Consider the following 121,365-nt stretch of genomic DNA (forward strand, 5'->3'; position numbering starts at 1 on the left):
CTGAACATTAGATACTGGCCGGAGTGAAACAACATTCACAACCAGGCTCACACTTTAGAAAACAAGTTTGTTTGTAAGACCTTAGTATATAGGATCTACATCTCTTGCATCCTGTGTTTATGCTCCTGTATTTTCCAGGTTGGCCCATAAAGCCAGAAGGAAGAGTCTAGCCTGTCATCTTGGATACCATCCAGATGGAAAAGGATGTCACAGTCAAAATCTAACATTCTGGCAGCAACGTTCGATTAAAATAAAAGGTAAACTTAAAGACCCAAGGGAAATAACTCACTTTCTGGTTTAAAACTATGCAAACATCAAAATATCAGCAGAGACCATTTATACAGTCACTAAATACACCTTAAACGTAAAATGAATCATGCTTCTGGCATTTTTTAAGCCCCCAGAGAAATAATATTTGCATGTTAGGTAAGTGGCAAGAAAATACACACATATACTTAACCTGCATCTAAGAAGAGGGAGAAAAGGGCTGCTATTACTGTGAACATCAAAAGGGCTTCCAGGTCCAGTAACTTCAGTTCACTCAATGCTCCTTACACAGGCTCTCTGCCCACAACACTCGCACCCCATCACATCTCTCCAGGTTTTGAACCTGATCTCAATCCAAAGGAGCAACTAGGCAGATTTTCTTTGGCATTTACATTATTGATAACAATGGAAAAATATTATAAAGATCTTGCTAACAAAAATAGTTTTTGCCACATAGTTCTCATTAACAGTTGCAACGCTATTTAACACGCTGGCCAAGCCTATGAGGGCGACAGCAAATTGCATGTTGAACAAGTTCAATGTTTCCTCTTCACCCCGCCCACCAATTCCTATCCTTTGAAACTAGTAATGTTACACTAATGGCCAAATTCTTTCCTAAGAAACTAGTTTTTCGGAAGCCAGTTTTCATTCATTCCTTACAGACATCTCGCTGCAGTAAACGTGCCCGCACCAGAGGTATCTCTACGCATGGTCCCAACCCTCCACCAAGCCGGCGAGGGTGCAACGTGGGCCAGCGACCCCGCGCTCGGACCTGTAGGCTGCCGGGAGCAAGGCGGCGGACGTCCACCCCCAAGGAAGCGCCGCTTTCCGCGGAGGAGGGAGGCTGATCGTGCCCCTGGCTGGGCTTCTCGCTCCCCCTGCGGCTCGCCCTGGCGTTGCTCGGCGGAGCGGAGGCCGGTCGCTCCTCCCGCGATGCCAGCCCCCTGCTTGCTGTGGGACAGCAGCAGCGGGCACCGAGGTCTCTGCAGCAAGAACAGCTCCCCACGACCTAAGTCGGAGCCCCCGGCTTCCGGCGCACGCTCACCCCTCGCGAACACACCCCGCAGCAGCCCAGGCAGCCCCAGAGACCCGCGGCGCCCGCAACAGGTCCGGGGCAGTGGGGAAACTTACAGAAGTGGCGACTGGCCTCGGCGCACAACCGGCTGGGTTCCTGCCTCGGTCACGGGCGGGGAGGCGGCGGAGCGGACGTATTAGTCCCGGAAAGCGGCGGCGACCGCCCGGGCAAAAGGAGCGCGTGTAGGGTGCCAGCCGGTGAGAGAACCGCGCCCGAGAGGCTGGCTCGCGGGGCCGGCTACCGCTGGCGGTTCGCCTGGGCCTCACGGTCCCCACGCCGCGGACTCTGCCCGCGACCCGCGGAGCGTCACCCGGAGCGCGTCTCGGGAGGGGAGAGCGAGCCTGCGGCTGCGGGCGCCGCGGAAGGAAGCGGGCTGTGCACTCGGGAGAAAGCGGGCTGTGCACTCGGGAGAGGTAGCTAGAGAGCGCCGTGCGCGCCGGCGGCCGCCTGGCGTCTGGAGCAGGTCTCTGCAGCGCCACCGCCGCGCCGCTTCCTCTCCGGCTGCCCAAGCAGTCTGCGTCCGGCCGCCGTGCGCCGGGCTATAAGCGGCGCGGCGGGGAGGGGACGGGAGGGGGCGCGTATGCAAAGAGACCGACACCGGGGGAGGGGGGAAGCGCAGGAGCGCGGCCCGCGGAGGAGCAGGAGGAGGAGGAGAGGAACTGGCGAAGAGCGTGTCAGGGGAGTTAATCAGGAGAGGAAGCGGGGGAGGGGGCTGCGGGGAGGGCGGAGAGACAAAGCGGCCGCGCTGTCTGTGCCGCTAGCAGCTGCCATCGTCGGGGACCGCAAATGAAATAAGTTTTCCCGGATCGGAGTGTCTGCGCCTCCCTGGGCCAGCCTGGTTAACGGATAGCCGCAGAACTGAGGCACTCACAGCAGGAGAGCGCAGCCCACTGCTGTGCGCTCTGAGATGCCAATTTCCCCAGCATTTTCCTGAGCATTTCCCGCAAGATGCCCAGGAAAGGGTGGCAGCTGGGTGTCCGCGGCACGCGCACTGAGCGCGCACAGCCAACGTGCTGGGTGGGACAGCTGGAGGGGGATCAGTGGCACGGAAAGGGGCACACTCTGGGAACACGGCAGGTCGAGCAATACGGGGTGTTGGGTTTCTCGCGGGCAGGGGCCAAGCAGACTCGAGCCCCAGGCGTTTCCCCTGTGTCCTCCCTCCCCACGCCCGGCGGGTGCGGCACCCGGGGCAGGACTCAGCTCTGCAGCGGGTGGCGGCGGCAGCAGCAGCGGCCGCAGCCTGGGCGCTGTTCGGGTGGGCGCGCACCACGTGCTTCGCAGCCAATCGCCGCGGCCGCTTGATTCAAAGCTAAGTCCTCAAAGGAGCGGTCACGCAGCCTCCTCTCCTCAGTTACCTTCTTAGGCTCGGCCCTTCCTGTTTTTTATCGCTCGGTGGCGTTAGTGCGGAATTCAGTAAAGCACACACGTTGAAAGCCCCGCGTGCCGGGAGAAAGGAAGGCTATCCGAAAAATAATCTCGCGTGGCGATCACTATTTACGAATCCCAATTTTGATCTTTGCACTAAGGCTTGTCTTTCCACTGGGAGCTAAAATGCCTGTTTATTTTTTATTCAGTATTTGGAATAAAGTCTTTGAATGAGCTGTACAGATTACCGATCCAGCCCCTGGTTTTACAAGTAAGGAAACTGAGGCCCATGGCGATGTGAATTGCCTGGTTCGAGGTGACTCAGCTGTGGCCCAGCTGTGCAGCTCGAGAGTGAGGGCTCCGCGACGGAGTTTACTCCGTCCCCCCCGACCCCTGTGCTTCGCCCCTGGCTTTATTCACAATAGTAGGCGCAGAAATGTATCAAACTGGAGGGCCACCTGGCGCTTCCGGAGTCCAGAGACTCCTGAGACCAAGATCGTCGGTTCTTTAATCCCACTTTCCTTTACCCGCGTTCCCTCCTGGTATTCGCGCTGAGAAATTTCGCTCCTTGCAAACAAAGAAAGACAGTGCCCTCTGAAGTCCTTTGTTAGCATTAACTCGTCAGCTTCACCAGGAGCCTTTAAAATCTGTTTCATATTTTAATTTTTTATGCAGTCTCGGCTGGAGACTGTTTCACAAAGCCAGAGATCCCCGATCAATTCACGGTAAGAACCACGTTGAGGAGAGGCTGGGGACGGCAAGGTTAGGAGAGATGCGGCGAGCAGAGCCCAGGTCCTGAAGGAGACGTGGATAAAATCAGCCAAGTCCAAGCGGATGGAAACACTGTAGACCCCGGAGAGAGGTGCTGAAAAGGTGGGAGGTGGAAATGTGTGGCTGTTGCACGTATGTGTGTCTTTTAAAAACAAGTTTCTGTAGCCTGTAGCAAGGTGTGCGGAAGCCGATCAGGCAGCCTCTAGCACACCTTCTCGACAAATCCTAGACGTGCTTTGTCTGCCTCGGTTGTGGGTCAAAAGCAAGCACATTGGTTTCGAAGACCAAATGTTAATGTCTTCCATTGCAGGAAATGTTCTGTTTAAGTTTGGAGATTAACGCTTTTTCTCATTATGGAGAAGTATTTCCTTCTTCAGTCACTTACCAAACCTACCTAATACACTGTCTAGATGGCCCTGCCTAGAAATGGAATAAGTACATAGCTCAGTTGGTTGGTTGGGGATTTTGCCACCAGAAGCCACCGAGCTGGTGACAAATCTGTTTCTGTTTCATCTTTACCACCTGGAAACTGCAGTGTCCTTAACCAAGGAGACAGAAAGGTCACTTCTCTTTGCAAAGAACTTTGCTGAGCAGGCAGGGCTGAGATAGGAATGAAATCCTCTGGCCATTGTGTCATCATCCACTGATGCCATTTTCCTGCGTTTTTTATACCTAATGTTGCCACTTTCTATATCTCAAAAAATGAAAAAAAAATTTGTAGACTAAAAAATCTTGAAATGTATTCAGTGACCATATATATTTGCTTCATCTGCCTCAGGGAGATAAGCAACACAAGGGAAAAGAAATTAGTATATGTAGACTATAAAAACTGGAAAACAGTTTCCTGCTGAAAGACACAGGAATTAAACTTGCATTTTGGGAAAACATGTGTGCAACCGATGACCTACAAACTGTACACTGGTTTACTTGAGCCAATGCGTGAAAAGTTTTTTAGCCATTGGCAGTTGCTAATGTTAATCTCACAGCAGAAGATGATTTGCAAAGTTAGCATATTTATGATCATAGCAACTCAAACTGTGTAATTCCTACAGCATCTCTCAGCCAGTCCTGAAGGTAATTCTTATCACCCCATGCACAATGAAGAAAAGGTGAGTAAGTCTCATATCTACCTGTACAGGGAGAAAATTCTAAACAGGGCTGTGATCAAACTGGATGATAGCAGATATCTGAGTCACAAACAACTCCACAAGGAAATGCCACCCATATCAATATTGTGCAACAGCCAGCACCTCACTCAAGGTATTAGGCCAGTACCATAGGCTTCTGGGAGCCGGTTGTTGCCTCTGCCTTGTGACACCAAACCAAGGTCTCATTTTTTAATGCTGTTAAGAAGCTGTGCCCAAGGCTTTGGCCTTGTTATCTCCCATAACAACGTTACTTTGTTAGGCTGCGAAATAAGCAGCATGGGGTTAAATGTATTAGCTGCCTTCAAACCTAATTTATCTTCATTCCTTCTTAATTTACACTTGGGCTGAATTAATGAGAATGATTTAATTAGCATCATGGTACCAGGGACAGGACAGCTCAGGGGATTAAACCAAACAGTGGGCTAAGCAGCTGCCATCCTGCCTCCTGTGGTCACCCGAAGCCCCACTCAAATTTCAGATTTGTTCCCTGCTGGTATTCCAACAGCACCCCCTTTGTACTTTGATCCACTTGGTGAGTCTGTGTGAGGAAGGTGGCACAGCTTTCCGTCCTTGTGTTGTTTGCTAGGTGGGCGTCAAGGTCATGCCCTGTGGAATCACTGTGGCAGAAGGGCCAGCGGCCCACCAAGGACTTGTACTGCTCCTTCCTTAGTGTCAAGTTCGTGTTGGGAAATAGACACCTGGACGACTTCCAGCTGTGCATATATTGGGATCAACACGTATGGAAGGGAAGGGAAGGCAGCAGGATGCACAGAGGAAAAGTTGAGCAGGGATGCAGTCCCAGCCAAGGCCTCAGCCAACCCCATGGGGACTATGGAACTGAAGTGACCCTGAAGAGTTGTCCTCAGTTAAGATGAGAAGGCCAAGCTTTTGCACAGCTACATCAACCAGTTACTGAATGCAGGCTGCCCAGGGAAGTGACCACAGCTTTGGGCAAAGCGGCACTCTTTTGCAGAGGGAGTTCCGAAGAGGACTGACAGCTGAGCGCCATCTGCCACCAGTACATCCAGCAACTGGGGGAATTAGTCCTTCATTCCTGAACGAGGATCTGAGGGGCTCAGCGCAGTGCCCACCTCAACCCTTCATCCTAATACACATGCACACACCTAGGGAAGTGAGACCTCAGCTTCTGTTGGCAATGCTCTTATTTTCAAAAAGGGGGAGAAAAGAAAAATCTGGCCATTTATGAAAGAGTCAATGATAAGGAAAAAGACAGGTAATCAATACAAGAAGTCATCAGCATTTTATAAGTCATTTTATCATTTTTCTCTCTGGGGAAAAACAAGGGCTTAAATCGATAGTTTTCTAAATTTTGTTTTGCTGTCTTCTGCATTTATGCTTTATTTTAATTGTTGTGTTTGTGTTAGGTATCTGTTACGATAAACCTTGAGAGTATTCTTCAGATTGCATCCAAATTGGTTTGCTCATATTTTAAAATTTCAGTTGCTTCCTACATTCATTTTATGTGCTGCCTGTGTGTATTTTGTGAATTAAATTGAGTTATAGTGTGATTTTTAATCTCAAATTCCACTTGTCCATTGCTGCTATATATGAATACAATTGACTTTTGTATTATGATTTTTAATGGAATGTTTTGTGTGAAAGTCTATCTTTGTCCTTAAAGTGCTAAACTCTGCTGTTCATATCGAACTCCTCTATTAAGAGTTGTTCTAACTGGGAAATTCATTCTTCCTTTGAGACTCCCTCATCTTATGCAGCTTCAAGTGACATTTCAAGGGATAGACAGTTTATTGGCTGCTTACAGGATTGCAGAGGGACACATTTGAGTCACCTTTTCCCTGGTTATAACTCTATAAAGTTTGGTCATTAGGAAATCAAGTGGTCTAGGCTGCTTATGTTATTTCTGCTCCAGGACCCTTCAAGCCTTCACAGCCTGTTGTAGGTTATAGGTTTTAGGGTCAGGATTTTAAAGCAGCATTTATTATTTTCTCTGATTACAAAACAATGCATAGTACAAATTTAGAAAATAGAGAAAAGCAAAAGAAATACTGTAAACCTACCATTTGGAGATAATGATACTAAGCATTTAAGCTCCAGTCTATGTCCACATAGTATTTTATTTTTAGTGGGTAAGTGGTTAAGGGCAGAGACTCTAGAACCAAGCTTGAATTCCTGCTTCTGCATTTACTAGCTGGGTGTCTGGGAGACAAGTATTATAATATCTTGGTGCCTTAGATTCCTAATCTGCAATATGGGAAAATAACAGTACCTGGCTAGAGGGTTGTTTGGAGGATTAAATAAACTAGTGAAGGTAAAATTCATGGAACAGTGTTTGGCTTGTGGTAAGTGCTATATAATGCTTGCTTTTATAATGATTCCTTAGTAAGCTGTTTAAGATATTTCCAAGCAACTCTCCTATGTAACCCATAGTATTTCCAAGTAACTCTCCTAAGTAAAAGTGATTTGAATCCTTATCAAAGTTCCTATTTCCACACGTGCTCAGTAGCACTGGGTTATGGGATACTTTCATGTCTTGAATGAGTTTACATATCTCTTGGAGTGTTTATTTGAGGCTTTGCTCTTTTTGCACACCCCGGAAGCTGACAGCTTGTACAATAAAAGCTGAAATTCATGGGGTCTGCCTTTGCCTCTTTCCATCTCTTGTTGATATTGTCTTCATGTTTTGTACTGGGACCATTCATCTTAAGTTGGTGATGGAGAAACAATTCTTCATTCTCCATTACCTTCAAAAACTAAGCTGCTACAAAGGGAAAAGTATTTAAGAAATCACACATTTAAAAAAGAGATAACTTGCTGTATTTAGAAGAAGGCAGCTCTGCCAAAACACAGCATAAATGGAATATAGGCAACTATTTTTTTCTGCCCTGAAGATCTTGTAGGGTATGCTTAGGAAAGCTCACTCACATCTATCAGAATCACAGCAGTCCTCTGTGAGGTGTGGCCCTGCACAACCCAGGGGAATCTCAAACCATTTTCCTCCTATTTTCCATAATCTTTTGAGTGCCCCAAGGCTTCTGGATCTAAACTCTTAATTTGTTCTAAGTAATTACATTCAAGAATTGACCGTTGTTCGAAGCAATGAAAATGAAGGTTTTGTTTGGCCTATATGCTCTGCTTCCAGGGCAAGATGCCAAGTCTCTGAGCATGTCTGGGCACGAAGAAGGGACCAGAAGAAGGGACCTTTGTGGTCCAGGAGCTTGCACCTTTGAATGGATATTAAACAGATTTTATGGCATGCTGTGAGCACAGACTTTAGTCACTGCATACAGCTCAGCTGGACAGGAATCTAAATCAGGAAGCTGCAAGTTAGCATTACCAGAATGAAGAAGGAGAGAGAGAGGGAGATGCTGGTGAGTGTCTTGTCTTAAAGGAAGTTCTTATGAGCATTTCTCCTCCTCATTTTCAAAATAGAACATGAGCAAGAACATAAACTCATATACACAAGCGCTCACAAATTTCCCTTAGCCTCGTGTGTAAGTTTAGAAAACATTAGCTATAAAATTCCAAATAAAGTTGGAAGACTTGCTTTTTCTTTCTTGAGGATATTTGGAAATGTTGAAATATCAGGAGGAAATAGTAACCTTTTTAAAAAATCATGTATTTTCACATAGTTCTAAGTCACTTTTTATCCCTAGAATTATTTAAAACGTTGTAGTTTCATTCATTCATCCATCCAACCACTCAATCATGCATCCAACAAATGTCTATTTACAGACATGGTATTAATACTTGGTGCTCGGGGTACTCCCCAGTTGCACTAGGTTTTTTCCAGCCTTCCACTGTGATTTTACAGTGTATGTACGGGATTGGCTGGCCATCAGCATACTCGTATTTGCCTTTTGAATGTGTCTCCTTCCAACTCTAAAACCATGGAAAGAAGTCATATATAGGAAAACTTGAGAGTAATGAGGGGAAAAAATAACATAAACATAGGCAAAGAAGGAGCTCAATTTCTGTCACCCTTATTAGAATGTTAGTCTAGAAGAGAACCATGAGGGGGAAACAAAGTAAAAAAATAAAATGAAAAGAAGAGCACAGACTGCCCAGGTTGTGAAATGGTCTTCAACTGCCATTTTCCACCCAAAGATTATGAAGAAACCCATTATTGCCTCAGTAAAAACTGGTCTGTTAAAAAGAAGTGGCTCATAATCACGTTGGCCAAGAAAGGAAAAGGCAAACCTCGCAGGCTGAAGTAGGGGGTGAGAGTCAACACTGCGGTCTCTTTGTTCTTAACAAAGACTCCTGTTTTCAAGACGTTGAGTTTTACCACAGTGGGAGGAATCATCCCAGGGTTTCCAAAACTGCATCAATTTCTTCTATGAATTTTCTGGAACACTTGTGATGCCAAACATGAGCAGGAATACCAAGGTCCATTCTAATTTTTCAGACAGTGGTTTTCCAAGCAGAACCTTGATCGGTTTCATCAGAATGCATTTTCTCTGTCATGCTTGTCTGTTTTTAAAATTCCATACGTAATTTTCCATGGCTTAATAAAATACAAACAATTTGTCACGTCCCAATATTTTTTTTGCATATGTCCTACGACAGACAAAAGTCTCTTTCTTTCTTTCTTTCTTTTTTTTTTTTTTTTCTGCTAGTCACCTAAGAAATGAAACTGCCACCCCTAACAAAACCAGGAATGGGACACTAGCACAGGACACAGACGCGGGGCTCCAAAGACCACAGCGCATAGTTTGGGTAAAGCAACAGTGCCCTCTTCTGGCGATAATGAAGAAGGAATTACTGTTCAAAAGGGTCTGACAACATTCACAACCAACTTACTGAAAAAGAAAAAAGTAAGCATTGTGTGTGAACCTGTGCAGGTCCTTTTGAGCAGCTACTCTTGCCTTCGTAGCCCTAAAGGTTCTGCATTCAAATGAGCAATGCCAAATGTAATCTGGGGTTTGGCCAGTCTGCAAAGATGTGATGCCACTCCTGTGCTCTACAGGCTGGCAAGCAGAGGGCCCAGCTGGGTCACCTATTTCCTCAGCACAGACTGAGCAATTCCCAACCAGCCACAATGCTGATAGAAGTTGTCCTGAGGGCCGCTGGATAGGGACACATTTGTCCACTGGGATGGTTTTGGAGCTAATAATAATGACTAGAATCCCTAACATTTCTATAGTCTTACCATGTGCTATGCACTTTATATGCCTGCTTCATTTAATCCCCACAGCAACCCTAAAAGACTAAGGTCTCGTTGGGTGTGAAACCAGAACACAAAGTGTTTTTTTATAACCACTTACCTACACTGCCTCCTCTCTTTTCTTGACTAGCTATAAGGCCCCTGATTTTCTGTCCTCTGAAACACCAGCTTTGGACACCTGGCACATACACAGTGGATTCACAAGAAGAAGAGAGGAAATAAATTGCTTGGTTTACTTTGCTTTGTGTTGACAGATGTGATAAAGGTGTGACAAATGAGAAGCTGGAATCAATTGACTAAAATTATGTAGTTTTTTTTTAATCCATTTTTACTCTTTATCCATAATTGATTAAACATCATACCAGATCATTCTTTCATTTTGGCACAGTGTACCCACTCAAGATTGGCACATCAATTCACAAGCAAAGGAATGTCCTATTCAAATTGCTCTTTTAAATTTAGTTCAGACACAGTTTCTTAACTATGGAATGAAGCACTGTTTCCCCAGCTAGGATCAAAACCTCAAATATTGAGAGAAACATCTTCTTCCCACTTCAATGTCTGCAATCCAAATGTCCGGGGGAGCTCTGTGTGTCCTCCTGGAAGGACCTGGGGAGAAAATGCAGCAGAAAACAAAGGAAGCATTTAACTTCTTGGCTGTATCCAGCAACTGTGACATTGTGTTTAAAAACCAAAGATACATAGATTATGCTAAAGTTTGAAATCTTTATACTGGACAATGGTTTACAGATGCAAAGGACGTTGTCAGTGAGTAGGCACAGAGCCTTCTTGAGCATGTTACGGTGCTTTTCACTCCTTGAAAAAGCCAAACACAGTAAAACCTCAACTGTCTAGAAACCAACTCACTAAAATGATTAATAAACATTTTTCCTATACTGAACTTTTAGAGGACAGATGTTAAACACAGGAAAATATATCCCTGTTGGAGCTTTCTTTTAAAAGCAAATGATGTCTACCTAAGCAATGAATAAATAAGTAATATCTCAAATGGATGAATAAAAATTAACAGTATAAGGGCAATATTGATGAGCAGAACAGAAACTGTTCCATATGCTTCCCTCTGCAGAGTGGGCTGGAGATGGGGAGGGTCAGGGACTGCCTCTTTTTCCCTTGTCCCGTACTCTGATTGTGCATCCATGTGTATTTACTACTTTGATTAAAGTTAAGAATTTTTAAAAGTCAACTACAAAAAATAAATGTTATTTTTAATAGAATAGAGAGTCAGCATAGAAATGGCTTTATCTCCTAAAGTTTGGACCATGTGGAATAATTTTTCTGAAGCAATGCAAGTTTCTCAGGCATTGAATGACATGACCATTCAAGGAGAACTTTAGTTTTTGAGTGCTTTTATGTTTTGTAATGCTCAAATATCCCTGGCAAGTTAGATACATGTTATAATTACCAGGCCCTATTTTACTGATGAGAAACTGAGTGAGAGAATAACTGCCTCGCCCAGGCTCACATATTTGCTGTGTGGTGGTACTGCAGCCTGAACACAGCTTCTCTTGGTCTCCATTAAACTACCTCTGTCTTCTCACTGTGTGCCCAGCCCTTAGTGCAGCACATAGTAGTAACAATAAATATTTATAGAATGAATAAATGAATGGTTAACAAATGAATGAGTGACTCTTCCTACTACTCACAAAGAAATATCAGAATTATGCTCATTGCTCTACACTTCTGAGGCAAGAAAGTCTAATAAAACATTTTAAATAGATTTTAAACTTGGACTAAACCCATATGATTTGTCTTATGTTATCTGGAGAATCCCATTTCCAGAATATTTTGTTTAATCAAGAGTTTCCTTGTATGGCTTAAGAAATAGGACCATATTCAGAGACATCACTTAAAAGAAAGTTCCCCCTAATCTCCAAACAAGGACAATCATCAACATACGAGAATGAACCTGTGCAAATAACCTAAGTCTCCTTTGAAGCATGAAACATCCCAAATATGAACTGACTGGCATCTCTGGGCTTTTCCTCTCAAGTTAAAGAGTATTAAATCACCCGAAGAGCAAGTCACCCAAAGGGTGAGGTACTTCATTTCTGCTCCTGGGTGATTAAGTGGTCTGTATTCCTTGGTGCTAGAAATGATAAGACTTAGGTAATGGAAAACCTGAGCATATCTCCCAGGTGGAAAAGGTTCCCAGTAAGTAGTGGGTTATTTATTTCTTTATTGGTGGCTGGCTGGCACAGGGATCTGAACTCCAGTCCTTGATGTTACAACACCATGCTCTAACCAACTGAGCCAACCAGCCAACCAGCAGTGGGTTATTAATTCCAACATGCCAGCACAAATCCTCCCGGCCTGTGGTCAGGTAGGTAAGTCTATTCATCACTCTATGTAAAACTACCCTTATACTACACAAACTAGAATTACCTAAAAAGTCTAACCCTAAATTCTTTTGCTTGGTCTAATACTTAACTCTAGTGTGAGGAGTCTACATATAAATTAAATCGATGATCTCTTTTATGTTACTAGGTAGTACATGTACATGGATCATTTATAAATAATAATATCCATTCAGACTCACACCATGATTTACGCAGCATGTTGAATCCTCTCAACAATCCTGTGAGGTAGACATTATCATTACCTCTGTTTTGCTAATGGAGAAATGGGGGTAAAGATGCCTTTGAACTTGCCCAAGAACTCAGTTAGTAAATCGCAGAATCCAGATCCCAGGCTTTCTTATTCAGAACCTATGTTCTCCTAGTTTGTGGACCTACTGGTCCACTTGTACACTGAGCAAGCAGCCACTGAATACACAGTAGCTTTTGCCATCATATATTTTCTCAATTAATGTATACTAAAGTTATAGCAGCTCTAGTGTTGGTGGACTTTATACAAAATTTTTACCTTTAAAGGGGTTCTTATATTTGGGTAGTAATTATGAATCTTCAGACACGAACTTAGAAGTATAAAAAAATGTAACTTTCTTTCTCCAAATCAAGCCTTCACTTTTATTATAAGTCCCTAATCTGTTAGTTTGGTGGAAACATAATTTGAGTCACTTAAGGTATTCCCTCCCATACGCCTACTTTTCCCCAGGGTTGTGTTCAAGTCCTGAAGTGCATTTGAGGAGCCAAAAGTTTGGTGATGGAGACCCACCTGGTCCTCCCCACACGTGCCCACAGCACCAGCACCAAGACAACCAGCTGATCTCCAACAGGAGGTTCCTTGGTCATCCCAACTTCTCTACCTCTCTCAGTCACCTGTGTCATTTTGCTGCTCCTGCTCCATGCTAGAAACTCTTTGAGATTGTCTGAGACCCTTTCTTTGGGAACACACAACAAAGCCTTCTCCCTCTGAGGTCTTGCCAAGTCCAGGCCCATCCCATAAGGAGCAAGGGGGAAAAGCCTCCTTATTAGGGAACGACTATATCAATCACTTTTAATGCCCTCTTCAGGCCCATCCCATAAGGAGCAAGGGGGAAAAGCCTCCTTATTAGGGAACGACTATATCAATCACTTTTAATGCCCTCTTTGCTTTACTGAAATGGAATTTATAGATAATATAATCTATCAAATATAACTTCAAAAAACTCAATAAAGTTCCTTAACTGTAATATAAAGGAGAAACAGAAAACTATAATAAAATTATATGCACTCAAATATGTGAATGTCCTACTAGCAAGACTACCCTAAAAGACATTTTAAAGGAGTCAGATGACCACACACATATGCAGAATCATTGTGAACACACATTGATGAGAGCACTTCAAAAAGCTCATGGAAAAATAGGATTAAAAGATAATACAAATCTTTCCATGACCTTTTTGCAGACCCCTCATATCTACAAATATAGACCGAAACCTGGTACTATATTGGCCATCCAAGTACCATGACTCACATTACATTGGTAATTTTTTTACAAAATAATGATCCGCTCTTGCTAAAGTTCCAAAGACAACAAAGAGTTGTTCCCCAGTTTACACAATAGTCCTACTTTCAGATAATTCAGTGACTATTAAAACACTACAAAAATACTACATAAAAAACCAACTTCCCCTTCTATCAAAGATGAAGTAACAAGGAGATTTACCCTGTCACCCGAAACAACAAAAATCATACAAAGTGTATATGAAACAATTGGATCATCAGGCAACAAAGGCCAACCTTAGGGGCCAAGGTTTCAGGACTTCCCTGGATCTATTCCTGCAAGACCTCAATTTTAAAACATTGAATATAATCCTCTTTGCTTGAATGTATAGATATAGATTTAAAACTTGCTAAATGAAGCTTCCATAGAAGTTGTTGTGATGTTAATATAGATGTTGTTGTAGTTAATTTTGGCTAAACATAATACCTTCAACCCCTGATAAAGTTCCTGGAATTGTAAATATATCATGGTTGAATTGCCTCCATTAAAATCCATGGGATTATACACTGTGCTGACCTGAGCAGTAAGAGAAGGCACAATGGATAGCACATAAGCTGAAATCCAACAATGAAAATTTATTGAACACCTACTTATGTGTCTGGTTATGGAGGTCAATTGGACACAACTTTAAAGAGCTGAGACTAGTAGGGGTGTGCTCTAGTCTAAGGGTTTGTAAGGAAAGTGAAAGTAAATGGTCAGTCACCCTCAGCTCGGATTCTTGCTGAGCATTTGATGTAAATACATTAACTATACACATGCACCCAGGTGTTCCTTGGCTATTGTCTGATGTGGATGTGTGTGGGTACCCAGGTGTTCCTGGGTTATTGGACTTAAGTATAAAGGATGATTGGCTCTGATCCACAGCACCCCTGCCCCCAGGATGCTCCGGAGATCCACGAGGGTGCCACTATTGCTACTGGAGGCTGCTGCTGCCAGGGCCCCTGAGGATGCCCCCCACCCCAAGCCACCAGGCTGCTTCTGTAGCTGGATCTGCCGGAGGCTGCAGCTACTGCTGCTGAGGAGGCTGGGGGCTGAGCTTGCATCTGAATGGGGCATGTCAGCCTTTCCAATGGCTCCCAGGATCTTTTTCCAACTGCCTAGCTTGCAACCTGAATGTGAGGGGTCTGGTGGCCCAGTCTATACAACAGGTGTGAAGGGTCTGTGAGCCCTAGCCCTGGCCTAAATCAGCCAGAAGGCCACACGCATGCCAAACTTCTTAATCTCCTATGCAACAAAGGATGAAGATGTCATTGATCCTATGGACACCAGTTTGGGTGGCTGCAAGGTGTAGACAGTGAGTCCTCCTAGCTCTCCCCTGGGGAAGCTCCACTCACTCCCTTTGCCCCAGTCAGGCACATGCTTGTGGACACAGGTGTAACCAGCTCATACTAGGTGCCCAGAATGAATACGAGGAACCAACTCATCTCTGGAATGTGGTTCATTGAAAACATCTGTCCCCAAGAGTGAGCAGGTATTTATTTACACTGGTGCTTCTCAAACTTTAGTTTGCACATAAATCACCTGGGGAACTTGTTAAACTGCAGATTCTGATTCTGAAGGTCTGGGGAGGGAACAGAAGTCTACATTTCTAATAAGCTCCCAGGTGATGCCCATGCTGCTGGTCTGCAGACCACACCTGAGTAGTGAAGCCTTGCAAGCTACAGTATTACAGAAGCCAGCTGTAACCGCAGAATCATACAGACATGCCCACCAGTTATATGAGCAGCTCTTCAATCCGCTGGGACAATGCTTATTTGTTAAGGAGATTTGACTTATAAATAAAACACATTGCATACTGAAAGGACGAGTCGACACCAGTTGACGATCCACCGGAGAGAGCTTGTTTATTAGGCAGCACACACACATATATATAGGGCTTTTAGGGAAGGCTGATTGGCTTAAAATACAATCCCTACTTAGCATTCCGCATGGGGCTTGGGGTGAGCTGATTGGTGTGCGATTTGCGCTGGCAGGAAGAAGAGTACAGAAGAGAAGGGCAACCAGCGCCATGATGGGGTGTGGCCGAGAAGGACTTATGTGATCAGGGTGTGATCCCTTGGGGCATTTGGGTTCTTACATTCCTTGGTGTGATCCCTTGGGGCATTTGGGTCCCTACATTCCTCCCTTTTTCTTGTTTTAGGAAAGGGGACGTTGAAGTCATCGAGCTACTTCCTGCTGAACTGGGGCGTTGTGGGGGGGGCAAAGGGAGGAAGGTACATAAATTCCCATTATGAAACCCCAAAGGAGGGTGGAGAAATAAGTAATTTCAAAAGAGGAAAAGTCCATAAACGTTCCTTGAAGCCACAAGTCGAATATGCACGGGTTCCATTGTTTGTAGTCGGAGACTGGAGGGAGCAGCCAGGCGTTGGTGGCGAGGGCGTGTAGGATGCGTTTCCTCTGTAAGGTGGTGTCTCTTCAGCATCGGCTGAGGCGCTCACGAGATGAGGCGGGGGGTTCATCGGTATCTAGGAGCTGGTAGTTTCTAAGCAAAAGCTGGTTAAAGGCCTGATTAGACATTTTTCCCACTTGGGTTTGAAGAAACCTAATGATGCAGGGCAAGAAAAGGCAGGTTATGAGGATAATGATTAGAGGTCCCAAAATGGGCCAAATCCGAGTTAGGATAGGGTTTAAGATAAAAGAAGAAAAGGGGTTAGAACTGGATGTGGTTCGTAGGCTGGAAGCTAAGTCGGTGGGTTTGATGATGTTTGTTTCTACTAGACCGGATTCATTGATATAATAACAGCATTCTTCCCCAAGGAAGATGCAAGTACCTCCTTTTTCTGCAGTGAGGAGGTCTAGTGCTCTACGGTTTTGGAGGGTGACCTGAGCTAAAGAGGTAATTTGTCTCTGTAGAGAGGAAAGAGATTCGGCAGTGGAGGTCAGAGCCCCTTCAAGTTTAGCATTGATGTCTTTGACCGCCCATCCTAAGGCTCCTCCCGACAAGCCGGCTCCGACCGAAATACCAACCATGATTGGGAGGAAGGCGGCCCTTTTTTGTCTTGAGGGTGGTTGAAGAAGATAGAACAGTTCTGAATTGGAGTACACAGTGAGTTGAGGGACGATGGTGATGAGAAGGCATGGGACAGTAAGATTGGACAGGATGGAGGTAGAGAGGGTTCCATTGCACCAGAAGAAAGAGCCTGGTGGGGCGACGGTGTGGGTATGAATGGTTGAGGAAGGGAAGCGTTTAAGGGGACGGCCGCCAGGAGTGGTCGCATGAGAGATGTTGCCAGGTGTAAATGGGTGACCCTGGGGAGCTAGCAGAGGGGCCTGAAAGCTCCCTGGGTGAAATGAAAAGAACAGGAGAAGGCCAAGGATGACAGGACATGGGCCTTCCCACTTAGGGGTTAGGGGGGTTTTGGGTTCCGGGGAAGTGTAGAATAGTAATTGGCCTGGGCTGAGTGAAAGGTTATTTTTGGAAAGTGATGGATCTGGAAGTAGCCAGTCCTGGTACTTCCATAATTCGGTGCGAAGGTGGGAGAGCAAGGGTAAGGCCACGGTGGGTGGTATGGGTCCTTCAGTTGCTGTGATCCCCGGGGGTAGGAGGGCCTACCATACATGACTTCAAAAGGGGAAAGATTGGAGGGCCTCTTTGGGAGAGCTCTGGTCTTGAGTAGAGCGAGAGGTAGAAGACGGACCCAATCAAGGTGTAATTCCAAAGACAATTTAGTTAGTATGTCCTTTAAGGTTCTGTTGGTTCTTTCTACCTTTCCAGATCCCTGAGGTCGGTAAGGGCAATGTAGGTGCCAGGGGAGAGAGAGTGACTGGGAGAGTTTTTGTATTATCTAGGCGGTAAATTCAGGTCCATTGTCAGATTAAATAGAAGTGGGCATCCCAAATCGTGGGATGATTTGGGAAAGGAGAGTCTGGGCTACGGTGGAGGCCTTTTTATTGGATGTTGGGAATGCCTCTACCCATCCTGAAAAGGTATCAACAAACACCAAGAGGTATTTGAGGCGCCAGACGGAAGGCATGTGTGTAAAATCGACTTGCCAGTCGGCCGCGGGTGTGAGACCTCTGGCCTGGTGGGAGGGGTATGGCCCAGGTTTGAGAGGGGTGTCAGGATTGGTACGCTGGCAGATTGTGCATGAGGAGGAAATTTTTTGCAAGAGGGCTTTGTCAAAGGCACCAAGCCTATTCACTGGGGAAGGGACTGCCTCTTCAGCAAATGGTGCTAAGATAACTGGATATCCATATGCAGGAGAATGAAACTAGATCCATACCTCTCACCGTATACTAAAATCAACTCAAAATGGATTAAGGATTTAAATATACACCCTGAAACAATAAAACTTCTTAAAGAAAACATAGGAGAAACACTTCAGGAAATAGGACTGGACACAGACTTCATGAATACGACCCCAAAAGCACGGGCAACCAAAGGAAAAATAAACAAATGGGATTATATCAAACTAAAAAGCTTCTGAACAGCAAAAGAAACAATTAACAGAGTTAAAAGACAACCAACAGAGTGGGAGAAAATATTTGCAAAATATACATCTGACAAAGGATTAATATCCAGAATATATAAGGAACTCAAACAACTTTACAAGAAGAAAACAAGCAACCCAATTAAAAAATGGGCAAAAGAGCTAAGTAGGCATTTCTCTAAGGAAGATATACAAATGGCCAACAGACATATGAAAAAATGCTCAACATCACTCAGCATCTGGGAAATGCAAATCAAAACCACACTGAGATACCATCTAACCCCAGTTAGAATGGCTAAAATCCAAAAGACCCTGAACGATAAATGCTGGCGAGGTTGCGGAGAAAAAGGAACTCTCATACATTGTTGGTGGGACTGCAAAATGGTGCAGCCTCTATGGAAAATGGTATGGAGGTTCCTCAAACAATTGCAGATAGATCTACCATACGACCCAGCTATCCCACTGTTGGGAATATACCCAGAGGAATGGAAATCATCAAGTCGAAGGTATACCTGTTCCCCAATGTTCATCGCAGCACTCTTTACAATAGCCAAGAGTTGGAACCAGCCCAAATGTCCATCATCAGATGAGTGGATACGGAAAATGTGGTACATCTACACAATGGAATACTACTCAGCTATAAAAACGAATGAAATACTGCCATTTGCAACAACATGGATGGACCTTGAGAGAATTATATTAAGTGAAACAAGTCAGGCACAGAAAGAGAAATACCACATGTTCTCACTTATTGGTGGGAGCTAAAAATTAATATATAAATTCACACACACACACACACACACACACACACACACACAAAACCGGGGGGGGGGGGGAAGAAGATATAACAGCCACAATTACTTGAAGTTGATACGACAAGCAAACAGAAAGGACATTGTTGGGGGGGAGGGGGGAGGGAGAAGGGAGGGAGGTTTTGGTGATGGGGAGCAATAATCAGCCACAATGTATATCGACAAAATAAAATTTAAAATAAATAAATTAATTAATTAATTAAATAAAATAAAAATAAATAAATAAATAAAGAGGGCTTTGTCAGATGGGGTGACTGAGAAGAAGGCTTGTAAAAACTGGAATAAAGCTTGGGGGCTAGAGTGAAACAGGTCATGGAGCAAGCGAAAGAGAGAGGACTTATCATCATTAGGCAGTTGAGGCTAAGAGGGTGTCTGTGAACCTTAGGAGCCGTATGGAAGAATGGGAAGTTGGTTTTGTGTCTGTGGGTGCATTGCCGCAGTGTGTGCGGCGAGGTCAGCCTTACAATTCCCGCGAGTGATTGGGGAATCGTCCGTCTGGTGGGATCTGCAATGAATGACTCCTAATTTACAAGGTAAATGGGATGCCTCAATTAATGTGGAGATTAAAGCTGAGCTGGTGATTGTGTTACCCTTGGTGTTAAGCAGACCGCGTTCTTTCCATTTGGCGGCATGAGAGAGAAGTATATGAAAGATATTTGGAGTCAGTGTATAAGTTAAGAGTTTTTCCTTCAGCTAGAATGCAGGCTCGCATGGCAGCGATAAGTTCAGCCTGCTGGTTGGTAGTACCCTTGGGTAAAGGTTGGGCTTCTATAACCGAATCAAGGGAGACTACGGCATACCCTGTGTAATGAGTGTTTCCTTCCTTGAATGAGGACCCATCCGTGAACCATGTGAGATCAGCATGAGATAGGGGTCCCCCAGTGATGGAAGAGCGGTAAGGTATAAAATTTTGAAGGCTTTCTACGCAGCTGTGCAAAGGGGTGTTGGGGGAATCTGGTATAGGCAGTAGAGTAGCCAGGTTTAGGGGTGGGCAGGTAGTGAACGATAGGGCAGGATTTTCCAGAAACGAGGATAGGAGGGTTAGGATTCTGGAAGGTGGGAGGGATTGGAGAGCCTTATAGGTAAGGAGGTCTTTGAGGTGATGTGGTGGGAGAATGGTGAGAGGTGCCCCAAATGTTAATTTGGATGCCTCCTTATGCAGTAACTGCCCCACTGCTAGGGCTCTTAGACAGGGTGCCCAGCCTCATACAGTGGGGTCCAACTGTTTTGATAGGTACAAGGGGGTGAATGGGAATGACAGCGGCATTAACAAGGCGGAGATCTTGGACAAGACGAAAGGCGCCATTAGGTTTTTTTACAGCGAGTATGGGAGTATTGAAAGGGGAGCGAGTGGGATGGAGATACCCCTTTTTTAATAGGTCCTGAATGATGGGGCTTAACCCAAGGAGGGCTGTTGTGGTTAATGGATACTGAGCCTGACAAATATATTTGGAGGGGTCTTTTAGTTTTATGTGTACAGGGGAACACTGGGCCAGAGCAGGGCTGGCAGTGTCCCAAACTGTGGGGTTAACAGGGTGCGTTAAGATGGGTAAGGACTTCTTTGGAGGGGTGGGATTAGTAGGATCTTGGGCTTGAACTAGCGCTAGGAGGAAGGAAACGGGGGAAGAGGAAGAGGACAGGGGCAAAGTAATGGAGACTTGAAGCCGTGATAGAATGTCCCGACCCAACAAGGGGACGGGGCATTGTGGCATGACTAGAAAGGAATGGGAGAAAACAGATTGAGTGCCTTGAAGGCAGCAGGTTAAAAGAGGGGTTTTTTGGGGAAAGATTTGTTTACCTCCTACCCCGACTATAGGAGAGCTGCTGGAGGTGGTGGGGCCTTTATATTCCCTTAAGACCGAAAAGGTGGCTCCAGTGTCCAGGAGGAAAGATATTGGGTGGCCGTCCACAACCATGGATACCCTGGGCTCCTGCTTTGTTATAGGGATGGTCAGGAAGGGCCCAAGGCTCCGTCAGTCCTCCTCAGCGAGGCCCACCATAGGTGGTGTCCACGGTTCGGGGGACTGTGGGGCAGTTGGTCCCTCACCCCTTCGGGCAAGGGGGCAATCAGATCCCCAATGTCCCTTCTTTTTGCATTTTGGACAAGGAGTGGTGGGTGGCCTGGGGGTGGGGCAAGCCTTGGCCCAATGTCCTTCCCTCCCACATTTAAAGCAGGCTCCAGGTGGAGGCTTAGAGGTGGAGGCTGTGGGAGGGCGCCCAGGGGGTTTGATAAGCCGGGCCAACATCTGGACGTTGGCGTGGTCGGCCTTTTGTTTTCGACGTTCTTTTTCCTCCTCCCGATTATTAAAAACCTTGAAGGCCACTGATAGGATTTCGGTCTGAGGGGTTGCAGGACCCTGCTCTAATTTTTTAAGTTTAGTTTTACTGTCGGGGTAGGATTGGGCCAGGAAATAGGTCATAAGGACATGCCGGCCATCTTCTGAGTTGGGGTCTAAGTTAGTGTATTGTTAAAAGGCCTGAGTTAATCTATTGAGGAACTCGGAGGGAGTTTCCTCCTTTTTTGGACAATTTCTTGAATTTTTTGGAAATTGACGACCTTGCGAGCCGATTTTTTGAGGCCAATTATTAAGCAAGAGGCAAAACGGTCTCGAGCATGGATTCCCTGAGCTGTGTTATAATCCCAATTAAGTTCCTGTTCTGGGACTGCTTGGGGGCCTGGCGGGTGATTCGGATTGGTACGATGGGTGTCAGTGGCATGAGTTTGGGCTGTATCCCAGACCCTGCGGCGTTCCTCGGGGAGGAGGGTATTGGCTAGGAGCATGAAGATGTCATGATGTGTGAGGCTGTAGGCCTGCAGGATCCATTGGAATTCTTTAATGTAGGTGGTAGGGTCGGTAGAGAAAGAGTCTAGTCTTTTTTCTAATTCTGTAAGGTAAGCTAGGGAAAAGGGAACATGGACCCTAACTACTCCTTCAGCCCCAGCTACCTCACATAGTGGGGCGATTGTTAAAGGGGTGGGGGGAGGTCCTCAGGAACGGGTGAAAGGGGGGCTTAGTGGGTCAGGGGTAGGGGAGGGTAAAGACAGGGGAGTGGATGGCGCAGGAGGTGCAGAAGGTGACGCGGATGACGGGGGAGGAGGAGCGGATGCCGGAGGCACTGGGGGAGGAGGAGGTCGGTAGGGTGGGGGTTCATCAGCAGGGTCGAAGGTGGAAGAATCGAGGGGTGACTGCGAAGATGGTTTACAGGCTAAAAGGACTTGAGAGGGAGCACAGGAGGAGCAGAGGGTGGGGTTCTGAGCCAAGAGGCGAAAAGCCTCGATGTAGGGGATCTCCTTCCATTTTTTAGGCGCTGGCAGTAGTTAAAGAGGTCTCGTAGAATGTTAGGATCTAGTGTGCCCTCAGGGGGCCATGTGTTTTGATTATCTAAAGGATAATAAGGCCAATCTTGTGTACAGAATTTGGTGAGGAGTTTGGGCTCAATATCCAGCCTGAGGGAAAGGTTGGTGAGGTTTTTCAGCAGGCATTAAAGTGGAGAGTCCCCTAGGGAGGAGGAGGAAACGCCCATTCTGGTCTCTTAATGGAAATTTAGACAGAAATCGGACAGAGATTTAGTGATAGGACAGATCCTTCGGCCAGTTGGGAAAGGCGGGATCCTAGAGGGCGTCCCCAGTAGGTCACGTCAGTCCCGGCAGGTTCAGGTACGAACCAGGAGGAGAGAAGGGAGGTGTGGGTCGTCACTCAGACCTCCACTTCTCTAGGGCAAAAGCCCGGTGCCTGAAGGAACCTAGTGCCAGGATTTTCTGGTCGGATCTGGACCCAGGAAGTGGAGAGAAGAGAGTGGTGGACAGGAGGGTGAAAGAGAGAAGGAGAGAACAGAATGGGGCTTTTAACCTCCAAAAATGAAAGTAAAAGTTTACCGGGGCTTTGGAACCTGTTATAGTTTGGGAATTTATGGTGGTCGTGAAGGCCGTGGTGGGGTGGGGTATGGGCGTTAGGGGCTACCGGACGATCTAGACTCCCTGTGGTAGGCTGAAAAAGGGCTGGTGCCCTTTAGGAAAGGAGGCTTACTTAATGATGAGCCGGTGGTGAGTGGAAGGAGCCAGCGCCGAAAAGAATGAACGAGGGTGGACCGTCAGTAGTGAGCGGTGGAAGGGAGGCCCGTCCTGGCGGGACGGAGTTCCTGAGGGGCGACTTGGAAAGTGCTGGCACTGCAATTCGAAAAGTGTTACAGCTGGAGGGAGCCCTGAGGGGCGACTTGGAAGGTGTTGCCGCTGCAATCCGAAAAGTGTCGCCGAGAGAATCTCCGTCCCGGGTTTTGGCACCAAATGAAAGGACGAGTCGACACCAGTTGTCGATCCACCGGAGAGAGCTCGTTTATTAGGCGGCACACACACATATATATAGGGCTTTTAGGGAAGGCTGATTGGCTTAAAATACAATCCCTACTTAGCATACCGCATGGGGCTTGGGGTGAGCTGATTGGTGTGCGATTCGTGCCAGCGGGAAGAAGAGTACGGAAGAGAAGGGCAACCAGCGCCATGATGGGGTGTGGCCGAGAAGGACTTATGTGATCAGGGTGTGATCCCTTGGGGCATTTGGGTTCTTACATTCCTCGGTGTGATCCCTTGGGGCATTTGGGTTCTTACACATACAATGTAAGAGAAAGACGGACTCTCTAAAGAGGTCAGGGAAGGCTTTTAGGAGGAGGTGATTTCTGGGCTGAGTGTGAAAGAGAAGAGTCCAGTGGGAGGAGAGGAGGAACAGGCACAGAACAATGAGTCCCTGTGAACAATGCAAGGCACACAGAGCAGAAAGCCACAGGGAGCCTGCAAAAGGAGAGACATAATCAAATATGTATTTTAGAGAGAAAACTCTGACTGCTGTGTGGGGAGTGAACTAGAGGGGAACTAGGCCAGGGCTGGAGGACGGCTCTGAATCTAGTGCAAGAGATGATGACAGTCTGGACAAAGAAAGCAGGGAAGTGGGATGCACACAACATGAGATGTGAGTGCCATTGAATGAGACTTTGAGGGACAGGAAGATAGTGAGGTCAGTATTGCTGAATCTGCATGGGTTCAGTGTCCAAGAGATGGACAGCAGGGATTGGGAGCTGGTATCTGACCTGCAGGATGCATCTGGATGCTGCACACAGGAGTGGCAGCAGGGGCTTGGGGGCAGGTAAGTCCTCCCAGGGAGGGTGGAGGTGAGGGAAGAACTGAGAAGCCACACAAATGGCTCTTTGGGCCTGAGTGCCCTTTCCCATCAGCAACAGCACCAAGTATCTGTTAAGATCAGGATACAGGATATGATTGTTTATACTGGGCACTAATGAGGGCTGTGATAAGAATGTCAAGCTTTTAAGAATGTTCTAATACCCGGATAAACATGGAGATAATAACCCTTAAAGTGTTAAACTTTTATTCCTTCACTTTGAATAGAGTTTAAGATTATTGACTATTGGTCTCTCAGAATCTGTAAAAATCTGCATTCGTTATTGTGTAGCAAAGCCAGTTAGAACTAATGAGCAATCAGTCTTTATGCTAATTTACACAGTTAGGTACTGCACAATTGTTAAATGCAAATAACTTTAGTCAATAAAAAAATCAGAATTTATTATTTTTAAGGGAGCCTTATTCCCTTTGCAAAGCAAAGTCAATATTGTACCAATAATTATTCTTGCTGTTTTATGTGTTATTTTCCAGAACTTCTACATAATAAAAAGTTTTTCTATGGGCATACATAGCTCACAGGTGTTTATTTTATAGTTATAATTTTAATACTTATTAGATAACTTGGGATATATAACTTATAGTTTGGAAGAATTTATTTTGATTATTAAAAGGGAAATTTATTCTCACGACGGCATACTCTGAAATATGAAAGAACTTTCTATGTCTTTTCTGACTCATGTAGGATAAGAAAGACTAACAATTTGATAAAACTTCCTTCACTCTGATGTATACATTTTGTCTCTTCTGGTCAAATGGATTTGCCACTGACATTTATGCCCAGCTGAACTGACTTTGTACCGAATCATTCATTTTAATTATTTCTTAAGTTTTTCCCACATATATTTAGTGATACATTATTATCCAAATTGATAATTAAAAGAAAAGTGATCAGTTAAAATAATGACAAATTTGCATTATTTTTCATAGCACAATATCATTTAATTCTCAAATTCTGTGTTAAAATCTTTTTAAAATTATCTCCATTTATAAATAAGAATTCCAGCACTTAGAAAGATCAGGTGACATGCCTGAGATAATACAGCCATCCATAGCAAATTTGGGACTCCAACTGAGATTACCTGTTGCACAATGACAGTTGCATAAATATTCTAAAGTGAAATAGAGGATTTTTAACAAATTCTTCAAGAAAAAAAACTAGAGTTGATTAGAAATGCTACCAAGTAGCTAGCTCATCAATCATTTTATGGACACTATAAACAGAAATGAAACCTGAATAAAGCTGGGCCACCTTGGGTTGGTCTCAGCAGAGTGCTGCACCCAAAGAAACATGAATCCAACTCCAAAAAAACCTTGCAACTTAATGTAAGGGGTCTCTTGGAGAAGCAGCAAAAGGGAGACCACACTGCATGACACGCACTGGAACATTCTAAAGTCTTTTTTCCAAAGTCTCCCTCATCTCAGTAGTTACCCCCTTGCTGCCGCTTCACTGGCCAGCCCCATTCCTAGTGCCGACCGGGTTTCATTTCTTTGCATAGTCACTCCATCTCCTTTCTGATATGGATCACTTTAGTCTCTCAGGCTCTTCCACAGTTACCCCTGGTCAACACTATGACAAGAACAGGAGGCAACACAGAACTTCCAGGCTGTGGCTAAGGAGGGGTGTGTGTGTGCATGTGAATTTTTCTTGCCCTCATCTCATGAACTTACAGCGTACATCCTCCAGTGGCTTCCCACTGCTTTCCACAACTCACGTGGCCCTATTTATCTGCTCTCATCTCCTCTCCAGCCACACTGGCTGCCTTGTTTCTCCCCAGACACCAAGCATTCTCCAGTCTCAGGATCTTGGCACTTACTGTCCTTCTGCCTGGAGCAATTTTCTGTAGATATCTGCTCAGATTATCTCCTGATTAGTGAGCCTGTCCCTGAGCTCCTACTCGATGACAACTTCCTCACTCTTTATCTTTTCCCCTGGCTTTATTTTTCCTCAGAGAACTTATCACCACCTCACATTGTGTATCCATTTGTTTATTTTTACATCTCCCTGTGCTCACAGACTCTGACCTAGCTGATGCCAGGTCATCAGCTTCTGGAAATGTCAACTGCCTGTAAATCCCCAGGGAACTGGCATCTTGAGATACCGAAGGCTTCAGAGCCTTTGCCTTGCCAGCAGCTCTGATGTCCGTGAGCTGCAGGAGAGCAGCAGCCTGGGGGCTTTATCACCTGTGCCTCCCAGCATTGTTAGGGCATTTCTGGCAGGGAGAAAAATGGGTCCTGCGACAACTGCATTCGAAAGCATGCATCCACCAACAAATTGCTGCTCCAGGCATCCCTGATGGTCTCTCTCAATGAGCACTCTCCTGAAGGCACCACCACGAAGTCAATAACAGAGTATAAAGCAGAGCATTAGTCGTAGTAAAGAATTTGGCTTTGCCCGAAGAGAGGTCTGGCCTTTGCCCTCAGCTTCTGTCATTGCTTAAAGCAGGGCCTGGACCCGTCAGATCTCAGAGTGATCTCAGGGCAACCATACCCAATAGTTTTAGGGTGGGAGCTGGACATTCCAGAGAAACCATCCATGTGACTTAGGGTTGGGGCTTTGTGTCACATGGCATAGCCATGTGTGGGCCATCAATCAATCAATTGTGCCTAAGTAATGGCACTCAATAAAACTTATGAACATGGCACTCATGAGAACTTCCCTGCTTGGTAATATTCCTCATGTATTGCCACACATTGATGCCAGGGGGATATATGTCCTAAGGATGACAGAAGCTTCACTTTCAGAAACTTCCCAGACTCTGTTCTATGTGTCTCTTCCTTTGGCTGATTTTAACCCATATCCTTCTGTGATTAACGATGACCATGCATATAATAGCTTTCAGTGGGTTTTGTAAGTCTTTCTAGTGAATTATTGAGCCTGAAGGTGGGTGAGCCCCCCCCAAACTTGCAATTGGTGTCAGACGTAAGGGCACTCTTGAGTACTGTGCCCTCAAACCTCACAGTGTGGCTAACTCTGGGTACACCCCCAAGCCACGAGAAGATCGGGGCTTCTGCTCCAAGGTGTTTCAATGCAATACAATAAGCAGCTTCTTTCTTCTCTTTGTAGGGAGCAAAGGAAAACCTCACTCTTGGAGCTTCCTTAATAAAAATGAGTGACAAATTTAGATCAAGAAAAGGCATAACAAATTTTATTATTTAACATTCTGGGAAAGGAGCAAAACACGAAATATTCTGTTTTCCCACACCTTTAACCTTTAATTTCTTTACATCACATTTAAAAGCTTCGGGGGGGGGAGGGACTTTTAAAACAGGAGAGAAACATGTCTTCAGTACTTATATAATATTGGCATCAGTAAATCCCAACGTACTTTAAAAACATTGAATTTCAAAATTATTTCCCAGCACTGTACTAATTTTTCAGCACCATTAAGTCAACTGCCTAGGAACAGAACATGCAATACTTGATTTCTCAGGCTGCCCATCAGACCATGGTCAGGGGACACATTAACCTCGGAACAGGCTGGTAAGCACACGGTCCTCAGGGCAGGTGGAGGGCTGAACCTGGAGGAGACAGGAACTCGTCTGCCTCAGGAAAATTACAGAAATGACAAAGGGAAAGCCGGAAGCCACAAGCAATACTGAACTTGAGGGGATCACAAAGTGAAATATGAGGTCCCAGTCAGCAGGAGACATGAAAGCGGGAAGAAAACAAAGGCTATGTGAAGACGGGTAGGAAGGTACTTAGCAGATGTGAATAGAGAGAGAAAGTGGGGCGGGACATTCAACAGAAGAGGTGTAAATACGACAGCTGGCTTGGTCCTACTCCAGGGAAAACCAAGGATTTTGCTAAATTTTTCTTCCTTATGTTTTCTTTCTTTTTCTATTTTTTGAGACGAGGAGTTCTCCCTTATATTTTCAATCATCCAACACTTAACACTAGGGCCCTTTAGCAATAAGTACTACTGCCTTATTGTCAGTTGAGCATAAATGTTCTTTCTTAACCCAAGAAATTGAATTTTGATGAGAATAAGTGAAATTTAAACCTTTAAGTTTTGATAAACATCTGGAATTTAGTATCATAACTCTGAAGTTAAAAAAAAAAAGGCTCTTTGCTTAGAGATAGTGTTTGTTTGCACCCTGAGGGTGAAGGACAGAGGGAGCGGTGAGGAGTAACTGCTGGAATGAAGAAGCAGGTGAGGAGCCCAAAGGCAAAGAGAAAGTCACCAGATTTACTCGGCAAGAAGCAAAGGGAGAAGAGAGACACTAATTTTTGTAAAGGACCCTCAAGGGTCATTTGGGAAAAGAAGCAAATGGAAGAGGGTGTGATACAGAGGCCCTTGACTCAGCCTGGTGCAGGCATCTCACGCCTCATAACCATTCCTCTTTGACAGCCAAACCCTGGTTTTATTCCAGACAATATGTTCAGCCCTAATTAATGAATCATGTTTGGTCTAAGCCAACCACAGCAATCCTGTTTCCTTTTCTAGGCAGTTGCTTTCCCAGCCTCCCTTTTAGTTAGGAGTAGCTATGTGACTCAGTATGTGCCAATGAAATGTGAAAGAAAGAATCCTACAAGTGTATGGGAATTTTTTTGCTTTTCTGTTAAAAGGGACCAATATGGCTAATGCCACCACATTCCCTCTTCTTCCTGCTCCGAATGCAGACTATGATGCCTGAAGCTGCAGCAACCAGCTTGTAGCTATGAAGGACCAGACAAGAGAATGACAGACACCAGCCATGAAATCATTAAGCCACTATGCTGAGCCAGCAGCTGCCCACCTCCAGACTTCTTGGTAGGTGAGAAAAATTAGAAGTAAAATTAGAAGTTGTCGGCTTACGCTGCCCTTGGTTATGTCTGCCCCTCCTAGCAGCAGCTGACTGCAACCCCAAAATAAAACTCATATTCCAAGAAAATGTCTTTCAATTTTGAATTATTGCAGCAAAAGACATTTGCCTTTATAACTGTTAAAATCCTATAATCATAAAATTATAACTAAAAAAAAAAAAATTGCCCTAGAACTCATGGATCCTATCAAAGAGGACTCTGATCTTTGGGACTCCACAGATTCCAGTTTGAAAAGAACCAAACTTGGCCTGAGAAGCAATTCCAGCCAGAGTAGGAAAGAAAAGCACTGACTAGAAGAAAAACGTCAACTCAAGAAAGCAAGAACATGCGAAACAGAAAGGCAGGTGGGCATCCCCAGCATCCCCATGGTAGAGGGAAAATGGTGGCAAGAAATTGGTGTCTGCGTGGCCTCCACCCTCCATACCAGACAGCAGCAGACCGAGCCGTGGGGAGCCAGCATGTATGTTGGTGTTCATTGGGGCCCCCCTCTCTGGCTCCCAGGATGACATGCCCAGAGCTATAGCAGACGCCAGTTGCACATGTAATAATCATTCATTAGATTCCCATAATGTTCCAGAAGCTGAAAATAAATTGAAATCCCCAGTCCTTGACTTCAAGAGTTATCCTCTGAATGCGAATGAGAATGGGAAGGAATCAATAGGGGTACATGGAGTGGGGGGAAAAAACCAGGAAAAGCAGCAGGCATGAGACAAACCAGCTGAAGACTCATGTCTTCTATCTTAAGAAGTCTTTTCTCTTTTAGTTCTGAACAGCATGACTTATATTTTGAAATTGACTTCTACTTAAAGGAAATTCAATACATCAAAATCCGAACGTACACAACAAACTGAAAGATCATTCACATTATGAATGTATAGCTCATTTGTATACTGCAGGGTTTCTTCATGAAATGAGTTTTCCTAATGTTTTACTCCAAGACTTGAATTAAGCAGAACTCTTTAGCAGCATGTCCATATGCAGTTATAGCACCTTACACAAGTGAAGTGCTTCACGGCTCAAAAAAACAGGCTACCTGTTTGTCCTCATTACAACCGTATTTGATTCTTGTGGCAACCCTATGATTATGAAAGAACAAATATTCATTTTAAAAATAGGTTCACTTTCAGCTGAGTATAAAATTCACATGCATTCATTGCAGAAAATTGGAAAATATGGAAAAGTAGAGAGAAGAAAAGAAATTATCCATTTCCCTAAAGAAAATCACCATGATTTTAAGCTTTTCTTTTAGTCTTTGTGCTGTGCATGTTATTTTTACATAGCCATGATAATGATGATTAGTCAAGTTTATTTTCTGCTTTTTTTCACCTAACATTATAACATGAATTTCTTCTCAGGATATGAAGCTACTCTTACTAAATGCCATTCTTGATGAGTGCACAGTAAAATTTATTTAATTATTTATGATAACTGAAATACTTTTTTCTCCACTTTGTTTTGGATTACACCATCAGTGTCATTTAAGCAAAAATATACGTGAATTATTCCATTAAAGTCTACCAAGCTAACCATCCCCCCCATTGTTGAGGTTTTACTTTTATCAATCACTCTGATGAACATCTTTATATATAAATCTTCTATATCTAAGGTGAATTTTTTTAGGCTAAATTACTAGAGATGGAATAGTAGTTCAAAAAAGAGTGAATGTTTTAGGGCAGTTGCTAACAAAAATGCTTCCCAAAAGGATTGTACCAATCTGCACTCTCCAAGTGTCCGTTTGACCACACCCTTACCAGCATGGAGTGAGCATATTTTAAAACATTTGTCTATTTATAGGTTAAAAACCAGACTTCATATTAATTTACATGTCTTTGATTATCACTGAAGTTGAACATCTTTCCAGATATTTATTAACCAGCTATATTTCATTTTTTGTGAAGGATTTGGTCCTAAACAGAAATATACCTCATTTTACTGCTGAGGAAACAAAAGCTGGCAGAATTTAAACCATTTCCCCAAGGCTTCACAATTGTTAAAATAGATAAGCGAGGAATCCAACTCAGGCTTTTTGGAGGCTACTTAAGTAATTTTCCCTCCCAAACACCACCATATATTTTTTAAACTCCTCAAACTTATGTGCAATATTTAGCAAAATATGAGCTTTTTAAAGCACAGTCATGTACCACATAATGATGTTTCAGTCAACGACAACGACTGACTGCATACATGATGGTGGCTATACCACACCACCAGGTTTGTAGTAGGCTGTACCATCTAGGTTGTGTACATACACTCTGTGGTGTTCACACAATGACAAAATTGTCTAACAATGCATTTGTCAGAATGTGTCCTTATCGTTAAGGGACACATGGCTGTACACACTTCAAGCTCATAGCTTCTCTGCTAGTTTACAGTTGAGTAAACTGAGGCCCAGAAACTCAGGTGGGCATCTGTTACAGATCTAGGGTCAATTGTCTAACTAGAAAGATGACCTGTTTCTAATTGTGTTCTGTCTGACTTCTCTTAGGCTTAAGACTATAGATACTTACATTATAGAGATTTATATTGTGTTGAAATATAATGGGCAAGCTAGGAGCAAAACTGAGAAAAATTAGTTTCTAAACAGAACTGTAGGAAGTCAAAAGTTTCAAAGTCAGGCAGAGTTGTGATTTGTAATCAGTGAAAATAGATAAATTATATTTTCAGACGAGAGGAGTTGACCAAGAAATAACTTATATATCAGTGAATTATCTATAAGAGTAAACACATTTAAGAAAGGTCTAGATACAGAAATAACACAACCACTTCTTTTAATTTTTAAAAGACAAATTATTTTAAAATGGAATATTGAATAAATGGTGCTGGAACAATCTGTTAACCATTTGAAAAATAATAAATTAGATTCTCCCACTTCGTGCAATATGCTAAAATCAGTTCTGGATAGATTTGTGTTAATTATAAAAATGAACTGGAAAAAAACAAATTTAAGAAAAGCCTAAATCGATAGTCTGATTTCAAGCTGGGAAAGTTTAAAAGCAAAAGAGGACTTCAGGGAGGAAAGAAAATTTGGCAAAACAAAATTTTCTAGCTCATTATCCAAGTTAAAAGGCAAATATCAAACTAAGGGAACAGTAGTGACTTATAGGGCAGGCACTGAATTAATAACCTTACTATGGCACTGTTAGTAATGAGAGGACCTGGTGGCATGCAGGAAAATGGTATGCTAACACCCTGTTGTGGGAGTGTACGACATACATCATTACACCGTTTGTGAAGAACATTTGGGACAGTGTGTATTAAAATCAAGTCCTGAAGATAAGAGCTTATACCCTTTGATCCAGTAATTCTACTTCTAGGAAAGAATCACAGATCAACAAAAAGATTTTTACATGAAGATATTTATCATAGACTCCAGTAGTGAAAATTTCTGAAAATTTAAAATGTCTCCAAATAAGAAAGTGGTTCAACAAAAATTAATTCTTCCAGACTCATACTTTAAAAGAATATTTTATAAAAGGGAAGACATTCATGATATTTGCAGAGATAGAAGCAAGTGACAAAGCAATATAGCAAGCAATGAATGCAATTTTATAAAATGAAAAGTACATATGCAAACAGTGGTTAAACCTGGATAGAATTACAGATGATTTTTAATTTTCTTCTTTATACTTTTCTGTTTTCAAACTTTCTAAAAAAATACATATACTTATGCAAATATGCATTCACACACGCACATTCCTCTTTCTTGTATGTGTGTGGAGGAAGATTTATGAAATAGTAGCCGAGGTGGACAGTGTTCTAGGCATTTCCCATTCCCCTCCCCCAATACACACACATGTTAAAAACATCTTGTTGGAACCCCACAAAGGACTATAAAAATGGAGACTACACAGGTGGGTTACCAGCTAAGCTTTTTTAATGAGAAATTGGGACGAAGTGAATAGCAAGTTTGATGAAATCATTTCTTCATAAAGCCGTAAATATGACAGAAGACAGATAAGAGCATAAACGACTACAAGATCAAAGACTCTGTGAAACAAATTCACTAGGAAAGAAGAGAAAATTTATGGGCTGAATTCTTTCTCTTAAGCTGGTTCCTTGTGAGTGTCCAGTCTAAAAACTGTTTAAATTATACCTGCAATTTTCTGAGTGGTTCGCTTACTTTTCAAGTTTGTAAACCAACACATCAACAATTCTCAATCAATGGCATAGCATTTCTCTGGGGAGCTATGAAAATATACCTTGTATTTTAAATGCAATAAAAAGCATGACTAAACATGCCTCTGTTCTTCATAACACAGAAGTACCACATCTGGTCATTAAAACAAAATGCACTATACAGAGTTGTACAGATGCCAGATACTTATTACAGGGAACTGTTTTATCCATTTAGCCCAATTTTCCAGATGTTTTATTACTTGGAGACAGAAGAATTGTTGAAACTGGTGATTGAAGCCTATTTATTTCAAGGGGCTCGCCTGCAAGCCATAGAAAGCATTTGAGGGACAAGTAATTTATGACAGGCCACAAGGCAGTGCTTGAGGACGGCTGTCATCTCATTGGGTCACAAATAATCCCAACAAAGGACAAAACACCCTACTTTAGTAACCTCCGGCTTCATTTGCAAAAATTGCCTCTTAGACAAGCACTTAGTTGTCATTTCACATGCAAATGAGTATGCACGTAATTGGAACAATTTTCATAATAGTAGGTCAAGTTGGCAGTGACATTGAAAATGGCCCAGGTTGGCTGTGATTAGAGGCCTGGTTCTCATTGTCTACAAGCCAGCAAAATTCTTACTTGGACCAGTTGGAAGTGTTGTCCTCATAAAGACAACAGGATCAAGTTCAACAGGAGCAGTGGCGATTCCCCCATCCCTTTCCCAACAAGGTTCTCCCACCCCCATCAGAGCCCTAATGGGCCCGGCCTGCACTGCAGAGCAGCAGCCTGGGGCATTAGCAGAGCTGGCCCTGGCAGCCAGTCATTGTTGCTAATTAGAAGGCACCTCACTGAGGTCAGTTCTCTCCATCTGTCAATCAACCTGCTCAGAGCAGAAGAAGTAGGGATTTGAGTGGGGAAGTGGAATCTTTTTTAGCTTCACTTCTCCAAAGTTGGCATCTCTGTTTTTGCTTCACACAAACATGTGAGGAAAAGCTCTTGGGGCACCACAAAGATGTTTCTTAGGCTGAAAGGGCCACACTGAAAACTCATATAAGCCAATGTGTCTACCAGCCCTTTTGTTATTCTTGTAAATGCTGGTAGCCTCTGGCATTAGAGACAGTGCTGTCTGTACATCTTCTCCCTGACAACCTCACTACCAGGTTGTATGTACTACCATGAAAGGGAGTCTGAAACTAAATTCTCCAAATATACCAATGTTTATTAACAAGCCTGTACAAAAATTATCATACAGTCCATTCTTGTGAGTTTGGGAGAGGTCTCATCTCTCTTTAGGCATTCCAAGGAGCTCTTTGCCTGAGAGTTTCACTCCAAGGAGGAAAAATATTCTGATAGCAGGATTAGCCAACTTCCTAGTTGGGTCAGGAGACAGGCCACAGGGATGCAGGAAGCAGGAGAAGGCAGGGTCAGTTAAACACCTAGAGGTCAAGTGCTGCTCCAAAGGCTGGGCTAGGCTTGCTGGATTCTCATCCTCGCTTCTGAGAGGGCAGTAGGGCTACTGCAGCCTGTCTAGTCAGCCACAGACTTCAACTGGCGTTTCACCAACCATTCCAATCATGCCTTACGTTAGTTAGCCAACCCTCTGTTTTGTTAGATTTCAAAATAATATTTCCGTAATTCTGGAATGTATCTTCTTGATTAGGGTACTTCAGAGGCTCACTAATCATCCCTGAAGTTTGGATTTCTGATTAGGGGTCCTCAAATTCTAACTGCCCCAACCCCCATCACACAGTTTATAATGGATTATATTAACATAAATTACCACACAGTGTATGTAACATCCATTATCCACAAGGGGTGAGACTGGGAAGGGAAAAAGGACTCTTAGGGGAAAGACAACCTATCCTGTTGCCTCACAAAGGGATGAAGCCTGGCTCTTCAATATCCAGCCACAAAATGGCTTGATTGTGATCCATTGGTGGCTGGATTACCTGATGGGGACAGAGAACATTCGGCTTCCTTACAGCTGCAACCACGTGCTTCTTTCATCAGCTAGTTGTTTGTTTTCTCAGCAGTTTTTGATTTTGAATTCTGCTTTTCTCTTCTCAGATCTCATTCTGTTTCCTTACAACTTCTTGTTCATAATTCTTCAGGATTGGGGGTGGAGGAGGAGGGAGCAGTTCTTCCAGATTCAGGCCGCAACAGCAGAAGCTACGTTTTGCTTTGCCATGGAAGAATTTCAGAGATGCGAAGAGAATAAGGTATGTACCTAGGCCAAGTGGAGTGCAAATCCTGACTCTGAAACTTTCTAGCAGTGTCTCTCTGGGCCTCCCTTTCCTCATCTATAAAATAAGGTCAATCCTGTGTACCTGAGGGTAGCTTTACTGTGTGTAAAGCATCTGGGATATAACAGGGCTTCAAAAATGGTAGCTTTTACAAGCATTAGTGCCAGGGGCCTCCTGCTGGAAGCAGGGCACCCACTGAGATTACAAATACTCACAAGCCATGATCAAGCATGGATAACTATAGCATAATCCATTAAATGTTCTCATTGTCTTTAATCTTGAATAATTTAATCTACAATAGATTGTATTTCATTCTTTTTTTAATTGTACATCTATTTGAGGGCAGCGAGGTTGAACATTTGTCCATATGTTCATTAACCAATTGCATTTCCTTATTTGGATGTATGTCCTCTGCCAACTTTTCTATAGAATATTTATTGGTCTTTGTGAGCATTTCATATAGTAAATACATTATGCCATTGCCAGCTGTATTTTAAAGTTCAAAGACTACATTTTAATTTGGGTTACTTTTTTGACATGCAAAGTTTAATTCTATTTTTTTAAACTATTAATTTTTTTCCATTATGAGCATCATCCAAATCTAAGCTAAGAGAGAGACAGTCTACCCTTTACCAATAATTTATTAAATATTCACTTTCAATTTCTTCTAAGTTTTTAAAAACTTCTCATCAATAAATCTGGAATTAATTTTGGGAGGTCTGAGATAATTATCTAAATTGATTTTTTTTTTCTCCAAGGAGCTCATCAATTGTTCCTATTCCATTTATTGACAATCCTTCTCTTCCTCTCTGATCTATGATGCCTCCGCCAGCATACATTAAATTCTTACATCTAATAGGATCTGCATCGGGGCTATCAATTCTTTGTCATCGATCTGATTGCTGCTTCTTAAACCAGCACCATGCTGACTGTAGAGTGTTGATAAGCAGAGGGGGGTGGAGGGTGCCGAGGAGGCTGGCAGAGAAGACAGGGAGGACATCCAGGGCAGACAGTATGGTCTGAGCACAAAGAGGACAAAGGGGAAGTTCAAGATCTCATAAAGCAATGAAAAGTAAATGCCACAGGTTAACAAGAACTCACTCTGTGCAATACTATAAAGGATATAAAACTGTGTAAGACACATTATTGCTGTCCTCAAGGGCTAGGGCAGTACACAGAAACACTGATGACAAAATAACAACTATAATGAGGGATAACAATGGCCACCAGAGCACCACCAACAAAATGCTCCAGGGCCAGTAAAATGTAACTCTTCATTTATCTTGCCCCAATGTGACCTCACCTCTACTGAACTCCTGGACTGAAAACAACCCAAATGTCCATCAATTAGTAAATGGATAAGCAAATTCCATGCAATGGAATACTACTCAACAATAATAAGAATGAACTGTTGATGCACACTACAACACAGATGAATCTCAAAATAATTTTTTTCTCCTGGATGTGTTACTCTGATTTGATACTTGTAATACAGAGAAGCATAACTTATTTGGGAAAGCCCTTTGGCCCCAGTTTGTATAGCTATCTGCATAATAATTTTCTATCTCTCATAGTTTTATTGCTTTCTTTCCCCTGTATCTAATTTTCTTCCCCTCCACCAGACTGGTTTATCTACAGAGGGAAAGGCTACATGGATTAAGGAGATATGAAAGGTAATGGAATGGGGTGGCTCTATGAGAAGGAAGCACTTTCAGCCAGATCATGCCTTCAAAAGGCAGGACTCTAGCAGAGGCTGAGAAATGAAATTCCTTTTTTTATTTTTTGGCACTCAGCCAATACTGGGGATCTGAACCCTTGACTTTGGTTACAAGGCCACGCCCTGGCCAGCCGAGCTAACAGGCCAGCCCTCTTGATCGCAAAGTGGAGTTCCTTCTGCCCTTCTTTTTGTACTGCTCAGCATTGAGATCTGGAAGAAAATACATTGGCCTAGAGACCTGTTAAATATGAATTCAGAAAAACCAGAGGAACTCCTGTCCCCTACCCACCAAATCCAGTCCAACTTCAAGAAGTAAGGGAATTGAGAAAATGGCACAAAGCTGGCACAGAATGATTAGTGGTATTGGGGAGGTCAGGGGACCAAGAACCACTGGAGAAGGAGTCATGGAACACTATATAAGTGGTGGCCTTTCACACTTTTGTCTGTGAAGTCTCAGTCTTAGATGACTAACCAACCAGCCTAATTTCTGCTGCTTTGAGGCTCTCAACACCCAGAGTCCTTCAGAGGCCTCTTCAGCAGCCACAGCCCTGGGCCCTTGATTCAGGGAAATCTGGCTACTGGGGGGCTGAGAGCCAGGGCCACAGCCTTCTAAGGAGGGTGGTACCTTTAGCACCTGGGTTTTACTGTTCTATTTGACTCCCTCCCCACCCCTTCACCCTTCAACAATTTAGCATCTGTGTTGAAGACCTATTAGACCCTAAATTCATGAGTCCTTAATTCTTTCCTCCTAAAACTTCCTGCATTGATTTTAATAGTCTCCTGTCTACTACTCTTCCCGCCAGCCCTTAATGCACAGGTTATTATTACAACTTTAATCTCTTGACCTGCATCTTAAGTCTCTCCTACAACTAAAAGCAGAATTGGAACTCCCAAAAGGGAGACTGTAGTGAAACCTAACCTAATGCATGGGTAAGTTGTCATGCCTTTCAGAAGCAGCCAGCCAAAGTACAAATAGATGGGGTATTAGCAAATGCAGAGAAAATTGATCTGGGCACTGTGCAAAAGCTGTAGACCCTCCTGGAATGCTGTACTCATTTCTGACAGCAGAGTGCACAGGGATAGCTGGGGGTGTTTGAACATCTGAGAGAAGCATCTCAGCAGGGAACTCACTCCCAAAGGGAGTCTAGGTGACCTTTTCAGGGGCATAGTTCTTTTGGGGGGAGAAAGGGGTTCTTTTCCACCCCATACTGTCTACCATGCTTCAGCCATGTTGCCTTTTTGTCTGGATGGAGCCCCTGGGCCATGAACCTCTGTCTCCTGGTGAGCTGGGCACACAACACAGAAGATGAGAAAAGCCAGGTGGCACATTCTCCCTCAAACATGGGGTCGCCTCTCGGTGGCAGCCCTGTGCCTTGTGTGCCCTATTGCCTCTTAGGCCTTCAGAGTCAGAAACAGGGCCCTACTACATCTCCGGGAATCTTTCCTGTCTTTTATTATCCCTTCACTCTTCCCGTCAAAGAGGTATCAGCCTCTGCGAAGGAAGAATGAGAGAAGCTGCCTATTCCATTATCCAAGGATTTGTCCTGTTTCTTCTACACCACATCGTTGATGCCGTCTAGCCCTCCCCTCTGAGGAGGGGAACAAGAGGACAATACAAGATTTTATTCACTGATGAGTGTTCGTGGACCAGTTTGTATCCTAAACATCAGTATAAAAAACCTGCTCATAAAAAAGGTGAGGAACTTAAGTCTGCTAAAATTTTTCTGTGTTTCATCTCATATTTAATTCACTTTTAATAAACTTTATTTTACCCTGTAAAAAAGAAAAAGAAAGAAAAAAAAACAGAACAAAAAAATGTATGATTCCATTCCTATAAAATTCTACTTGGATTTTTTTTTTGATGTCTGGTAGGTACAGGGGTCCGAATCCATGACCTTGGTGTTACAAGCCTGTGCTCTAACTAACTAGGAAGTGCAAACTAACCTATGGTGATGGAAAGCAGATCAATAGTTGTCTGGATGGGAGATGAGGTGTGGGGATGGGACAGGGCGAGAAAGGTGGGAGGCAGGGATAGCAAAAAGGCCTAAAGAAACACTTGAGGGTGATGAACATGTTCATTATCTTGATTGTGGTGATGGTTCCATTGGTACAAACATAAAACTACCAAAATATATCCACTGTATGTCAGTTACACTCAATAAAACTGTTTAAAAAGAAAAAACCCTGCTGATTCTTATTTAATAGGTCTGGGCCTGAGCTCAAGCACTGGTATTTTTTCAAAGCTCCCAAAGCGAGCCGGGTGCACATTGAGGTTGAAAACCCCCGGGCCCAGAGATATCTGAGGTGCTTCGTGCTTCTCAGATCGTCTCTTTGCAGTGGAAAGATTCCTTGGTGGGTGCTAGGAAAGTATTTTCTTGCTGGCATAGAGTCTGGCACCTTGGTAAGAGCAGGAAGTGGCCAATCCTTTGCTCTTGCTTACTTCTGCTTCTCGCACCACACTGGGTCTTGGACTGATGAGGTCTGTGTGGTTTCTTCCTGGGGAGGGTGCTGTCTGATCCAGGCTTCTGCCTTCCCAGTGCACGTGATGCTTGTTCTCAGGCAATATCCCCAACCAATATCCCTAACCCTCTCTGGCCTCATGACATGGCGAATGGTCAGGGGGTCACCATGTCCCCCCTCATCTCCCTGCCTGTGGTACACACTACAAGTCCTTAGGGTCTGTGCTTCCTGCTCAGATGGGGCAGCTCTCCAGGGCAGCTCACTGCTCCCTAAGCTAACAGGCACATCTTTAACCAAAAAAAGCAGCAGTTCCTCTTCTACACCTTCCTGGAGGCTTCTGTCTGAGCTATCCAGTCCTTCACACGCCACACTACACAGCTCTTCATGACAACACTGCTCAGAGCTCGTCTACCAGCACCAGCTGCCTGCAAGTCCTGGTGAGAAGAGAACCCTCACTTTACAGCCCAGAGTCAACCTCACATTTTGTGGGTCATTCTCTTGCAGCCTCCCAACCTCTGAAGCAACAGACCACACTGAATGCATGTGGTAGAGAACAGACCAAAAGCCAATCCCCAACCTCCAAGAAGACAAACTACCCCCACCTCCCTCTTTCAATCCCTTCATGCGGGCGGGCAGGGCAGGTTGACATGCAGATCCAACAGCAATGCCCTCATGGCAAACCCTGTACTGAGGAGCTAGTGCCGTGTCTGCTCACCCGAGAGGTGGCCTCCCACACTCCTTGTTCATTTACACACTTCAGATGAAGTGCCTCTTCATCGTCTCTCACTCCCCTCCCACTTCAGCATCCTCCATCATCATAACATCTCCCACTCCATGGCAAATTGAAGAAGGTGGGAGGAGGGTAAAGAAGGGACATTTTTAGAAGGGGTAGGAGACATGCAGTCACTGTGACCTTTGCCCCTAATCTGGAGATTTTAGTTTCAGAAGCCTTAGAATTTTAGCTTCATCTGCATCTTTGCATTTTGTGGCATCACAGCAGCCTTTGGTTACTAAAATACTTTCAGATTAATTCAGGTTTTTGCTTTCTGTTTTCGTTTTTGTTTTTTTAGCATCTTGGTAGTTGGCCTGCATTAAAAGATCAAATGAACATCCCAATTACATGCAGTAAATACATTTCATCAAGAGGAAAGTAGCTGGAGAGCAAGAGTGTGGATTCCCACCAGGTGGCACTGTTCAATAGACAAGGAAGTGAGTGTTTCTATGGCTAAGTTCAGCAGAGCAGAGACATGCATGCCGGTTGGCGGGGCAGATTTAACTGCGAACTCTCTTCTTATCTTGTGGGAGAGCCCAGTTTAGCACCCCCATGTCAAGTGGAGCTCAGTCTCAGTTTTCGTGATTGCAGCAACAGAATTCACAAATATGTCAGGATTGCTTATGGATATACCGTGAGACCAGAGAAATGTAGTCAGAGGTATGATTCAAATCCAATATCAGGAGCTCCCTCCCACTACAGACTGCTCCCACTTCCTCAGTAGTTAAGCTGTTCTGCCCACTTGCCTGCCCAGGTCCTAGGCTGCCACCCATCTCAACTAATTTTGTCACTAATGAGGACACTGAATTGGCTCACTCAGCATCCGCCCATCTCACCCCCCTCCTAGTGTATCCTCCTATATAAGAGGCTGGAACTATGATTCCCAGACTCCCTTGCTGCTGGGGTTCCATGTTCTCTAGTTTCTGCTCGTTACATGTGATTATATAAGACTTGAATTCAGAAGTGTGACAAGACATGGGGTATCCCTTTTGCAGGAGTAGATTGGAGCCAAAGTGGTGTGGTTCTAGAGTTAGCAGCTGTAGCAGAGGCTTCTCCATCCAGCATGCAGCTTCTGTCATAACAAAAGCAGTTGCTCAAGGAATTTCAGCCAAGAGTCAAATTGTTCAGCTCTCACAAGGATTTAATGAGCCACCTGATACCCTATAGTTAAATCATTTCTGCTAAAACTAGCTAGAGTGGATCATGTTCTCTGTAACTAAGCCTTGAATGACATAAATTATCTCCTACAAGCCTGAGCTAGAAATCTGATAAATTTCCTAAATTCCTCTTTTCTCCTCACTTCCTATAGTTAATTGGTCCACAAATATTGTCTAAACATGTATTAAAGAAAAAATTATTCCGACACTTGTTAAAATGGTAAGAAAGACTTTATTCAGGACTATTCCAATAAGTGTCAAGACTACCATAATAGAGGAAACAAATTAAGCTCAACTTCAAAAATCACTAAACAGGAGAGATTTATAGCCAACCAGCAGAGTGAGGGGTCGGTGGATGGAAAATGCTGAGAAGAGAAATCAAGAGTAAGGGGATTCTTGATAAACCAACTTAATAAGGTTCTTGCTAAAGGCAGGCCAGGGTGATCAGATAATCAGGGTAGGAGTTGAGGAATTTGATCAGATATTGAGAGCGATCATCTATCAAGGGTGAGGGATTCTTGTTAAACTGACCATCAGAATTCTTGCTAGAACTGGACTATGCAAGCCCAGTGAGGATGCGGGCCAAAGTTGAGGCCTACTCCAGAAGAGGGAACAGAGGAAACTGACTAAAATATGGTCCAAGAGGACCAAAGGAGAGGCCTAGGACATGCCTACCAAGAAATGAAAAAGACCTGTGTAAAGCAGAGTATAAGACTAGTGACAAGCATAAAATAACTTTATAAATTACAAGAAAGTATTTCTAAGCGGGAAGACCCCATGTCACAAAGATGTCAGTTCTCTCCAAACTAATCTATAATGTCAATGCAATTCCAGCCAACAGATTTTTTTGGACCTGGCAATAAAGTCTTCAAGTTGATGTGGAAGGAAAAGTTTTTTAAAATGCCAGGAAATTTTAGAAATAAGAATATGTGTGCGTGCCCTTCAAGATATCAAAGCATAATTCAGAAGTATAATGATTTAAACAGTGTAACATTGACCCAGGAAGAGATGTGTAGACCAAAAGAACAGAATAAAGAGCTCCAAACAGAACTAGACATCTTTATGAAAATTTAGAATACAGTTATGTGCTCCGTAACGTTTTGGTCAACAATGGACATAGATGACAGTGGTTGGAGCAATCAGCCATATAGTGCAGGTGTGCAGTAGGCTATACCATCTAGGGGCTTCCCATTTTCCCCCTTTCAAACAGAAATGTCTGTAGCGGTTATCCTATGCCTGTTCCATCATTGTATTTTGCGTGCGTTGGGGGCAAATAACTCATCTCTTCAGTTCACGGTCTTCAGATGAAAAGGAACTGTTCTTCAGGAGCTCTATTTAAGAAACTACATCCCAGGAGTCTCACCCAAACCTAGATGTAATTTATATGCTGAAATTCAGGATTTCAAGTGGATGTTCCAAAGGAATGAGGCTTTTGGGGTTCTTGGGAAGAAGGGCATGTGTTTTGCACGTGGGAGGAATACAAATAATTTGTGGTCAGAAAGAAGATTCCTCTCTTAAGGTGGAGCCTAAGCCCCCGCCCCTTGATTGTGGGCTGTATTTAGTGACTCACTTCTAAGGAATAACATGTGGTAGCAGTGCTGTATGTCACTTATAAGATCAGCTCGTGCAAAGGTATTGTGGCCCCCTCCTCTTTGCTCTCTCTCCTGGATCACTTGGTCTGGGGTTCGCCAGCTGCCATGTTGTGAGTCTATCAAACAAGCCTTATGGAGAGGGTCATATGGATGTAATTGAGGCTTTCAGCCACCAGCTATCAACAGCTATCGAGTAACTGAGGCCTCCTGCCATCGGCCACGTAAGTTAGCTTAGAAGCAGATCATCCAGCATAGCCAAGCCTTCAGAAAAAAACCTTTGCATGACTGCAACCTCATGAGAGACTCTAGCCAGAATCACCCAGCTAAGACTCCTGAATCCCTGACCCACAAAAACTACGAGATATTTATTATCTTGTTATTTATTATTTATTGTTGTTTTAAGCACCTAAGGGGGGGACAGGATGTTCGCGGGCGCGACTCCTCCTAGCAAGAGCGGCGTCTCGGCGCTGGGCAGGCGGCCCGAGCTGTGTCCCAGGCCCTTTTCTCACTTTGCTCGGCCTAGATTCAAATCGTGGTTGCTGTCTGGGCCCCGCTCCTACCTGGGGACAGTCCCGGAGTAAATTCTCGGAGTGGCCTTGGTGGGGGGCGCGCGGCGACGGGCGGCAGTCTCCTGGGGCGGCGCGACCGCGGCCTGGAGGCGGAGTCCGGGGCGGGGCGCGCTGTCATCTGACTCGCCGACTAGCGCGAGGCTTCTTAGCCCGGCCCGGGAGGGAAGTGCGGTCGGGAGGCTCCCGCTGGGCACGCCGGGCCGAGGGCAGCCGAGCGGCCATGGAGCAGCGCCCGCCGTCGCCGCACCGACTGCAGCTGCTGGCGCTGCTGCTGGCGCTGGCCCCGCGCGTCGCGGCCGGGCCGGAGCCCGCGCTGTGGCCCCTGCCGCTGTCGGTGGAGACGTCCCCGAAGCTGCTGCGCCTCGCCCCCACGGACTTCTCCATCGGCCACGGCCCCAGCTCCTCGGCCGGCCCCTCCTGCGCCCTGCTGCAGGAAGCGTTTCGGCGGTAAGCGCCCCGGCCCGGCGGGGAGGGGACCGGGGACGCTGTGCAGACCCTCACACCGCCCCAATTCACAGACGAGGAAACTGTCTCCCAGCCGGCGAGTGATAGGTCCGGAAGGCGCTCAAACCTATCGGGACTGAACCCAAGCCCCTCCCTTCCCTTCTTCCCCCGCCTCCTCAGGGACACCCTGGGTGCTCAGGAGCCCTGGTCTGAGTGCAGGATACTGAGTAGGAAGAGCAGGGTTCTCCGAAGCAGTCGCCTTGTTCACCTCAGAAGGGCAATCGAGATGGATGGAGGGGACACTAATTTCCTGACTTCAGATTTGGGGACAGAAGTGACAGCCTTTTATTCGCAGGGAGACAATGGGTGCATCTGGCAGGACTTAGACAAGCTGGTCCTGAGGGACCAGGATTCCCCAAAGTTGACTTATTTATAGGCCCATCTCACCCCCTTCCAGCTCCCCTTATCTCCTGGTAACAATTCTGATGGCAGAAATCCTTAGGTTGGAGCACTGCCTAAAACTCCCCTTCCCTTCCAAGGTCTGTTCAGCATAGAATGTTAGCTGTTTCAGTCTAACTACTTTTCTGTGGCCAGTGGTTTGGCAGTTTCCATCTGCTGCTTTTGGTTTCTCAACACCGATCATGTGCATGCTCTCCCTCCTTCCTCTTTTACAGACCCCTGCAAACCTCACATTTCCACATCTCTCTGACCCCTTTGGCCACAGATAAGGTGAACTGGGTGATGGGAAGCGGGCGGCACACAGCCAGCTTTCTAACCACATCATAGACTAAGTAGGTTGCATTGGGGGACGTGTTTGAACTAGCCACATGCTGTCTCCTCACTGTGAGACCTGCCTCGGTAGGACTGTCCTGAAGGTGTGCAGTGCCCTGCAGGATTGTAATTTGGTGCTAGCTGTACTGCTCTCTTCCACCCCCAGATTAGTCCCTGTGCCAGTAGATACAATTATAGCTAAATTGTGCCTCCAGGACACCAATGGTGGAAAAATGCATAACTAAGCTTAATAATATGTTCTGACCCCACATAGGCCTGGTGCTTAGGCTCAGGCTGAAGAGGCCCAAGATGTTGATGGCAGAAATCTCTGCTGTCAGAAGGTTCATGCTTTCCTGTGGATGTTGTTACCCTCGTTTTTAGACACATACTCTAATGAGACTTTGGTATTAAATCTAATAGGTGGGAATGCTAGAGAGGGATAAAGATGTAAACCAAAGTGGCTGGTTGCCTTGGGATATTCAGAAGGATTGTATGGAAAGTACTTGAAAGTTATTTAAAAGAAGATCATGACTAGGATTGAAAATCTTTTAAAAACAAACACTCTTACCATGTTTGCCTTGGGACTTAGCATGTAAAATTGGGTTTCCCACTGTGTCACACTGCTAGTAAAACTAGGACTTGGTAATGAGCTGGAATGTGACAGGAAAGCATGGGTGACATAAGTTAACAATGAGTAGATAACCAGGACTTGAATCAGCTGTGAGATGGTTTGAAAACAAGGCTTGGTATTTCAGTGCTGGTGCAGGTAATTACCTGAAGAGTTTGCCTAAATCATGGCCTGGGTGTGAAGCATCTAATTATACTTGACATTGTTAGGAAGCAGGTTATAAAACATATTAGTCCTATGGCTAAGACTTGAAAGCATGCAGGTGCTCGTTCTAGGAAGTTAGGAGCAGCAGTATCTATCTCAGAGTAAGAGCACAGTGGGGTTGGAAGGATTTGGCAATATGGGGGTGTTCAGAAAGCTCTAGGTGGTTAGGAACACACACAGTCTAGGCACCAGATTGTTCAGAACCACGTGGCTCCTGTCTCTAAAGAACCCAAGTTATATCACAAACCCTACTTTGAAACAGAATGCTCTTTGCAAGCAGAGAGTTTGGCTATTAGGCATATGGCTGCTTCTTCAGCTTCTAGAAGAATCCATCACATGCTAGTCATTCTTTTTTTTAAATAAATGAATTGTTTTACTCCTTCAGTGTCTGGAAAGCTAAATTAACCCAAATAACTTGGATATCACCATCTCAAAGCCTTTTGACTTTTCTGTTAGAGTTTTATGTATTATCCAGGGCCGAGGTTTTCCTTATTTGGGGCAAGCCATTTAACTCAGATCTCAAAGCTGCCAGCAGCTTTTTAAAAATTTTATGTTTAATTGTGGTAAAATACACATAATATAAAATTTACCATCTTAGCCATTTCTAAGTATACACTTCGATGTTCTTAATTTCCTTTTAAATCTATCAAGGTTTCCTATGAGTGGGGACCTCAACACTTCCATTTATTCCAAACTCGTCGGAATTTTCCTACCTCTCCTTACTTCTCTGGAAAAGTACAAGATGTTCTTACACATAAGTAGCATAGAAAACCTTCTGGCTTATCAAAATCTATAAAATATTCTTTAAATAGTTGCTCTGAAGCCTATCTGATTTCTTTATTCTCTAGCACCATTAAATATTTTTGGGTATCAACAGAAGGTAAATTTTAAAGGCTCTGGTGACAATTCTGCGGGCTGGTGACTTTCTTTGGTGGGTATATGTATCAGATAGGATACTTTTGTTGGAAGGTAACAGAAACTCTGACTCAATCTGGCTTAAGCAATAAGAAAACTTATCTCACACATTAGGAAGTCCAAAAGTAGGGAAGAATTTAAGGCTCAACAGTGTCATTAGAGATCCATATCCTTCCCATCTCTGCTCTGCCATCTTTAGTGTAGCTGCAACTAATCCAGGTATCACGTACAGAGAAAAAGTTTTCTTGTGGTTTGCTTCAGAGAGTAACTTCTCCCCCACCATATCGCCCACACCCAATAACCCCACACACCAGCACGGGTCAGAATTTGTTTTCACACCCAAAAGTGATGTATTGCCATGATGGGTTTGATTACTGGTTATTCACAGGTGATTCATATGCATCACTTGAGAGTTGAGGGTGGCCAGGTGTGGGGGAATGTTGGGAAGCCTTTAAAATTCCCGTGCCTTAGACTTCATGAATACGACCCCAAAAGCACGGGCAACCAAAGGAAAAATAAACAAATGGGATTATATCAAACTAAAAAGCTTCTGCACAGCAAAAGAAACAATTAAAAGAGTTAAAAGACAACCAACAGAGTGGGAGAAAATATTTGCAAAATATACATCTGACAAAGGATTAATATCCAGAATATATAAGGAACTCAAACAACTTTACAAGAAGAAAACAAGCAACCCAATTAAAAAATGGGCAAAAGAGCTAAGTAGGCATTTCTCTAAGGAAGATATACAAATGGCCAACAGACATATGAAAAAATGCTCAACATCACTCAGCATCCGGGAAATGCAAATCAAAACCACATTGAGATACCATCTAACCCCAGTTAGGATGGCTAAAATCCAAAAGACTATGAACGATAAATGCTGGCGAGGCTGCGGAGAAAAAGGAACTCTCATACATTGTTGGTGGGACTGCAAAATGGTGCAGCCTCTATGGAAAATGGTATGGAGGTTCCTTAAACAATTGCAAATAGATCTACCATATGACCCAGCCATCCCACTGTTGGGAATATACCCAGAGGAATGGAAATCATCAAGTCGAAGGTATACCTGTTCCCCAATGTTCATCGCAGCACTCTTTACAATAGCCAAGAGTTGGAACCAGCCCAAATGCCCATCATCAGATGAGTGGATACGGAAAATGTGGTACATCTACACAATGGAATACTACTCAGCTATAAAAACGAATGAAATACTGCCATTTGCAACAACATGGATGGACCTTGAGAGAATTATATTAAGTGAAACAAGTCAGGCACAGAAAGAGAAATACCACATGTTCTCACTTATTGGAGGGAGCTAAAAATTAATATATAAATTCACACACACACATACACACATACACACACAAACCGGGGGGGGGGGAGGAAGAAGATATAACAACCACAATTATTTGAAATTGATACAACAAACAAAAGAAAGGACATTGTTGGGGGGAGGGGGGGGAGGGAGAAGGGAGGGAGGTTTTGGTGATGGGGAGCATTAATCAGCTACAATGTATATCGACAAAATAAAATTTAAAAAATAAAAAAAATAAAAAATAAAAAAACCTTAAAAAAAATAAAAAAAATAAAAAAAATAAAAAATAAAATAAAATTCCCGTGCCTTTATCCCATTCTCAGAGATTGTGATTCTTAAGGTCTGGATATTAGGATTTTCAAAAAGCTCCGTAAGTGATTCTCATGTGCAGCTTGGGGTGAGAATCTCTAGTGAGACTAATAAACGGGTCATGGATTTGAGGAGTCAACTACCATGTCCATAGCACGTATGTATTTAAAATTTGGCTAAGGTGCTTTTAAAATTTGTTTAAATTTTTTTTCTCATACAGATATTATGGCTATATTTTTGGTTTCCACAAGGGGCATCATGGCCCTGATCATTTTCCGGATGGAACACAGTTACAGCAACTTCATGTCTCAATTGTCCTTGAGTCGGAGTGTGATGCTTTCCCCATTGTGTCTTCGGATGAGTCCTGTAAGTACTATGTAATGTGTGTCATATTCAAAGCAGCCATTAAGACTTAAGTGCCAGAAACAGGCTCCACGCCATGAACCATGGTGAGTTCTTGCCCAGTGAGTTTATAATTCCTATTTTAAAAATAACCTTTAAAGTCTGATAATACAAGTAATAGTGGTAGAAAATTTGTAAGTACAATAAGTGCAGAAGAGGAAGAAATAAATCACCTGTAATCCCAGCACTCAGACAGAATTAACCAGTTATTTCATGTGTGTATATATTTTTGCAGAATAAAACATTTAAATTAATTTAGATATTAATATAGACATGATAAATCTGCTTTTGTATTCTTGCAATTTTGTATTTTTATGTTCTTTTTTGTATAATAATACACTATAAACATTTATGAATTTCACTAAATATTCTTCTGTGACATCACTTTTAGTGACTGAATAATGTTCTCCCACTGTATGGATGAGCTTTCTTGGCTAATCCCTTATTTTTGGACAGCCAGGTAATTTCTTAACTGTTATCTTTGAAGACAAATGTATGCTTACATCCATGATCTCTATTTATAATCTAATTTTACACAAAGATAATGCAGATCTGGGGGTGGGGATGGGTAAAGCTGTTTCATTTGATTAACAATATAATCAATACTTAGCTATATATTTTTCTCATTGTTGCCTAAAACATTCTCTAGGGCTTTTCCCAAATTGTTTTGGACTCCTTTGTTCACAGACTGCCTCATGGACAGTCAGTACAGCCCTTGAAAAATAGCTTTTTTTCCTCTTCAATTCTGTAGCTGTTCTTAGAAGAGAAATAGGATAATTTACTAACATCAGCTTTTTCACTAACTGATTTCAGTTGACAACTTAGCACTCATGCTCTGTGAAGTAGGCTTTGCAATCTGAATTGAGAAAGAAATCGTTAAGTTGCCGAAAAATCTTGCTGTCCAATAGTTTCAGTAATACAGATGATGTTGTAAATTCCAGAAAATAGAATGTATCAAGACTGGAGAGTCATAGCTTGTTGTCTAGTTTGCTGAGCTGACACCCTTTCTTCTGAAGGGGAAGCTTCTCGAGACAAGGTGATTGTGAAATTTTCTGGTTGAAATATAAACTAGTTTTAAGTCTTTAGTTGATGATGATGGTAAAAGTAATATATACTAATGGAAATAACAAGATAACAAATGTCCACAGTGTGAGGAAAGGTTGGAGGAAGTGACAAGTGTTAAAACACTACGTGTTAAAAATTAAAATATGCATACCCTGAGAACCAGAAGTGGACTAGTTTCTATTGCAGAGAGCTAGTTACATGCATCAAGGATGTTGGATGCAGTTGCCTGTATGGTGAAGAACTGCAAACAAAACTAAATGTCCATCAATAGAGTAATGGCTAAATATATCTTGTCAACCCACACTGAAGAGTACTATACAACAGTTAATAATAAATAAGCAGCGTTATAAAGAGCAGACATGCAGAGCTTGCCAAGACAAACTGCTGAGTTAAACAAGAAGGTGTAGAATATGTGCAGAGGAAGGTACCATTTATTTATCCACACAGGGACACACACATAAAGCAATACCATATTTTCTCATCACATGTACATATATATGTAAATGCTACGAAAAGGCCTGATAAATGTTTCCTTTGAGGAAGGTAGAGGGAGTTGGGTGAGCATCTTAAAGGGGGTTTTAGCTTTATCTATAGTATTTTTTTATCTTTTAAAGAATGTATTGACATGTTATTTGTATATACACTCTCTAAAACAAGTATTTATGGTGCAAAAAGGTACAGAAGGTGATAACTGTAAAGTTAAAGATGCCACTCTTGTCCACATCAGGGAGGTGATCATTGTTAACACTAGTAATTTGGTTTTTTTAATTAAAATTCTATAGCCATGTATCCATATATTTAGAAAACCAAGTCTCCTCTAATTGCTATATATTTTTCCCATTGAATTGAACGAGAATCCTTTTTAATATCAGCCAGTCCTCAACTATTGGAAAACAATTGGTCTCAGTACACGCAGCAACATGTTAATGTTTATAGGTGATTCTATGTTAACTATTTCTGTTACACTTTCCTCTGTGTAATCAAGACGGAAAAAAGAGAAAGAATTCACTCAAAGTACCATCAATGAGGCCTGGAGGGACTGCCACCCCTCAGAGGAGCAGTAGCCCCTGGAGGGACTGCCATCCATCAGGGGAGCAGCCCTGATTCAAAATCAGCCTTTCTTTTTATTGACAAGACAAGAAAGTTTCACAAGAAAAATCAGTTGATTCAGTCATCAAAGAAGGACGTAAAAACAGGCAGTGTAAAACTTGTAACAGCAGTAAATTAACAATGTGACATTCCAGAATGTAATTTGTAAAAAGCTAGGTTAATTCACCAACAAACAGCTTGTCCTTAGTAAATATTTTCTTTTCCACGTACTTCCTATAGCAATTTCCTTAGCATATTTAAACAGCATTCAAGCAGTTTCCTTAACATATCGTAAGAACAATCAGTAGGTTAAATAATCAATAGTCATTCAAGCCAGAATCAAACCAGCAACATAAAACAGTCAAAGTACACAATCCCATCCCTAAACAGTGATTAGAATTGATTAGATGGCTTTTGCCAAACTTATCTGTGGACTTTCGTCCCCTACTCAAGAGCCTTTTGGCTCATTCTTGCATTATCTAAAAATCCTATTCTAAGATCGAAGGAGGATCAAGATTTCTAACCCACTACATATTTCTGGGAGATCTCACCTATAATGTGGGGGAAAAAAAGGTTTTTTAAAGTGACCCATCAATGGAACAGTGAGTTTTAGGTAGCTGATTAAGAATTTGATATTGTTGGAGAGGAAACCTGATTAAATTGTACTCATAATAGCAATCAGTTCTTAGCCTGGCATTTAGCTAACTCATCACCGTGTTCTTCTGATGGAAAAAACTGTCTTGTCACAAGATTGTCACCTGAGACAGTCACATGATTGAAAGGGCTTTCCCAACCTGCAGCCCACTATCCTGTGACAGTCTGGGTGGTGGTGGTAGATGGTGATGATCCAACCCAGAGGATGCAATGTTCAGTCATTAACCTCCAGCCCTTGCGTGTCATTACTGTGGCAAAGTTTACATCTGTCCCACTGTTTAGTTTTCAATCTCTCTATCCTCTGTTGTTTTATTCTATCTGTGGTTGACACTATTCCAGACTTCTCTAAAAGACTAAAATGATTATTGGGCAAAGGCCAACCTTAAGCAGAATATGATTTTAAAGATTAGCCTCTCCTTGTCCAGAAGTGGTTAACTGGAGCCCCATTCTAGATGGGTGTGAACTTTTTTTTTTCATTTTGGGTGTGAATTTTTAAGGAAGTGGGACAAAGCTGAATTATTTTTATTGAGTGGGACAGAGCAAAATTAAGCTGAAGGGAGTTAGGGAGTAAGTCTTAAGACAGATTTGGATGATATTGAAGGAAAGTACATGCAGAGCAGGTAGAAAAAACTGAACAGAAAAGAGATTTCAGTAACACCTGAGGTGTCACCAGGGAATTACGGGCGTTGAAGAATGTTTGCATTTTTGACCTAAAATATTGGCTTACCTAGGACTCGACTCTGTGGAGGGGAAGTTGGAGAGAGGGGAAAATGAGAAGTTACAGAGTGACAACCACGTTCCTGACTTGAGTAACTCAACTGACTGGAGGGTTGTGCTATGACTCACTGGAAAGAGGAGCACAGGAGACGGGCAGGTTGAAGTGTGTGCCGGAGGAGGGAGGGACAGGTCGGTTTTGGACATGTGGAGGTTAAGGAATCTACATGACATCTAAGTGGAGATGTACAGGAGGGAGATGTGCAGTAGGAGGAAGACACAGATCTGGAGCTCAGGATAAAAGAATGGTCCAGAAATACCAATGATATGTCTAGGAAATGTGTGTCTTTGAGGGATTAACAAAAAGCATTAAAAACAAACAAAACACCAAAGCTTTTTCTTTTCCCCCCACCGATACAGACACCTTACTTGTGAAAGGACCAATAGCTTTCCTCAAGGCCAATAAAGTTTGGGGAGCATTACGAGGTAAGTTCTGTGCAGTTTCATTGTTACTTTCTAGTAAAAGAATATTTTCAGGTGGTGCTTTGTGAAATCAAGCACAGCAAAACTTTGTGGCCTTGGACCCTGATGGAATTTGGATGTATTGTCCTCCCAGAAGTCATATGGAATTTTGATCCCCAGTGTGGCAGTTTGAGTCATGGGGGCGGATCCCTCATGAATGGATTAATGCTCTCCCTGGGGGGTGAGGGTCCTGAGTGAGATCTCACTCTGTTAGTTCCCATGAGAGCTGGTTGTTTAAAAGGCCCTGGCTCCTCCCCTCTCTCTCTCTCTTGCTTCTTCTCGCCATGTGATCTGCTTGTACCCACCAGCTGCCTGCCACTTTCTGCCATGAGTAGAAGCAGCCTGAGGCCCATGCCAGATGCAACTGTCCCAGAATTGTTAGCCAAATAAACCTCTGTTCATTATAAATTACCTAGTCTCAGGTATCTCTGTTATAGCAACACAAACGGACTAAAACAGACCCTTTACAGAATGATTTGTTGAGTAGTTTCCAAAATGATTTCCAGTAAACATTTACTACTTAAAACATGGGAGAAATCTCATTTGACTTTTTAAAAACTGTGTGAGGTTTATTACCTTCCTACAGTGCTGTAAAATTCACTGACGCTCTTGGGACTGTAGTGATTATAGAGCTATCAATGGCCCCGAACTGTTCTGATGAGGGGATTTTGTTTCAGCTATGACTTCTTGCTGCTTTCAGTAACAGGCATCTCTCCTTGCCCAATTTTAAATTCCTGTGGATTTTGAAACATACCTTAGTTTATAGGAACTGTGTGAAAAGATCAATATGCTCTAGCATTGTTTAGAGGTTGTGGGGAAAGAGGAACCTTAAAAACTTTTCCTGTGAATTTCTGGGTCTGAACTTCATAGTTGGGCATCGGGACATTTACTTTTGCCATCCAGAAACTTCTTTTACCTCTCCTTTTAGGTTGATAAGATATTTGTACTGACTTCCAAATAGCAGGATTTTTAAAAAGTGAATTTAAAAAGAAATTTTAGCTAACCAACCAGTTACAGTCATTAAAAATAAAAAAGATTTTGGATTTGACTCAGGTTGATGGTTATCTAAAACAATCAGTTATGCTATATGTTTTTATAGCCATAAGAATGGTATGACTTTCTTATTTCAAAGTAGAATATGAAAGGGCCGGCCTGTGGCTCACTCGGGAGAGTGTGGTGCTGATAACACCAAGGCCACGGGTTCGGATCCCTGTATATGGATGGCCGGTTGGCTCACTTTGGGGAGCGTGGTGCTGACGACACCAAGTCAAGGGTTGAGATCCCCTTACCAGTCATCTTAAAAAAAAAAAAGAATATGAAAATATCTATAGATATTTGTTAAAAATACAACTGCAATCATTATTATTTGGATCATTTAGATAAAACGTTACATGTTTTTAATCTTTTATTAGTCTGATGTGCCTGTCTCGTCTGGGGTCTGTTAGGGAGAATAATCCTTAATGATGTTTGTCCTGTTTCATACCAAAATGAAGAACTGTAGGGAGTGTGCAGTGACTAGATTCTAGTCCAAGAAGTCCTTATATTCTGTTTACCATCAGACTTTCAAAGTAATGTACTCTAAACTGATACCTGAGTGTATTACCACTTAACAGAAAATTTCAGTTATTCTTCCCAGTATGAACCTATATTTGGGGAGGGTGGAGAGCGAGAAAGGCATAACCAAAATGACTTTGAACTATTCTTGGGTTAAAAATTTCCCTGGCCATATAGCTGTCAGTTAGAATGATGAATCTTGATAAAGTCAAGGCCAGTTAGAGGAATTAGCCTGTAACCAACCTAGTGTATTAAGGGAAAGATCCACAAGAGTAAAAATTGTTCCAGAGATGGTCTTTACAGCTATAACACTGTAAGTTGTAAACTGGACCTTTATTTATAGTTTCACAGTCGTTTCTCAAGTCTTTTTTTCCCCTCTGTTAAATTTAGGTAACTTCTAAAATGACAATAATATTTGATTATAAAAATTCTTTCTCATAATGCTATAGATTTACTAAGGAACTGGTATTTTATTTTATTAAATCACTATTCTTCTTTTGTGTTTAACATTCAAATAAACCCCAGGATATGGATACAATGAAGTAAAGCATTTTTATTAGATGAATAGAGAAGGCAAACAGGAAATCAGCTTTGATTTTAGAAAATATGTTAGAGGATTGTGTTAGTCTCTTTCTGTTGCTTATAACAAAATACCTAGAACAGGGTAATTTGTAAGAAAAAGAAATTTACTGCTTGCAGTTTCCGAGGCTAGGAAGTCAAAAGTCCAGAGAACACATCTGATAAAGGTCATCCTTAGCAGTAATGCAGGGGTGAATGGCAGAATGGCACATGACAGAATGGCAGAGCAGAGACAGAGAGAAAGAGACTCACATGCTCTCCTTTTAAAGCCTTCAGAACCATGCCTATGACCACCATTATTAATCCATTCATTTGGGCATGGTCCTCAGAATCTGATCACCTCTACAAGGGCCCATCTTTCCATTACTTTAATAGGACTTCCCACCCTAAACAGAGTGGGGATCAAGTTTCCAATACATCAAACTTGAGGGGACACAATTCAATCCATATCATTCTGACCGTTTGTTTAAAAAGAACAAACAAAGAAAGTTTGTTCTTTTCACATGCAAATACATTCTTTACATCCCCAAAGTTATAACTTATTTCAACTCAAAAGTCCAAAATCCCATCTGTGAAATTAAAACAAGTTATCTACTTCCAAGATACAATGGTGGGACGAGCATAGCATACATATTCCTGTTCAAAAAGGGAGAAATAGCCTAAAAGAACTGTGTAACAGGTCCCAAACAAGTCTTAACCCCAGCAGTGCAGGCATCAAATCTCAAAGCTGGTCAGTCATGTACCTTGACCCCATGTCCTCTGCAGGCTGGTGTGGGGGTTTGATCCCCAAGTCCTCAGGCAGCTCAGCTTCTATGGCTTTCCTGGTCTGAGGCCATGCTTTAGTTCTCACAGGCTGGTGTTGCTCACTGATAACTCCACAGGTCTGGAGTCTCCATGGTGGTCCTGCTCTTATGGCTCCACTAGGCGTGCTCCTGATGGGGTGTCTCTCCTACAACTCTGACCCCACATTTCCACTCAGCATTGCTCTAGTGAAGGCTGTCTGTGGTGACTCTGCCCCATGACAGATCTCTTCCTGGGCCCCCAGTCTTTTCCATACATTCTTTGAAATCTGGGTGGAGGCTCTCAAGCCTCCACAGCTCTGGCATTTCTGCAAGCCTGCAGACCTAACACCATGTGGACACTACCAAAGCTTCCAGCTTATATTTTCCAAGCTACAGGTCCAGCCACACCTGGGGCCAATTTAGCTACAGCTGGAGCTGTCAAAGCAGCTGTGGTGCTGGTGTGGAGAGCAACATCCCAAGGTGGCCCTGGCCAGCGAGCCCATAGAGGATGCCTTGGGCCTGTTCACCAAGGCTATTCTGTCTCCCTAAGCCTCTGGGCCTGTAAGGGAAGATGCAGCCTCCATGATCTCTGAAATGCCTTCAAAGTCTTTTTTCTTTTCTCTTGATAATCCCTTTTTTCTGTACTAGTCTTCATAGCAAATGGTCACTGGGCTGCACCATTGCATTTTTCTCCTGAAAATGCTCTCTGCTTCTCTACCACACGGCCAGGGTGCAAATCTTCTAAATCTTTATGCTTGACTTCCCTTTTAAATTCTGGCTTTATGTCATGCCTTTGCCACCATAACTCAGTGTAGGCTGTTACAAGTAGCCATGTAGCTTTCTTAGTGTTTTGCTGCTTAGAAATTTCTTCCACCAAATACCCTGAGCCAGTACTTTGAAGTTCCATATTCCATAAAATGTTTGGGCATGAACAGAATGCAGCCAAGTTCCCTGCCAGTTCATAGCAAGGGTGATCTTTGCCTCAGTTTCCAATAAGTCCCTTCTCATTTACATCTCAGATCTCCTCAGTATGGCCTTTACTGTCCATATTTCTATCAACATTCTGCTCACCACCATTTAACCAGTCTCTAAGAAGTTTCAAGCTTTCCCTGGTTTTCTTGTCTTCTAAACTCCCACTAGCAGCTAGGCATTTTCTTGCCCATTCCTCAGAATTCTTCCAGCCTCTCTTCAACACCCAGTTCCAGAGCCGCTTCCACATTCTCAAATATTTGTTATAAGTGACACCCTACTCCTGGTACCAATTTTCTGTATTAGTTCATTTCTGCTGTTCATTAAAAAATACCTGAAACTGGGTGATTAGTAAAAAAAAAAAAAAAAGAAAGAAAGAAAGAAAAATGAAATATTTCTTACAGTTTCTGAGGCTGGGAAGTCCAAAGTCCAGGGAACATATCTGGTGAAGGCCTTCCTTGGTGGTTTCTTCAGTGACACAGGGTATCACATTGTGAGATGGTGGAAGCAGAGAGATAGACTCTCATGTGCTGTCCTTTTAAAGCCCTCAGAACCATGACCGTGACCACCAGTATTAATCCACTCACTAGGGCATGGTCCTACAATCTAATCACCTCTTCAAGGCCCCACCTTTCAGTTACCATAATAGGATTTCCCACCCTCAACAGTTACAGTGGGTGTTAAGCTTCAATGACTTTGGGGGACCATTCAATCCACTGCAAGGATATAATTATCACAGTGTATTTTTAGAGTGTGTTGGTATAAAACTATATTCAATTTTATTTGCGTTACTTGGTTATAAGCCTATATTTGGATAATACAACTTTTATTGTCTTGATTTATTGTTTTATAAATTAATGTAATAAATCTTATTTTCCTCAGGTTTAGAGACCTTTAGCCAGTTAGTTTATCAAGATTCTTATGGGACTGTAAGTATGATTATTATGTTACTATTGTTGGATAGACATATTACTACTAGAAAAATTGAACCTGCTTAGCTATTGTTTCCTGAAGGTTTCTTTTCCCCAAATGTTTTAGATGGTAAATGTGTATATTATACTTTTATTGTTGTTCTAAATTAATCTTTTATCCAATACTTGTATAGATACAGTAGTCTTCATTGGTCTCAAGGCAACGGAAAATTCTAAAACTAAATCAAAATTTTATTTTGTCTTATAGTTCACCATCAATGAATCCAAAATTGTTGATTCTCCAAGGTTTCCTCATAGGGGAATTTTAATTGATACATCCCGACATTATCTGCCAGTTAAAGTTATTCTTAAGACTCTGGTAGGTAATTGCTTTATTTTAATCCATCATCTATTCTGAACATGTGTCCTCTTTATGTTGTTACTTTATGTTGGTTACTTACACTGTTGTATAGGTTGGAACATGGGGATTTGCTTTTCTTGTACTAAGTGTAAGCAAGCACTCCTTAGGGAGGTGTATTTCCTCAGCGGTGAAGTGTAAGCTTCCCCCTAAGCAACCACCCTCCTGTTTTCACTGGGAGGGCCACATACCTGTATTTACCCAAGACTGTTAAGAGAAAAACAATTTTAATACTGCCCATTGGCCCTCTGTGTATACTCGCATTTGTCAAATTGTGTCTAGACTTTTGGTTAGGAACACATGGCCACCATACTTCTAGTTAGTGTCCTTTAATTTTGTCATCTTTACTTACTTTTTAAAAAGTGGCACTGAAAGGGATCTGGGAGCTTCTTTGTACCTAGGGAAATGTTACCAAGGAATATGGACCCTCAGGGGTGGCGGGAGTTAGGAATAAGGTTAACAATAACTATTTCCTCCTACGGACTTTTTATTGATTCATCCCCACCATCACCTGCCAATTTGTAGGGCTGGGGAGGTTTTCTACCTATGTTTTTCTAAACCTTCACTTGATCATTTGTGAATACATCATGCTATTAAAAAATTATTTTTACATTTACATTAATACCCTGAATTTTTTCTCCAAAAGACATTCTTGTCACTTTTATGAGAGAAATGTTTAGTGTAAAAAAAATTCAAACAATATAAATATGCATAAAATAGGCACTTATCCCATAATTTCATTTATCAAAGATTGACATAAATTTTTATGTCCCATTTATCTCAATTTAGACTTAAAAATGAATATATTAACACATACAGTGTGAATTTTTAAAAAACTTACGAGTACTTTTGCTACCTTTTTAACAGTTGACTATTCTATTTTATGTACCATGATATATTTAACAGTCTCATGCTGATGGACATCTAGGTTAATTTATTATCATAAACAGAACTGCAGATCAAGCATTCTTCACCATATATATTTATACATTTGTCAAGATTTTTTCTGGAGGGTAAATTCTTAGAAGTGAGTTTCTGGACTTAAAGATGTATAAGTCTTATCTTTTTTTTTTGACCGGTAAAGGGATCACAACCCTCGGCACTGTGTGGTCTGCACCACGCTCAGCCAGTGAGCGCACCGGCCATCCCTATATAGGATCTGAACCTGCGGCCTCGGAGCTGCCAGCACCATACTCTCCTGAGTTAGCCACGGGGCCGGCCTATAAGTCTTATCGTTTGATGCATTTTAACTTTTGGTACATACTGTCAGACTGCCTTCTAGACTGATTATAGCCACGTATGCTTGGCCAATTGTGTAGCATGATTTTGCCATGTTCTTTGTTAATCTGGTCATAAAGTATATCTCTTTGAATCTGCACTTCCTTGATTTTTTTGTGAATATAAGCCTCTTTCTTGTGTATTTTTTTATATCACAAATTGCAAGTTTATTTTCTATGCCCATTTTGTCTTCTAGAATAATATCTTCCTTGTTGGTTAAAGAGCACTTTAATGTTATACGAGGGTACTTCAAAAAGTTCATGAAAAAATAGAATTAAAAGATAATATGAATCTTTCCATGAACCCCTCATATCTGTTGATAGATTGGATCACTGATACTTTTATATTTGCTTATATTTATATTATATAGTTACCCATCACATATTGTGAAATTTTTCTAAATTTGTTTTTTAAACTATGCATATAATGTCTTTTGCCTGTAGAAGTTTTAATTTTTTTTTTTTTTTTTTACAAAGTAATATCTTTCAATCTTATCTTTTATCATTTTGGGCCTTGTGAGATATGCTAAGAAAGGACTTCTCCACAACATATATAAAATATTTTTAAAAACTCAAATTTTCTTTTAATATTATATTTTTTGCTATTCTTGATTCTGTTAGAGTTTACTTTGGTGTATTATACATGATAGATATTTTAATTTTAGTTTTTTTCAAATGGTTAGCCAGTAATCCCAACATCATTTTTTTTTTTTTTTTTTTTTGTCTTTTCATGACCGGTACTCAGCCAATGAGTGCACCGGCCATTCCTATATAGGATCCAAACCCGCAGCGGGAGCGTCGCTGTGCTCCCAGCGCTGCACTCTCCCGGGTGCGCCACGGGTTCGGCCCCCAACATCATTTTTGAGCAAGGTATATTTTCCCCACTGCTTTCAATATAATGAATATTAAATACCAAATTCCTATAAATACATGAGTCAGTTTCTGAACTCTCAGTCTTTACCAGTTTATCTTCCTGGGCCAGTACAGATGGTTTTAATTTCTGTAGCTTTAGGAGTTTTGTTTTTTTCTTTTTGTTTTTATTTGAAGTAATTTTAAACTTCGAGAAAAGTTATAAGAAGAATACAAAGAACTCCCATATGTTCTTTACCCAGATACCCCAATTAAAATTTTTTCCCATATTTATTTAAACGTTAAACATTTTTAAAAATCCTATTAGCTTTATTCTCCCTCTCTATTTAAAAATTATTTTTCTAAAATCTATGGGCACATATGATGCTTTAGTGCCCCATAATAGGCGGTTTGAATTTCCTAAAAAAGGACAAATCTCAGTAACTTCAGTACAACCATCAAAATCAGGAAATTAACATATTACTACTATCTAATCCACAGACCCCATTCAGATTTCATTGATTATTCCAATGAATAATCTCTGCACCCAATCCAAGAGCAATTGTTACATTCACTCATTATGTCTCTTTGGCCACCTTCAATCTGGAACTGTATTCTTTCCTTGTGTTTCAAGACTGTGACATTTTTGAAGAGTACGGGCCAGTTACTTTGTAGGATATACCTTAGTCTGTGCATTTTCCATAGGATCAGAACATTGTGCCCTTTTGGCAGGAATAAAGCCGAAGTGATGCTGTGTTCTTTTCAGTGCATATCAGGCGGCACAATGTCTTATTTATTTCATTACTGGTAATGTTCACTCTTATAACTTGGCTAAGATGTCATCTGCCTACTGTAAAGTTTTTCTACTGCAAAGTTAATTAAAAAGTATTTTGTACTTACTAATAGGGAATTAAGTATTTTGTGGGGAGAAATTTTGAGACTACATAATATTCCCATTCTTCATCCGTCTGCGTCCCCTACTTTTGGCATCCACAGATGATTCTTTTCTAAATCAGTTACGATTAAGGTGGCTGCCAAGTGGTCATTTTTCTAATTCCATCATTCCATCTATCATTTATTAGTTGGCATTTTACTGTACGGCAGAGCATGCACTTCTTTTTTCACTTAAGTATTATTATTTTTATCAGTATGAACTCATGGATTACTATTTAATTCAATGGATTATAATCTTTTACTTTCCTTATAAATAGTCAAATTGTCCCTGTGTTGGCCAGTGGGAGTCTGTTAAGCTGGCTCTTGTATTCTTTTGGCGTGTCCCCTTCAATCTTTCTTTCTTTCTTAGTTTTTGGCACATGATGTTTGAGGCTTATCTTTCCCTATCCCAGGTTGGATTCAGACTTTAAGGAATCCTTTCAGTGAAACTGAAATCTGGGCTAAAGGTGTGCTCGTTGCTCCTAGGTTGTCATAGTTTCTAGGCCCTCTTAGCAGAGCTAGAAAATATATGTAGAGCTCATTTATATGAGCACACACACATACATCTTCTCCTATTTCTATATCTGTCTATATCAGGGGTTGGCAAACTACAGCCCAAGGGCCAAATCCAGTTCACCACCTATTTTTGGGAATAAAGATTTACTGGAATACAGCCACATGCATTTGTTTATATGTTGTCCCACTCTGTAACTGCAGAGTAGAGCAGTTGTAACAGAAACAGTAGGGGGCTTGCAAAACCAAAATATTTACTCTATCACATAAAGGCCATAGCCCTTTATGTAAAAAGTTAACCAACCCCTGGTCTATATTAAAACCATGAGTTCGTACTAATAGGTTCAATTCTAATTAACGCCCATATTGTAACTCCTCACAGTGAAAACCCACCTATTATCCTCAATACATTTATTTGCACAATCCCTTCGTATGTAAGCTGCTTCCCAACTACCTCAGCCAAATCCCTTCAGCCCTGATGAAGGAGAAAGGAGACTTTAAGTTTGATTATGTGAGAGAACAAATCTCCACCCTTATTTTTTTTATCTTTTTCAAATAGTCTGGTAATATTTTATATAAATATTATATGAGTATTTATTCCTCCAGAGTATACAGAAAATCAATATGTCAATTTGCCCAAAAATTTCTCTGGGAATTTTGATGGGCATCGTACTGAGTTTGTAATGAATTTCTTTCTAAGGGTCGTCACTCGAATTTCAGAACTTTGGGAATTATAAGCCTTGATACTTAAATGAATGCCTCATTCTTCCTCTACTCCATTCCCAAGCATGGTAGCAGTAGCAGTCAAGAACTGTTTTCCATTCTAGAAAGACCCCTAAATACTGTGACCTTTTAAGTTTGCTCTCCTCCCACAGAACAAAGTTGCAGCTCACTGAATAGTGACATGCCAAGTAAAGCATATACAGTTGTCCTTCCATGTCTGTGGGGGATTGGTTTCAGGAACCTCCATGGATACCAAGATCCACCACTGCTCAAGTCCCTGATATAAAATGGAGTAGTATTTGCATGTAACCTACATAATTCTCCCACATATTTTAAATCATCTCCAGATTACTTGTAATACCTAACACAATGTAAACACCATGTTAATAGTTGCTATACTGTATTGTTTTTAAAATCTGTATTTTTATTGTCATATTTTTTAAAATTTTTATTTTAATATTTTCAATCCTTGGTTCATTAAACCCATGGAAGTGGAACTCTATATGATGAAGAATTTATACTACTTCTGCATCCATCCTTTGCTGAAAAAGAAATTTTAAAAGGAAGCAGACTTATCAGAAGCAATCCCACATGTAGATATATGTAATATGGGTTGTGTATTATATCTGAAGTATATAATATTTTAATGTGTTTGCTTGCAGGATGCCATGGCTTTTAATAAGTTTAATGTTCTCCACTGGCACATAGTTGATGACGAGTCTTTCCCTTATCAGAGCACCAGTTTTCCTCAGTTAAGCAATAAAGTAAGTAATTCATGTTTTTGTAGTCTCTGTGTCTACAAAAATCTTAGGTATAGCTTCACTGGAAGTTTCTAGTTTAAATGTTTTTTCTTATGGATAAAATTAACCATAAGATTATTTGTGGTTTTAAAATTTTTTTTAGGCTGTAGCTTAGCATTTTAGATCCATAATACTGTTATGTTTTTGTTATTGTCATATAAATGTTACTGTTATTGTTACTATAAATGTTTTTATTGTCAATGTAAACAATCCCCAGGGGCAATACAAATAAAATGTTAAAAACTTAATATAGAAGATCTGAATTAATGAATAACATATAGTTAAGATATTATATTTATCAAGTAGTCCAACAGTATATTTGTTTTAAACAGAATTGTTGGGAAATTATAAATGACTTTTTCTTTTTCTCTCTAAAAAGCAAATGAAATAGGGAATTTTAGAGATGAGAGCTCTTTCTTAGAAAATAATGGTGATTATCAGTTGGAAGTGTTCAGATTTACTGTATTATAGATCAGTGGAGCTGGGAGGGACCCTCAGTATCACCTAGTTTAACACCCCTATAATACAGAGAAAGTACTATAGCTGACGTCCAGGTAAATTATATGCTTGTCTGAAGTTGCAGTTAGGAAGGGGCAGAGCTAGAACTCTAAATTCTGTCCTCTGGCCACAATTCCAAAACTTTCTCCAATGATATGATGCAGTGTAGGCTGAAATGCTAGCAGCACTGTGGTTTGTTTGCTTTTGTTTTACTTGTTATTATGGAAAATTTTAAACATACACAGAAATAGAATAGTTTAATGAATTCCCACGTTATCATCCAGCTGCAAAAATCAATACATGGCTTAGAATGTAAAAAAATAATAATGATAAGTAAATTAAATATATATATGTATAAAAAAATCAATACATGGCCAATCTTATTCATACTCCTGCAGACATTCCCCACTCCCATTATTTTGAATCAAATCTCAGACTTCATCTCTCACTTGTAAAAAGGCATTTTTTTTTGTTTTTTTTAATAACCATAATAAATTAATGCAGCTAAAAAATTAGCAGTCTACATAGCCAATCATTATTTACATTTCCCCAAGTGTCTTTTCCTCTTTTTTAAAAGAAATTTTATTTATTTGCATTGGGACACAAATAAGGTCCATACACTGTAATCAGTTAATATGTCTATAATTCTTTGTTGATCTACAGGTTTCCCACCCTCATCTTTTTTCCTTGTGATGTTATTGTTGAAGAAACTGAGTCACATGTCCTACAATTTCCCACAGTCTGGGTTTGGCTGATTGCATCCCTATAGTATCAATTAACACGTCCCCTGGCTTTACTATAAGGGGTAGTTAGATCTGGTCTTGCTTAGATACAAATTTGATTTGAGAGGTTAGGGACAAGCGTACTTTTCAGGAGTTGGGAAATGTGCTAAGTAACATATTTTAGTTCATACTTTGACAAATGTGCTAAGTAACACCTTCAAAGGACCTTTATCTTTACTTACAACCAATTTTGAGTTCTAGTTTTTTGAGTGACCTATGAAAGGGACTGACGTAATCTTTAAAAACAATCAGGTCACTTATCATAGAATCTATAGTGGGGTTTTTAAAGCTAATAGTAATTAAAGTGACTTTGAAAGACAACAGCTATGCTTTGTAATGTGTGAATATTAATTCTAGAATTGACTAGGGCTATATTTTCAGAGGTTTCACTTTGGAGACAAACATTTTACTTCTGTTTTGTTGTATGGTTACATGAGGTTGAAACAACATGAGAGTAGACATTCTTGAAACAGGCACCGGTGGAGATAGCTCTATCACCAAATCTGAGATTAGCCCAAAGTGTACTGAGAATTTATTCATAAAGTACAGTAAACAAATGATTTGACAAAAGCCCCCAAGTGGCTACCATCCTTTGGGTAGGTATGATTTAGTAGAAATTTGCTTTCTGTTTTCTGTAGATTTTCTACTTCTGAAACTATGGTATTATATTATTTTTAAATGAGTCATTCTACACCACATGGAATTATTTAGTACATTGTGATAATGGAAAAATCAGCTATAAGATATCAAAGTGCAAACAGATTGTTAAGAATTTTCAGGACTGATTCCAATTTGTATATTTTAACTTGAATAAATGTGGCTTTTACAGGGAAGCTATTCTTTCGTTCATATTTATACTCCAAATAATGTCCGTATGGTGATTGAATATGCCCGATTACGAGGGATTCGAGTCTTACCGGAATTTGATACCCCTGGACATACACAGTCCTGGGGAAAAGGTAAGGAGTTTGTGTTTTATAAGTTGCAAAAAGTGAACTCTTGAGGTTCTACATATCTTATTTCATGACTTGGTTTTTGCTCATTTTGTTCTTAGTTGTGATTTGCACACTGGTAGCACCGTTGACAGATATGATTCAATAACTATTAGGTGTCTATTGTGAGCAAGTCACTGTGTCTACTGTGTACTGCCTAAGTATAAAATCCAGGGATAAAGAAAAACATAAATGATTATAAGTAGAACATAATTAGTGAATTCAAGAAACAGTTTTGTGGATGAAGTAACACAATGCTTTTGAGAGATCAAAGAATGTATTCACATTTCTGGCAGAGGGGATAGCATGAAGAAAGGCATGCACAAGTGTAAGATATATTTGACAAGTATTTAATTGGAGTGGAGTATAGCAAAGAGTAGAAAGCACTAGAGGGTAGTGATTAAGAACTTAGGCTCTGGAGCCAGACTGCTTGGGTTTGAATCCTGCTTCTGCCATTTATAAACTGGGTGACCTTGGGCAAGTTATATAACATCTACAGTTTCCCCATCTCTAAAATAAGGTGATTTAATAGCAGCTATCATGTAATTTTTTTGAGGATTAAACAATGAATGTAAAGCACATATAGTATAGTACCTAGCATTTATAATTGCTCAATAAATATTATAATTAGGGTAGATATGGGAAATAGTGGAAAAGTACATTGTAGAGGCCTTGGGGAAGGAACATAGTCTTCATCAAAACACAGTGGGAACCGATGAAAGTTTCTGAGCACAGTAGTGACAGATGGGAGCCACACTTTGGGAAAACCTTTGTGAAAGTGACAGACTGGAAGGGGAAAGAGACTGAAGTCCTAGACCAGGATGGACCAGTCCTAGACCTAGATAGCGAGAACAGAAAATAATGGACAGAACTGAGAGACATTCTGGAAATATAATCCATAGAACTTGGCAACTGATTGACTACAGAAGAGGGAAAAGGTATAGACTATAGGAGGATGGCAGTGACTTCACTAGAAGACAAAAATCAGGAGAAGACAGAGAAGGGAGCTTAGACAATGGAGAATTTGGTTTTTGTTATACCATATTTGAAAGTGCAGCTAGGATTTCTAGTTGTATTCTGCAGGGAATTTGAAAGATGGATTGAAGCTCAAGAAAGGCTTGGGTTGAGCTGAAGACTTGGGAGTCACTAATATTTGAAGTTGATAAAATCTCAGGCTGGATGGAAAGGGAAACAAAGAGGTAAAGAGACAGGATTCAGGAAACAATTCTCCCTCATCTTATTTGGAAGAAATTACCATAGTAACTCTTAGTAAACATCTTTATCTTTTATGTATGAAATCTCTTATAGCTTCAACAAAAGAAAGTAGTATAATCATGTGCAAAGCCAGTACATTGTAATTAAGGCACTTCTTTAAAAAAGAATCTTCCTTGTTTTCTTCTAGGTCAGGAAAACCTCCTGACTCCATGTTACAATGGACAAAAGCCCTTGAACACTTTTGGACCTATAAACCCTGTCCTGAACACAACTTACAGCTTCCTTACTACATTCTTTCAAGAAATTAGTAAGGTGTTTCCAGATCAGTTCATTCATTTGGGAGGAGATGAAGTGGAATTTAATTGTTGGTATGACAATTCTTTAAAACCCTCATTTCTTAAACTGTTGCATTTGAAGGCGGTATAGAGGGATCCACATGAAATGGGAAGATTTGAGGTAACATCTCTGCTTATAAGGATTTAAACTGGGCAACGTAACTCCTAAGGTGGTGGATTTTTGTAGAATGTACATTTGGGTGGAATGACAAAGTAAAAGCTTAGGAAGAAGAATCAAGATGCAGAAGAAAGTGAACATTCAAAAAAGATGAGAACACCTTTAGTGAAAGAGGGTGATGATTAAATGGATGAGATTTTTCAAAGAAAAATCCTCTTTGCAAATATCCTTAGATGGAGGAGAGAGGTGGTAGGGGGTGGGGGGTGTAGAGAAAGCCATTTTCATAGGAAATCAGCTTCTGGAAAAAATTATTTGCAATGGAAAATAAAGATAATTCATAATTAAGTTTTTAGAATTATTTTGCTCCCTGCAAACTTTAATAATTTTAAGTCTGCATAACTGATGTTAGGGATATGTGCTGCTTTAAATAATAGATTGGGCATATCAAACTTTTAATGAAATTTTAATCACTGTTTCTGTTTAAGGCAATCAAATCCACAGATCCAAGATTTCATGAAGCGACAAGGCTTTGGCAAAGACTTTAATAAACTAGAATCTTTCTATATTAAAAAGTAAGTTATTTGAAAGCCAATTTCTGTATTTCATCAGTGCTTTTTGTTGGAGTTTAAGCTATTTAGTACTGTGCTTTATGAGTATTTTTTCAGTTTCTCTCCACCACGTGCCAAAGTGTAGATGTTATGAAAAAAAATACTAAAGGAAGTGATATCTACTGCTTTCTTATTAATAATGTGGTGATTTTGCAGTAACTGTTGAAATACAGGAACATAGTCATCTGTTCCAAAACCTCAGCTCAAAGCCCTGGCTACACTTTCTTTAAAACATTACAATTTCTTCATCACCATTCTAGCCCCTGGAATTCATTCCCTTTTGTCAATTCCAGGAGCATTGCTTTTGCTGTATACCTGTGCTGTCCAATACAGTAGCCATAGCCACATGTGGTTGTTTGTATTTAAATTAATTAAAATTAAAGAAAGTTAAAAATTCAGTTCCTTAGTTGCATTAGCCGTGTTTCAAGTGTTCAATGGCCGGATAAGGCTAGTGGCTACCACACTGGAAAGTACATATATAGGACATTTCCATCATTGCAGAAAGTTCTACAGGACAGTGCTGCTCCTCCTAGGGATCAGCACACTTTCCTCCTTAAAGTGTCAGAGGGTAAATATTTTACGCATTATGGGCCGCATACGGCTACACATCCTTTTCTTAAAAAAAAAAAAAAAAAAAAAAAAAAACAATACTTTACAAATGGAAAAACCATTCTTAGCTCATGAGCCATACAGAAACAGCCTGGAGGATGTAATCTGCCACCCCTGCTCTATATTATTCATTTGGCAAGCCCAGATCTCAGTCTTTTCCTATTCAGCTTGTGTGTGATGCATTCTAATTTTATTTATCCCGCAGAGCTCCTGCCATTATCTAAATATCTGTAAATATATCTGGACTGATGGTCAGCAACTGTTGAATATTATTTAGGTAATAGGACAGGCTAGATCATGGTTTCTTTTAATCTGAGATACACATGAAATTAAGCAGAGATGACTGTCTATAGAACTTCTTACAAGTTGCCTACCAACTCGAGGCCACAACTTCCTATGTTGGGGGCATGTTTAGCTCAGTCATTCAGCAAATGACTGTTAAACCACTATACTATGTTAGGTTCTATGCCATGTGCTATAGAAAGAGGGAACTACTTGGGTCACTACCCAACGTTAGCTGGTTCTGCTATAAAGCTGTGTTATACTGAAAGGCAATGCTCAATGTTACAAGTAATCCTTGGTAGAAAATGTGCATGTTTAAATATATTGTTAAGCTTTTGATCTGAAATAACTAATTTTTTTCAACTCTAGGCTTTTGGATACCATTGCAACCATGAACAAGGGAACCATTGTCTGGCAAGAGGTTTTTGATAATAAAGTGAAGGTGAGAATTGCAAAGATTGCTTCTGATTCTAATGGCTCAAGGGACTTAGTGCTTCCTCCTCTCATCTCTCCCCCTCATCTCCTCATCTATTAATGTATAGTGCTTCACTTTGTGATTAAGTTCCTTTTTTTCAGAAGGGCAGAACAGATAAGAACAAATGAATCTTTACTGCTCTTAAGGTAGCTCTGTAGTAAGTAAAATTGTCAATGCATGTTTTGTTTTTTTTTTATGGTATTTTCTGTGACATAGTCAGAATTCTTTATTTTCCTTGGAGCAACTGGGAATTTGCCAGTCCAGCCAATAGTATTAACTTTCCAGAGGAGTTGCTGATATCCTTGTAGTTACAAAGTAAGTAAAACATTAGAGTGATAGAAATAAAACTAAAATGCAAATCTCAGCCTTAGTTCATTGCACCTACATGGTGTCATACAATCATATTTCAAAAAGTTTGTAGAAAAATAGAACTAAAAGATAATAGGAATCTTTCCATGAACTTTTTGAAGTACGCTCATATATAGGCAAAAGTTAAATACCCAGCTTAATGCTGATGAAACTTCTAATTTTAATCCCCACAATGAATGGTGAATGGCACTAACTCTGAGAGAAAAGGGGAAAAAAGAAAATGTGTTTTTTCAAGGATCTTAGAGTTATGTTCCTACTCATAATGCTTTAGACTTTCAGTTTCATCTACTATATTTGCTAGACCTAATATGAATTGCAATTTGTAACTTTAATAGCTTCATCCAAACACTGTAATTCAAGTGTGGAAGAACAATGGATATCCTGAGGAACTACATCAAGTCACAGAGTCTGGCTTCCCTACAATTCTTTCTTCTCCCTGGTACTTAGATTATATTAGTTATGGACAAGATTGGAGGAAATACTATAATGTGGAACCTCTTGATTTTTCTGGTAAGTAAAGCAACCATCATTACCTTGGTTTCTAAATTTTATTCTCTAACCTCTTACTCAAGAAATCCTTACCTAGATATTACCTCTTATCCTTGCTTTTGTGTTTACTTAAAAAAAAAAAAAAAAAAGCTCGGTATCATTTAAACTGTGAAAGAAACCATATACTTGCCTAAATAAAAGAACTTCAAAAGTAGATCCCCTCTTCACTGAGTCTTGTCACTTTCTATGTTCAATGTTTGACTGCATTAACCTTGCATGTTCTCTTCTGAACTGCCTCTCCCATGTAAGATACCTAAGCAAAGCTGTAGTCTAGTTCAGTGGATTACAGGCTGTGTAGACGTAGGGTTTTGAGGAGTGGGTATCTTTGCGGGAAGGCAGGGAAGGGAATGTGTCAGCAGTGGAGCTTCAGGCTTTCAGACCCTTTCATTAAGAGCAGTTTTACTTTGCCCAGTTTTGTATATCAGACTTTAGTACAAATTTTTTTTTTCAAAAAAGATTTTGCTATTAAAAAAGTTTCAAAACTGTAGATCTATTGAGAATTGGTATAACTTTCTTTAGAAAGCATTTTATGCATCGTAATTACTGTAAAAAATAATAAGAAGAAAGTTTTTAAGAAAGTATTAGGTACTCAGTTCCTTTGGTGTGTGTTTTGAATATCAAAAGGTAGAAATTAGAGGCAGGCATGGCAGTCACAGCCTATTAAAAACAGAAACTAGCATTCCAATTTGTAGTCCTTGGCACACTGTTAATAGACAACCAGGGGGAAAAATGGGTTTTGATATCAACATAATTTTGCATAAAACCAAAATAAAACAGTATCTTTAATACTGGCCCACCACATTAATCTATGTATGCTAACAAGTACTGTGAATTATAGGTCAGGAGTAGGAATAAAGTTTGCCACCTTTTTGGTGAGGGGGAGAATGGGGCAGTACCAAAACTTGAACACTTCCCAAGGTCCTGCTGACTACAGGACAGCAATGTTGCCCTAGGGTAAAGATAAGAGAAATCAGTATCGCCTCAGTACACATGTCTTGAACTGCAACTGCTTAATTTACATCAATTCAATTTTTAATTAGGTTCTGAGGAACAGAAAAATCTTGTCATTGGTGGAGAAGCTTGTCTATGGGGAGAATATGTGGATGCAACTAACCTCACTCCAAGATTGTGGTATGGAATTAAGTGATAATATTCAAGTTAAGAAAATGAAGGTGCCTTAGCTTTCCTTCTCCATCCAAGGAGGAAAGTATTAGGAATTCCACCAAAATATGATTTAGATACTTAAGACGCAAATTTAATATACTTTGGGGGACATGTGGTTTAAATTTTAGGCCCCGGGCAAGCGCTGTTGGTGAGAGGCTCTGGAGTCACAAAGATGTCAGAGATATAGAAGATGCCTATGACAGACTAACAAAGCACCGCTGCAGAATGGTCAGGTAAGGCAAATGTTTATTTTTCAAGCTAGGATACTATTAAGTCCAATGTATTTTTAACCTTGTTATTCAGTGTTAGCTAGCTTCTTGGGATTTTTGTTGTTCTTGCAATAAACAGAAATGTTCATCACCTAAGAAGTCGTAATTTAATTAGAAGCAGTGAATTTTTTTGTATGTAAGAGAATAATACCTGTAAGAAAGACATATACTTGGACTTAGGACTGTTTCATAGATATATATAATTTTGGTGCAACTTAGAACTCCATCTTCAATCAATCATTTGAATCTTTTTCGGTAATTAATGCTGTGATTTAGTGACACTAATTTAAGCTACTAAATTTGCTAAGATGGCAGATGAGTGATATCAATCTAAAACATCTTTTATTCATATATTATCTGTCTACAGACGTGGAATAGCTGCACAACCTCTTTATACTGGATATTGTAATCAGAACTAAATGTAAAAATGAACTGAAACAGAAAAATAGGAGGGGAAGAAAGACCACTACAATCAACTTGATTCTGAAATCATGTAAACTAAGACTTCTTAGACTGTTTTTTGAATAAAATACCTTTTTATTGATTGAAACTCTTATTTTACATTACATACATGTTCATTTTTTTTTTTTTTTTTTTTTTTTTACATGTTTTTCATTTGTGAGAGCTTAAAATCAAAAAGAAACAAAACCTTGTGAAAACCACCCAATATTCCAATAAGGCTAAGTCTTTACTGCAAACAGTAATACCTTCATAGGTGAACAACATGGTTCATTAGAAAGGGCAGCTCCGGTGCCTTTGTCAGTTTTCAAGTTACATCATTTTTCCAATAAATAAAGCAGTAAAAATTGTTCCCACTGAAAATAGGTAGGTGCTTCTGAATTCCTATTTCCAAAGATTGAAAACACTCAGGTCAAGCCACTTCTCCGCCTGAGCAGTATACTCTGGTCTTGAGGATTCATAGCTTGGTAAGCAGATAGTTCTAATGCAAAAGTAGCTGAGCCTGATGTTAGGGTTCGAAGCACAGTTGAATAACCCTAATCAAAATAATTTAAGTCAATTATCAAATTTAAGCCTCAAATTTCTCTTCCTGCTGATTATCTTTTATTATCAGGGAAAGGTAATGATATCATTCATGTAGCTTAGCCATATCACTTCCTCAAACAGACCATTTAACCATTCTTTTCAGGAAAAATTGGATATAAAAATGTCACAGAGGACATAAAACTTCATAGGGTAGGTAGGTATGCTACAGTGTATTCTGTGGTCCTGCCATTTGGTAAGACGACTCTGCCCTTCCTACACTCTGCTGGTACCCAGGACCCTGTTCTAGAGCAGAAGAGGCTGAAGGGGGAGAAAAAACTGACTAGCAAAAGTAAGAGAAAAGCTCAAAGGGAAAAAATGGTCATTTAGACTTGTGTCACACTGTGGCATGCCTTAACCTTTGTGGGCCTAGTATTGGAAACAATCCCCTGAAATGCTGTAATCCCTGGATTTCCTCAACTACTTAAATCCAGAGTCCTAACCATTCCTGATGGTTGAAACACAACATGTATTCTCTAAATCAAAGCCCTGATGCTTCTTTTAGGTGTCTGATTACCTATTTTTACTTGGCATATATACATCCTGGATTAAAAAAAGAATATGTACTTTTCAGTCACAAAGTACCTACCATAATTTCTGCTAAGGGAACAAATCCAATAACAACTTTGTTATCCTGGCGAGTCTGGATTTCCTGTATGTTCCCTCTTCTTTGTGCCAGATCTGCCAGGACAGAGCTGAGGTAATTGCTAGTCACTGTAACCTCAAGATTCATCAGAGGCTCTAAAACTTGCTTATCAGCATTCTTCAGAGCCTAAAGAAATTAAAGAACATAAACCCCTCTTTCATAAATCAGAAATCAAATTCCTATTTAAAAAAATCATAACTTTAATACTGCTGATACTCTTATGCGTAGGGCTCTAGCAAAAGACAAGGTTGCTTTAACTCTCTTTATAAACATAACTTATAAGAAGTCAAGAACTTCAGTGTTTGCTTGTACATGCACGGTAACAGTCTGTCTAGATCTCTCATATGGTATGATGCAAGAGGGTGCTTCAGAAAGCTTGATTATAGAACTCCTGTGAATATGTGGCCAGTATCAAAGAAAGAATACAGTCTACCCCCTTCAAAGATTGATTCTTTCATATTTAAACCTCATGTTTCTGTTCCTGATATCTACAGTTATAGTCTATGCCACATGCCAGAGAAGGCAACCAAGGAGGGGAAGAGTTTTAAAAACGTTTTTTTTTTTTTTTTTTTTTAACACAATAAGGTAGCCGAACACATTCTGTTTAAAATAAACCATTTCTTGTTTCTGTTTAGAATCTTAGATTTCAAAGGCCCAGAAGAACATGCACATAAAATATGCTCCTTAGGTCACTGGTATTCCTGAATAAAAGCTGACTTCCATTTTCACCAAAAAAAAAATATATATATATATTTATGGAAACTGAAAATGTCTTTCCGAATAAAATGAAGTAGGGAAAGTTAAAAATTAAGAGGAAAAATGCTACAACTGAGAAAACACTGAACTCTTTGTAACTTAATAGGATGTACTATGCTCACAGTTCTCTTTTCACCGTCTTCCTTGGCAATATTGCCTAATTGCAGAGTTTCAAAAAACACCTTCTACAAGTACATGGCTTCCTTGAAAACTTTAAATCCTACCCAGCCCACACTCTTTGACTGCTCTAGTCTTGTACCCCATTGGCCTGCTTTGAGTTAGTGTCTGAATACCTTACAGCTCCCCAGTATGCCCCAAAGAAAATGATTAGCTCAGTTTTGCAAACACTCTTCTCTGCACTTCCCTATTTCTGTCGATAGCATCACTTGCACATGCATCTTTGACTTCCTTTTCCCCTAGTAAGCTGTAAGATTTCCATTCCTATTATCCTAGTTCAGACCTGGTCCATTTCCTGTCCTAGTCTATCTTCTCCTTACTCCAATCCCTTCTGGATTCTAATGATTATACTTCCCTCTTTGGAAATTTTATTCTGTACTATTTTCAGAACAAGGTTCAAACTCCTTAATGTAGTTCTCTACAGTCTGACCCCACTTCACTTTCCTAACACTATTTTTCACTACTCCCCTGCCTTCTTCACCCACTACTACAGCCAAAGGGACTCTTTTACATCTCTGTCTGGGATGTCCCTATGCCCAAATCCTCTAAAAATTATCACAACTCAAATATTTATTTCTTCCCAAGAATCCTCCCTAATTCCCTGCTTCCTAACTTTTATGGCATTCTACCTTTGTTCTACCTAATACATTGATTATTTGGCTATATTTAATTCCTTACTAAAGCATAAGCTCCTTTATGTAGAAAAAAGTAAAGTCATCCTATCTGTGGTCCTTCTCAGTGCCCAGTGAACTGTTACTGAAGACCAGTATTGATAAACAGTAAGCACAACATGGACGGCTCAATAAATGCATGAAGTACTATTAATTTCTCAAAAGCAGAGAGAAGGAGCTTCCTCACTAGATGAAGCTTAACGGGTAGGAGTACTCCCATTGGGAGTATTTCATTTAAAGTACTGAATTAAAACTAAAGACTGAAGGTAAGCTCCATAAAGTTAATTCTTGTTCTCTAGTACAATCTTATCCAAAAGGCTAATTAGCTCAGAAATACTTACATTTTATTTTTAGAAGACATATTACATTTTGAAGGACAGGCCAATATACTGGGACTTGGGGCTAATTTAGAAAATTATATCAGCTTTTAGATTACCGTTATTTCAATATTAAAACCAGCTTCAGGAGAAACTTTAAAAATTACTTGAAGGTGAATGTTCTCAATCCATAATTATGACTACTCTATAGGCACTATTTATAACCATACTCTTAGGTGAACAATATTTAATTTTATTTTTTCAAAGCACAGCTTTAATCAAAAAGGTTTTTAAAGGGGCTGGCCAGTTAGCTTAGTTGGTTTGAGCATGGGGGCTGATAACACCAAGGTCCAGAATTCTATCCCTGTACTTGGGCTAGCTGCCAAAAATAATTTTTTTTTTTAAAAAAAAGATTTTTTAAAAAGTATAAATTTGAACTTATATGAAATTAAGTTCAGCCTTCTTAAGTCAGGGACTAGGGGTATTTAAATTAACTTTATAATCATGGATTCAAATAAGATTATAGAACATCAGGTCTCAAACACAGTTCAAGTATTACAAGATGATTATTAAAGCAAGTGTTACAATGCAAACATCTATCACCTACGAAACTAGGGCATTCTAATGCTGAGAAGAATGCATGGAATTGGCAGTCAGCACACCGCACTCCTAGGAGTTAATCCAGTTCTGCTCTGGTAGGTTGTTGAGGCAGGAAACAGAGCATCCACACAACACTCAAGGACATTCCCCCAGGTAACCACATCAAGAAGACAAAATTCCTTGAAGTTTTGAGAAGGGAAGATGCTCACCCTGGATCTGTTCTTCAGGGGGGCCAAGCTAATCCCAGATATATCTTCTGCTCAAACCTACCAAGCTTGCTTCCAGTGGCTGCATGTCTGGAGGGAGAATGCAAAGATGCCACTTACGGAAACTTGCCTCTTTGCCAAAATCAGAGGATATTTCAATAGCAATCTGTGTTACACAGTCATTTTTAAGGTCCTCTTTCAAATAAAAACCTGGTGATTAAGGAAGTATAAGACTCTCCACAGTTAAGAACTCCTTCTGTCCTTGTTGACCATAAGGCTCAGGAGGCAAAGACACAAGGTAAGGCACTATAAGCACAGCTGTCTACAGATCAGTGGTACTGTACTCAGTAGAGTCACCTTAAAGCAAAAAGCACTAAGATAGTTCTATACCTTTTGTACACATCTTGAGACACAGGCAGAAATCATAGTTGTGGAGGTACCAGGATGAATTATGAGTGAATGTAAAGTAATTGCCACATCTTGAATTGGGGATCCAAGCAATGGTCCTAGACAAGGGAAAAAAGCTATTGTACTAACAAGACTCAATATGTAGTAAGGAATAACTGAGAAGTACAAAGAAATAGAAAACAATAATAAAGTTAGAAAGAAAGACTGAAATAATCTGTAACATAAAGAGTGATTAAATGGTCGAGTGTCATACTAATACTCTTACAAGCATGTGTCACTGAATGATGAAAATACTTCTGAGAAATGCTACATTAGGTGATTTTGTCGTTCAGCAATCACAGGGTGTACTTATACAAACCTGAATGGTATAGTCTACTACACACCTAGGCTACATGAGATAGCCTACTGCTCCCACCACCACTGTGTATGTGGTCTGTCACCAACAGAAACATGATTATGTGGTGCATAACTGTGTTTGAGCACCTTACCTTGGAGGCATGCACTATGAATTCCATTTTCAATGGCCTCTTGGGAGACCTTCAAAAGGTCTTCACTAACACTTTCAGCATACTCAATCACTGGCATAACAGATGATGTTTCAATTGGCCTTGCTTCCAGTTCTACAGTCACAAGATGCCGTCTGTCTCCTAAAGTTCTATCTAAGGTATCTGCGTGAAAACAAATTAAATATGGTACCTCAGAGATTTGTTCTGGAAAGGTGTCAAGGTGCTACAACAGGCAAAATTAGAATCAATAAGCTCAAGGTCTCATAGAAGATAAAGTGGAAGAGAATATTAACAATGGCACTAAACACAATATAAATATAAACAGTTCTACCAACAAAACATCTACTTTCCTGTTTATCAATGTCAAAACCTGCTCTGTTATCACCTATTAATATTGTTTGTGTTAAGCTGTATTGAGGCACATGATATGAAGATTATACTTTTACGACGTATACTTTTATACATCTCTTATGTGATTAAAATTCTTTCAGTTACAAACTTTTTCTTAGAAAGTAATACATCAAATGATAAAACATTTCAAGACTGTAAAAGGTTAGCAAATGAAAATTAAAAGGTTTGAACCCTGCCAATCCACAAACTTAAATTCTGTATATTCTTGCAGTAATATTTTATGCACTTTATGATTTCTTTCCCAGAAAACTAGTAAAGTGGTTTTTGTAAGACTGAAAACAGTATCTCTTATTTGCTAACAACCAATAGCTGTTACCAATCTCCAATATTTTACTCAGGCAAAACTATGATGTATTTATGTGAGTGGCCATGTAACACAGTGATTCACAGCCCAAATTTAAAACCAAGAGTTAATTATAATCTACAATTCTTCATAAGTCCTTCTTAAGCTCACTTTTATATTATGAAATAGTTTATATTTAAAAATACATGCCTAAGCTAAAAATAAAATGAGCATTCATGAAAGCTAAAACTACTGAAGAAACAGTATTACCCAGTACTTAGAAGCCTTCTGAAGCCACTATCACATTTAATCACTCAATGATGTCCCTTGGAGTCATATCACATATGCATGTATCCCTAAGTAATAGTTTACTTCTGCTTCATTTTGAATTTGTTATTATACTGTATGTTTTCTGCAACTTGCTTTTGCTCCATGTTGGTGAAAGTCATCTGGTCTATTTTCCAACTCTAGCCCTTCTCCCAACTTCTAACAGTCAGCACTTGGCATTCCACTACAAGGAAGAACACTTACTCTTCTTCCACAGTTATTAAGCTACGTATTTATCAGTATGGACCCTCATATTCCTATTTTTTTCTCAATGGTCTACAATTATTGTACAGTCATACGTCACTTAACAATGGGGATGTGTTCTGAGAAATGTGTCATTAGGCAATTTCATCTTTGTGCAAACACCACAGTGTAGTTATGTAACTAGGAAATAGGAATTTTTCAGCTCCATTATAATCTTACGGGACCACTGTTGTATATGTGATCCATTGTTGACCTAATCATAGTTATTTGGTGCATGACTGTATTTAATTATCTTGGTGTTCAAATTAATCCAGATTCGGCCAGTGGAGCCTCTCCAAGCTGGCTTCTGTTTCCCTATGATAGTCACCCCCTCATTCATTTTTTGAGCATTTCCCTTCTTTCACACATAGTATGATGTTCCATTGCCTGCTTATTTTTTTTCAAGTTTTATTTTATTTTTAATTAACAAATGATAATTATATATATTTATGGGGTACAATGTGATGATACATGTATATATTGTGGAATGATCAAATCAGGCTAATAAACATATCTATCACCTCAAATACTTATCATTTCTTTGTGATGAGAACATTTAAAATCCATTCTTTTAGCTATTTTGAAATATACATTAACTATAGTCACCATGATGTGCAACAGATCACCAGAATCTATTCCTCCTGTCTGACAGCATCCTTTGATCAATGTATCCCCGCCCTTCCCCACCACCCCACCCTACCAGACCACTACCCAACTCTACTTCTGTAAGTTCAACTTTTTAAAATTCCACATATATGTGAGATCATGCCATTGTCTGGTTATCCTGATAGTCTCATACCTTATTAATACTTCCTTTTATATTCTGCATCTGGTAATTCCAGTATCTGAAGGCTTTGCTGGTCTGACTCTAGTGTTTGTCATTTCTATTGCCTTTTTGATCACTGTGCTTTTCATGGTTTTATAATTTAAAAAAAAATTTATTGTGAGTTCATATTCTTTAATGTGTGGGATTTCTTTGAGGCCTGGGATGAAGAAATATCTCTGGAGAGACCCTTTGTTTTTTCCAGGTTCCTTGGAAAACTACCAATCCGTGAGCACTTCAAACTAAATTCTTCTTGGTTTGGAGTTTATCAGGTCTTACCAGTTCTATGAATTTAGGTGAAAAACTTGTGTCACAAGCCTATGATTACAAATTCTCAGAAAATTTGCCCCCAGCCCCCAGAGCCAAAGAGACAAGTTGCCTTGCCCTGTGCTTTTGCAGAGAGGACTTGTCCTCTTTCCATGAGGATGTGGCCCTCAAGTGCTAAGTTGGAGATGATTACAGATTCCTCAAGAATAGCTACTGGTTGTGGCACTTCGTTTCCTAGATTACTACTCCTGCCTCCTTTTTGGCCTCTTGGAAATTACTGTTACGTTCTAACCGGCTCAGACATTAATTTAAAGGTGTTTTTATATTTTTCTGGCATTTTTAGTTTTTCCAAATATATAGTCCAGAAACAGAATTCCTCACGTCATTTGCTCCTACATTCTGCTTGTTTAACTTTTCAAGTTGCGGTGAAGCATAACCACCTGGACTTTCCACAAAGTATCAAAGGGCTTAAAAGCACTTGGTTATCCTATCTTTTTTCTATATTATTTCATAAACCTGTCTATGCTTTCTCTTTGGGGATGAGTAGCAATAATTGCTATCATGTTCTTTTGCTTAATAGAACCAAACTGGAATTACCATATGTAGAAAAATTACAAGTTCCTACATTTTGGAATATGTAAATATAATATAGAAATATAAAAACTGCACTTTGTCAAGAATACTATCAGCATGGGATTATCACATTTATTAAATAGTGAAATTAATTTTATATTTGTACTTTATAGAGTAAAAATAATACATCAATTTCAAATTCTCATACTCATCCTTGCAGTGAGGATTGGAATGAGCCATCTAGTTCAACGGCTCATTCGATCCCATAACCACTGAAAAGCACAGTGGCTTATCCAGCAGATATCATGGATGGTAATGAAATAGGGCTTTCTTTGTTAAAACCGAAAAAAGAAAATCTTAAAAAAACAAAAGAACTCACATATAAAAACTGTCTCCTGTACTGGAAGACACTGGTAACTGTGAACCCTGCTTTAAGGAATGAGAGGTAGGGGTGGGAGGGGAGAGGAGTGAGAGAGGGGGACACAAAAAACAGAAAGTCCTAAATGTTTTATTTCTTACCTATGGCACGAACTGAGTTTAGGATGGTCTCTCGATATGCCACCTGCAGAGGCCCTAGATAGGTCTCTAGTCCATACTCCCTCTTGATTCGGTCATGAATAATCTCAATATGTAACTCCCCCATACCACATAGGACAGTCTGGTTATATGAGGAAGAAAATAAAGATAAAGGAAAAAGTTAAATTTACCGTAATATACTTTTTAAAGGTATGATGTTAATATATTTAATTTTTCATTACTTATTTCAAAAATAACTATTTTCATTAATTAGTTCCTTTTGCAATTTTGGAGGGCCTCCTACATCAAAACACTGTTTTTGACTTTTCAGACTGGAATAATAAATCAATTAAAAGTGAATTACTTGGGCATTCTCTCTTTCCATGATAGTTGAATTATCTGCTCGGCAAGTGGCATCTAGCTAGGACTACACTTCCCAACCACAAAGCTAAGTTCTGACCAATGGAACATGAGTGTAATTGATGTTAACAACTTCTGGATTGCGCCTTTAAGAGAAAGGTAAAAGCCTTTTCTTAACGAATATATAAGCCTAAACATTTCCCAACCACATTTCCCAACCATCCAGGGCACCTTACAGCTTTGTGGGCAGTCACAACCTCCAGACTACCTTGAACCTTCATGTGAGAGAGAAACTGACTTATGTTCTTTGAACCAATGTTATTTTGGGTCCTTGTTAGAACAGCCAAATTTACATCACAAATCAACTGAGATGTGTATTTCTTTTTAGAAAGGATTATCTACAATAAAAAAAATTAAAAATTAAAAGAAAAAAAAAGAAATATCTAAAGACCTTTGTGTATGAGAAACAGCATACATAGTACAAGGTGTCCATATTTGCTTCATCTTATTCTTATGCCATCTGTGTAGCAAAGAGTTAACTTAACCAGAAGGGAGATCTGGCCTTTGATCTCAGCTAGTGGGAGGTCATCTATAGGCCCCTGGAATGTCCTGCCTGATACAAGTGTTTTTGTTTGCCTGGTGGCTTTGTCCACCAGACAGTCTAAGAATGTGATTTATGATACAGGCTTTGGAACATGCCATGTCAGCTCTGACCTCCACAGGAACTACAGACGAAAGGTATTAGCCCAAACCAATGGGAGAGGATGAAGAGGTCAACCACAAGGGCAGCATGTGATCAAGCTCCAATAAAAACCCTGGACACCAAAGGCTCGGGTGAGCTTCCCTGGCTGGCAATACTCTTTGCCAGGAGGGAAACACAGCCCTGAGGATGAAGGAAGCTTTGCATTTAGAACCATCCCAGACTTTGCCCTATGAGTCTCTTTATTTCACTGGTTCTGATTTGTATCCTTTTGCTGAAATAAAACTGTAATCATAAATTAAAAAAAAATAAAACAGAATTACTTGGTGTATGACTACTATACTTTGACATAAAGTTAAAAAGTGAATTATCTGGGCTGGCCAGTTAGCTCATTTGGTTAGAGCACAGTGTTAAAACACCAAGGTCAAGGGTTCAGATACCTGTACAGGCCAACTGCCAAAAAAAAAAAAAGTAAATACAAATAGAATGACTTGTTAATATATATATATGTACATAAATATTTGGGAAAAAAATACTGTTTTGTATAACATAGCACAGTAGAACAAATGTTTGGGAAAAAAGTGTGGAAGGCTATTCACCAAGTTTTCACAGTGGTTACCTGTGTAGAATGAGATGGGGGGACAGAAAGGGGGACTTTTTAATTCTTTACTTTGTACATTTGTATATTATTTGCTATTAAAAAGATGTACCACCATTTTTTAAATAAAAGTTTTTAAAATAAAAAGTTTGTTTTAATACTGTTACTGTAGCCTTCAAGACCAATTAAACTAAGTTACTACTTCATCTAGCTGGCATTTTGGGAAAATAAAGTATCCCTTATTTTCCAGATTAACTAAATCAGTTATCCTTTTTAAAGACAAATTTATGCTCTTAAAAAAGTTCTTTCTAAGATCTTATATAAATGTTACCGTGTCCTCCTAAAAAGAGGATGTAGAATGTAACTTAGTGTTTTCTTGATGAATCAAGAGCACCTGTTCTACTGTGCTAAATTATACAGCACAGTTCTGTACCTACTTTAGAACTCTATTTCCTACATCACTGTTAGACTGTATTCTGTCACCTCTACCCATTTTAGGTGTGTCATTGTCATTAAATGCACCTTTTTAGTCTTCCTTCTAGCATGCTTCTTCTATAAGCCTTAGCATAAGAAGCTCAAGGCTTTGTCTTGGGGTTGAACTTCAAAATTTCACAAAAGGCTGTCCTCTGGAAGGTCAAAAATGTTGGAGAGTAGTTTATTTATGTGTAGTGTAATTATACTAGGTAATTAAGGAAAATTGTTTATTTAGCTTGACAGTCCACATAAATAATCAGATATTTATATTATGAGAGAATCAAAAAGAAAGCTGCTTCTTTCAGTGGCACAAACAATCAATATTTTAGATGTAGGCACATACACACAAGCACAAGCTATTATGGAAAGGCTTCTGCAGGTAAGTAACAATATGCCTACTTGTCCAGAGTCAGGATCTAGCTTCACTTTCAAACTGGGATCTTCACGCTGAAGGCATTTCAATGCATGATCCAAATCTACAGGATAAACAACTGTTATCTTTAACCATTTCATTGTTTAGATAACTTATTATATGTTCTAATGGGGTAAATAGATGAACAAACAAACAAACTTTGAAAAAAAAAAATTTCAAACTGCCACAAGCGCATTGTAGAGAATACAGCAAGGTGATATAACAGGGAGGCTACTTGATATTGGATGATCTGGGAAGGCCTCTCCAGGGTGATTCACATAAAGACACAAACAAAAGAGAAGAAAACTATTGCAAAATCCTGAAGAAAATGAATTCTGGACAGAGGGTATGGCTGTGTAAAGTACAATTTGCTGTGGGGAAAAACAGCCAGAAGGCAGTAGCTGGAGACTGGCGGGCAAAAGGAAGAGTAATATCAGATAGCGGGGGAAGATGTGTGGCAGGGATCACATCACGCAAGGCCTCGTAGGCCATGCTGAGAAGTTTGGGTTTGCACTGCGAAGCCACTGAAGGGTTTTAAGAGGAGCAATAACATCATCTGTTCAGATTTTGCAAAGATAATCTGGGAGCTGACAAAAAAGCAAAATGCCTTCAGAAACACAGGCAATGATGAGAAATTGGTAAAAGGAGGCTAAAATTACATAGTGAATAAAGAGATACTAGTGTGATCACTCTATGATGAATTATCACAACCATAAAGGAAAAAAGATTGTATTTTTTGTATTAAATACATCATATAACGTTAAGTGGTACTTTAATACAATCAATTCACTGATAAGTATACTCTCTCTCTCTCTATAAAAAGAAAAATGTTGGAAGTTCCACAGACATAAAGAAAATACAGCTGAAGAAAAGAGTTGAACAATGCATATTGAGCTAACCTTATCAGTCACACATTCAAAGTGTTCTTAGGTATATAAACCAGGCCTTCTAGATCTGCAATGTCCAAATGGTAGCCATTAGCCATTTGCAGGTATTACTAGTCTGAATTGACAGGCGCTGTAAATGTAGATACACACCAGGTTTCAAATACTTAATATGAAAAAAAAATGTAAAACACCTTATTAACACTTTTTAATATTGACTACATGTTTAAATAATATTTTGATAAAATGGGTTAAGTGAAATATGTTGTTTAAATTAATTTCAGCAGTTTCCTTTAATGATTTTTAATATGGTTGCAAGAAAATTTTAAATTACATATGTGGATCACATTATATTTCTACTGGACAATGCTATTCAGGACCTTTGATACTCCAAAGTGGAGTCAAAGGACCAGCAACACTAGCATCACCTGGAGTCTGATAGAAATGCAGAATCTTATATTTAGACCTACTGAGTCAGAGTCAACATTTTAACAAGAATCCTAAGAGATGTGTATGTGCATTCAAGGTTAAGAGGCATTATTTTAGATATTTTATGTTTAAGCACCTATATGTACTCAGAGTAATGATGCATATGACATTATATGGTTTTTGGAATCAAAGATAGTTTTAAATTTCACTGTAAAATAAACGATTCATGTAAATATATTTATAAAGACTCTATCCTTTAAGTGGTTTACTGGGGTGAAAACATGCACAGCATTATAACAAAGTGTCAAGAGCTAAAACTCTTAAAGGACTGTGAGGTAAATACAATAGAAGCATAGAAAAAAAGAATGTGTAGATCTGATCAAAAGAAGTCTAAGTAAGGGAGTTCTGGGAAGTCCCCTCCTCATGGAGGCCTAGGACCTCTAAGCTAATGCCCATTAACAAGACTTTCTTTGGACACAAAACTTTACCTGCTAAAGTAGTTAAAAGTGTGAGTTCTTAGATGTAAAATTGGCTGGTGCAACTTATCTGCAATCCCACAGTTCGAATTTAGGCCTCACACTACATTTGAAATATGAAATGACTTTGAAATATATTTAAAAGAACTCATAGGTTACTTCATTAGGGCAGTCCCTGCCCTTAAGTCATACAACTAAGCCTGGTCAACTTTGATGTAACTGGGAAGCAGTTACATCATCACCACATCCTTCTCCATTAGTCAACATTGGCCTCAGGACATTTTAAGGTAATAGGAAAATTGCTGCTACACCCATTTAAACTTAAATACTATTCCTTCACCAACTAGACAGGGAAAGAGCCAGTTTCCTTCAGTATTTGGGGCTGTCTTACATCCGCACTCAGATTTCTTTCATGTGAACTCTACTTGGGGAGGCGAGGAACTAGAACCCCTACTTAGCTAGGGATCTTCCTCTTTCTCACTGCCTCAGGAAGACATGGGGAGGCAACAAAGGTTGCTTTTGTTTTTCCATAATCTGTGAGTACAACTTATTTTCAAGGGAAAAAAAAAAAGGTTTCTAATGCCACCTCCAGAACTAGGTTTGTACTTAAACAGTATAATATAGGAATTCAGAGAGACTTATAAAGAGGTGACACTTCAGCTGAGACCTAAAGAAAGAGCAAACATTTTCCAGGCAGAAAGTTCAGAGGATACCATTATAATGCAAGAGAGAACAGATGAAAAGAAATAATGCAAAAAGAGCATGGCATCTTCAGAAAATCAGAACTACCTTACTATGGAAGTGTAAGGTGTGGGTAGTTGCTCTATTCTTATTTTTGTTTGGGTGGAAGAGAGTTCAAAAGGAAGGAGGAAGTTTCAAGAAATGAGGCCAGGCAAGAACACTAGTGGCAGAGACTGCTATTAGCCTTCCATTCTATTCTGCTGCTGGCAACTCAAAAGACTTTTACCAGACTCTCTTGCAACTGGATGGTCACATGTCTCAGTGTCTGCAACTAAGAAATCTTAAGAGGGAAGGGGGCCCATCTTCTTCCTCTTACCTCTTTCTGCTGGCAGGAACTCCACAGTGATGCCCAAGGCTCCAGCAGCTACTGTACGAGCTGTGCACTCAGACAGGAGGGCAAATATATTGGAGCCTGGGTGCCTGCTCACACTGTGGAGCCACTATTTAACCTCTGAGCTACCAATTCAAGACTTCTTTTACAATAGAGAGAAATAAACTTTTCTCCTATTAAAACTGTTGTTTGCAGGGTTTTCTGCGATACATAATCAAATCTAACTGGAAATAATACAGATGGAATCATGGGCTTTACATACCATACTAAGGAGTTTAGGTTTGTGCTATAAGTAATGAGAAGACACTGAAGAAGCTTGAGCTAATGTACTGAAGAACAAAGTATATAAGTTTTGAAAGGCAAAACCCCATTAGCCATAGCATATAAATATCTTCACTGAGTTCTAGAGGCTGAGCTAGAAAACAAGGTAAAACAGTACTTTTAAACATGACAATAAGAACTGAATTGTTCATAAATCAATTACTGTCTAATCGAATATCCTAGAAGGACAGTTCTAAGGTCAATTAGAATGTACCAAAAGAACAAGACAAAAGAACAAGAATGTGAGAAAAATGGCAAAAAATATAAGAAAAAAATTAAGGAGTTTGTAAAAATCAAAACATCTTAAACGAAAAACTAGACCAACCACAAGAAGTGCTTACCAATGAAGAAATTTAGATAAAATTTAACTCAATCACATAAGAAATCTTTTGAGGGTATAATGCAACTATTTATATAAATTATAAGAGTACAAATTAATTGATATACCAAGACTATTTGTACCTGGCTGTTTAGCCACTGATGGGGGTTCTATGGTACAGAAGAAAACAGGTTCTGGAATCTCCACCCCAGCCAATAAAAGTCTCTCTGCTTCATTTTGTCTATGCTTCTTTTCTCCCACCCTTTTAGCTTGACGAGCTGCAGCTAATGCGCTGGACTTGGATGAGACAATTGTGTCCCCAGTGGCAGTCTGCAAGCAAACAAGATGACATGGAACCAAACAGGTTGTTGGCAAACACTCATCTTCCACCAAGAACCAAGAGATAAGAAAAAGTTTAATGTGGCACTTTCTTTTCATCAGAACTTAAAAAAATAAATTAATTAATAAAGCTCATTGTAACTTTGTATTAAGTAAAGCTAATTTAACTTGTATAACAATTCTATCCAAAGTACTGTTGTAATGAATTCTAACAAATAATAAAACACACACACATATAAATAATATAATCCAAAATACATTTGGCAAAGCAAATGTACCTTCCTAAATTTGCAATCACGACAAGCAGGTTAAGTAGAAGTCCATTATAGTATTCTACCACCAGTAAGAATTTATTGTTTTACAGAAAATCTTCTATTAACTAAAATATACAATTAACCACAATACCCCTGACTGTGCAGAATTGATAGCTTTCATGTAGAGCAGCCCAGTTATTTCTTAAAACTATAATTTTACTTTTAAAAGAAGTTCTGTGCCAGTTTCTTTCTTTGTAAAGACAATCCTACTGAGGCAATAGTCCAAACATATTTGTAGAGCTCCAGCTCTACAAATACATACAAGGAACTCTGGCCTTCAGGTAGACAGAGGGGGACACTTCAATACCAGAAGTCCAATATCCAGACTATGGGAATTTTCTACTAAAGAATCTTGAAACTCGCCATGAAGAGTTTAAAATGTTAAAAGTAACAATGGGGCTGGCCGGATAGTTCAGTTGGTTAGAGCATGGTGTTATAACACCAAGGTCAAGGGCTCAGATCCACATACCAGCTAGCTGCCAAAAAAAGAAAAGTAACAATGTTTATCCTAAATGTCAAATATACCAAAGTTTAATGAGAAAACTGTATTTGACTTAATCCTTACAAATGAAATGTCCTTAGTTTTAACCCACCAAAAATAGATACAGCATCAATTCACCCTACAAATCTATGGAGTGCCTACTATGTGGAAGCACTGATCTGGGAACTAAGGACAGAGCAGTGATCAAAAGACACAAAAATCCTTGCCCTCATAGAGCCTTCAACGGCAAAATATCTTCAGTTATTACTTGATCAGTTATAAGGCTAGATGAAGTTTTCTGCAATGATCAAGATAGCAAAAAACCCAATAGGAATAAACAATATTTCATATAAACTTAAAATATATATATGTACCCATAAGTAGTATATTATTTTACTTGGATTATATTTAAATGAATATAATCCATTCTGTTTGTGGTCTTCTGTAATTTACTTTTTTTTCTATTCAACCATATTGATGAATATGCCACAATATTTATTATTCCACTATTGATGGACATTTGGCTTGTTTATGGGCTTTTGCTATTATAAAATACTACTTGTAATTAAACATTTAAACTGTTATTTCCCAGAGAAATCATTTGGTCACTTACATGTTTAAGCCCAACAGTCAGAGCAATGTTACCAGCAGTCAGTGAGGAGATTTCTATATGCTGGTCAGCAAATGGCAAAAGCAGACGACTTATTCTCTCCCTGAAAAACCATGACTTGTATTAGTAAAAGCATTCTTAAAGAAATGAGTGCAGTTTTAGAAAATAACCTAAGCTTCTACTTACGTGCAGTTTCCATTAATATTATGGATGGCCAACTGAGGTTTTATCATGCCTGAGTAAATGCGCATAAAAACCAGCGGTCCTCGTTGCTTATCATGAAGAACTTTAAATGCCAGTGCACATAAGTCACCCTTATACCACTGCCTATAAAATAAAGGGGACATTCCAGAAAGGCCTATAAAATCCACTTCCCATATATCTACTCAGATCAGATCAGAATCACTGCAGAAACTTAACTTTAATGTCCTCCAAAGATTCCTCACATCTTCCAGTAGAGCTACCCAGGCCCGTTAAATAACATCACTATGTAACTCTCTTCCTCCAGTGACTAAATTATTTAAAGGAGATCTTACCGCTAATTCCTCAAAACTAAAAATAATGAATTCTCTTCCAAATGTTACCTCTATTTGCAAATATTTTAACTGCCAAGAATTCTCTCCTCAAAAAATAAACGTAGGAACATCAAACCCCTTTTCAGGAAACCTGCACAGGGTAAACAAATAGGGACTTTCCAATTACTGCTTTTACTCTCTCCTCCTACTTTCTGTTCAGTTGCATAACCATAAAAATCCACATTATGAACTTAAACTTGTTTACACAGCCAACATTTTTACAGAAGGACATTCTTAAATTGGTGTTGGCAGTAATAGGTTTTAGAAAGTTTGAATTTTCCTGAAATTGCCAAATTTTGTGCATAGGTCCATCTTTCCAAGGAGAGGCTCTGCATTTTCATTAGTTTCAAAGGAGTCCATAGTTAAAAGTCAAAGTAGGTTACATACCTGTATGACAGAACTTTCCAATTCTTATTTCTATTCCCTCCAATTTTTAACTTTAACAAATACTAATATAGAGAACTTATTCCATACCAAGCACGGTTCCTTGTGCTTTATAAATATTAACTCAATTCTTATAAAAACTCTGAGATAGGTCCTACTCTTCACCTCTTGTAGATGAGATATTAAGCAACTTAGAAAAGCTGAGATTTAAATCCAATAGTACAAAGTCCATGCTCATAATCACTTCACCATGATACCTCTCCAATTTAGAGAAATAAAGTTATTAATGTCCTATTTAACAGAATTAAAGTCCACTTCTCTGTCATTTCAACAATGCTCACTCAGATTTTAGAGGATTTATTATTTAAGTACAAAGCTGTTAGTGACAACAGGAATAATACAATGACCTTTCTTTATAGCCACAAAATATTTTGAGCTTACGAACAGTCCTGAAATCTAGATGAATACAAATATATCTATTACAAAAGATGTAAAATGTCCCTTTCAAGTAATAATTACTATGGCTCTATATTATATCATTTACAATAATATTCTTCCCCATTGTTATTCAAAAATGGTGATTTAACAATTTTTCATGAAACGAGGCCTCCTATTTGCCTACTTGCTTTTTCAAGGATACAGGATTTTATTCTATGTGATTGCATACTTACAGAAATTCATAGTTGCGCTCTTCAGGTGAAGGCAAATACATGGTAACAGCATCTAACAAGGGCTGTACACCTTTGTTTTTCAGGGCACTTCCACAAAGCACTGGTACTGCTGTCTGAGCCAGTGTTACTCTGTGTATTGCAGTCTGTAGCTACAAAGCAGAGTTATAAATGAGCATTTCTTTTGTGTGTAGTATACTGGTCCCTGCCAGATAGAATTTGAGGCCTTCCCCACCCTTCCAGGTAGAACAACACTCCTTGCCACATCTCCATCATTCTTCATGGCTTTATTCTTTATTTTTCTTTATAACACTAATAACGACCTAGCATGTTATATGTGTATTTGTTTATTATCTATCTCCCATTCACTAGAATGTAAAATCCATATAAGCATTACAGTAAGTCCCATGAAAATACTGCTAAATACCCAGAAACTAGAAAAATGCTAAAAAAACTATAAGTGCTCAAAAATATTTCTACATAAATGAGGTAATATACTTATGATTTAACCTTAATGGTCTAGTAGAACTGATCAGAAATATATAGAAATCTGAGTTATAATTTCTTCAAATGAATTAGATTCACATTAAACAAAATTCAAAGGAGAATGAAAATTCAAAATAGAAAATATTTTTAAAACAAAAGGTTGGCCAGTTAGCTCAGTTGGTAACAGCATAGCCTTACAACATTAAATTCATGGGTTTGGATTCCATACTGGTCAGCCACCAAAAAAACCCAACAAAATAACCTCAAAAACCAGGAAAAGCTTGGGTATAAGCTATTAACAAGAGAATTGGTGGGTGAATTCCACTTTAGATTGTGAACTGTTTGAAAACACAAATCATGTTATGTAACAATAGGGCATAATAAACATCACATTTAAACATTCGAATACTAAACAAAAAAATCTCAAAAATGATGGAATTTCATTCAAAAGAAATCACTTTTTTTCTTACTTCTATCTTCAAGTGGCTCAAAAATATGCTTTAGCTCTTGTGTTTTTAATTCTTTTTCGTAAATAATAACTACATGAATTTGCTGGGCTAATCTTTGGCCCCACTTTACAGATTACCATTTAGAAACACTTTGCTTGGCAACTCTTATGTTTCATAAAGGAAAATAAACAGTAAATTTGCCAAATTCAGGAGGGAAAGTCCCTGGCAGAACAAAGCAGAGATACTCCTTGAAGAAATCTGTCATAATTTAATTGCTACCTGTATCTCACTTGCCTATTCTCTGATTTATTTAACTACGTCAAAAGGAAAAAAAAAAAAAAACTATAATGAGTTTCCATTAAAAATTAAAACAAATAAAGAAAACATGTTCTGAAGAAAATGATCATTGTATTAGCCTGAAAAACTGGTAAGTTTTATATACAAACTTTCTACCTGTTGTTTACCTAAGAATCCTTAGAAAAATGATCAGAATGAAGAGAAAAACCCACAGAGAATGAGTAATTACATAATTCTGACTCAATAAAGAAAGATTCGATTTCTAATTTTGTAAAGTATACTGAAAATAGTGGTTTGCACCTGTAATAGTAGTAATTTACCTAAACATTCTCCTAATTTTTAATTTGGCATTTTCTAATAGTATGCAAAGTTAAAAAAAACAAACACATACCTAAGACAGAGAAATCAAACTACATCCAACTAGTAAAACTTTGTCAAAGCAATTGAATAATGAAAGTTACCTTTTCAGCTGGTACTAAATCAAAATTTTCACTAAATTCTCCTAAAACCAAGTCAGCAAATTCATCATCCAAATCTGCGACCTACAAAGAAAGCCTTTAGTTCTACAACTTGTAATTTATTTTCACAACTATTAACTTGTCTAAATACCATAAATAAGCATTATCCAGGCCAAGTAAGTCTTTGTATCTTCTAAAGATATAAAGAAAAGTTTTTCTTTCAAAGGAAAAGGAATTGCAAATTAAAGATAAGCTATTATGAGTTTCCTAAATTCACAGAGAGCCACAGGCTGATACGGCTTCTCAATGAAGAGCTATCTACTCAGTGCTCAAAAGAAATGAAAGAAAACACAGAATTTACAGCCAACGATAATACATACAATGGACTACTGCTTTTTTAGATAAATTTGGGGGTTTTAGTTCATAATAAAGTTTCATCTGGTATCTAACATTCTGAGTGGTCACCAGATCTCCCAAGACAGTCAAACTAAAAGAACTAATTTTACTGCAATCATGCACTGAAAGAATACATTTAAGTTGGGGGGACAGAGGCATCATTTCAATAATAAATATGCAATAATCTAGTTCATATTCTTTTCATAACCATCTGCCTATGTGAAATAATTCAGCTGACAACAAATTAATAAAACAGTTTCAAAAGTTTGTAGGGAGCAAAACATTTAAACTTATTGAGAAAAACATACTCTAACACAGTAAACTATAGCAGAAATGTACCTAACAATCCTCCTGGAAAGCAGTATTTGTGATGGGTGAGCAAAAAAAGAGAAAAAATCCTCAAAGTCCATCCACAGGAGAATAGACAAAAAATTGTGGTATAATCATGTATTAGAACACTATACAAGATTGAAAATAAATAAACTACAACTACACATAGCAATATGGACGAATCTCCAACATGATGTTCAACAATGTAATAAAATACAACCCGTATTGTTCCACTTATGTAAAGTTCAAAACACGCAAAACTATATTCTTTAGGGATATATAGATTTGTGGTAAGCTATAAAGAAAAGCAAATGAAAGACAAACACTAAAATAATTGGTTATGGGGATGGGTAGATGATTAGTAGAAGGGAGAGATATGAACAGCAAGCAGCATGCAGAGATTCAAGGGCACTGCTAATACTCTATTTCTTAAGCTGAGTGGCACACACATTGGTGTTCATTTTATTACTCATTATACCTCACATATTCCATATGTAATTTTATATAAAATTCCACAATAAATAAGATTTTTTTTTTGAAGTTTCTAAATACTTATACAATTTTAAGCTTAAAATTTTACTTGTTCAATTAAGGCATTTCTTGCTTCAGTTGTCTCCTTCAGCAACTCAGGATCACTTATTTCCAAGAGGGGTTTTCTCTCAAAGTCTTTTCCATCGTCTGAATTGAGATTCCAAAGAAGCTTTTCTTTATTTACTACATCCACCACTCCTTTGAAAGTTTTAGCTTCACCAATTGGTAACTATAAGTCAGAATGAGATTAACCTTATTAAACGATCACTCACTCGGAACTGCATTGGTGATAAAGCTTATCTAATTGTACCACTTCCCCGAAAAAAGTCTTTTACCATTATTAACGTTATCTATAGCTATTTTATTTATACCCTGACTTCTTCCAAAAAGGATTTGACATAGCTTCAGAAATGTACACAATATGTCACAATAAAATAAATTAATGAAGAAACTGAGAAGCTGATGCTATCAGTTAACCAATTTACCTGTAAAAGCAAAGTCTTTGCCTTCAACTTCTCTCTGATGCTTTTAACTGCATAGTTAAAACTGTAGAAAGCAAAATAATTAGAGTTAAAAATATAGTTTAGAATTCTTATAACGGGTTTAAGAATGTTCTCTAAAATTTCACCCTTTTTATTCTCCTTAATGCTCACCATTTAACAGTGTCTCACAGGACAATATTTTGAATAAACTTTTAATGTTAATTTCAGATAACAGTGATTAAATGTTTATCCTAATTCCACCACAGAGGTGTTTAGGATATTATAATTATGAGCTTCACACAACTAAACTTTGAGGTTAAGGTTAAATAAATTGATCAAGGTCACATAGGCAATAAATTGCATTTAGGATTCCAATACAAGATTTGTGATTACAAGGCTAGTCTTCTCCAACTAGATTTGCTACCACACAAGGCCACTAGCTTTCTTCCAAAAGCCAGCCTGACTCATTAATTTTTCTATGCTTTTATCTTAGGCATTCTAAATATCATATGCTATGCTACTCATTTCTATGCTAACGCTGGGGTTGGCTACCTATGGCACACATGCACATGGGCTGATTTATAAACACATGCAGATCATTCTGGTTCCAATGTCTCTGAGAACCAGCCTAGTATTCAGTCATCTCCACAGACACTGTCCATCAGTAAATGAGTACTTCCATCTACCATAAGGAACTCCAAACAGAAAAAAGTCAGAACTTGAGCCCAGCAAATTTTAAAGGTTATTGTGCTATTACTAAATAAGACAAAAGTCCTTTAAACAAACAGCCTTAGAATTACTAAAGAGTTACATATACACAAAACATACTACTGTGTAGTTTTAAGGGAAGAACAGTTCATGTTTTGTTTTTGCCACTCTCCCACCAAACCAGGACCTCTCTCCTATCACACTTCCTCCAGAATCTCTTCATATTCTTTATTCTCTCTTTCACATTTTCTAAATCCTTCATATATTGCTGATTCTCTGAATTATGTTCTCAGAACATGTATCCATTTTGAGTTACCACTCTCTAAAGTCTCTGAGCATGACCACTACATCTCACCATTAACTCTCTTCTATCCTGTACGAAGGTCTTATAGCACTGACATTCTCCTCTCTCATTCCCTTTTATTGAGAGCCTACTACCCAGTAGCTAAGGAAAATCAAGGAACAAGGAAGAACACCTTTCTCTAAGGCAACTGCAGGAAATAACTCTCTACTGTCTACCTTTAACAGTGATGGGGAGCACTGTAACCTTCAGCAATACAGGAACTATACTTAATAGTTCTAAAGAGAACCAATGGAATCAGCAAGACACCATTTCGTCAGGATCCTAGAAGATATAACTCATCCTCTCTGCATTAGAAACAGGACGATCTCTATTAATCCCAAATTGTTACTTAACTTATAGATTAGTTGCTTTGAAATTTTTTTAAATGGGAATGAATTGGGATTCCATAGAATATTTATACCCTATAGGAAAGAAGAGCTATTTCTATATTTAAGTTATAGTCCATTAAAAGCTCAAATTGTATTCTCACTTTGATAAGCCAAAAAACACCTTTTAAATACCTTGCTCCAGTTTTGTCCATCTTGTTTAAAAAACAGATTCGAGGTATCTTGTGTTTATCAGCTTGTCTCCATACTGTCAGAGTTTGGGCCTAAAGCAAAATGAGGAAAAATAACTATGTTACTTGACACGGAATAAAAAAATACAAGAATCTACCGTAACACAAAATTGGACCCACAAAATTGGGCACTGACCATAGAATCAGTGCCACCGTACTTATACTTCTAGGGTCACTCTTTTGCTATCAGGTTAACACAGCTGGAAATGTGATAAAATGTGATAGAGAACGTGCTTCAGATTGAGAATAATACTTTGGGTAAAATAGGTTGCCACATGAAGACAATCAAAATCTGGGAGGTACTGAGAATCATGGAAAGAGGACTTAACTGAGAATAAGAAGATCTAATTTTTGTCTGTTTTCACCTTTCCTATTACATGTCACATGATATTGAACTCATTTAATGTCAGTTTTCTGATCTGTAAAATAGGGACTTTTGCATCAATTAATTCAGACAGCTGTTGTGAAGTAAAAAGGAGTGCACTATAAAAATGTTACTATGATAAAAATCACATTTTATTGTGATTATTTGAATGTTGTGTAAACTAAAGAGGACTTAAGGGGGTAAAATTTATAAAATTTATAAGTTGCAGGTCTCATATGCTTTTCTTCTATTTGACTTCTTTTAATTTCATTTTTGCACATATTAAATATATACATGAGTCTAAATATATATATATGAGTCTATTAAATTACATATTAAGTATATACATGAGTCTAAATATTTATATATGAATCTATTAGTGGAGTCCAACAGCCCTCAAGCAAAGCATAAAAAGCCTAATGTACTGACTCTAGTTACAGCAGAAGACAGTTTTTTTTTAAAGATTTATATACAATAAAATACACAGATCTTAAGTGTACAGCTAAATGAGTTTTGATAAAAGTATACACTTGTGTAACTTCTTATCCAATCAAAATATAAAACACTTTATCACTCCAGAAACTTTTCTCATACCCCTGCCCCTATAAGAAACCTGCTCTGATTTCTATCACCATGGATTCATTCTGCCTATTCCTGAACCTCATATAAACAGCGTGGTTTCTTTGGCTCAACATAATGTCTTTGGCATTCACCCATGTTTTGGGGTACACTGGTTCATACTTTTTTATTGCCATATTCCTTTCTATAAACGTACCAGTTTGTTTATCTATTCACCTGTTGATGTGAGCTTGGGTTGTTTCTAGGTTGGGGCTATTATGAGTTTAGCTGCTACAAACATTCTGAACAAGTCTTTGGTGGACAAATGTTTTCATTTGGATAAAGATATAGAAGTAGAATTGCTGAGTTTTAAGGAAGTTGTATATTTAACTTTATAGAAACTGTCAAATAGTCTTCCAAAGTCATCATGTTATTTTACGGTCCTTCTAACAGAGTATAAGCATTCCAGTTGTACCACACTGACACATGCTTTCACTCTTTTTAATTCTAGTCATTCTTGTGAGTGTGGAATGGTATCGCTTCCTGATTTTCAATTTGCATTTTCCTGACAACTAATGAGATTTGTGCCTCTTTTCATATGCTTACGGGCCATTCATATCTTCTTTTGTGAAGTGTCCATTCAAGTCTACTGTCCATTTTTTTACTGGGTTTTTTGTTTTTATTACTGATTTGTAGTTCTTCATAAATTCTAGATACAAGTCCTTAGTCACACATATGTACTGTAAAAATTTTAGCATGTATTTCACAAGAACAATGACATTCTCCTATATAACCTATACTATCACTGCATTCAGGAAATTTAATATTCATACAAGTACTTTTATCTAACATTACAAATATTTTCTCATAGTCTGTGGCCTTTTCATTTCTTTTAGTTTTAATGAGCAGACGTCATTTTGACGTGTTCAATGAATCAACTTTTATTCTTTTATGTTTTATGCTTCTTATGTCCTCTCTCATAGCTGTATAACACCAGGTGTGTAAGTAGATGGGGTATAAACAATGACAGCAAGTTGCCAAGACTGTGACACTTCCACCCTAAATAGTTCGACGTGTATTTCTTAAGAATAAGGACTTTCTCCTAAAAAATGGATTATAATGATCACATTCAGAAAATTTTTAGTTGACACAATACTTTTATCTAATACATATAGTCCATATTTAAATTTCCCTGATTTGGGGAGGGAGAAGGGAGGGAGGTTTTGTTGATGGGGAGCAATAATCAGCCACAATGTATATCGACAAAATAAAACTTAAAAAAAAAAATAAATAAAATAAAATAAAATAAAATAAATAAATAAATAAATAAATTTCCCTCATTTTCCCAATGTCCTTTTAACTTTTTGGGGTTAGTTTTCTAGTCTCTTTACAACCCTTTAATCTAGAACAGTTTTCCAGCTTTTTTCTCTCTCATTCATGATGCTTACATTTAAAAAAATGTTCCTCGATCCCTGAACTGGCCAGTCACAAAATAAATAAGTAAATAAATAAATGTTCAAACTCTGAAAATTTCTGGCCAGTTTTTTTGCAGAGTTTCTCTCCATTTAAATTTCTCTGGTTGTTTTCTTATGTATAGATTTGAGCCAAACATTTTTGTCAGGAATACAACACAGGTAAATGTGTCCCTCTTGGTGCATCATATCAAGAAGCCCACTGGGTCAATTTTTCCTATTTTAAAAGATGTTAATTTTGATCATTTAATTAAGATAATATCACTTTTAGTAATTTTAAGGTCAAAAGAACTAGTAGGATTCTATATTCAACATAAAGCTAATCTTGAGATTATATGATGAAGGCAGTACCAGCTATAAAGAGGGCATGACTAATTCCTCTAGCAATAAATTATTATAAATCCATTTTTAAATTTATTCAAGATCCTTTATATTAATTGCTGGGAGATAATTCTCCATAGGTCTCTCACATTTCTGCACGTTTTATTAGGAGACGCACTGACTGCCCTTTGTCTCAAGGATGAACGACAGAGACAACATCTCCCTGTGGGGCAAAAGGCAGGTTTGCTTACAATGCTGGAAGACAATGTTTCCCTCCAGAGCAAAGGGAAGGCATGCTTACTGCCTATTACAAAATGTTTCCATTCTCTAAATACAGGATTCCTCTCAACCCACAGCATGTGCTCCCTTCATGTCACCCTGTGGAAACTGGGACTTGGTAAACCAGTACAGGAAAATGCTGACACTCTGGTAATTACTATTTCTGTGACTATTTCTCTGACACAGGAGTCTTATGTCTTCTGCCAGAATCCATGAAGCCATGGCAGGTTAACTTTTTAGCTTCAAAATAAGGTAGAATTGCAGGTCCTTCACAGATCGTGACACTAACTTTCATATTTCCTATAGAAAAACAAACTTTATTTTCCTTTTACTACGAAATATCTGAGATCACATATAGATCCCACCACAAAATTCAATGCTAACTTCCTTTGATCATAATTTGATTTATATGAACTTACCCAATAAAAGGTTACATAGTTAACTAAATTTGATACATTTTACTTTTTTAAGAACCATGCTGTCCTATCTTCACTTAACTCTGGCAATAGTTTTTACCTCTACACCAGCAGAGGCATCAAATACAGCCACTGCACCATCCAACACCCTCAGGCAGCGCTCAACCTCCAAGGTGAAGTCCACATGACCTAAGAAAAAGATGAGAAATATAATGCTTAAAACCTTTTGAAAAACAAAAACAATCATATGATCTAGCAATTCCACTTCTGGGTATATATTCAGAAGTATTAAAAGCAGGGTCTCGAAGATATATTTACACACCATGTTCACAGCAGCACTATTCACAATAGACAAAAGGTGGAAACAACCCAAATGTCCATTAATGGATGAATGGATGAACAAAATGTGGTATATACATACAATGGAATAGTATACACACTTAAAAAGGAAGAAAATCCTGTTACAATATGGATGAAACTTGAAGACTTAATGCTAAGTGAAATAAGCCAGTCACAAAAGGACAAATACTGTATGATTCTACTTAATATGAAGTATCTAAAGTAGTAAAATTCATAGATTTAGAAAGCAGAATGGTAACTACCAGGGTGAACAGAAGAAAACAAAGGAAAGTTGTTGTTTAATGGGTAAAGAGTTTCAGTTCTGCAAGATGAAAGTTCTAGAGATTTGTTTCACAGCAATGTGAACATACTTGACACTACTGACTTGTACACTTAAAAATAGTTAAAATGGTAAGTTTTATGTTATGTGTTTTTTACCACAATAAAAAAAAAAACCCACATACACAAAAACACAATAAAGCAGCATCTCTGTATTGCTGGAATAGCCCCATACCTGGTGTATCAATTAGATTGACTCTATACCCCTTCCAATCAAATGTAACAGCAGCTGATTGAATAGTGATGCCTCTTTCTCGCTCTTGAGCCATGAAATCTGTCACTGTGTCTCCATCATCAACATCTACCCAGGAAAAAGATGATATCATTTAGTCTTTTTTTTTTTTTTTTTTTTTTTTTTTTGTCGTTTTTTCGTGACCGGCACTCAGCCAGTGAGTGCACTGGTCATTCTTATATAGGATCCAAACCCGCAGCGGGAGCGTCGCCGCGCCCCCAGCGCAGCACTCTACCGAGTGCGCCACGGGCTCGGCCCATCATTTAGTCTTAATAGCAGGTATATTTTATTGGTATTAGATATCTACCTGACATAATTTGCTTTAAGAAAAATCTTTTCTAAAATATTTGGCTTAATATTTAGAGCCCTGAATCCTTCTCTAAGTATGTCCTCATTCTAGAAAAAGCTTTTGCAGCCAAGATTAGTAATTCTTCCATAAAAATAATTTTTAACAACTAAGATTAAAATGTTTTCATTTTAGTGAGCCATATACTCCTTTCCTTTTCCTAGCCTGACATTTATTACCTTCTTTTTATCAGCATTCCTCCCTCCTGATCTTTTGATGGGAAGCAGAGTAGGTAGTGGAATGAAACAGCACAGACAGACCTAGATTTAAATCCCAACTTTACCATTTACTGTGATCCTGAGCAAGTTACTCAACATAGTTTATAAAATAAGGCCAATAAAGCCATCCTTGCTGGGTTGTTAAAGGTATGAAATGAGACAATATATATAAAGTACCTAGTCCACTTATCAACCCAGTAGATGATAAATGGTAGCAACATGGAACAAGGTAGAAAAAAAACTCTTCCAAAGTTTAATTATCTTTTACAAACCCTTCTCATTACTAAATTTTCCAAAGAAAAGGAATGTATTTGCACAAATGAAAATAAAGTCTCAGTGAAACTTCTATAGTATAAAGTCATGGATAAACTTTATCGTGACTACCAAAAAGTTCACTCAAACTACTCTTTAAACCCCTAAAATAGTAGCCAGCTTCCCTATTTGTTTGTGCATATAGAAACGTGTATACACACAACATAATCTAAACACCAAAAGAGGGGAAAATAGCAGAAAAATGTATTTGACAGCAACTCCAAATATCTACATAACCTATGAATTATGTTAGTGTTGCCAGTTATTCACAACACAACTACCAAAGAAAACAAACATCATTAAGGATACAAAGACCAAATAACTAACTAAAAGTGCTAATGGAGGCAGTGTTTTAAAACACTTATATGATAACAAGATTTTTTACAATGATAAAGATCTTTACTTCATATTAGCTCTCTATGATTATTTATGTGACTAATAAAATCAACCTCAGATAGCAACTTCTGCCACAATTTGGATAGTTTCTAGACTACGGTCTGAACTAGAAAAAGACTTCAAAAGATAACTTGTTTGTCATGGAACATTTTATACTTGTATATCATGGAATACATACTCAATAACATATAGAATATTATTCAGCCTTAAAAAGGAAGGAAATTCTGACACATGCTACAACATGGATTAACCTTAAGGATATTGTTCTTTTAACTTATACACTTATACAGTAGTCAAAATCATAAAAAGAAAAAGTAGAATGGTACAGTTTTTTCAACTACAATTAAAAAAAAAAATAAGTAGACAAAGTGCCTGGGCCCACCTTATTTGGACCCTCACTTCAGGGAAACAAACTGAGGATGTGAGGAAAGGATTGTTATCAGATTTATGACACAACAGAGGACTCCTGACAAGTTCCACATTTTGCTCCATGTCATTTTACCACTTACATAACATAATTCTATGAGAAATTCAGGTGAACATACATTTAGGAGTCTATTATCATGAAGATTCGAATCCTTATATTCTTTTCCACTATAGATATTATGTTACGTCTCAGTCAGTTCTAATGGTCAAGAGAAATGGTTCCCAATAGGGTGCATATCATATACTAGACCTTCAGAATCTTAATTTTCAGAGTGGGGCTAGAGCATCATTATTTTTAAAAAAAAGAAAAAAGAAAAAGAAAAGAAAAGGTGCATGGGGACACAAACGTGCATGCCTAGTCAAGAACCACAATTTGCATGTTATAATTGAAAAATAAATTCAAAACTTAGGAAAAATTAACTTCTGATTTGTAAACTAAATCTGAATTGGCAAGAAATATAAATAAATTATAAACACGTGAGAGAGATACACAACTTCTGGCTTCACGGAGTGCTGCACATCCCTTACGTGGAGCCTAGAACCTATGCCTACGGGGTTGTAATAAGAGATATTCATTTCCATAGGGCATGAGTTTTCTAAGCCTGGGTGGCTCCCGTGAATCTCGTCACCTTGTACCTAAGCTATCACTTTTGGGTGGCCAAAGAAGATAGTGCCCAGATAGCTTTGTGGACTACAAGAACTCCGGCAGAAAGAAACTTCCAATGCTGGTCTGTTGGTAAGCTATGGCTCCTATCATACAACCTTCTGAGTAGACCAGTGTTGAATGGAGCCCATGATAGTCTTATGAGTCTGAATGTTTAGTTAAATCTAAAAAGATCCTTTGGTGTATGTTGCAGCTACCTTACCTTTGTTGTGGTTTAGACATCAGTGCCTCCAATGTCATACTCAAGGTGTCTAGACTGACTTCTTAATCAAAACATTTCCCAATGATGCTTTTGCTAATGGGGGATGGGGAGAGGAGAAATCAATTCTAACCTCCCAGTGATCTTGTGTATCCAGAATAGTACAATATTCTTTCTGTGGTGGTAGTTTTGCCTGCATCAATATGAGCCATAATTCCAATATTACGGATTCTGTTTAAAACAAACAAAAAATCCATGTATTATGAGGTGGACATTACTAAAATTATAAAACCAAAATGTCTATGCTGTGCAAATTTCAAAGCTAGTCAGTATTTCTATAATTTATATAATTGTGCAAAAACTAGAAAAATGGAAAACATATTAAGAGTATATTCTGCCACATTACTCCAACAAAATAGCTAAGTAACAAAAGGGCTAACTAAAAACTTGAGAATTTCTTCTATTCATTTCTATGAAAAGTATGCTGTGGTTACATTTAAAATTTTTAGCACTAAATTGAGAAAAAAAAATAGATTTTAAGATACACACCAACATCTATTTATAATTAGCTAGGGCAGAAAGTCACAGAAATTACAGCATTCACTAATAAGCCCAAAAGAGAAAACTTGTAACTTTTCTTGGAAGCCTATGGAAAAAAACATCAACGATAGTACTTACTTGGCTATAGGAGGATTGATGATGGAATGAAGGGATTTGATATCATTTCCTATTAAGCCTAAGAGAAAGAAGGTTAAAATTGAACATTAAATTGATGAAATTTTCCTTTAATTTACAAAGGAAAGAATTTAAAATAATTTTAAGCAAGTACTCTAATTCCAAATAAAGTAAAAGCGAAGCTAAATAAAACTATCACTTATCTAAAATTTATTTTCCTACAATCTGAGGAAAAAGCTGTGGATGACAATAAAACAAGGTAAAGGTTTTTAAATATCAATTTCTAGATCATATCCTTAGAAAAATACAGATTTACCCCAATCTCTTCCACCTACTACACCTCTATTTATAGACTTGTAAAATTAGAATTAACACTCATAATGATAATCTTAAAGCACTAGTAGATCTTGAATCAAAGAAAAAATTTTAAAATGCACAGTGTGGGGAAAGTGAAGGAAAATGGTCAGGGCCCCTCAGATGTTCAGAATCTTGCTAAGCATTTGAAGTAAATATGCGTGTGCGCCCAGATGTTCCTTGGCTGTTGTCTAAAGTAGTTGCACTTGTGCACCCAGATGTCCTGGTTTATGGACTTAGTTATAAAGAATGAGTGGCTCTGATCCACAGTGCCCCTCCCCCCCAGCTACACTCTCAGGGGGGCTATGGGGAGGACCCTACTGCTGCTGGAGGCTGTTGCTGTAAGCTGCTGCTGCCATTGCTGAGGACTGAGCTCTTACGGTCTGCCAACAGCTCCTGGGATCTTTCCCAATTACTTAGCATGGGCTTGCGTGTGAGGGGTTGGGTGACCCAATCTGTACAATGGGTTTGAAGGGTCTGCGCCCTAGCTCTGACAATATAAATGGAAGCTTAGTATAAGTAAAATAATGAAACATTTTGGCTTTAATGATGATTTGCCTTACTCGATAACTGGCGTTGTCATGTAGCTTTACAATTGGCACGGTTGGCAGGATTCCGACATTAGCCCTAGCTTGACACACAGTCCTGTAAACCTGCATTTTCCAAGGTTTCACGAGCTAAGAATGATCCTCAAGTCAGCTGATGATGAATTTTCATACAATTTTGAACCTATATTCCCTCAGCAATCCCAGGACATAATACTTTTAAAGATAGCTGGGAAAGTTTGGCCAGACAGAAGCTATAATAATCTAATATTTCTAAAAGGCCAAGTCGTATTTCTTAAACTTAAAAGTCCATAATGACTTACTCCATGCTTACCCTATATTTTATTAATATTAAAGTAACAATGCAGTTAGATTTGTAAACTTAATCTATACCTTCCTGCCATTTAAACCAGTTCTCTCAAATTTCTATAGTAAAATAAGAGTTTTATATTTTTAAAACCTCGTGGTTATTTGAAAATCGAAAGGTAATCTGTACAGCTGTAGTTAGTCACATGGGCAAAATATAGAAATCTAGATATACACCAGTAATGCAGCCCATTAAATTCATGTGCCCTTTTAAGTCAACAACCAATCAGTATTTTCACTCTATCATTCTCACATGACAAAGATGGTAATGAGAACAGTAATAAATAAACTAGTTTCATGAGTGTATCATTTACTTGCTTCAAACACAGTAAGGACATTCAGAATTAAAGTAGTCAGCTCCTCAGCCTTCCAGCTTTTGATAGCCATGTATCTAACCTAAATTATCCCAGATAAATGTTTAACCAAACTACTTTTAAGAATCTTCAAAATTCTAGTAAACCCCTATTGACAGAAAACCGGATATGAACTAGAAAATAAACAGTTTACAGCAAGAGCATTCTGCAAGTAGATTCACATGCCAAACTCTGAGCCAGCTACTAAAGCCACCAAATTTCCTTTGCTCAGCTCATCAGCATGCCTGGCAGATGAGGAACCCATTCTACTGATGTCACCTCCTGGCATCTATTGGAATACTCTCACTCTAATCACCTCAAGAAAATAGCCACAAAGTGAAAAAGGTTGCAGACTGTTGGGAAAATATAGGAAAATGGTCAGGGCCCCTAAGAACCACCCATAATAAGGGAGATTCAGGCAAACAAATGAAAGAGGGAAAAGAGAGAGAACAAGCAGTTTAGGTGAAATGAGAAGAATCTAACATTTGTACCTGGTAGGGAACTGTAATTTCTTCCAAGAGGTACATGTGGGTTGAATCTTTTTAAACTTGCTCTTATTTTACAGCAGCACATATTCTAGTAAGGAAAAACAAAACTTTTAGCATGACTTATTACAGTAGTTTAAACACTGTAACTATGTTTTGTCAGAAGATAAAATATTTTGCATCTCCTTAAAGTAGTCCCACTTCATTAACTCCAATTCTTTTAAAAAGTGACGACCCAAACTTATACTACAGGAAATAAGGATAAAATTAATACTGACTGGCTATTTTGAGCTGACCTTAAAACAATGGTTCTCAGACCTTCAACATTAGCATGAGTCAGGGACTTGCTGAAATGCAAATTCTCAGTCTCCACTCCAGAAAAGAGGATCAGAAACTCCTGGGGATGGGGCCCAGCAATCTCCTTTAACAAGGCCTCCAGGTGATTCCTGTAACAAGTTTGAGAACCACTGTCCTAAAGTTTAGATAAGAGAGTCTGAAAGATTAAATAAGGTATCTCACCTTGGATATAACTTGGTTCTCCTCTATGAATGTGCTAAGAGCTTGTGGGGGTCATGAACGCTAAAACCACTACCTGTTTTCAGGATTTATAACAGTAGTTACACATTAGAATCATCTGGAAAGCTTCTTAGATACATGGGGGTAGGCTAAGGAAAGGAGAGTTGGGAGAACTGGGCGGTGGCATTTTTTAAGAGTTCCCTATGTGCTTCCAATGTAGCATTACAACTGATGAACTGAGTTAGAACAGGTCTGCTTAAGGCCAAGTTTAACCTCCACTCTAGCTGCTTCCCTTAACTTCTCCTAATGCTCTCAGGTGGCGGTTAAATGTTCTCCATCTCCAATTTATCCCTAGACCACTAGATACACATTTAATGGCTGCCAATACATTTGGAATTATCAGTCAGTGTATACAATGATTTTGGGCTATCACAATCTGCTTTTTATGATATCTTGGAATGCATGTCTGTGCCTCCTATATTATTTCTGCATTAATTACCGTGGTACTGGCAATAATACACTATTATCCTAATATTTCAAGAGCAGAGAAGAGACTCAAAGCTATTTACATTTCCACTGCATAATGACCAGGATAAGAAGACCCAGTGTTCACGTGTCAGGATGTGTAGTCTGGAAGTGTCAACAATAAAAACACTGAAGAAAAACTAACTCCTTGGGCTACTTAATGACATGAAAAATGGAATATAGAAATATATATTCTTCAAAATGTGGCAAGGTGATTTTAAAGTAGTGAAAATGAATTTATAGACTAATGAGAAGGCATGCTTCTCAGTTACAAGTTCTCCAATACTCCCTGTTAAGTCATTGCTGAAGATAAAGAGAAATGACCTAGACAAGCTTTAAAGTTGTCTCTCACTTAGCTGTAGATAAATAACAAAGCATGATTTCATTTAAGGATTAATATCTCTAAAGTATACTTACAATATGACAATTTACAAAATAATTTTTAGTGTTTTGGAGAAGATTCAGGAGTCAGACTAGAGCTTAAAAACTAAAACATTCCTGAAATATGAGACAAATAACAGACTGTTCAAAAAGCTGGCTTCCAAGAGCTCTGCAGAAGGAAGCCAAAAGCAGTTTTATTATATTAACCATTGTACAATTATGTTATACCTTGAAATTAATTTAAGAGGAACTTTTTTTCACAAGAGTCTCAACCTGTGGATACTTGAGAGTATAAAGCATTTTTAGTTCTAGCAGTTTAAAGATGTGCATTTAGTGCTGCTATTCTTAGAAGAGATATACAGCACGACCTTCCTCCAAAAACAACTGGCATTTTAGTATTCCACGAGACCAGAATTTAGCTTTATCTGTTGTTCTTTTTTAAATTAAGGTAATTTCTGATTACATTTCTTATTAAATTAAGGTAATTTCTTTTAAATTAGTTTGCCTTGAGGATACCCAAAGGTTATGACTAAAGTAAGTTTGGAATCAAAAGCTGGCAAGATATACTATACCTTTGGGGCAGTAAAGTAACTGAGGTTGTGGATGTATGTTTAATTTTACAAGAAAAGCTTACATTAATGTGCAAACTGGGTATTTTCTGATGATTCACTGCAAATATCCTCAAGTTGGTCAACATCTTGGTCCTCCAAACGGTTATTCTTTGAAAAAAAAATACAAAATTATAAAACTATATGTATTTATGTATCACATGTCAGTATGGCTTATGTAAAACATGCAATATGTATGGTAAAAATATATAAATATTAAAAAATAAGAACAATATTAGCTATCAAAAATTCAATACATCATTCAGAAACTGAAAATTCAGACTAAATATGAGAAATATGATTCTTAAGTTTAAAATGTTCCTTATCTTTTCAGTAAACTTTAATTTTTAAAGATATGGAGACATATTTATTGAAATTACAAAGACCTCACATGAACAAAAATGCATTTTTATGTAAATGTATAAAATTAAGCATAGAAAGGCAAACATCCACATGTTAAACTGGTAATTTTTCACTGGCAGTAAAATTTACTGGTTTATCTGTATATTCTGATTTTCTTACCATAAATATGTAAAAATAAAATCACATGAAAAAATACACAAAAGTCCTCTTCCTCTATGATTATAGAAACTACGCATCTTTAGTTCAAAAATATTTACTAAATATTCACTGTGTCAAGTACAATATCAAAGCAATGAGAAATGGATGGAAGCATGGGAGGAGACAAACAGACATCCTCAAACCATTGCGCTCCATGGTTATGTAAGAAGACATGTTAAAACTCATTATTATTCCTCCTAAATTTGCTCCTTAACATCTGGTAATGATTTTGATTGTCATAAATTAGGTGGTATCTAGTTATGGACTAGATTTTGATTGTCACGGACTACGGGCATCTAGCAGGTAGAGGCCGGGGATGCTGCTGAATATCCTACAATCCACAAAGCAGCCCTCTACAACAAAGAATTATCCAGTCCAAAATGTCAATAGCGCCAAGGCTGAGAAACCCCACAACCCATGATTCTCAAACTTTGATCTGTGGACTCCTTAAATTTCCTGAGACTTTTCAGGGGTCAAAACTATTTTCATAATAATACTAATATATTATTTGCCTTGTTCAGTGTGTTGACATTTGCACTGATCATGTGATAGGTAAAACAGCTGGCACCTTGGTACGAAATCTAGCCAGAGCAGTAAAATGTACTAGTAGTCATTATATTCTTCAGCACCAAGCAATCATAGTTTAAAAAAAAAAAAAGTTTCAGTTAAGGCTGGCCAGTTAGCTCAGTTGGTTACAGAGTGGTGCTGATAACACCAAGGTCCAGGTCAACAAGCATTTGGATCCCTGTACCCAACAGCCGCAAAAAACAAAATATCCTTGATGAAGCAATTAAAATTCTCAATTTTACAGATATGTACAATCAACTATGTTACAATAGTAAATCAATAAATTTTTAAAAAATTCTTAATTTTATTAAATCTCAACCCTTGAGTACACCTTTTTTAACAGATAGTGAAACCAAATAAAAAAGACGCATGGAATGTTGTTTGTGTTGCAAGCTGAATTTGCCATTTTTTCATGGAAATCCATTTTTACTTGAAAAAATGACTACCAAACTATTCAGAGATGGATTTTTAGCAGACTTCCTCTCTAAAATTAACCAATTAATAATTAACTTCAAACTGACAGTGTAATAAACACTGGCCAGTGACCAAGTTCAAGCTTTCAAATGAAAACCAGAATTTTTGAAAACTGGCATCTGCCACTGTGGGCTTACCAATACTTAGAAGACTTTACTGAAGAAATTGGTGGTGATACTAATGAATGTGATTTTTTTAATACTATATAATGAAATGTGTCAATACTTGGAAGATCTTCAGAACTCAGTGCACTGATATTTTCCAAACAACCAATGCATGTTTCCAAAATCATGCACTGATAAAAGACCCATTCTAAAATAGAGCAACTAATTTTAACATACCAGAGTACAAAAAGTTCACTAATACAATTTGATTCCACATTGCAACTAAACTTTAAGAAACTACCACCTGTCAAAGCCTGGTAAAGCATCTAAGAAGATGATCCACAATTTTCTCAAAAGACTATGAAAATTCTCCTCCCCTTTCCAGCCACATATCTGCATGAGACTGGATTTACATCATATGCTGTAAGGAAAGTAAAGATAAATGGTCAGGATCCCTCGAGGGGCTCGGAATCTGGTGAAGCACTTGATATAAATATGCACATGTGCCCAGGTGTTCTTTGGTTATTTTCTAATGTAATGGCGTATGTGCACCCAGGTGTTCTGGGTTATGGGACTTAGGTATAAAGGCTGAGCAGCTCTGACCCACAGCGTCCCTCCACCCCCAGATGTCCCTACTGTTGCTGCCAGGGCCCCCAGGATGCTCTGGAAGACGGCCGCCACCGCTGCTGCTGAGAACTGAGCTCACGTTGGAATGAACTCTGACAACAGCTCCCAGGATTTTTTCCAACTATCTAGCTTGTGGACGTATATGTGAGGAGTCTGGTGACCCAGACTACAAGTTTGAAGGTGAGCCATAGCTCTAGCCCTAATCTGACACTACAGTTGGCTATGTCAGCAGGATTCCAACAATTGCCCTAGCAACACATATGCTTCAACCAAAAAGTGCATGTGTACACATCTATATATATCAACAGATTAAATACAGAAGCTGATATGAGATGCCAGCTATTTTCAATTAAGCCAAACATCAAAGAGACTTGCAAAATTGTAAAACAATGTCATGTTTCAAATTAAATTACTTTTACTTTGGAAAATATTTTTCATAAAACTATATTACATTAAAATATAATGGATTTATTTTTAAATGAATTAAAATATTTTAAAGTCTTAATTTCTAATATTTGAGTATTATAACCCACATAAACAAAATTCTTTGGCATTCTGAGTCGTTTAAGAGTATAAACAGGTCCTATAATCCAAGAAGTCTGAAGATGTATTGCAACACTGAAGTGAAGTGCCCATGATTATTTAGGTTATAAACAGACAAAAACTGATTATTAAATATTAGAAAAAACAGCCAACAAAATACACTTTTTTTTAGACAGAGTTGCTTAGGATGAAGTTATATTCATCTTACATATTCTTCCTTTAATTCACATTTTTATGTAAATAATAGCACAGGTGACATTTAGATATGACCAGTCTTAAAAGATGGTGCCCAAATCACTTAAATGAAAGATACTACTTTAATCCACTCTTTACACATATTCTTCAAAAAACCTCATCTTGTCATTTCTGTACTTACACACCTTTAAGAGTTCTTAAGATAAATCTGCCCCAACTACCTTCAAGGCCTCGACCATTTCTATGTTAGGCAAAAGAAACCAACACAGAGTTCATCCTATTTGATTCTAATTAAGTAAAGTATAAACAGGCAAAACTAATCCATTCTGTTAAAAGTTAGGATAGTGTTTACTCTTACGAGTGGTAATAACTGGAAAGAGGCATGAGGAGCGTTTCCAGGATACAGGATAATGTGATTTCTTGATTTGTGTGATTATATGGGCATGTTTAGGTTTTGAAAACCCATTAAAACATACATCTACAATACATGCATTTTCTGCATTTATGTCACACTTCAATAAAGTGTAAAAGTTCTCCTTAAACTTTTAATTTTAATAGAAATGTCGAGCAAGTATTTCTCATGTCGTGGAAAGACCAAACTAGGCTTTAGAGTCAGAGGATTTACTGGAGTCCCAAGACTTCTATAATCTTGGATAAATCTTTCCAAGTTCTGAGCTTCAGTCTTTCACCTATCACATCCCAGGATTGGTATGAGAATTAAATTCACTTACTTATTCATTCAACAGTAATTTCTTGTGCCTACCACTGCCTTCTAGGTGTTGGGGATGAACCAGTGAACAAAAGACAATCCCTGCCCTCATACTGCCTCTCTCCTAGTCAAAAGACACAGACAATAAGCAAAAGAAATGAATGAAATACCCGTACATGGCATCTCCTATGGTGATAGGTGCTATAGAGAAGAAATATGCAGGAAAGGGGAACTGGGGCAGTTATAAGTAAGGAAGGAAGTCAAGGAAGGCCTCACTAAAACAGTGACATTTAAGCAAAGACCTGAAGAAAGTGAGGGAGGCAACACCAGGAGAGGAGTCCATTCCAGGCACAGGGATCAGAGACTATAGAGAGATAACTTACTGGAAAATATGCAAATGCTAGTTAGTGTAAGTTCTGGTTTTAAAGAAAATGATAAGATCACATTAGAGGATGTAGCCTTAAAAAACTGCTCCAAGTCCAAGCACTGACTCGGTGAGAGGAATACTTTCTTTTGGTAGGGTGATTTTTGCTCCCACCATAACTGAATCAAGTTCCAAGCTCTCAGAAAACTAAGGGAATTTCTATGACTGTGCCGTGAAAAGGTAAAATTGCCAGTGTTCTTAACTAGATGTACTTTCTTGCAGAATTACTTCCTTCATGGCACTAGAGGGCCACTAAATGCAAGTTCATTTAGCACTTGGTCAAGTGCACCAAAAGGCCTCAAGAATTTCTGGACTTAGTCTTGTACGTCCAGAAAAACAGATCGTTGTCTTTTTCTTTTCCGACAGTTGCTAATGCCCAGTAGTTTTATTTACCTATACAATAAAATTTAACTTCTCTTCATCCTTTTCAACCGTGCACACGTTATACACAGTAACAGGAACAAAGATCAGTCGCCCTCTTTAGAAGGCATAGATAAACGTCCATAGCTGAGCGGACACCGAGAGGCGGGAGTCTGGAGGCCCTGCCGTCCTCCTCCGTGGCTGGATGTGTCAGTCGCAGCTTGAAAGGTCAGCGATGCCCAGCGCGGGACAAGGACATAGGCACGTGGAGTCGCACGGCACGGCACCCACCTGGCATTCGGTCGTGTACCAGAGGCTGGCTTTTCCCCGCCGAGCTGTTGGGAACAGGAGGCGCGGTTCGCACCAAATTCTGCAAAGGCCTCCGATCTGGACGCACTGCCTCAGAGAACGCCCTCTTTCCACCAGAAAAGAACCCCGGCCTTTCCGCTCTGCCTCCTCCCGCCGCAGCCCTTGACACTTCCGGCGGTGCAGCAGCCAAATACCGCCTGCCAGCAACTTCCGCCCTTCTAGCTAAATGCGGAGAACAGAAGCTCGGAACGGGTGTGTCGCGCTTGCTCTTCACTCGGCCGTGTTAGAGGGTGACCATTTTCTGTCGTGGGCTATACGGAGTCGGCTCGTGGGTCTCTGAGACCCGAAAGTTGAGAGTTTCTTCGCGCCTCGGAGGCTGCGCCTGGCAGCTTTGCGGCCGTCGCCATGGTAAGGAGGCTGCCTGGAGTGCTCGCGAAACAGGGCATCTGAGTTAGTGGGACCTGGGCACTGGGCCAGGGAGTGAGCGGTGATAGGCGGAAGTGAGGTGCTGCTAAGGGAACGTGGGTAGACTCCGTGGGGTGAGCTCCAGGGAGTGGGGGAGAAGAAAAACACTTCACTTTAGGGACCCAGAGTGCGGTATTTGTCACAACACAGGCTTTGGAGCGAGGCACATTTCATTCCTGGTTTCGCCACATGTGGTGATAAGTGCCAGAGCCTGGTAGGAATGTGGTTGAGCCTTGCTGGTAACCCTGTACAGTAGGCGTTAATCTCGCCACCTCATTTAACTGCTGAGGAGACTGATGGCGTCCTTGTCAAAGGCTAAATAGCTAATGAATTGAAGAAAGGGGCTTTACGACCCAGACCTGGCTGCTAGATCCTCTTTCTACTACATTTATAATTTCTGTATTTCTCTGCAGAATGACATTCCACATTTTTGTTACTGCAGAGTTTATGTGAGAGTAGTTGAGAACACACCTGATACGAGCACTTTGTTGATTGTTGCTTAGCATTTTCCCTTCCCTGTGCTGGAGTTGGTTTTGCATCATTTTATTTTCGCAGTCCTAAAATACAAATAGACTCGGGCAGCATGTTTAAAATAAAACATAACTGGCATTTAAAATGCAGAAGGGATCCCATATATTACTGGTGAAATGCAAAATAATAACAGCCACTTTGGAAAACAGTCTGGAAGCAAACGTGGCCCCAAAAACCCTGTGTGCAACTTTGTTGTAGCATTATTTGTAATCATAGAAAATTGAAAACAACCCAAATATCTATCAACTGGTCAATGGGTAAACAAAAGGTGGTATATCCATACAATGGAATACTACTCAACAGTAAAAACAGTTGAAGTACTGATACATGCAACAGTGTGGGTGAATCCCAAAAGCCTTATGCTAAGTGAAAGAAGCCAGGTGCAAAAGGCTGTATACTGTAGATTCCATTTACATTTCACCTGGAAAAGGCAGAACTATAGAGATACCAGATTGGGGTGAAGAAAGAGGATTGACTTCAAAGTGACACAAGGGAACTTCTTGGTTTGATGGAAATATTTCATATCTTGATTGTGCTGGTTACAGAACTGTATGGTTAGTCAAAACTTAGAATTATATGCCTACACCTAAAAAGGGCAAGGTTTGTGTGTAAATTATACTTCAGTAAAACTGAGTTGGGTTATGAAATAATGATGGTGTTGGAAAAAACAGTTTGCCTATGTCAGGAGAAAAGGAGAGAGATATCCTGTAATTAACTCATCCCTTTTGTGGTCCAGTGGATTTTGGACAGTTGCAGTCAATGAACAGAGTAACTTTCACTGAGATTATTACAGATGTAAACCCTGATATCTCGTATCATCCAAGATCAAGTTATATGAAATTTACATTACGTGAATAGACTTGATAGTCAGTTAAGCAAGTGAACATTTCAGTGATGTAGGATCTTGTTTATGTGTAAAAGAATAATCCTGTCAGTACTTTTAAAATTTTAACATTTCTTGCATCATTATAGCCACAAAACGAATATATTGAATTACACCGTAAACGCTATGGATATCGTTTGGATTACCATGAGAAAAAAAGAAAGAAGGAAAGTCGAGAGGTTCATGAACGTTCAAAGAAGGCAAAAAAGATGATTGGTCTGAAGGCTAAGCTCTACCATAAACAGCGCCATGCTGAGAAAATACAAATGAAAAAGACGTAAGTTATCCCATTTATTTACTGTAAGTTAACATCCTTTAGGTAATAGCTATTAAAACAAATAACGTTGAGTCTTCTTCCTTCTTGGCAGTATCAAGATGCATGAAAAGAGAAATACCAAACAAAAGAATGATGAAAAGACTCCACAGGGAGCAGTACCTGCCTATCTGCTAGACAGAGAGGGACAGTCCCGAGCTAAAGTTCTTTCTAATATGATTAAACAAAAACGAAAAGAGAAAGCGGTAAGCAATACAGTTGAAGTCTTTATTTCTTTTTTGTTCGAGAGAATTATTTAAATTTAGATTTGAGGTTCTTTGTTTGTTTGTTCAGTTTAATTTGAAACATAACATTTAACTATTATCATTATTTAGATGTTAAAGTCTTTGTAAGTTTAATTTGATAATAAACTAGGTTTCTTGTCATCAGAATTTGTTTTTAAAAATTTATTAGAATGCCATATCTTTAGTTTTAAGAAATTAACTAAAAACAAAAACTGAGTAAACAGTGAATCTCAACTTCAGTATTTAATGGCTTTCTGTATCTGAAAACGCCTACTAATGCTGTGCTGTTGAGGAGAAAAATGCAACTGCTTTTTGGTTTTGCTGTCCTATAGTGTCAAAATTGGTTAAAAAGTAGAATACTGGAAAACTCCGTAAGTGATTTGACTTAAATGAAAATTCAGCAGTTTTTTGTTTTTTGGGTTTTTTTAAGCAGTGAAAGAAACTTTAGAGGTTATCTACTCAACAACCCTCCTCCCTCATTTTACAGATGGAGTACAAAAGATTGTAAATCATTCTTCATGGTGACATAACTATGAAATGGTAGAGTTGCTCCTAGAGCACGTTTTAGTAATAAGTCCAGAATTCTTTCTACTGCTTTACACTGCTTAAGTATTTTCATAGAATTTGCAGAACATCTTGTGAGGGCTCTGTATTGATAGTAATCTAAAAATCCATTTGAGGTAGAAATACAAAGATACATTAAGAGGTGGAGACAGTCTTCCAATTTCATGCTCTTAACTAGTAGTAGGCATATAAACTGCTTATAGAAGTCACTGCCTTATTACAGGTGGTACTTTTTGCCCATAACAAGGCTTTAAGATTTTTAGCTTAAGCAAACCATTTATTTAATGTACCCATGATGTGTAAACTTGTTTAATTCCTGCTTAATTGGCAGCTTGTGAGGAGACAGTGCAGACCTCTAAAAAACAGTTGAGCCAAACGTGTTAAATAGCTAAGGAAAAAAGTGGATCTACTTTTTTGTATAACTAAAACATATTTGACTTATTCTTATTGTCATTTAAATGGTGGTCTGTTCTTAGGGAAAATGGGAAGTCCCTTTGCCCAAAGTTCGTGCCCAGGGAGAAACAGAAGTATTAAAAGTTATTCGAACAGGAAAGAGAAAGAAGAAGGCATGGAAAAGGATGGTTACTAAAGTCTGCTTTGTTGGAGATGGCTTTACAAGAAAACCACCTAAATATGAAAGATTCATTAGGCCAATGGTAAGTCTTTTGCAGGAGTGCAGTGACTTAAATATTATTTCTTCTTGTTAAACTGGTTAACATACGTTATAATTTCCTGAAATTCTTAAAATTGATATGAAAAATAGGTTGAAAGATGTTTTTATGCTATTATTGTTACTTTTAACTTACTGATAGGGATTATTTGGCATTTTTTCCACTACAGTCAAGAATCTTCTCTTCAGCTTCATAAGAGATTTGAAATGAAAAAGAATTTTTGTAACAGATGTCAGTGAATTCTTTTAAACATGACATATTTGAATCTTCACTTTCCACACACAGTCGTATTTTACTCATTCAACAAGTGATCTACTGTATGCATGACGCTGTGCTAGGCCTCAAACACTTGTCTTTGAGAATATTAGAAAACTTGAGTAGGACTGTTTTGTCAAGTCAATTCTGGTTTAGTAAGATAAATATCTTAATGCTTATGAAAACATTCAGTATGCAATCATTGAAAAAAGAAAAGGAATTTAATATAAAAGTAGTTTAATTTCTGTTGACAACAGTGATAGTAATAGGCCCCAATCCCACCCCCACCCCCTCTGCACTTGGGGAAAAAATGAATATTATTGAAGATATATTTTTGCAAAATATCTTCAGGGAGACTGAATTACTCTCCCAGCTAGATATCCTTCCTGCTTAGAAAAAGAATCAGAGGAAAGTTGCAGTGTTAATCCTAGTGCTCAAACTGAGTAATTTTAATGCATTAAAATATTGGCAAACAACCTGTTTCTGCAAATGAAGTTTTATTGGAACACAGCTACACCTGCTCATTTATATATCATATATGCCTGATTTCCACCCCTACCCCCTGAATTGAGTAGTTGCTGCAAGAGACCATATGGCATGCAAAGCCTAAAATGTTTACTACGTAGTCTTTTACAAAAAACATTTGTCCACTCCTGGATTATATCATGGACTCCCCTTGATTTGATTTCATAATCTTCTGAATACATTTTGGTAACCTCATCAGTTCTATAGAGAGAATGTATTAATAGGTTGTTCTAGGTTTTCTGTAGCTTGGCAGATGGATATGTCATTGTGAATTAGATAGCATTCTGGTGTAAGTTTCTTACAAGCTTGAGTCCATTTAAGTCCATTACTAAGAACCTGATTTACTCTTTATTTTCTCTCCATCCAATACAAAAATCAGGTAAGACTGCGAAGTGTTGTGACATTTAAAGTGATACACCCCAAAAGACCCCATCTAGGTGACTGGGTGGCTCCATAACTCGTCTCTTTAACAAAGAGCTCTCTGAGCTCTCTCCATTCTTTATTTATTTTTTTTAAAGATGATCGGTAACAGGATCTTAACCCTTGACTTGGTGGTGTCAGCACCACGCTCACCCAGTGAGCAACCGGCCATCCCTATATGGGATCCGAACCCATGGCCTTGGTGTTATCAGCACCACACTCTCCTGAGTGAGCCACAGGACGACCCGCTCTCTCCATTCTTTGATGCACATTATTTGATAACACAAAGCTGACAGTCCACGCCTATTTTCATCATCGAAGGTAGCTGAGGTATATAGAGACTTGGAATCAGGATATTTAGGTTTAATTCCATCTACCACATATCATTTAATCTGGGAACAAGTCATTTTAACCTGCTGATCCCTGTTTCAATATTTGGAAAAAAGCGGGGGAGGAGAGTGTGTTGTTAAGTTACCTTGTTTAAATGAGCCAGTTATGAGCTCTAGGAGTAGTGCCTGGTGTATAGCAAGCCCTTGGTTAAGTGTAGAATACTAGGCAAAGTAAAAATCCGAGTATGTTGTTAGGTAGCTGTTTCAGGAGTATGCATGTAGGTGTTTTCCCCACGTATTTATCCTGTAACTATCAGGTTTTTAGTCTGTAGAATTATTTGGTTTTTTGGAAAGGATTTAAAAAGATAGGCAAAAACCACTATTCATCATTAACATTTTGGACTCAAACATTTTTGTGTTTGACTTATTAGGGCTTACGTTTCAAGAAGGCGCATGTAACACATCCTGAACTGAAAGCCACCTTTTGCCTGCCAATACTTGGTGTAAAAAAGAATCCCTCATCCCCACTATATACAGCTCTGGGTGTTATTACCAAAGGTACTGTCATCGAAGTCAATGTGAGTGAGTTAGGCCTTGTGACACAAGGAGGCAAGGTTATTTGGGGTAAGTACATTTTTTGTGGGTCTGTTCATGTTCTACTAATACTTTTCAAGTCGATATAAAGTATGCAGGAATTTTTTTTATTGCAGAAGAGCTAAGTAAGTTAAAACGATGTAAATCAGATGTAAATCTTTAGGAAGAATACCTTTTGTAGAAAAAGTAGTTATGAATGCAATTCATTTTTAATTTAGCTTACTGGCTTCAGGTTACATAAAATGTACTACATTTATTTTAATGCTTTTTACTAAAAATCATTTATTAGATGCAAAGTTATAACTAAAAAATACTGGAAGAAAATACAGTAACTGGGAGCAGGGGAAAGGAGGTATACATCAAACATATAACCACACTACAAGTATTTCAGTGATAATTAAAACTGAAATATGTCATGCAGCAATTTTAAATTTTTTTCATTTGCTGCTTTTAGTGCCCAGATTTCTCTAAACATTGATGTTTTTTGAAAGCGGAGAATACACTCTTAACTTCTTGAGTCACTGGCTCATAGTTCATGTTGGCTGACCTCAGTTTTAAAATATGTGGTTAAAATTGATTTGAAACCTCTTTAAAACCTGATGCATTTTCCAGTCAGAATTATGTGGAAAAGTAGCAGTGTTCAGGTCAATCCAAAAAGACCTGTTAATAACAATATACTATGGGTAATAGAATAGAGCTGACATTTGGAAAACCTCTATTTTTATAAAAATTGTATTCAGAAGTCAAGCTTGGTCTTGAATGATTCAAGTTTGTAAAATCTCATCCTATGTAGTGCATTTCTTATTTCTTAAAAGTGGTAATTAGAAATATTTTAGGCAAAAGTTATGTTCTTTAAAATTGTTATTAGCTAACATCCCTCCCTTTTCCTTTTTTTTTGGTTTGGTTTTGTTTTCTTTTAGGAAAATATGCCCAGGTTACCAACAATCCTGAAAACGATGGGTGCATAAATGCAGTCTTACTGGTTTGACAGCAGTTTTGTACAAGTAACTCCTTATAATGATCAAAGACTACACACCAATTGGGAAAACCACCCTTACTGTGATGTTTCTGAATGCTACCAAACAAGCTATACCTGTCTGCAGTCATCGAGAGAGAACTATTTATTACTTTGTAAAAAATAAAATGGCCCAGTTTTACAAATTGGTCTTCATTTTGGGGGTCTACTTATTTAAATGTTCATAAAATTGAACTGAAAAAGCAAATACTGTATACACATATCCTTCATCAGTATCTGCATTAATGAGTGGGTAATCAGCGATGCATATGTAATTACTAGAAAAACACTTTTCATAAAGGTTAACACACACACAATTATGGGGCCTAGGCTAGGAGACCTTACCTGAAGGTTCTTCCACCTTGTTTTTAATTAATTTTTAAAATGTTGCAGTACACATGATAATGTTTAAGTTTATAAAGTATGAGAAGGTATATACTACACTCAAAGTTCAGAACTTATTAGATAAATCTCACCTGTGATTAATCCTTAACATCTTTGTACGGTAAGTCAGAATTATTCTAAACATTTTTTTCCCTCTCATTCAAACATAACAACACCTACTTGGAACTATATTTTCTACTTGAAACATGAAAAAGATGAAAAGTACATTAAAATGTTCTACTTCCTTTAGCATTTTCTATATTCTAAACTTAGGGTAGTATATTTAAACTTTCAGAACATTAAAAATTGGTTTAAGTAATTCCAGCTTAGTTTTAAAAGGGAAAAGACTACACTGATGCCTTGAGAAATTTTCAGTTACTTGGTTGTAACTTGATGAAAGCACTTTTGTGATCTGCATTATATGTTTATGGCTTTGAGCTTCAGGGTTTCTGTATATTACATTAATCTGTAATCATCACGTTTTAAATTGTGTTTATTTTTTTAAAGTCTGTCTTCAAAGTACAACAAATGTGATTAATTGTGCCTTTAATGAAATCAAATGTCTAAACATTCAATATCTAAACACATCTTCATAAACAAAATTGGGGAAAAGAGAAGGAAAAGAATTTCAAAACAGATCAGATCAGGAAAGAATCACAAAATATAGGTTTAATTACTACTTTTCGACTAAAAAAAAAAAACTATCAAGAAAACAAACGTACTCCAGTAAGACTTGCTAGTCTGAGCGATGTAGCATTTTTTTCTAAGCTTTATAATCATAGAGGTTTTAGAACACATACAGACATTTAAGGGAAATAAAGCTAGTTCCTTGGAAATGACAGTCCAACATGATACAATCACTTGATGACAGAAGCTGAACCTTTCTTACAATTAGATTTTAACAAATGTTTTTGCCACTAATAGAAATCAGTAATATGTGAATGACAAGTTCTGGAAGGTGAAAGAAAACAATTGATACTAAAGAAATGAAGTTTGCTTATACTTTAGAACCAAAAATAAAGCAAATTACTATCTTGGAAGGTACAAAAGAAAGCTTGATTATAAAGTATGAACACAAGCATAACATTTGTAACTAATCACACCCATGAAAGACTAGATCACACCTGAAACACCATATTGCTACTAGACATACAAGGCAGAAATTTGTCTCTAAAATACTGTTAGATAAGTAGTGTTAGTATAAATTCTTTATTTACATTAAGATCTGTTTCAGTTTGCTGGTGTGACCAAACCTTAGAAGGTAATCCCAAAGGGTAAAGCAGAATGTAAGAGCAGGTATTTAGATATTAGGTAAAGGTTCAATTTGATGCAATCATAAGCCTTCAAATGTTTTTCTAAAGTCACTGAAACCATTTTAGGTAGTGTTCTAGTTGTCTGCTAAAAGTTAATCAGATAACTAGATGTTATCCTTACCATCTCTGCACTGAATAGAAACACCATGAATATAGACACATTTTAAGTAGACTGACATTCTAAGTCATGCTGTTTGATTTTATAAAAAAATCATAATAGAACCTCTCACCTTTAAAAGTTGTAGAGGAGCTTTATAATAAATTCTTAAATATACTAATTTCTGTGATGTCTAGCAATTGAATAATTTAAACTGGAAAGTAGAACTAAGATTTTGCTAATAACGGTTTGCTTTATATTACACAAGGAAATATATACGTATGTACACAAAAAGTGAACTCCCTTCTCCAGAAACAGAAAAAAAGCAGTTCACAAAGGACTATATAGAATGTGACTGAACACTCAACAACTGGACTAGTGGGTTAAAATCATTTCAGTCCTCTAATTCTTAAAGGTTTTCTAATGCCTTGTAAAAACTATAAGTATTTGATTAAGTTTTAGATTCCTTATTGAGGATAAATTTTGTTATAAATTCTCTCAATTCCCAAACATTAAGTTTTTTTCCATGTGACCTAACACTTTCCCTCTATAACCTACAAACCCCAAAATAACATTTTCTTTCAGAGATAATATGTAACAAGTTTTCTTGTGTGCTAAACAAAATGTTTTGAAATTACTTAAAATTCACTTACGTTTTGAACTAAACAAGTTTAACAAGCATAAGTTTATACTGTTTAAGTTCCCAGTAATCATATATGAATAACTAAACATGTCTTTTTTGTAAACTCAGTGACTATATTCACACATCAACAGTTGTCAGTGAGCTCAATCTTCTTTAAACAACACCTATTAAAAGGAAGTATTTTAAAGAGAACAATGAACAATTCAAGTAAAAAAGTAAAATACCTAAAAGTATTATTGTTTTTAAATCTATTTAAGAAATGAAAAATGGAAGTTAAGAATTTACTGAATATTAACAGAACTTCAGTTATTTCCCTAATTGTGATATTAACAAGTTTCTCATAAAACATATAAAACATATTTATATTAGCCATACTTATTCTTTCATTTAATTAGCATTTGTTGAGAAAACAAATGGCCAAAGTGCCTTAATTTTCATTTAGAATGAAATAATGTGACTTACTTCTGACCAATAATTAAACAAAATGTAGGGGCATATATATGTCCAAAATCTTACATTTTCTCAAATTTTCCTAGGCAAAGGCCTTTGTCATGGCAACAATATGTACACATAACTGGCTAGTTTCCAACCAGTACTCACAAGACAAATCAATAGTGAGCAAGACTAAAGGGACAACTGAAGCCTCCAATTTGATTTAAGCTCTTGTAACTACAGCTCCTAGGGCAGTTCTACTCCTGCCATCTAGGTCTAAGATTGTGGGGCACAGTTCCAAACTTACCCCAAAATGGATGCCAAGGGCATAACCTGGCAAGCAGTCAAGCCGGGGGAAATCACTCTGAGTTAGAGAAGTGGATGAAAGCTAGGAGAACACGAATAAGACTCTAGAATTAGGGCAGTGGCAGGATTAAGGAGAAGCCCTAGAAAAAAAAGGTCCTCATACTTGAAGTGTAGATGTTAACTGGATGGAGACAAAAGTATAGTCTCCAGCTTAATTTATTTATCTCTGATCAGGACAAGAGAGTCCAAGTTAAATTATATCCCTAAATTATATTAATTGGGATGTTTACATGATTAAAGGTAAGAGTGTACTCTTTTTTTTTTTTTTTTTTTGTCTTTTTCGTGACCGGCACTCAGCCAGTGAGTGCACCGGCCATTCCTATATAGGATCCGAACCCGCGGCGGGAGCATCGCTGCGCTCC

The 121,365-nt window shown here is 39.0% G+C and overlaps 4 protein-coding genes across 7 annotated transcripts in view; 2 read left to right on the forward strand and 2 right to left on the reverse strand.

The window, feature by feature from the left end:
* ENC1 (ectodermal-neural cortex 1) overlaps positions 1-1,605 on the reverse strand; it is a 9,831-nt gene extending 8,226 nt beyond the window's left edge. The window contains exon 1 of the mRNA XM_063087336.1: positions 1,399-1,605. The gene's annotated coding sequence lies outside the window, so the exon portion shown is untranslated. The remainder of the gene's footprint in view (positions 1-1,398) is intronic.
* A 42,078-nt stretch (positions 1,606-43,683) lies between these two features.
* HEXB (hexosaminidase subunit beta) lies at positions 43,684-71,702 on the forward strand. Its single transcript, XM_063086351.1, has 14 exons — positions 43,684-43,991; positions 48,354-48,499; positions 52,478-52,543; positions 57,346-57,392; positions 57,643-57,753; positions 62,750-62,851; positions 64,997-65,126; positions 66,562-66,742; positions 67,313-67,399; positions 68,696-68,768; positions 69,506-69,680; positions 70,760-70,850; positions 71,012-71,116; positions 71,520-71,702. The coding sequence occupies exons 1-14, from the start codon at positions 43,765-43,767 to the stop codon at positions 71,569-71,571; spliced, it is 1,593 nt and encodes a 530-aa protein (XP_062942421.1). The 5' UTR covers positions 43,684-43,764; the 3' UTR covers positions 71,572-71,702.
* Positions 56,687-111,114, reverse strand: GFM2 (GTP dependent ribosome recycling factor mitochondrial 2). Of its 4 annotated transcripts, none has more exons than XM_063086348.1 (21): positions 110,941-111,114; positions 106,112-106,196; positions 104,062-104,146; positions 101,956-102,013; positions 101,411-101,508; positions 98,660-98,785; positions 97,907-97,995; positions 94,341-94,429; positions 92,772-92,832; positions 92,336-92,515; positions 91,033-91,113; positions 89,343-89,491; positions 87,899-88,039; positions 87,716-87,815; positions 86,112-86,298; positions 82,455-82,531; positions 79,927-80,065; positions 76,463-76,642; positions 75,957-76,072; positions 72,783-72,965; positions 71,766-72,147 (listed from the first exon to the last, which is right to left on the reverse strand). In XM_063086348.1, the coding sequence occupies exons 2-21, from the start codon at positions 106,172-106,174 to the stop codon at positions 72,019-72,021; spliced, it is 2,331 nt and encodes a 776-aa protein (XP_062942418.1). In that variant the 5' UTR covers positions 106,175-106,196; positions 110,941-111,114; the 3' UTR covers positions 71,766-72,018. The 4 variants fall into 4 exon arrangements, 3 of the variants coding, with proteins under 3 accessions (XP_062942420.1, XP_062942418.1, XP_062942419.1); XR_010022632.1 differs by lacking the exon at positions 71,766-72,147 and adding an exon at positions 75,570-75,656 and having other exon boundaries at positions 72,887-72,965; XM_063086350.1 differs by lacking the exons at positions 71,766-72,147; positions 72,783-72,965; positions 75,957-76,072 and adding an exon at positions 56,687-56,803.
* Positions 111,115-111,248: 134 nt separating this feature from the next.
* Positions 111,249-117,914, forward strand: NSA2 (NSA2 ribosome biogenesis factor). The gene is made up of 6 exons (XM_063087091.1): positions 111,249-111,366; positions 112,927-113,114; positions 113,206-113,356; positions 114,436-114,615; positions 116,591-116,783; positions 117,674-117,914. Exons 1-6 carry the CDS (start codon positions 111,364-111,366, stop codon positions 117,739-117,741), a joined length of 783 nt encoding a protein of 260 aa, XP_062943161.1. The 5' UTR covers positions 111,249-111,363; the 3' UTR covers positions 117,742-117,914.
* The last annotated feature ends 3,451 nt before the right edge of the window (positions 117,915-121,365 follow it).

Source organism: Cynocephalus volans, chromosome 2 (assembly GCF_027409185.1).
Source record: "Cynocephalus volans isolate mCynVol1 chromosome 2, mCynVol1.pri, whole genome shotgun sequence".
In the NCBI taxonomy this organism is placed as follows: Eukaryota; Metazoa; Chordata; class Mammalia; order Dermoptera; family Cynocephalidae; genus Cynocephalus; species Cynocephalus volans.

Coding starts and splice junctions, on each gene's coding strand:
- HEXB (XM_063086351.1), top strand. CDS start 43,765: ATGGAGCAGCGCCCGCCGTCGCCGCACCGACTGCAGCTGCTGGCGCTG. Junction 57,754..62,749: donor AAGTTATTCTTAAGACTCTG/GTAGGTAATTGC, acceptor GTTTGCTTGCAG/GATGCCATGGCTTTTAATAA. Junction 68,769..69,505: donor TTTTTGATAATAAAGTGAAG/GTGAGAATTGCA, acceptor TAACTTTAATAG/CTTCATCCAAACACTGTAAT.
- GFM2 (XM_063086348.1), bottom strand. CDS start 106,174: ATGTTGACCAACTTGAGGATATTTGCAGTGAATCATCAGAAAATACCC. Junction 80,066..82,454: donor TAGATCCTGACTCTGGACAA/GTAGGCATATTG, acceptor TCATATAACCAG/ACTGTCCTATGTGGTATGGG. Junction 72,148..72,782: donor TTCCCTTAGCAGAAATTATG/GTAGGTACTTTG, acceptor TATTTTGATTAG/GGTTATTCAACTGTGCTTCG.
- NSA2 (XM_063087091.1), top strand. Junction 113,357..114,435: donor AAAAACGAAAAGAGAAAGCG/GTAAGCAATACA, acceptor GTCTGTTCTTAG/GGAAAATGGGAAGTCCCTTT. Junction 114,616..116,590: donor AAAGATTCATTAGGCCAATG/GTAAGTCTTTTG, acceptor TTGACTTATTAG/GGCTTACGTTTCAAGAAGGC.